This window comes from Macrosteles quadrilineatus, unplaced genomic scaffold (genome assembly GCF_028750875.1).
Source record: "Macrosteles quadrilineatus isolate MER2022 unplaced genomic scaffold, UCM_ALF_1.0 Scaffold_7__1_contigs__length_78375512, whole genome shotgun sequence".
NCBI lineage: Eukaryota > Metazoa > Arthropoda > Insecta > Hemiptera > Cicadellidae > Macrosteles > Macrosteles quadrilineatus.
This window is the reverse complement of record NW_026542600.1, coordinates 50,417,097-50,544,349: the sequence shown is the minus strand read 5'-3', so window position 1 is coordinate 50,544,349 and position 127,253 is coordinate 50,417,097. Positions and strand designations below refer to the sequence as shown.

Genomic DNA, 127,253 nt, shown 5'->3' with positions numbered 1-127,253 from the left:
TATCGTGGAACTCTATTCTAGGAGTTCTGACCATTTGGAATTATATTTACTCCAAATTAAATTTACTTGGACAGAAAATTGATTGGGATCAAGGGATGATCCCTTTGGCGCTCAGCCCAGTGCTCCCCCCACTCCTCATTGGCAGAATCTGCTACCGCCCATGCATCCCCATAATGTTGTTCAAAGGTTTATTGCAGACATTTTCCATCACGATGGTAAAAAACAATTAATACACAACGTTTAGGGATCTGGAATCTGATCCCGTCCTCAGGTGAAAAAACTTAACTAACACATTACAACTAACAATACACAAACCAAAAACCAACATCACCAACAATGAGTTTCAAACAAACAATCCCCATAATGAAACAAGCGCATCACTTTGGCTGTTGACCTTCGTGATGTTTAATTTGTGTGAAATAATTGCACCCCTATATGAACGAATATTTTGATAATGTTTGATCTACAAACGAATGAAAAAGTGTGCTAATAAAAATATAAATCATAACATAGTCAAAACTAAACATTTTTAACAATCCAACAACAGCTGATACATAATAAATATTAAAATAAAGTTAAGAACAAAGGCATCTCAGCTGTGGCTAAGTCGATGCCACATCAGCCCCCCGCAGAGACTGGAAGTCCAGGAAGATTGAGCTTTACATTTCGACCAGACCGAGTTGTATAGGTTCTGAATAATGATGCCGGGTTTGGAGGTTTTTAGGGATGTGTTTGAAGGTTGTATATTTTGAGGCTCTTTGTATTTGATTGTTGGCTGATAACATTTGTCAGGTAACACAATACACAGCTTGGACAGGTCTGATTGAAGACATGTGTTGACGGAGTCATACAGCATAATCGGTCCCGGTAGGATCATCATGCCTGGATTTGTCAACAGGGAGATCATAAAATTCTCCTGGAAGTCTCAACTGCTGTCCAAAAACAATTTCTGACATTGATGCTTGAAGATCCTCGCGGTACTTACTTCTTATATCTAGGAGGACAATCAGAAGATCTTCCAGCCAGGATGAATCGTGATGACACATCATTGGAGCTTTGAGATGACGATGGAATACCTCCTCCAATCCATTGGCACTGGGATGGTAACTGCAAGTCCTGATTCTTTCAAAGCCGAAAGTTGTTCCAAGGGACTTGAAGAGGAATGATTCGAATTGGTGGCCTTGATCAGTAGTTATTCTTGAAGGAGCGCTATAACAAGAAAACCAGTACGAGACTAGACCTTTGGCGACTTCTTCTGCAGTAATGCCCTTTAAAGAATAAACCTCAGGCCACCTAGTGTAACGGTCTATGACTGTAAGACAGTATTTGTATGGTCCTACTGGTGGTAAAGGCCCAATTATGTCAACATGGATGTGCTGAACACGTGATGATGGCAAAGAAAATGTTCCTAGTGGAGTATGAACATGTCACGTTACCTTGCAACGTTGGCATCTCTCACAAGTACGAGCCCAGTTACGACAATCTTTTTGCATACTTGGCCAGACAAATCGATCTTCTACAAGTTTTGCAGTAGCTTTAATGCCTGATGGTTGGCTGAGGTCATGTAGCAAATTAAATAGGTACCCTTTTCCATAGTTCAACTTTAATATAAGGTATTTTGGTCCCTGTTAAAGTGTCTCAAAAGATAAACGAATTTTTCAATAATAAGTCAATAAGTCATTTATTGGGCCAAACTGACAATACTTGCATTAGCCAAGTCAATACAAGAAAAAATAAATTTAGTACATCTTAATAACCAAAATTCCTTACTGGAAAACTATATAACTAAATAACTAAACATGCGCACTTGACTTTGTGAATGACCACTAAAGTAGGTATTCACGGACGCTGTAAAATGATCTGTCTAACAACATGGACTTTAGTCCTGTTCTAAACTTTTTTAGATCTTGTTCGGCCTTCAGTTGAGGTGGAAGACTATTAAATAGTTTTACGGAATTGTAATGAAAGTTTCTTTGAAAGAAAGAAGTGGAATGCCGGGGAATTGGTAGATTTAAAGTATTGCGCAATGGATACCTGGAATTTGTTGCAGATGAGAAAAAGGAAGTATCTTTGCTATGGAAAGATAGTTTCGAGGATGTAAATAGATGGGAAAGTTAAAATTGTATATGCTCTGAAATAATCTCTGCATATTGTTGTTTGGAAATAGAAAACACAATTCGAATTGCCCTTCTCTGAAGCCTAAACAAGAACCTAGTCCTCTCACTTTCACACCCCCAAACAGGAAACAGGAACCGCATAAGTCAGATGAGGGTAAACAAGCCCATAATAGGCTGATATAATAGGACATCAGTGGTGGCTTGGTGGCTGATTGGCTGAGAACTCTCAGCATAAATATACCCACCAATACTTTCTTGCTGACGTGCTCGATGTGGCTGTAGAATTTGAGGTTTTCATCAAGGACAAGACCGAGGAATTTTACTTCTGAAGAAGGGGAGATAGTGGTATCATCGAGGAGAATGTTCAAGTCATAGTGGGACCGTTTTGACCGGTTAGAAATGGAAAATTGGACTATTTGGGTTTTTTGATTGTTCAAGACTATGTCATTTTCTTCACGCCACTGAAGAAGGGAGTTTGATTCCAGAAAGGTAACAAGTTGTTCCAGGTATTTGGATCTTCTGTATTTTGAGGGATGAATTGTTATTGTTAATGAGGTTGATGAGTTCGTCATCTGAGATTTGTGCTTTGGCAATTGACTCAGGATCCAATGAACATGAAATAGCCTCTACACGTGATAAAGCATCGGCAACAATGTTTTCTGAACGGTCGATGTGTTATATGTCTGTGGAAAACTCGGATATGAATGAAAGCCGACGTAGTTGAACAGGTGGCAGTTTCTCACAACATTTGATGAAAAGCAAAGAAGAGTGGCTTATAATCCGTAAAAATGGTAAATGCTGTGGTTTCCAAAAAATGACGAAAATGCTGTACTGCTTCATACAAAGCTAGAAGTTCACGGTAGTACACCGGCCAAGAGCTATGATTTGGTGAAAGTTTCTTAGAGAAGAATCCAAGTGGCTGCCAGGAATTTCCAACAAATTGTTGAAGGCAAGCTCCTACATCAACGTCAGAGGCGTCTGTAAACAGTCCAAGAGGAGCGTCATGTTTCGGATGATATAGGAGTGTTACTGAGGACAAGCTAGACTTGCAAGCTTGAAACGCTTCCTCAGTCTCTGGAGTCAAAGGCACAGGAAGTGATCCCTTGCTATTTGCACCACCAAGCAGAAAGTGTAAAGGTGCTTTGGAGTTCTGCGGATTTAGGTAAGAATCTACAAAAGAAATTGATCATACCTAGGAACCGTCGAAGACCACGCATTGTCTTAGGTAGTTGGTACTCCTGAAGAGCAGATATTCGGTCTTGTAAAGGGTAGACTAGACACCTGATGCTGAAACTCTGTACCACACATACTGTACCCAAAAACGTCACTTCAGGCATTGTAAAAACACACTTGGACGAGTTTACAATGACGCCATAGGAATGGAGTTGTTTGAAAAAAGTCCCAAGATGTTGCTCATTTTCTTTAGCTGATCGGGAAAATACTAGAATATCATCAATGTAGCTGAACGTTAAATCTAAGTTTCAGGTCACTTCATCTATGAAAAGCTGGAATGTTTGGCCAGCATTACTTATGTCATCTGGGTGTACAGGGATTTGTTAGTATGCTTTTGCTAGATCTATGTCAGAAAATATGTTACAGCCTGAAAGGTTATTTCAAAAATCATGGATATGTGTCGAACAGGATACATGTCAGGAGTGGTGCGTGCATTCAATGCAGTCTCCACAAGGTATCCATATATTTTCTCCTTTTGGTGCCAGATGCAGGGGTGAAGCCCAGGGACTGTCTGATGGACGTGCTCTACCACTTTTTACCATGTCCTCAAATTCCTCTTTGCAATGCTGAGCTTTTCAAAGAGCTCAAAGAGCTCAAAGAGTCGTGTATTATGTGATTTACTGTCTGGTGCTTCACTTCTCAAGGCAATCCTGGAGGGTGAGTAATTTCAGGGAATTCATGTAAGATTTTAGAGAGGGGAGAAGTACTGACTACGGATTTTGCGCTACTTTGAGTCTTAACGGAAAGTTGTCCTCCTGTAATAGTTCCAGTTTTGGGCGTTTTGGCATCGTGAAGTTGCAACAAACAACAGTCAGGAAGCAAATGGTAGTAACTGAAGAAGTCCGAGCCAAGATTGGAACACTGACATCTGCAACTGTGAACTGCCATGCTAAACTACGGCGAAGGCCTACGTCCAATGTCATAGAACAGGTTCCGTAAGTCTTGATAGTACAACCGTTGGCGGCACTTAGTTCAAAGTCTGTAGATGTGCGACGGTCTCATAGAAGACGCTTTGGATAACATAATATACGTCAGAGCCGGTGTCGATCAAGAATCGTTGTTTGGACTTTTGATCCAAGAAAAAAATTCTGGCGGTGCATGACAGTCAGCTGCCGCTGTTACTGGCCGTCCTTGGAGTTTCCGTGTAAGAGCAAGGAGAAGCACATTTTGACGCGTGCTCACCAAATTTGACATGATACCAGCAGATATGGCTTGTAGATTTGTGCTGATCTTGATTTGCGTTTTTTTAATGTTTTCTTGTCATGATTGGTCGAACTATTGTGCCGGAGAGATACTTTGAGTGTGTCAATCCTCTGCGCCAGTCTTGCAATAGCAGCAGTGAGGTCGTCATTAGACTGTGTGTGTTCATTTATTTATTTATTTATTTATTTATTTTGTATACGGCAAACACCATTTTACATTTAACATTGCAATTATATACTACAGATGGCCAAAAAAAGATTACATAATAATACATGCGACCATTACAACTATCTCCTATACCTACACTCAATTAACAAAACAAAGTTGAGAAAATAAATATATGATAAATATCACAGCAAGTGGCAATAAAAACTAGTTAACATGCAGGAACAATGAAGTAGAGACTAAATATAAGCAAACCCAAAATTATGAAACACTACAAAATAAATACATAGTATGGCGGCAAAAACAGCAAATTTACAGAAGCGAACAATGTACAAAAGGTACGGTAAACTCTGAAGAAAAAAAAAACTTAACAATAAAGGCAACAACAAGATATACCATAAATACTAATAAATATTAAAAAGTAATGCACAGAAGTGAGGGGAGTCGACGGCACCAACACTACCACACACTCTTGAACCACACACAGAAACATTGCACTGACTGGCTCGGAAGTGAGGGGAGTCGACGGCCCCAACACTAAGTCATCGCCACACTCCTAACGAAAAGCTAAAAAAAAATCAAACATGCACATGCTCCTCTGAAGATTAGAAGTTGGTTAGCTCTTTCATAAGACGATTCATGGAGAACTGAATCAGGTCGATGTAACTGTTCATGAGTTGCTGTGGCATTTACTGCACTTGTGGTGTACTCGTAGAAACGTCATTTTGAAGTTCATTTTGAGCTGTGATAATCGCTTGAATGTTAATAGGGAGACGACGTAGCTAGATCCCGCAACATACTTCTTACAAGTGACAATGAATACAGAGGCTTCAGTCATGTTCTGGAATTTGACAATATTCTTAGCAAAGTGATATGGAGAGATCTTGTCCCTTGAGCGCCCTAAAGGGGAACAAACTAGAGCTTTTAGTTTTTGTTTTTGGAACTCCTCCGTAAGTTGTTAAAATGCAGCATTATAGGAATTGTAGTTGTCATCATGGGGCTTGTCAAAATATTTTGACTTTGTGGCTAGGCTGAATATCAACGCTCCATTTTTCTCTCTCTGAAGGGTTAAGTTAGTTCTACAGAAGTCTGAGTCAGTTGGTTTCCCAAAAGACTCCTTGAAAGCAACTGCAACACCAGCACTCATATTGTTCTTATATGGCTAAGGTCAGATAAAATGCAATAAGCAAAGGTGATGTCCATGTTACTTTTATGCTGCTCCATTACTTCCTTCATATCGGCTCCAATACTTAAGAATTTTAATATTGTCACTAATGAAATCTTTCACCACTGATTTAGGTACTGTGTTCTTACTATAGTAGTATTAGGGGGAGACTCAGAGTTATCAGATAGAATCTTCAGCCTCTCTATGCATTGATGACTATATGAACGAATATTTTGATAACGTTTTATTTGCAAACGAATGAAGAAGTGTGCTAAATCATGATAGTCAAAACTAAATATTTTAACAATCCAGCAACAGCTGTGACATAATAAATATTATTTAAAGTAAAGATCAAAGGCATCACAGCTGTGGCTAAGTTTACGCCACAACCTGAAGATGTATCAGTCAATGACCATTTCCCATATATTTATCCCATACACACATTATCATTAATAGGGTCACATAAGAACTTGCATATTTCAAGGTTGAAGACCTGCTTTATGAAGGGTGCGCCAAAATAACCTGACCTGCCGGTCTTTAATACTAAATAACTCAAGAACAAAATACAATTAAAGTATTAAATAAAATTATATTGTACACACTACTATGAAAGTTTTATTTATGAAAAATTGTATCGAAAAATTATAAATAATTATTTATATAAAATTATTATTAAATTATATGATGACCTTCTCCTAAACGCAGGCTTCCCATTTTTTTCATATTTGCAGTCACTTTCGCCTGATGAATAGAAGCAATCTCTTCCCGCATACACTGCTTGAGTTCAGGTATGGTTCGAAATTTCGAAACAAACACACTATAGTATTTTAAGTGTCCCCACAGCCAACAGTCACACGAAATTAAGTCTGCTGGGGATCGAGCTAACCACGGCACATCACCAAACCGTGAGATCACTTTACCGTGAAAGAGTTCACGCAAACTGTCATTTAACAATTGGATGTATGACAAGTTGCGCCGTCCTTTTGAAACCATATGTGTTGGTCATGTCTATCCCTCCTAAGGCCCAGCGCACACGGTGTGACTGTTTTACAACTGTTGTTGGAAACTGTTTTGTGACCTCGTCAATGTATTGCAGTGGGGAGGCGCACAAAACGCAACTGGTTGTATGCGATTTCAAAAACGTTTGAAACCAGTCACATACAACCGTGGGCCCGACGTCGCAGTTGCGTTGCAGACTTCAGTTGCACGAGGCCACGGGGGGTTTTTGTGATGTTTGGTGGTATTTTGACGGCCGTATAGTGTTTTTAGTGTTTATAATTTCCTATCGGACTAGCTCTAGCTGCTAAAAACAGCCTAGTACTAACATTCTTGCTCAAATAAGGGTGAAACCCAATGCTCTCTCAGTACCCTTTCGCTATGTCTTCGGTATTGATAATAGCTAATAACGTCTTCTTCGTCTGAGTCTGACATAGTAAGCACACTTAAGGCCTTAAAACAACGTAACAAACTCGAGCGAAGCGGAGTACTCTACCACGGCCGCCTTTAACTCCGAGCCGTGGCCTTCGGAGTGGCAACGTCGAAATTAGGGTTGTAGCAGCTGTTTTGTTTGGGAGCAGCTTATGGTATTTGTATATTTACGTAAGCTTGGTTACTGGACTATGATAATATTGACTCTGCTTTAAATGTTCAGATATAGATTTTCAATTCATATCTTTTTGGTTTTCAATTCTGTATGTTTTATTTTCAATATTTTAATAAATTAATGTTCATAAATTTAAATTTAAATAAATAAAGTGCGAATTAATGAGCTGATATCACCTGTCTGCCATGTTATCTTATGGGACGTCTGACACTAAACAACCCTACTTGCGACGCGACGTTGCCAATTCTACCAAGCTGTAACGGTTAAATATTGAGTGTAGGACCGTTGCCGTTCGCAATTCAAATAGCGCGGGGTTGTAGTTCACCGAGCGGCCACGCACTGCACCAGCGTCGCGACCCCTATATAAGCAGCACGGGACAAGGGCTAATGACTTACTTGAGCGCTGGGCGAATAGCTAGCTACATCTCTCCCTGGTAAGTGGAGTGGAGTATATATCGCGAAACCTTAGGTCGAGGGCGGAATAGCCCGGTAATAACCAGTGGTGGAATAACCCTGGAAGCGACGAACACTAGGGTTAGGCTGAGGGCGGAATAGCTCTCGGACCGCGTATTGCGAGACGATAGGTCGAGGGCGGAATAGCCCGGTAAATACACCAGTGGTGAAATAACCCTGGTAGCGTCGAAACCTAGGTGTTAGGCCGAGGGCGGAATAGCTCTCGGATCCGCGCATATCCGTCGCGAAGCCGTAGGTCGAGGCCAGTGGTGAAATAACTCTGGTGTCGTCGAATAGTAGGTGTTAGGCTGAGAGCGACAATCGAATCGGTTAATTGTAAGTATAATTGGTTTTAATTCTAAGAGTGAAACACGGTAAATCCATTAATTAGAAGTTTTTATTTTATTTTCGAAGTTAATATTTTAGTTTGTTTACGACCAGTGTTTCACTCACGGAATTAACGCCTAATTATTAATTTGTTTAAATTAGGGCCTAACCCGGGCAGTGATGAATGTGTCATTCACTGAAAGCTGATGCTTTAACGACCATATCTGAGCCCATATTTTAAAACTTAACTATTATTATTACTACTAACCCTGGACTAACTCAATTAAATTAGCTATCCGAGGCCGACAGTACAATTTTGTCCCAGGACGAAATTTCACCGTCACAAATGGCGCTGCGAACAGGGACTTGGTAATTATATAGTTATCGATCGTTAATTTTTGCCATTTTGGCTGGCGCCCGAACGATTTGTTTTTCAGTGAGTAAGAACGGTAAAAATCGAAAATGCGAGTTTTACAGTTGTTCTTAAACATTTGGTCTTATCTTCTCTGGCCCGTATACTACGTAGTTACTCCGAGTAAAACTATTGCGGAAAAAACTCTCAGGACTACGTCGAGCACCGTGAGTAGTGCTACAAGTACGGGTGCAATATCGAAAACGACTAAATCGATCGAAACGACTAGTACTTCAACGATTACTACTACGAGTACTGGGGCGATATCGAAACCGACCAAACCGATTGAAACGACTACTGCGACAGACGCAATGTTAGCTTTGCCGATAACGACACAAGCTGTAGAATTAAGTTCGAAAACTCCGCCAGAAGAAGATCCTAGGACAAGTTGGATAAGATCATTAAATAAAGACGAGCTTAAGCGAGAGATGGATAGGTATGGGTTAGATTCGTCGGGAACAATGGACGAATTAAGACGCCGATTCTCGAAGTTTTGGAAAGAGGGAATTCCCCGAGGAAACCAGCAAACTCCAACTTATGATTCGGAAGGAGAAACGATTTCTGTAGCGGGAAATCAGTTGTACGTTAGGCCTAGCTCGATTGATGTGCCTAGTAAAATACCAGGTCACGTGACCATGAGCGAGGTTAATAAAATTAAAGAAATTTTAGGAATGCCAGAATATGTACCGTTCGAGGAATTGTGTAAATCAATTGCAAATTTAACACGACGATCGACTACTTACGATACTAACTATCCAACACAACCAATGCAAGGCACGGGCGGAGTAACTTACAGCTCGGTGCCTATTATGAGTACGCAAACAGTTACGTCAAATATGCCTACTGTTAGCAAAATGCGACATTTGCCGGACGAATATAATACTACGCCATCAGTTTGTAGTATTGTTAGAAAATGGAATGTGAAGTTTGACGGACATAAAGATCCCATATCATTCCTCGAACGACTTGACGAGTTAATCGAAGCATACGGGATTAACGATGACGAGATACTTAAAGCACTTCCCGAATTGCTTACCGGTACTGCACTTTTGTGGTACAGAAATGGGAAAGATTTCTGGCCAACATTCGCGACGTTTAGAGATAGTTTCGCGCTACAATTTCTGCCACAGGGTTATCAGCGAAACCTTGATGAAGAGATAAGGCGGCGAACACAGGGCGAAAAGGAGCCTTTTAGGGACTTTGTAGTTGCGATAACGACGTTAATGAGAAGGAAAGGCGGGCTATCGTTACAACAAAAGCTTGACATTATTTTTACCAATATGCGACCGGATTACAAGTTAACAATGAGGAGAGGAGAAATATTCTCTCTCGAGGAGATGATTTCACAGGCGACGCATGTTGAGAGTTATATGCGCGACAAAGCGTTATATCGCCCGCCGCCGCCGCCGTCAATGGCCCTGGTACCGGAAACCGCATATCAACCACGAAAACAACCGGAAAAGCATTTTTTCCAATGCGTCGTTAACGTACCGGAATCACATAAAGACGAACATAGAGACTACGGAAAACATAATGAGGGAATCAAATCAGTCAACCAAGTACACAATAAAACTTATTTTCAGAGAGACGGCTCTAACCAGCGGTGGAATAATCGCACGGTTTATCAGGGCAGGGATAACTACGATACACGTAGGTCGAATAACACGCATACCGCGGATACCGCGAGTAAACAATACAAGCCGGAACCTATTGATGGACGGGTGAAACAACCTGTTCAGCCGTTAATATGTTGGAATTGCGATAAGGTAGGGCATTTATATCGGGATTGCCGGCGCCCGAAAGTTTTAAAGTGTTTCCATTGTAAGACAGTGGGTATTAAAACAGCCGATTGTAAGTGCAATCGGGGAAACGAAACACGGACTCCGGTGGTAGGGGGTCACCCGAGTCCCAAGTAATACAGAAACCCTCGAGTTGGAACAATTGGCTAGAACGGATTAAAATATTTCCACAGGGTTTTGGGTCGGTTAAAGGCCACCCTGACAATCGACCTTATGTTAAAATTTCTATTTATGGTGAACACTATTTAGCTCTGTTAGATTCTGGGGCAACTATAAGCTTGATCAGTTCAAAAGTGGCAGAACACTTGGTAAGTAGCGTAATTAGGCCTAAACCAATTTCGATCGTAATTCAGTTAGCGGACGGTACAAAAACTGAACAAACGGAACTTTTTGAGTTTGAAGCATCGATTGACAATAAGGAAAGTTTATTACAGGCAGTTCATCTACCTTCACTTACTAGCGACGTCATATTGGGAATAGAAACACTACATAAGCTAGGATTAATTACGTATAATGTCGAAACGTGCCATTTGAAACAAGATGGCTCCACGGACGTAGAACCGGGCAAATCAAAGATAGGTTCTATTAAAACTCTTACTGAGGATCAAGAAAATCGATTTCAGTTGTTTCTAAAGGATGAATTACCATTGTTTGACCAGGTATCGGGAAGAACTAACCTCATAGAACACAGAATTAAATTAAATAAAGGCGTAACTCCCATTAAAAAGCGAGATTACCCACGTAATCCTGCAATGCAGCAGGTTATTAAGGAGGAAATATCCCAAATGCTTAGAGACGGAGTAATTGAGAGGTCGAATAGTAGTTGGTCCTCACCCGTTGTATTAATCCGAAAACCCTCAGGACGTTATCGATTTTGTATCGATTTCCGATCATTAAATCAGGTGTCAGAACTTGATGCCTATAACCTACCTCGTATCAACTCTATCCTAGATAAACTTAGGTCTGCCAATTTTATTACTACATTAGATCTCGCAAATGGTTACTGGCAGGTTCCATTAGCAGAGGAATTAAGCCCCTAACAGCGTTTAGTATTCAAGGCTTAGGGTTGTATCAGTTTACAGTTATGCCATTTGGTCTTCACTCTGCGCCGGCCACTTTTCAACGACTCTTAGACCAAATAATAGGACCGGAATTAGAACCACGAGCTTTCGCTTACTTGGACGATTTGATCTTAGTTTCTCAAACATTTGAAGAACACTTAGAGCTCTTAAAAGACGTTTTCCAACGGCTACGTACTGCTAGTCTTAAACTTAACATTGAGAAGTGTAAGTTTTGTCAGACAGAGCTGAAATATCTAGGACACATGATAAATTCAGAGGGTATAGGAACCGACCCCGACAAAGTTAGAGCTATCGTCGAGTATCCGCGCCCAACGACTGTAACACGTCTTCGTTCATTCTTAGGCCTTGCGTCATGGTACCGACGATTTATAGATACATTTTCGAAGATCGTCGCTCCTCTCACGGGCCTCTGAAAGAAAGGTGTGAAGTGGAATTGGAGTGAGAAACAAGAGAAAGCCTTCTGCGAGTTGAAAAATCGTCTCGTTTCGGCGCCTATTTTATCGTGTCCAGATTTCAGTCAAACATTTAAACTGCAGGTTGACGCGTCAGATGAGGGCCTCGGGGCTTCCTTAACTCAAAAGAGAAATAATGCCGAAGTTGTGATCGCGTACGCTAGTAGACTTCTGTCCAATGCTGAACGGAAATATACCGTTACAGAAAAGGAATGTCTCGCTTTAGTGTGGGCCGTTAAAAAGTTCCGACCATACCTAGAGGGGTACAAATTCATAGCTGTAACGGATCACATCGCCCTCAAATGGTTACTGCGACTCAAGGAACCGTCCGGCCGCTTGGCTCGTTGGGTATTAGAAATCCAACAATATGAATTCGAGGTCGAGTATCGTAAGGGAACGGCTAATAGGGTCGCTGATGCACTATCACGAAATCCCATTGAGCACCCGTGTGAAGATGTCCGAACAATGGTTTGCCCAATAATCGCGCAAACAGACGAAATTATCGAGCAGTCGGAACCAGATCATTGGTACGACACTTTGTTTAAAAAAGTAAACAAAAATCCGTCTTCGTATGAGAAATTTACAATCCGGGAAGGCAAGTTGTATAAGCTTGTCCGAAGAACCGGGAAATCGGGCGTGATGACGGAAAGCTGGAAACTTTGTGTTCATGCGTCAGACCGAATGAAAGTACTACACGAGACCCATGACTCACTTACTGCCGGTCATTTTGGGTTCAAGAAAACGGCGTCCCGAGTCGCTGAGAATTATTTTTGGCCGGGTTGGAGAAAAGAAGTTAGGCAATATGTAAAGACTTGTTCAAGCTGTCAACGATTTAAAGTCGAACAAGTAAAACCAGCGGGTCAAATGCACTACCGTCCACCGGGTGGACCGTGGCATACGGTGTCCGCAGACTTGCTAGGACCGTTACCGAGATCTAGAAAAGGAAATACATTCATAATCGCTTTTCAAGATCAATACAGCAAATGGGTAGAGATGGCACCTCTGAGATGTGCCACGGCCAAAAACGTGACGGACAAATTTAAGGAGTTAGTACTACTACGATATGGGGCACCCGAGACATTAATAGTTGATAATGGTACCCAGTTTTGTGCGAAACTCTTCCAAGAGATGGCTAGGGATTGGAACGTGTCCTGTCAACAGACGGCTCCGTATAGTCCTCAAGGCAACCCGATTGAACGGCGAAATAGAGTGATTAAAACTCTCGTAGCACAGAGTGTTAGGGGTGATCACAGGACGTGGGACGAACACCTTCGCGAGATTTCGTTCGCGATAAATACAGCTACCCATGACTCGACACAGTTCACGCCGGCAATGCTATGTTTCGGCCGCGAGCTTCGAACGCCTAGGGCGTTACACGGACCTTCATTTGAACGGACTTCGGAGTTAGGCGAGGTGGAGCGTGTGGAACAACACGCCCAACGGATGCAACGGTTTAAAAGGTTGTACGATACCACACAACGGAACCTACAAACTGCTTTTAACGTACTCGGAGATGTCAAAACACTCCGAAAGGGGATAGGCGCGGCCATCAGAAGGGGACGTCTCAGCGATGAAAATTTTGAGATCATAGAACCATCGACAGCCAGGGAAGTCGAATTAAGATTTGTGGGAACAGAACCGGCACAAATGACACGCTTGGGGGTCACAGGTCCGGCCGGGAAGGACGTCGTCTTCCAGATGGAAGACAACGTGAGTTTCAGTCATTATAGACAATTCAAAGAAGCCCCAAAATTTGTTAAAACGAATCCTAAGAGGGAAGTATCGGTGTCCCCCGTCCTGACACTTATGGTTGATGATGATGATCTTCAGGTGGTGAACGACCCTTCCATTATTGAGCCACCACCGGATCCAATATCGCCTCTTCCGCTATCCCCGAAACCATTGCAAAAGTGTGACAAATCGCCCGGGATAGGACGAGAAACGTACGCGAGGGGGCAATCCCAAAACGACGAATCATCTGAGACTATTGGCTACCGAAGACGACGAAAATCTAAACATTTCAAAGTCCGACGCTGGAGAGAAGACGGAACATGGTACCGCGAAAAAGTCTTGAAGCCTCAGTTTCGAAGGCAGGATGATTAAGGATTTTTTTTGTTTTGTGTTCAGAGGAAAAATTTTTAGTTTCAAGAAGAGTTTTCGTTCTTTTTAATGTCGTGAGTGACATTACTTATAGGAAGATCTAAGTTTGTTTATGCAGGGATGCTGCAGTAAAGTATTTTGTTCCTGAAGTAAGAGAATTTTTTTTGTTGGTTTTTTTTCCACCCCGAACTAAGAAGGGGGTGTAACGGTTAAATATTGAGTGTAGGACCGTTGCCGTTCGCAATTCAAATAGCGCGGGGTTGTAGTTCACCGAGCGGCCACGCACTGCACCAGCGTCGCGACCCCTATATAAGCAGCACGGGACAAGGGCTAATGACTTACTTGAGCGCTGGGCGAATAGCTAGCTACATCTCTCCCTGGTAAGTGGAGTGGAGTATATATCGCGAAACCTTAGGTCGAGGGCGGAATAGCCCGGTAATAACCAGTGGTGGAATAACCCTGGAAGCGACGAACACTAGGGTTAGGCTGAGGGCGGAATAGCTCTCGGACCGCGTATTGCGAGACGATAGGTCGAGGGCGGAATAGCCCGGTAAATACACCAGTGGTGAAATAACCCTGGTAGCGTCGAAACCTAGGTGTTAGGCCGAGGGCGGAATAGCTCTCGGATCCGCGCATATCCGTCGCGAAGCCGTAGGTCGAGGCCAGTGGTGAAATAACTCTGGTGTCGTCGAATAGTAGGTGTTAGGCTGAGAGCGACAATCGAATCGGTTAATTGTAAGTATAATTGGTTTTAATTCTAAGAGTGAAACACGGTAAATCCATTAATTAGAAGTTTTTATTTTATTTTCGAAGTTAATATTTTAGTTTATTTACGACCAGTGTTTCACTCACGGAATTAACGCCTAATTATTAATTTGTTTAAATTAGGGCCTAACCCGGGCAGTGATGAATGTGTCATTCACTGAAAGCTGATGCTTTAACGACCATATCTGAGCCCATATTTTAAAACTTAACTATTATTATTACTACTAACCCTGGACTAACTCAATTAAATTAGCAATCCGAGGCCGACAGTACAATTTTGTCCCAGGACGAAATTTCACCGTCACAAAGCCGCGGCCAGGAGTTAAATAAAGGTGGCCGTGACTCTACCCTACCTACTCAGTCAGTACAGTACAGTACATATTACATAATGAGGACCCGAGAATCCAAGTATCAGTACATTCCGAAATTCAAGATTAAAAAGAAAGGACATAATCACGATGTGTCGACTACGTTTGGGACATGCAAATGTGAATAAATCTCTATCCCTCATTAAAAAGTATTTTACGCCACTCTGCCTTAGCTGCACAATGGGCCGCAATGAATCGTTGAACACCTGATTATAGAATGCCCAGCACACGAATCAGCCAGGAATAAATGTTTTAAATCAACAAAGAAGATAATACAGAAATGTAACAGCTTCCAAACTCTCTGAACTAACGAAACCACAGTATATCAAGAAATCATATATTTCCTCATACACATAAAGAGAACAATTTAAACAAAAAACAAAACCAAATACTCACAAAATTCATTCCAATCCTTGGTTTCTTCATCCTTGGGCCTCCTTTTCGGGATGGTAATGCTTGACAGCCCTCAAGCGAGAAGACTCCAACCCAACCCCTCTCCCAACTATTCCATCAAGGCCTTAGAATCCTACTAAATCCCATCTATTATCTTGACACAACAAAAACCAAAATTAAATTTGCCACCAAACTAAAACAATATCCTCAACGATTCCATGTCAATACTAATTACAGAGACAGAATCGTCAAATAAATTAGTGCACAACGAGGCTGCATAAGCCTGCTTTCGAGCAAATAAGATAAAAAAAAGTATCAGTACAGACCAACAGACAGATTTACTGATTGGATTCGATTGAGTGAGACCATTGAGATAAATAAAATATAGAAATAGATTGAGTCATTGAGTGAGACTGAGGCAGAGACGAGAGTGAGAGATAGACAGACAGACAGACTTACTGACTAGACTACTACTACTACTATCTGACATACATGGACACTATTACCCAAGAAGATCAAGAACCGAAGAACCTCGAACTTGAACCAGAAATTAAGAAACTCAGAAAGAAATAGACCAGTTTATTTAAAACTTACAAGTACAAGTGCAATTTCTTAAATTCTCGGTTTGTGTGCGTGCATTCAAGTGATAGCCTATCTTTTTATGGCAGAGGCATACATTTTCCATCAACCGAAGTTGTTTTCATAACCTAGGCCCATGAATTGTGTATCTTCAGCATCCTTAAAAATTGGCCGATTGACTTTTATCGTATGATATTTGGACAAAATGCTTAAATCGAGGTTAGTACACATTTTTACAATTGTTACTATTTACAACAAAAGTTAAATATTTAATCGTTTTTTGTTTTCACTACATTCAAAGAAAAGGGTACAAGGGTATGTACAATTTAGAGTGACTTTCTCTGTTTGGGAAGAATTGAGGTCACATAATATTTTATTGTTTTTGGTAGCCTACAGGCTCGGTCATCTAAGGGCCTCAATAGAACAGAGTTCTTATTGACAGACAGTGGGTAAGTTACTAACTTATAGACTCCTTTTGGGGAACTTAGGCTACTTGTTTGTTTTACCTCGAGATAGGCGTACCCTACTACCTAGTCTACATAGCCTGAAAGGCATCAGTCTTATTGCCTCATTGTTAATTGCTGATCTATTGCCAGTCTCAAGTTGATCACCGTTAATGTGGTGACAATAGCCTAGTTTAATTTGTAAGATATGTACCAAAAAGTGTCAAAGGTTGAATAAGTTATTGTCCTCAGCCTATTAAGATCATCTAGCTATTGGCGACACAGCTGTAGGTTACCTAATTAATAGAATCTCAACGATTAATAATTTAATTATTTAGTTGCCTTCTTAGGCCTACAGTATGGTAGGCCTAAACTTATTTTTCATGTTGAAACGAAAATATAATCCGATCGTTTATAACAGTAAAAGTCTTAAGTACTTAAGTTAAGAAGGAAATCAAATTGTAGGTTAGGCTACATCAGTCATGAAATCGCTCCAACAACTTGGGTTTTAACATCAGGCTAGGAATAGCTTTAAGTTATGAAAGGCTAGGGAATGATGAGCAAAATAAGATTCATTTAGTAGTAGGCCTAAGTTAAATTTAAAGGCATTTAACAGAATGCAAAGATTACCCAATGTCAGTGACACAGTAGCCTATTCTGCATTTTCCAAGAATCCTTTTTATTCTAATCATATAGGCTAGGTTAGTCAGTTTTTGGACAGTGGTGAGCATTCCTATAGGCTACACTGGAAAATTTACGACTAGGCCAAGTCATACACCACGTGATTCTATAATGGCTTAAGGGTGTGTCAAAACATACCTTTACAGATTCACCAATCCTCTTAACGACCTGGGATAAAAATAGGGGAGGAGCTTCCAGCTGCACTGGCCCCTTCTATAGCCTAATGTGTTTTTAACACTTTTGTCGCCGTGGTCTGATATATTGGACGTCTGCTTAAAAAATGTTTACTGGCCACCTCTAAGATTAAAAGCCACAAATAACACACCAATTGAATCAGCATTGTTTAGGTTTCATTTAGCAAGAGCTTTGACTGCCTTTGTTTGTGTTTTTTTCTCGTGGTGGACGAGATTTCCCGAGATGGCGCAGTCTGATGTTTTTCATCAGTGATCGTGTGTTTGTAGATAGCTTCTTAATACTTTTATGTTGTTCTGATGCGTTTTAGTTAGTACTGTAAATATGAGTAAACGTGGTCGAAATAAGTCGCCAGTGAGTGAAGACACAATATTTCATAACTTGACAGAGAGTGGTGTGAAATTAGACGATGGTGAGTTGAGTGATGATTTCATAAATTAAATTGATTCGTCGTCTCCAGAACCACCGAAATCGTGTTCTGATTATGATTTGGATGAAACAGATGATTTTCTCCCTGATTTATTTGGGAATGAGACAGATGAAGACCCTAATTATGTACCTTCTACAGATGGACCGTACACAGTTCTGAGGAAGAAATTGATCTGAACCTTCCAACTTGTAATCAGTTTGTATCCTATAAGTCTAGTACTGGTCCTAAGCGACCTCTAGGTAAGCCTAAAAAGTACTGCTCCTGCTGTTCCTACAGCTACAACACCAATAGATAGTGACAGCTATAGATAACTTAGTAAACGAACATAGACCTAATATACCTCATGAAAGACATTCTAAAGAAGCCCATAATCTGGGACACTGTTGAGGAAGAAACTGATTCTTTCCTTCATTCTTTCATATGTATGATGAAATTCCTGGCACAAAACAATGCCTTGATGGTACTGATAGGCCTATTGATTATTTTAATTTATTTTTTACATTGAATCTGCTAAATAGTTTTGTAGAAATGACAAATCTTTGTGCCAGAAATTACCTCAATCACATGCAAATCTGTCCCCATGAAATTATTCGTAGGGTAATTTATTCTAATTTCCAAATATAGTCTCAACTCTTATTTCGAGTGGCTTTGATGATCGCTTTTTAAAGGTACGGTAAGCTAATATGGTTGTTAGCATTTTGTGTAATTAATATTCTGAGCCAATAAACTCGAAACGATAGGCTAATTAATTTAGGAACATGTTAGAATCCTGGACTTTTGGGGCAATGAGGGGGAAGAGCCTGCATAAGACAGAATGGAGGACATTTAGAAAATAAACTGAAATAAATCAGGTGTGAATTGTGAGAGTGATCAAATCAAATAGTTTATTGAGCCAGAATTAACAATATATACAATTTGTTTTGGCTAGGTCATCATAAATAAAGGTTGAAATGAAATGAATACTTACTTGAATACTTACTTGAATACTTGTAGTTTCCGTCCGTAGTCCAGGGCAGGAATTGGACAGGTCAATAGGTATACAGTAATAGGCTAATAATAAAAAATAACTTATAATAAACTTATAATAAAATCACATCCTAGGCCAAAGGGCTCTGTTTTTTAAATTTAGAAAATCTTCCACATCATAAAAACCATTTTTTGTCAGGAAAGACTTGGTTTCTGTTTTGAATTTTGAGAGTTTTTGAATGTTTTGAAGTTGTTTTGGCAGTGCTTGGAAAAGTTTTAAACCGGAATAGTGAGGTTTTTGTTCAAACAATTTTAGTCTGTGTTGTTGAGCATGAGTTCCTTTGTTTCTAGTGTTGTATTTGTGATCTATGAAATGAGGTTGAATGTGTTGTGATTTTATGTATACTACTGCTTCGTAGATGAATATGCATGGGACAGTTAAGAGTCCAAGCTGGATGAATGCATCTCTGCAGCTGGCATCTGGTGGCATGCCTAGGATGGTTCTTATTGCTTTTTTTTGCCAGACAAAAACTGTTTCCAAATTCTTTTTGGTGGAAGAACCCCACAAAATGATGGAATATGAAATGTACTGCTCGAACAGTCCGTGATAGACGAGCCTGGACAGATCATCGCTGCCGTATGACCTCATCCTACGTAGAATGAATAGTCCTCGAGCAAGCGATCTCTCTAATCCATAAATGTGCTCGCCCCATCCGAGTCTATCAACTTTATTCATACTTTGCAATCATGTGCACGAATGGCGTCATTATATTGGATCAAAATCATAATGCTTAATCCCAAAAAAGTACAAGATATAATCACTATTGAAAAAGTTCTTATTCTAATATATTATGTAGGAGGAAATTGTTGGCTTACATATACTTTTTACTGAACAATTTACAAAGTCTTATACATTACTTACAAATAGGCCCTAATACAGTTTTATACATAAATATTTAGGCTACACCACTATTCTTTAAACTGATTTTATTTACAAATTCTTAGATGCTGTAACAGGTAAACTTGATCAACAAAGATTTTAATTGTTTTTAAATTTTAACAGGTTTGGTTAAGGATAATGAGAAAGTGGAAGTGAATTAGAAAGTGTTATGCCATTGTGCAGTAAGAGTTTCTTGAAAAAGTGTTGACTGTTTAGGAATAGGTAATGTGAGTGAATTGTGCAATGTGTTTTGGTGTTTTACAGAACAGTCAAATTGAGAAAATTCCTGTCTCAAAAAAGTTAAAAGATTCAAGAATGTAAACAGATGGGAATGTCAAAACTTTTGAATTGAAAAAATATTCACGGTATGTTTTGCGCCTTTTCAGAAAGAAAATAGTTCTCACAGCCATTTTTTGGAGTTTAAACAACATTTTAGTCTGCTGGCACTCACATCCCCAAATAGGAACGGCATGCTAAGTGAGGATAAATGAACCCATAGTATGCCGTCAGCAATATCTCCAGATTCTCATTGTTCCTGAGGTTACGTAAAACAAAAATACCAGAGCTGATTTTTTTTTTTATGTATTTGATATGGCCATGAAAACTAAGTTTCTCGTCCAAGGTCAATCCAAAAAACTTGATATTAATTGAAAAAAAACACAAAAAAAAACTTGATATTGATAGGGTGAACCTTAGTTTTGTCCAGAAGGAAACTAAACTCTTTGGTTGATCTTTCATTGGATGATGTCTTCTTTTATACATTTTAGTATTGTATCTTTGTTTCTTTGTATGAAAGGCAAATTAGACGTATTAGAACCATAAAACCCTAAAAACCTAGAGCACCTAAAAAGCCTAAACAACCTAAAAACTTTCTGGAATGGAAATTCCAAATTTATTTCCTTAACCTCAATCTGCAATTGGGAAGGGAGGGGGAGGATTGATCACGATTTCTAAGTAGTATTAATATAATTTCATTTTAAAGCCTTCCCATGTTTTAGTCAAAAGAGACATTGTTGACTTTATGATTAAAACTTCAATAACTTATCAGTAAAGTGATAGGTACTTCATGATTGCTTATCATCTGGTTTTGTTGATAGCATTGTAAATGCGCTTTGTAGCCCAGTTGGCAGGTAGAAAAAAGATGTTTTAGATGGAAAAAGGTCTGAAGTTAATGAAACTTAGGGAAAAAAAGAGGATGGGGGAAAACTTCAAAATTGTCGACACTTTTTTGCTTTTCTCTCAATAACTTTTCCCCCTTACTTCCTACCGAAAAAGCATACCTTACACTTTTGTAGAGCTTTAAATTTCCTACAATTCTACAGCTGAACTGTACGATAATGTTTGTACGATAATTTTTACAGAGCAATAGGCTAGTATTTTTATTTTAATGTATTTTTTTATCCACCAAATATGCAAAAAAAGCAGAATTCTAACTTATTTTTTCTGTTACACACAAATTATCATGAAATTTTGTAGTTATTATGGTTCCAAGTTATAAGCACCATCTCTGGATACAACCTCCCCCCACTCACTCCACCCCAACACCCACCCTTTCCAAACCTATCCCCAATTCTCAAAACCTAATTTTCTTCTCCGATGAAAACCTTTCAGACCTTTCACAGAATCAGAGCTGAGTTGTTCACAACTACCTACTGCGTGGAAGAAAGGAGCAGGAACTTGGAGGGTAGATGACGTTGGGATTTTTGCCTTTTTCACTTTAATGAAGATAAACATTATTTGTGTTAGTTCCTAATGCTGTCAACAGAAAAAGTAGGCCGTCTAGGCCTACATCTTGAGCAGTAATGACGACGCTGTCGAATTCACTAGCCTTGGATATGGCAGTGTTGATGATCATCACGTCGACGTCCTCATCTGCTTGCTTCATTTCTATGCTAGCATCCGCCATTCGTGTCATCAACATAGAACTGAATGCGCTCTTGTTGATAACGTTTGTCAAGAACCTTTTTTTGTATAGTCACCACAGTAGACGAGAACACGACTTTGGTTGCTGACTGTAAATGCTGAACAGCAAAATCGTTCTGCGGCTTTGGTGCTTTTATATCCAGCATTAGTGGGGTATCCATTAAATACAACGACAATCACTTGGCCCCTAAAGTGTCTCTGCACGTAGTTGATGTACGTTGAACATAGCATCTCAAATAGGGTTGTAGAGTTTAATTCCACACCACTTTATGTAACCTCCATCCTTTATAGAGGATACCTTAATTACGTTACATTTCCTGTTGACAAGGTTTACTTTCTCTTTAGGAGTGAAGAGTGTGTAGATTACAGACTTAGTTCTCTTGCGCATTCCTTCCTCGGTAAAGATTGATGTAGGGAAGGGGGCGAGTTTATACTAAAAGAGCTTGTCTATCCTTAGATCTTTTTGCAATGCAGACAAACTGGAAAAGAGTAAGAGGACCGACAGTGAGTTTTTTACCAGCAATTTTCAAGGAGGATGAAACGGAAGTGAGAGTCATGACTTTACCCTTCCGTTTGAATTTCAATTCTTCAAAATTTTCACCAACCATTTTCATCATGCATGATATGCCTATCTCTCGTGCTCAAAGAAATCTCCTGGATGTGAGGGAATTGGGGATGTTCAGTGAACCATGCGAGCAGTTTATCAATGTCCATGTTGTCTCTCACTACATGGGTTGGTCTCATGTCTCAATGTTGCTCATATGTCTCTGAGCGAATATCAGCAAACAATTCTACTTGTTCACAAATGCTTTGAAGACACAGCATGCCTAATGTACATCTAGAAAGCACAGAATCGCTTACTCCATGTCCACAAGTGAGTCCTCCATAGCTCTTCATAGCCCGCGTGAGGAGCATATCTGGTAGGCTACCAACCAAACGAGACTCAATCCAATATATAATTGTAAGCTACACAGCGCAGCAGTGCGGCAACACGGTAGAGTTTAAGGCAAAAACTAGCGAGCAAAAATTAGTGAAGACAGAAAAAACACATCTAACAACCTTGCAGGCTGATGGATGTGTTGGTGATAGTAAGTATATAACTCACAATAAGTACAAACTACACAAACACAACAAACACACAAACTGTACAGTAAGTACAAACTAATCAATTATAATTGTGAAATATTCTTGGCCTATAATACATAGAAGATTATGTAATATTGTGGTAGTGTGAAACCGGGGTGTAGGAAGCCACCTTGATCAGCTGAGTGATGGGTGGGTGAGGTATGGGGGTACCCAGAGATGGTGCTTATAAGTAGGAACCATAATTACTACAAATTTTCGTGATAATTTGTGTGTAATTGTAATATAAAAAATAAGTGGGAATTCTGATTTTTTTCATATTTTTGTAGATAAAAAAGTTTTTCTCCCATCCTCTTTTTTCCTCAGGGTCCTCGAGGTCCAAAACTTGGGAAAATGTTGATTTATCATCCCTGAACAACATCCCCAAGTTTCATTAACTTCCGACCTTTTTCCATCTAAAACTACCTGCTGACTAGACTATTGTGATAAAAAAAAAAATTATTGATCCACGCTCTATCCAAAGGAATAAGGCAACAGAAATTTTCTCTATACGTACAAACAATACAGGCCAATAGCTAAAACCGTTATAAGTACATTAAACAAGATAGGAATTGTTATCTTGAATTTGATTGTGTCAGTAGAGTGTTTCAAAACCTGTAGGCCAAAGGTAAGCATAACTCATCACATTTACCATTGATGTACACTTGATAGTTATGTATTCCATGCACAACTTTGTATCGTCAGGATTTTAACTCAGGGTGTCTACAGATCTAAGTATCTTTTGATCCCCGAGAAAAGTCCCTGATATTTCAGGTTAGCCTCGGACCTCTTTGCAAGGCAACAGAGTTTTGTAAAGAATTCCATTTTTTTTCAACTTATTGTATATGTTTTGATTGTTTAACTAGGAAGTAGGAAATCGTATGAACCACAAGATATTTGTATGCTTATGTAATGTTTTTTTAAAGAGTTTTAACGTAATGAGTGAGGTTAGGTGTAGTTGATTAACTAATTTAATTTGTTTTAATGAGAAGTGTGTGATATGCCAAGTCAACAAATTAATGTTTTTGTCAGCTGACAACAGTCTGTCTTGTAACAATAAAGAAATATTTTACTAGGCCTACACTTAACTGTGACATGAGTAAAAAATTCAAAATTTACCACTGTTGGCCTGGTATAAATGTTGCACAATTTAAAATCTGTCTAGTAGTTTTCACTGCATCCATTTTTAGTTTGTCTACTATTCAATCTTCAAGTCAAAGGTGAATGAATAATGCAAAACACATCATTGTATTCAAAAATTTTAATTTGCTGGCATTCAGTGGATCAGAAGTCAAGTAGTAGATGGAGCTTTAAGGCAGAGAGGGGGTGCTAGTTGTTTGAGTGCAAATTATATCATTTGAATGAATACTCAAGATGCACCAACATTAAGTTTTGCTTGACCTTGAGATTGGTCTAAATAATTTACAAGTTTGAAATACTGTTGACCTAAATATTGTGACTTCAAGATTACTCAAGCTAAGCTAAAGATAGACTTCCAGAAATATATTTCTGACACCAGTTTTAGGATAAACTCTATAAAACAGTGTTGATAATAGGTAAAAGTCGAGTGTCGAATCTCAGTCTTTAAAGATATCTACAGTTTTTTTATTTTTTTATTTATTTATTTACGGATTTAAATCGCCATTTGTACAATCAATTACATCCATAACAATTTGTGGATTAATTAATACTATTATCATGCTGTATTGAACTACTATACAAGAACTACTATACAAGAACTACTATACAAGAACTACTATACAAGAACTACTATACAAGAACTACTATACTAACTGAACTTACTATACAGTGTTGAATTGGCAAAGATAGTGTCAGACGATTCAGATGTGTTGCAGCAGAAATCTATCGTTGGGGCAAACTACAATTCAATTTGAATCATATCTTTGCCATTGGGAGATTTAATCTGCTATAGCAATCCATCTATGGGACAAGCTACAACTCAACTACAGGCAACGCATTCACATTTTTGCCAACAGTCTTTTACTATTTCAATGATGTGGTTATCTCCCAATGACAAAGATTCATCAATCTAATTTGACTGTGATAGCCTACATTGTTGTTAGACTACCTATATCATCTTAGTTTGGTTAAGGAAAGCAGGTGTGATGGAACATGGCAACCAAGCTGACAACTACATGGTACAGTGATAATATAAAATGTAGTGATATTGATCACTAGCCGCTTCATGTATTTTGGAAATTAAACTGTTAAAGACTTAAGTGACTGTGCAAAAAGATATAAAGTTCTACAAATAATATTCGATATTAATAGTATTATATTTATATTTATATTTCTTGGAGATATCAATTCAGAGTAAGGCAATATTCATAACGATATCTTGAGCTGATGGTGTAGACTTAAGACAGCCACATACCCACTACTTGACTAGAGAAATCATGAAATTAATAACCATTATGAATTTTTGCAAGTATAGTAATTTAAAATGTATTTTACAGATGCTCAGGAGAGCTGAAAAAAGATGTTTCCGCTGCGGGGTCATCTTACTGTGCAGTATATTTTGTCTCCTTGCACTCTACTCACCAGTGTACCAGCCATCTACACAGAGAGAAGGTGAGCCATACGAGTGTCAATTCAAACTTTATTGTCACAAGAATGTTTGTATATGGCTATAAAAACAGGGGACATTGTCAAATTATAATAAATACATAGTTGGTCGATCTTAACCCTCTAGGTGTCAATCGACGTAATTATGGCGACGATTTTTTCGCCACAAGTGTCAATCACCGTAATTACGGCGACTTGACAGGCCTACGGTTTCAGTTGGTATAATCCCACAAGATCGAACAAATCCGGTCATTGGGCATACTAAAGTGTTCAGGAGATTCTGGGCTTCATGGTGAGTATAAAAGACGGCCGTTTCCCGAACTATTTATCTTGTTCTGTGATAGTTTTTCCATATGTCATTGTTTGTTTCGGTTGCTAGGGAACGAATGTTTACGTTGTACTGTTGTTGTGTGTCGTGATTTTTAGAGTTATTATAAAGAAACACAGAGTTAAAGTACATATATTCTTTTTTCTTATTACATTTAGAATAAAAATGTATATCTCAGTTTTTGTAAATATAGTAATTTTTGTTACATGTGCGGTTATGTAAAAAATTAAAAACCTTTTTTGGAACATCTGGATTTGAACAAACAACAAATTGCTTTTATAAAAAGTAAGACACAAATATCATACTAAATTCTTAGATAGACAATTGTATTTGCTTTAAGAAAATATAAAATGTTTTATATCCATGTCATCATTTAGATTTTTTAATCAAGCTCCGCAAAAGTCTCGAAAATTGAGTGACATTTACAGGTTTTTAATGCGACACCTAGAGGGTTAAATTCTAAAGTTTAAAATAAAAGGCTGACTTTGATTTTAAAAGTATTTTCCAATAAATATTTATTAATATGGTAGTAGTTTTTTGTCTACCATAAATATTCTTTTTAAATGTAATTGTATTGGCTATATTTTTAAACCTACTGGTAACTTATTGTACAACCTTTTTCCCATGTATGTTGGTGTCTTTTCAATGAGACACAGATGATGGATTGGTAACTGAAAATTATTTTTAAACCTTGTGTTATATCTGTGGTCATAGTTGTCATTTAAAACCTAGGTATAGCAGTTTAGTGCTGAGATGAAATATTTCTAGAAATATCCATAAGGATTGCCTTATGATCAGATATACCTAGTTCTAGGTTCGTTTGTGGAGTTTCTAAAAATGATTTTAACTTTAGTGAAAGTATATTATCAATACAAGAAGCTTTATTGTTTGTTATCCTTGTGGGAGAAGTAAAGTTTGTAATAAAACCGTATGTCTATCAAAGAAAGAAACTCATATCTTTCCTGTTAGTCCAGTGAATAGAGGTATGTTGACTTACAAATGGTCCGGTAAGTATACATTTTTTATATGTTGTCTAGGATGGTAAGTAGGTGTTTAAAATGAAAAATGCACAATTCTCCCCCCTCCGCGCCCGCCGACATATTGAAAAATGTAAAAAACCGGTTCTTTCTAGAGATTTTCGCCTATATCTCCGTTTAGGTGCGTTTTGGCGTGTGTTTGGTGAAATATATGTAATGTCAATGTTGTAGACAATTAAATTTCCTATAATATAAGTATAACAATTTGGTTCTAAGTTCTAAGACTTATGGATATGAAAATATTTAACTTTTTTTACAATAAAACGTCAAATTTTATTTTCATTTTGCCAAATCTCTATTAGTTCAAGCAAACTAAAAAAACTGACACTGGGAACGTTAAAAAAATTGCAAGAAAACGTTTTATGGTTTTATTTTGTAGTGTTGTGTCTGCAGAGTGACAGACTAAAAGTTGCCAAAAATCGGTCTACAGAAAACCTTCCAAAATCACGATTAAAATTGGCGGCTTTTTCCCAACATTGGACAAATTTGAAAAAAAATATACCACATGCATATTTTATTCAAAATTTTTTGAGATATTGACTTGGGACAACCACCGAAGTTTATTAGGGGGTTAGTAGGCTACTTCATTTCCATAGGGAACTAATTTTTGGTCGCCATCTTGGATCCGCCATATTGGATAGGCCTATATAAATAAAAAAATTAAATGTAATGATAACGTTGTTACACATCATTATAAACTAGATTTTCACGCTGATTTCAATGCCGAAATCTGTTTTTAAATATCTGTTTACGTTTTGAAGATATATTCAAACAAAAACTCTCCCCCATACATTTCTTATGGACGTTTCGTACTTTCAAGATTTTCAAGATCATTTTTCTTATATCTCTAGTTCTTATCAACGCTTGCAGTTCAGTCTAGCAATAAATATTCTGCTATTCTGAATATTATTTAAATATTCTGTGATGTAAGGGCTTTCATTTGACCTATCGATGAATCGATTGAGTTAGCAACGAGATACAATCCCCAAAACAATATTAAATTTAACTTTTTAAAAATCTTTTTATATTAAAAGATTTATATCTCACGTTGTTAATACGTCACCAAGTTCTTTGTGGTCTCAAGCTACTCTTTTGCTTTAATTTTATTGATCATTTAATAAAATCTGACAAATTAAAAATGAGCAGAGTGCATTTAACCAGGGCCGTCCGAAGGGGGGGGCAACCGGGGCAAGCTGCCCCGGACGCCGCCGCTGCGGGGGCGCCGCGCAGGGGCTACTGGTATTAACCCAAAATTTCGGGAAATTTTTGGGAAAAATCCCGATTATCAGGACGTGATTACATTTGATTCGGGAATTTTTTGGGACGGGATTTGATCCGATCATCGGCGATTTTACCACTTTGCGAGTGACGATGACGCCGCTATCGCGAGTGATGTAATTCCACGAACGCAGGAGGCGAAGTCATTTCTACGATCGCACCGTGACCGCAAGTCATTTGGACGATCTCGCCGTGACCGCGGAGTCATACCGACGATCGCATCGTGACCGCGGAGTCATACCGACGATCGCATCGTGACCGCGGAGTCATACAGACAATCGCGCCGTGACCGCAAGTCATATCGACGATTCCGTCGTGACCGCGAGTCATACCGACGATTCCGCCGTGACCACGAGTCATACCGACGATAACACCGTGACCGCGAGTCATACCGACGATAACGCCATGACCGCTAGTCATTCCGACGATTCCGCCGTGATCGCGAGTCATACCGACGTCACCACGACCACATTTGTCCCGGGCGCCGCTAACCCTAGGGACGGCCCTGCAACAAACAGAGTTAAATGTGTGTATATATATAGCATTTAACATAAAATTATTTTTATTTTGAAATTTGTCTTTAGTTAAATACTTATATCCCCAATTATAAATAAATCCAAAAACCCCTTATGGTCTTAAATAATTTGTCAAAGTACTGACTTTTATTTTAGCTAAAGATTACTTATTGATTGTAATTTATAATTGGGTATATATGTCTTAATCCAAAGACAAATTTCTTCAAAATTTTAATAATAATAATAATTATTTAATCAAAAGTACAGATTTTTTGGATTTTTCAATATGGCGGCGGGTGCGGAGGGGGGAGACTTGTGCATTTTCATTTTAAACACCTACTTACCATCCTAGACAACATATAAAAAATTTAGACTTACCAGACCGTTTGTAAGTTAACCCCCCTATTTTTGTCTCTATTTACTGGACTATGTGGTTTACTTGTGCTTTCCAAGACATCAATATTAAAATCCGCTGCAATGTAAATATTATTTATATTGTTGCCTTTGTTTAGAATTTTTAATAAATCTTCAAAACTTATATAAAAACAATTTAAAATTAGAATGATCTGGTACCGGTACTCTGTAAATGGAGATAACAATTATTTTCAAATAGATAATCTCTACACATGATATTTTGAAAACAGAATCTGAATTTAAAATACATAAGTCTTTCCTAATTTTATATTCTAATTTACTATTTAAAAGTAAAAATGAACCACCATAACCACAGTTTTCTCCGCAATAAAAATGTGCCAAATTTTAATTTTCAAAGCCAGGCCTATTTAAAATATTAATATTTCCTTTACTTAACCATTGTTTATTTATTCAAATCATAAGAATCTTTTAGCTATCTAAAATTAGCTCTAAATCTAATTTGTTATCAAAGAAACCACATTGAATATTTAAACACAATATCCAGTTATATTTCTTATCTACTTTGATTTCCTTACACACAGGCCATAAACTATTTAGGCCTAAATTGTTTTTTTTTTTTAACTTTGAAATTGGTTGCAAAATAAAGAAAAATTGTCTACATTTAAATGATTTGTATAAGCTAGTTTATCAATTTGTTATTTAAGAGAACTAGGTTATCATTGACATTATAAATTAGAGCTGCATTAGTGAAGGTGTCGACACACCTTCAAGGTGTCGACACACCTTCAAGGTTGACCTCAACCTCAAGTAGTGGCGTAGGGGTGTTGACCTCAACCTCAGGTAGTGGCTTAGTGTTGTTGACCTCAATCTCAGGTAGAAGTGTAGGGGTGTTGATAGTGATGTGGGCCGGGCAAATGCCCAGTGGGCGGGTCGTTTATAAATGGGCATTTGTCCGGGCATTTGCCCAAAGCGATTTTAAGCGCCCAAAAACTGGGCGTTTATAAAAAGTTCAGTTTAAGGCGTAATACAATAAAACCTGTAATATTTTCAGTGTGGTATTTTAAATAAATAATTTTCTAAATTGTTAAATAAAATCTTATATACTGATTAAGCAGGTTTCTACTCTGTAATTCATAAATATGTGCATAAGATAAATAAATGATGTCTAATTAATTAAATTTAAAGTTAAGTATTAAGGTTTTGTTAGTAAAACAAGTGCTAAATTAATTCTATTACATTAGCCAGATATTGTTATTTTTATTATTATTTTTTATTATTATTTTTATTTTAAATAAAAATAAACCTATGAAGTTATTTTCAGTCTAAATTATTTCCTCTTGTCGACAAAAGAAAAGTGTTGACTTTCTAGTACCAACTTCCTACCAATATAGTATTTTAAATAAATAATTTTCTAAATTGTTAAATAAAATCTTATATACTGATTAAGCAGGTTTCTACTCTGTAATTCATAAATATGTGCATAAGATAAATAAATGATGTCTAATTAATTAAATTTAAAGTTAAGTATTAAGGTTTTGTTAGTAAAACAAGTGCTAAATTAATTCTATTACATTAGCCAGATATTGTTATTTTTATTATTGTTTTTTATTATTATTTTTTTTATTATTATTTTTATTTTAAATAAAAATAAACCTATGAAGTTATTTTCAGTCTAAATTATTTCCTCTTGTCGACAAAAGAAAAGTGTTGACTTTCTAGTACTGACTTCCTACCAATATAATTAAAATTATACAAGTAGGCCTAATTTTTTTTTTTTATATAGGCTATTATGTAAATATCTAATGTTAGAGGTTTAAAAGGTTGACTAGAAGAGTAGTGTTCAATTTAATTTCCATTAATTAGGTTTATTAGCCTTTAACTGGATAAACACCCGGCGCTTATGGATTTTGGGCTGTTATATGGGCAAATTCCCTGGGTATTTGCCCCGAGATTTAAACGCCAGGGCGTTTTACATCACTAGGTGTTGACCTCAACCTCAAGTAGTGGCGTAGGGGTGTTGACCTCATCCTCAGGTAGTAGCTTAGTGGTGTTGACCTCAATCTCAGGTAGAAGTGTAGGGGTGTTGACCTCAACCTCAAGTAGTGGCGTAGGGGTTTTGACTTCAATCTCAGGTAGTGGCTTAGTGGTGTTGACCTCAATCTCAGGTAGAAGTGTAGGGGTGTTGACCTCAACCTCAAGTAGTGGCATAGGGGTGTTGACCTCATCCTCAGGTAGTGGCTTAGTGGTGTTGACCTCAATCTCAGGTAGAAGTGTAGGGGTGTTCACCTCAACCTCAAGTAGTGGCGTAGGGGTTTTGACCTCAATCTCAGGTAGAAGTGTATTGGTGTTGACCTCAACCTCAGGCAGTGGCGTAGGGGTGTTGACCTCAACCTCAGGTAAGTGTAGGGGTGTTGACCTCAACCTCAGGTAGTGGTGTAGGGGTGTTTAATTCAATTCCAGGTAATGGTGTAGGGGTGTCGACATAAACCTCGTTAGACCCACAAGAAGTGTAGGTGTTGTGGAGTGGTGGTGTTTTCAACTGTTTCACTAGCTGAGTTCTTTTCATTGTAATCTTTGATCAAAATTTCCAGTTTCAACTGAAATTCGCCCGTCTCAACTCTCTTTGTGATCTGTGGTTGTAGCTCACGATGCATACTGCAGCCCTTGTTTCCTGACGAAAATCTATAATTTTTTGTCAAAATGTTCGGGCGCAATAAGATCCCTCACACAACCCATGGGGGAGTAGATAAATGTTTTTAGCCCTTCCACTTTAAAATCCCTAGTTAAAAAAGGCATCATTGTAGTCGTCTATTTTTGGTTTCCCACTATACATCGGTTTGGTAACCAGGCTGTAAACGTAAGCACCTTGATTTACATTCTGACAGGTGAGTTTGTCTGTAATAAAATCACAGGGACGTGGTCTACTAAACTTGTTTTTGAAAACTACAGCAACAACAGCTGTTATATTTCTGGCATGGTGAAGGTCGCTCGATATAGTGTGAGCCAAACCTACAGAAGAGTGCTGTTTGTAGCGGTCTATGACTTGGCTCATGTGTTCTTCAACCAACTTGATACCTTGATCTACAACCACTGATTTAGAGCTAAAAGACTGCTTTGTGGGTTCATTTTGTTTCTTCCTGATTAGCAATATTACAACCATGTCCGCAACTTTAGCCTTACTTTTCCTATTGAAGTGCATCCCATGAGTAGTCTATAAATGTCGGGGAAGTCAGTGGTTGGGAAGAATTTTTATTTGGTTTTCCTTGGCTATGTTTTCTATTTCAGAGTTAATATGTGAAATTTCCAAATCTAACTGCGACTGGTCATGTCTCATAGGCAGTGTTGCAAGAATCAAATTAGCATGGGTAGAGTTTTGGATTAGTCTATTTACATCATCCATAAGTTGCATTTCTCCAGTACTGTCAACATTATTTGTACCAGCTAGTACCAGCTAGTACCAGTAGGTGGTCGTCTGTATACAATTAACACCTCAAATGAGCTCCTATCACCACAATTAGTACTGTATATTCAAAACTGTAACCAGCACCATCTATTTTTACTTCCCCTCAACATTATCTGAGCCGGTTCCCACCTCCATGCGATGCTTTGTATTGTAACAGCCAATAATGATTAAGGAAAAAACTATGCTCCCTCATTTGGATTCCTCCACTCACTACTCTGTGGCCACTCAAGATCCAAATTCATATTAAGCCTTTCAATCGAGTTGCCTCAAGACTCCTAGCTGTTTTCCAGCCACTTTGTCGCTCCATCTTATTCTCAGTCTTCCTAATGGTCGACCTCTCTACATTCTTCGCATCCTTCTCTTTTATTCTCATATGACCAAGCGACCTAATTCTCCTACTTTCTATGTAGCCGTATCTGGTCCTCTGTAAAGGTTCATGTATTCTCAATTTTTCAAAATTCTTCGAACCCCATCTTTGAATATAGGCTATATATATATATATATTTTTTTTTTTAATGGAGAGGAAGGAAAATGCTTTTACGCACACAGGTAGGTCCTGTAGTGTGAGACTCCTGAAAGAGTGAGACTCCTTGCAAACAGCTCATGACTTTCCTTAACCAAGTCAAAAGATTTTGTTCTGAAGCTGTAAATCTTAACCCAATAAATAAGAAAGTTATGGACAAACTTTAAAAACCTCTCAGCTGATCTCCTTGTGATGGAGGAAAGTAAGTATGAAATACATTTATTTTGAATATTAAAATATATACAACTAAAAAAAAAAACCAATAGTGAAATTTCAGAATTTCTGATTATTCTAGCTGTTGAAATTTCTAGAGCTAATGTTAATTTTTCTTTTGTGTTGCAGTGATGGTACAAGGATGGGAGGCAAACATCAGCAGAAATACCCGCCAATACGTGTTACCGGAGAATGTGACCACCGCCATCAACGTAAACAACTTGTGTCCCTCAGATCTGTTCCTACTAGTTATAGTTTGCTCTGCCCCTGCCAACTTTGAACAACGCAGTGCCATCCGAGACACGTGGGCATCACTTGCTGAAGATTCTGCCAGAGTTGCCTTTCTGCTTGGCGAGTCTGATAACTCCACCTTGCAGGTAATATGTCCCTACTGGATAATAAACTAACATGAATAATGCATTTTTGTACTGTTTTGCTTGAGTTTTGGGAGCCAGATATTTCAATCAAACTGTAAGGTACCAAATTTTAAGGGGGGGGGGTAAAAACGTGCCATGACGAAACAAACCCCAAGATTTGCCCATTTACATCCACAATACCCTTAATCTGGGTCTATATGTTAGCCATAGTTCAAACTATGTGCAAAGGAACTTAGTCCTAGACTCATACACAATTAAGTATACCACACATTCACACGATATATTTATTTATAATAAATTCAAATCATCAAATTAAATCAAACCGACAAGATTATTTTTTTTTTTATTTATTACTTAGTACAGCACATATACAATGAATTTACAATACCATACTGCATAAGCCTTAAAAAAAAGGCTTGTCCGCAGCGTTTCTTTTAATACTAATTGTCTTTTACATCTTTATCTTGGTCTTGAGTCAGTGTGAACTATTAACTGTACAAAAATATATTTCCTACTTCTTAAACAGTAACAAATTTGGCTTATAACATTTTTACATGATTACAAACAATTTAAATATTGAAGGGGCAAAAAAAAAAAAACTGTAGAAAAAATAAATTAAATGTAAAAAAATAAGAACAAGTGTAAATAAGCAAGGAATCTTCTTAAAATTATTTAACATGAGTATATACTTTCAGATTACAAACATTTAACAAACAAATAGATATATAACAAGGAATAATAACAGCTGAAACAAACTTTATAACATATAATAAAACAGGAACTAAATTTTTAACAGTTGATAAAAGATTTATAATATATGTAAAATTCTGTAAAGAATAACGACAACTTAAATCAACAAAAGACACAACTAGTATTATACTATGACTTAACAATAACAATAAATAAGAGTCTTCTAAAAACGTTAACTACTCGGTCATATACCATTTTTTCAGTTTTACCTTCAATAATTTGTATGTTTTTATTTCTTTCATACATTGTGGCAAACTATTAAACAATGTAGGAACCAAATAGTTTCTTGTACGCTTTGTGTATTTATTATTAACAGTAGGAACAATGAAAAATTCTTTCCTAGAGTTGTATCTATGCACATTTTTTACTTTGAACCTGTTTGAAAAATAATAATCTATTATCAACAAATAAGTGAACAGCTTTTCCACTGGTAAAACCCCTGTCAACTGATAACACAACATTGGAGTTTCACTGACAACAGCAGAATCAAGCTTAGTGATAATTTTTAATATTCTTGTTTGAACAGCCTGTAGTTTCTGTAATTCTGATATTGATGCATTTCCCCATGATCTTAATCCATACCTAAGAATTGACTCACACATAGATGCATAAATTAGTTTCATCGTCTTAAACGGTAAATAGTCTCGTAAGTAATAAAGTTTTGAGGCACACACTCTAAGTTTATCTTTTATATATGCAATATGAGAGTCCCATTTTTAATTATGATCAACAAATACCCCTAGATATTTAAAACTTTTAACGCTTTCCAATATTTGACATTCACATTTTTCTTTTAAGTATGATTTACTATGCAGACAGTTATGTGAGTGTGCTTTCACTCTAGGTTCTTTGCAACTGTAGAAAGGTGAATGGACATGCATTATTTTTGATTTCTTACAGTTTACACTCAATCCATTGTCATGGCACCATTTTGTTATTTCTAAAAAATCTGATTGTATATCTCTTATCGCATATTCTAAATTTTTGTTTGATGTTACCAGAACTGTATCATCAGCATACATGTATATCTTACTATTTTTTATAATCTCTGACATTTCATTTACATAAATTAAATATATGAGTGGCCCTAATATACTTCCTTGCGGAACGCCATATTTCAATTTTTCCGAATTACTAAATGAGTTATTTATCTTGACCATAATTTCCCTATTGCTTAAATAATTCATAAACCAATTCTTGGTTTGACCTGTGATGCCAGCCTTGTTCAGCGCAACTCCAATTCTTTCATGTTTTAAAGTGTCAAACGCCTTTGAAAAATCTATAAAAATCACTAAAATTTGATTTCCAATGCTCAATTCACCATTTAAATAATCTGAAAAATCTGCCAATAGTTCATTTGTACCTTTGTTTTTCTGGTATGCATACTGGTAGGGACTTATTATGTTATTATTCTCTAAGTGGTTTGTCAGGCAATTTGCTACATAACGTTCCAGTATTTTATCTACTGATGACAAGATTGATATTGGACGATAATTTGAATAATCAAAGTGGCTTCCAGATTTATAAACAGGTCTAATTATTGCTTTTTTTAAAGATTCTGGTACTTCTGCATATCTGAGAGATGAGTTAACAAATTTTGTGATTGGACCACTTAATAAGTTTGCATACTTTTTCAAATCTGTAATTCTAATACCATCCAGCCCTGGTCCCTTCCTAGCCATATTATTCAGTAATTTCATTAATCTTTCCTTATTTAATAATGGTATATAAAATGTTGAACTACATTCTTTGCCTGGCATACTGTTAATCGTTGTAATTGAACAGTCGTGAATAACTTTATTAATGCCCTCAGTGAAACTTTTTGCAAATTTATCACATATTTCTTGCTCTGTCGATGTTCTTGCCATGTATTTCATCACAATACCATCTATACTTTCTTTTTTCTGTTTACCTAATAAGGAATTAATTTTCTGCCATGTGTTTCTTATGTTTTTCCTATTATTATCAAAGAACTTGTGATAAAAATTCCTCTTTTCCTTGTATATTTCTTTGTTTACTTGGTTTCTTAGTCTGGTGTCTCTTTCTTTGTAATGAATGTTATTTGGATGGTTCTTAAATAATTTAAAAACTTTATCTCTCTCTTTTTCTCTTTTATCATATTTAAAATAGCGTTGGTTATCCAGGATTTTTTAGGCCTTGTATATTTGTTCCTTTTAGTATCCACCCTACTGTCCCTGTATGCATTCGTCATGTTTGTGTACAGTTCTTTATAAATTTCTGTAGGATCACTCAAACATTCCACAGACTTCCAGTCCATCTGCCCCAATACCTGTCCCAGCAGCTGTTCATTGATAATTTGCTGTGGTTTGTTTGTGTGATAAGCTGGGCAGGAGTTGTCAGGCTGGACATTGATAACGCAAGGATAGTGGTCCGCTATCTTTATCTGTAGGATATCTGAGTGAACTTTGAGCTTCCTTGTTCTAAGATATGCATGGTCTATGCATGTCTGGCTTAGTTTTCCAGCTCTAACTTCCTCCCTAGTATAATCATTAACCCATTCACTTATGATTTTTTTTTTACCCGCCTAGGCCAAAACAAACGAATTTGTTGTGGCTAGTTTCATTCATTTCTGATTTAATTTTTTTTCAGGCAACATTTACTATTTATATGCAAGATATTATTATTTTCTTATTCAAAATTAAATGTAGATTCAAAATATATAAATATTTCCCAAAAAAATATAACTATAATTTTTTATTATACCATATAAAAATAAAATAAAAAAATAAAAAAATTAAAAAAAACTTTTTTATTGGTAATTTTTAGCTACATAGGGCTCATATATGTTTTGGAACTAGTCTATAATACTGTATGACACTTATAAAAACTCACCAAATGTCAAGCAAAGTTCATTTTGGTGTGGTATGCCTTGAAACACTCTGGCATGTGAAGTGCGACAAGGCAGAGCTCACACTCCCATCGGCTGTCACTGCGCTTTCCCTGGGCACTACACACCTTACATCTTCTTGAAGGTGTTTGTTTGACTTCATTTGGAGGAATAGGCCTAGGAAAATGTCCCCAAGTTGCTGCCTGGAGCCTCAGAGGTGTTTCTGAGTTGGATGATCGTCCTCTTCGATTGTACGGTGGCAGTTGTCGCGACTCAAACATTTGCTTGACAAACCTCTCCTTGAACTCACTGAACCCCAATTTTTTTCTGGTTAATTTTTTGAACACTACATAAGAGTTAAAAAGGCCAATGTCCATTATGTAAAAGAAGATCTTCTTGTATCCCTTAGCATACCTCCTCATACTAGGAAACGACGCTAATTGCTGATCCTCGCGGTCAATTCCACCCATTGAACGATTATAGTAGATCACTGGTTCTGGCTTTGTTATAATTTCTTGGGTAACTCTGTCTTTCTTGCCAGTTGATCTTTTGTCAGCTTTTTGATGAAAGGTAGACAAAATGCAAACTTGCTTCTTGTCCTGCCACCTTACTGCTAACATATCGTGGCTATAGGCTGTCTCGTAGTCGCCCAACTTAAGTTTACCCTCTTTGAAGCTCTCTGGCATGTTTGATCTCCACCAGTTAGCTGTTCCAATTACATTGAAACCTATTTGCTTAAGTCTATGGAAGAGAAGAGGTGAGGAGTACCAATTATCAATTGTCAGAGTATGTCCTTTTCCTGCCAAATCTTTTGTCATTTCAACGACTATCGCCTCACTCGTTAACAGCTTTTCCTCCTGTGTAGAATCCCCACTTCCTTCTTCAACCGGTACATTTTCTTTGACTTCAGCTCCAGTATAGATCTTAAATTTAGAACAATAACCACTTCCAGATTCACAACACTTGTAAAACTTTATGCCAAATCTGGCTCTCTTCTTGGGATTAAATTGGACATAGCCCAACCTCCCTCGGAACTTCATAAGACTCTCATCGACAGCTATGTTTTCATCAGGTATGTACAGATGGGAAAACTTCCTGTTCATGTACTCAATAACGTACCTTAACTTCCACAGTTTATCATTCACAGGTTTCCTATTATTGTCTGTAAGGTGGAAAAATGTGGACAGTAGCAAAAAACGGCGGAATGGCATCACTTTACGAAAAAAAGGGGTCTCAGTTACAGCATTAGGCGACCAGTATGATTGTATGGTTCTTTTTTTTACAAGCGACATAAGGACACACAGTGTATAAAAACAAGCCATCTCATCTGCAGTTGTGTCAAACCATTCTGAGTATATAGTTTTTCCTACCCCGCCTGCTTCGTTCTTTTTCTTAATTGTTTCTTTGGCATAATTATTAGTCTCTGTTGCAACATGTTGCCAAAAGTCATTATCAAGAAACGCATTGAAAACATCTAATTCAGAGGGAGCTGAGCCTAAACTTCTAGCCAAACTTGCTCTAACACCAGGACAACCAGTAAAAGGGATTTTATTTATTATATTACTTTCTATGGTACTGGTCCACTGCCAACCCTCCTTTTTCTTCTTTTTTGGTGGAGCTGTATCGTTACTAGTTTGAGTTTTGGACCTTTTAGTAGGCTTAGATGGTTGTGAAATAGCTTTTTTTCCTATAGGCCTACCTCTTCCTCTAGACCTGCCCCTAACAGGTTTACTTTTAGGCCTAGGGTCAGGAAAGCTAGGGTCGTCAGCTTCCTCACTCGGTGTAGGTGAGAGGGCAGGCACGATTGAAGATGCAAGCTGGTCAAATAATTCAGGCCTAATAGGCAAATCTAAATCAGATTGGACATTTGGAGGGGTCATAGGCCTATGCCTGCCACTATCTATATCATTTATAGGCCTAGAGTCAGGGAAACCAGGGTCGTCAGCTTCCTCACTCGGTGTAGGCGAGAGAGAAGGCGCGCTCATACTACCGCGGTATAACCGATCAAGAAACTGGACTGATTTAGGCAATTCTTCATCACGTGATGGAGAAGATACATGCTGATCAAATATTTCAGGCCTACTAGACAAATCTGAATTATATTGGACAGTAAGGGCATCTGGAGGGGTCATAGGCCTAGCATAGCTGCAAGAAGGCTGTTCAAGCAACAACTGGTCACTTTCTAATGGCCTAGGCCTAACACAATTAGTATTATGTTCTGGGGAAACTGTGGTCTCATAATCAATAGGCGTATTAGACTTATTACTCACTTGAATTCTGCTCCCTTCCAAATCATCATCATCACTCCAACCACTCTCCTCAAACAAGTCACAATCACTGTCACTGTCACAATCCCCTATAAGTTTTATGATGTCACTTTCATCTAACTCTTTTCCACATTCATCCACGAATACCAAGTTATTTTGAAGACTCATCGTATTATACAAAAGCTTTTCAATTGAATAATATAGTAAAACAAGATACTGTAGCTCAATCTTTATCACGACGAAGTGAAACACGACATGATAGGCCTAATAACTCAGTCATTATAACGACGAAAAAGTAAAATACTGATAAAAACTTACACTAAGTAAATTCTATAACTTATTTTATAAGATAACTACACTTTTCAATAAAATAATAAAGTAAAACAAGGCTCTAACACAATGTTTACATCGTCGAAGTAAACACAACAACGTATCAGCTGTGAAACCAGAGTAGACGTCGTCAGCTGCTAAGTTGCACCATTTCAACTTCAGTTTTTTTGCCGATTGGACTGGACTGAGATGACGAAAATATAACCAAAAGAAAGCCTGGAAATCATAGAACAAGAAGCATATGCGATCTATTGGATTTCTGGGGAACTAACTCGGCACAAACAGGTTTTAATAGCGGACGGCGATTCGCCGTCGCTTCACACAATGGCTAACGGGAGCGCGACGGCGGATCGCCGTCGTTGTAAGCGAAGGGGTTAATGAGTGATTTGAAACCATTTAGGGCCATAATATTTTTGTAGTCTTGAACATAGTTATTTGTTTCATTTTTTATATTTATGTTTATGTCACCCATTATAATCACATCTCCTTTTGTTGTCTGAATTATTTTATCTAAATCCTCAATAAACTTTAATTCATTGCTGGATGGTGGTCTGTACACAGATATTATGATAACATTAAAAACATCATTCTTCACACTTATCATCATGCTTTCAAAATTACTGCTGTTGCAATTTATCTCCATTACCTGAAAAATATTTTTTACAAAAATTAAAATCCCCCCACCTTTAGTTTCATTTCTAAGATTGCTAATTTGATTAAAATTATCCAAAGAGAAAAGTTTTAAAAGCTCAGAAAACTGTTCCTTAATGTTGATTTCTGTCAAAATAATTACATAAAAAATATTTAAGGAGTCCTTAAAATAGGTACAAAATTGATCCCAATTTTTTCTTATTGATCTAATATTTAAATGAAAGACTGTTAAGCCCTCTCCATATTTATTAACTTTACATGATTCATTAAACTCACTTGAAATTGTATGAATTTTGGTAACACTTTCTTCGGAATTTACACAATCAAAATCAATTTTTCCCATGAAATGTTTTAAGAATACTACAAAAATGCCACAAAGTAGCCCTACTTAATGTTAACCAGGTCAGAAATATCATTTATCTGGATCACTTTCGAATCATCAGTCTTTCTCGCCTTAACACCATTCTTAAACCAAACATATTTATAACCTAGTTCTTTTCCTTTCTTCTTGGCCTTCATGTGTAGGTTTCTATAATAGGGAGATAAATTTTCACTTACATAGATACGCTGGTTACTGAGTCCTGTCACCCTGGAGTTGGTTACAACTTTTTTCCTCTCCTCCAACAAAATGATTATACTTCATTTTGACAAAATTAGGGAAGGGCCGATTCCGATTCTCAATACAGTAGACCCCCTCTTAACCGACCTCGTATTAACCGATAATCAACCGAGAAATTCAAACTTTAATTTACAAAATATATCTTACATATGGGAACATGTCAGAGTAATACCAATTAATTAAATGAGTATATACACAGTTACTTGAGATTTGAGTCCTTTGGTTTGGTAGAGATGCCTGACGGTAGACTGAAGCGGGGAGCGAAGATCACCAGGGGCGGACAGTCTTTGAATGGGTGAATCTTCTCCAGGAGCGGGTAGATGAGGGGATTCTGCGTAGCCGTAGAATCCGTAGAAGGTAGAAGTTCACAAAATCATTTAGAGGTCTTCCCGTCACAACACTTTAGTATTTTTACAAATTAAAAGGCACTCTCTGACATTGAGAAGGGGGAGATATTATAAAACACATACTTTAATAATTACATGTTAAACGTTATTAGTTCACTTTAAAAACAGTCAAAATCTAATCTACTATATACAAGAGAATGAGCAAGGAGTACATGTTGACTCTGGGTTAACTAATGCAAGAGTGGACAGTGCAGACTGGAAAAGTAGGTCAGATAAGATAAGCTATCTTTGGAAATCCTGGTACTAGTAGAAAATTCAGATATATTAAAACTAAAACCAAACATACCGCCCACCTAAATGCATATTTACAAAATAGTACACTAAGAGGAAAATCACACAATAAAAATTGATCGCAAAAACCTAATATTCAAGCGTTAAGCTAGGAATAGGTATCGGTAGGAGGTAAGGGTACCAGCTTATGGACAGGTCTCACATATATTCCGTGAGGTGTCTTAACCTTTGCGGCTCTAACTGTAGCATATGGCCCGGGGTATGTCTCAATCACTCTTCCAATAGGCCATTCCAGAGGGCTGCTGTCCTTGTTTTGATGCTGTCCTTGTTTTGAAGGTATATAACATCTCCGACTTGAAGATTTGGCTGTGATGTAGTCCATTTATTTCTGGGTATCAATGTTTGTAGGTAGTCTTGAGACCATTGCTTCCAAAACGATTGTGCAGCTTGTTGTAGGAGTTGATATCTTTCCAAACGATTCATCTTAGTTTCCGTGAAGTCCTCTTCAGGTGGTGATAACAACGGCGTTCCTACAATGAAGTGTCCAGGGCTTAGGTAGTCTCGATCATTTGGGTCAGTGGTCATTGCTCCTATTGGGCGACTATTCAGAATGGCTTCAATTCTTGTCAGTAAGGTGTACATTTCTTCATATGTTAATATCAGGGTACCAATAGCTCGGATGAGGTGACGTTTTGCTGATTTGACTGCAGCCTCCCAAAGGCCTCCAAAATGGGGTGCTGCGGGGGGGATGAAATTCCATTTAATTTCTTTTAAAGCCAGGTGATGTGCTATATCTTGATTATTGTCTTTTAGAAATTTCTGAATTTGAGAAAAATAGTTCGCGGCTCCTTGGAAATTGGTTCCGCAGTCACTTGTTATTGACTGGCAGAGACCTCTTCTGGCAACAAAACGATCCAATGCAGCAAGGAATGATGGTGTTGATAAACTCGTTGCAAACTCAATGTGTATAGCTTTTGTCGAAAAACAAACAAAAATGACAATATATCCCTTTTGGCGTGGGGATTTTCTTCTATTACTTTCTTTAAATTCAAACGGTCCAGCATGGTCTAGGCCAACATTTTGAAACGCACGTATGCTTTTAAATCTGATTGATGGTAGGTCCGCCATTTTAGGCGTTATAGGTTTTGCTTGGAACATATAGCATCTTTGGCATTTAAATATGCGCTCCCTCAATAATTGCCGTACTCCTACAATCCAAAACTTTTCTTGAATGAGGGACTGTGTCAAGCGGGGTCCTGAGTGCAAAGCCAATGAGTGATAATAATCACAAATGAGTGTCGCAAGGCGTGATGAACGGGGTATCAGAAAGGGGTGTTTCCTGGAGTAAGTTAAGTTAGCGTTTTTCAAACGACCGCCCACCCTGGCGAAATCATTTTCATCAATGAATAAAGCCAAAGAGCGATATATCTTAGAGCATGGTTTATTATTTTTCATATCAGAAATATCTTTTGAGAGATAGCGTTGTTGTGTAGTCTTTACACAGAGAGATAATGTGTGTTCCAATTCCTGAGGTGATATTGGTCCTTGTTTCTTAGCTATACCTTTGGCGTTACTGTTATACTTTTACTAAGTTAATACGTATAACTGATTATACGTTGGTATGATTACAACGATGTGCACGTACCTGAAGTATAACGTAGACTGCGTTGTCGTCCTCATCGTCTTGTCTCCAGGGTTTGAACTTTGTACTGTGGACCTTTGATTTCTATGCTATTGTTCTTAACCATTGTAGCTGTCTACTTTACAACATCTCCCTCCGACTTATAAAAGAAAACTTATTCTTCTAAAAAAAAAATTAAAACTCGTTAGGCTACTTCACTTATTAAAAACATTTCCCTTCCAATATAAAACAAAAACACAAAACACATCTTCCTGGAAGGGAACTCTTTTTTTTCTTCTTATAGATTCATTTTATCAGGCGCTCTTCGAGTCCTTTGGGACCGCCTGATAGCTTCTGTGTCTTCACCTTGTTTAAGTTGTCCATCATTGAAATTTTGATTTAGTGATTTTCTTGGACTACCTAACATTGCTTGAGGTTTAGGTGGCGATATAGTTGTTGAAGGTCTAAGTGGTGATTTGATTGATTGTCGATGTTTAGGTGAATGTTTTTGAGGAGATCTAGGCTCTGTAGGTTCTGGTGTTTGTCTGATTTCTGGTTCTTTTATTTCAGGCAAAAGCCACTCTTCATGTTCCTCTTCTTTTGTTAGATTCTTCCTTAGGTGATCAGCGTGAACAAATCTTGTGCGGTTTCCTTCCTTAATCAAATAGGGCTTACACACATTTGACAAATCACGGGGTTACAGGGGGGGACATTTGATTACTTTTCCGGGTAACCAGTTCACTTTTTCCTTCCTCACCGAGCGAACAAAGACGTTTTCACCTACTTCAAACATTCGTGTTGAGCCTCTACGGTTATCAGCACTGTTCTTGATTACTTCTTGGTTCCGATTCATATCTGCTGACAAGTTAGGCTTCAGAAGACTCAATGGTGTTCTTGGTTTCATTTTTAAAAACATTTCTGAAGGTGTGCATCCAGTAATAGAATGAGGAGTGTTTCTGTAGGTAAAGAGAAAATTGTCTATTTTGTGTTGGATGGATCGATTAGGTTGGTTTTTCTGGTCGTGTAGAAGTTGTTTTAAAAAGGTTTCCTTGACGGTTTGTACCATCCTTTCAGCTAACCCATTCGAAGCAGGGTGGTATGGAGGGGTAAGAACATGGTGGATTCCATTTGTTAAGAATTCCTTAAACTCACTTGAAGTGAACTGCGGGCCTCCATCAGTTACAATTGTTTGAGGTAACCCATAGGCTGCAAAACATGTTCTCAAACGTTCTATAGTCTTCAAGGATGTAGTGTTGGACGACATATAAAACAGTTCAACCCATTTAGTACGACTATCTACTAAGATAAGAAAATCCTTGCCTTAAAAGTTTGCAAAATCAAGATGTAGTCGTTGCCAATTTTGACTAGGCCATGTCCACGGTTGAAGAGGTACAACTGGTACTGATTTCCTGGTTGATTGACAAATATTGCATTCTGCAACATATCTTTGAATATCCTTATCCATACCCGGCCACCAAACGAGCTAACGATTTCATCCGTGATTCACCGGGATGCTCTGAATGTAGTAGATTAAGAATTTCCTTTCTGTGAGTCGGGGGTACGACCACTCGAGTTTTTTTTTTTTTTTTTTTTTTTTTTTTTAAAAAGAGGTTGGCGGCCTCTTTTAACCTTGGATTTGCCCGTCCACATAGACTAAGCGCCCGTGCGTGGATCGTTTACAGCAAAGCAAGGAGTGAGCCGGTACAGTACAAAGGTGAACTGTACTGATAAAATGTTATCGGCAGTGACCAGGATCCGAACCCACGACATCGCTGCCTTGGGCCCGAAGTCCGCGACGCTACCGACTGAGCCACCGACTCACTAAAATAAAACTCCCCAAGCCTCAGTTCCCCATAATAAGCAATTTAGTTCTACTGATAATTGATGTGTCTTGTCAGTAAACGGTTGCAACTCCTCACTAACATGATTAGGCCACCCATGTAAGGTGTAATCCATCGCTTTTGACAAGATTGGGTCAAATTTTGATGCTAGGCCTATCTCTTTATGTGTTATAGGCAAACTGTAAGATGTAGAAAAGAAATTGATTTCTTCAGGTTCCTTCTGGTCGTAATTGCATGGCAGTCGGGACAAGGCATCTGCATTCGATATCTCCGAGCCTTTCCGATAGATAAGTTTATATTGGTACGCTGCCAGGATAAGTGCCCAACGCTGTACTCTCGCAGCTGATAGAGTTGGTATGGATTTGTTAGGTCCTAATATAAAAATTAGAGCTTTGTGATCAGTCACGAGCCTGAACTTACGACCATACAAGAAAACATGGAACCGTTTCACAGCAAAAACTATTGCTAAAGCTTCTCGCTCGATTTGAGCATATTTGCGTTCACTTTGGGTCAACGTCCGAGACCCAAAGGCTATGGGCCTTTCAGAGCCATCTGGCAAAACATGAGCCATCACCGCACCTACACCATATTGTGAGCTATCACAAGTTACTAAAATATCCAACTTTGGATCAAATGGCATCAATACATTGTTTTGTAGAAGCAACTTCCGGCTTTTCTCAAACGCTTCCTCACATTTGTCATCCCACTTCCATTGAACTCCGTTATTTAACAACTGGTGAAGGGGGTACAGCAAAGTAGACAGGTTTGGCAAAAATTTGCCGTAATAATTCAATAATCCTAAGTACGAACGCAACTGCGTGACATCATTAGGCCTTGGAGCCTCTACAATCGCTCTACTCAATTCTGGACTCGGATGGATCCCTGTACCATCCAGAAGATGCCCTAGGAATACAATACATTTTTGGAAGAACTTACTTTTAGTCTCGTTTATTTTTACACCATACTCACTCAGCCTAGTTAGAACCTTATGAACTAAAACTACCATTTCTTCTGGTGAGTGACTTATTAATAGAATATCATCAAGATAGCAATAGGCATTTTGAATCCCTGACATGATTTTGTCCATTACAGACTGGAATATAGAGCCTGCACTAGAAATTCCGTATGGCAGCCGCTTGTAGCGAAACAACCCTCTTAGAGTATTTATAGTCAAAAGGGCTTGTGAAGATTCTTTTATTTTAACCTGGTTGTAGGCAGAAGCCAAATCAAGCTTACAAAAATATCTAGCGTCACCGATTTGAGCAAATATTTCATCTGGGTTCGGTAAGGGGTAATGATCTGTTCTGATACACTGATTTAGCGTTATCTTAAAATTCCCACAAATTCTGACAGATTTGTCTGCTTTCGGAACAACTACAATGGGAGTAGCCCAATCCGTTTTTGTCACCGGATATATTACATCATTTCGTACCAAATTATCTAATTCCTTGTCTACTGCAGGACGTAACGAGAAAGGTACATTATGTGGTTTGCAAAACACAGGAGTAGTATTTTCTTTGATCATCAACTCCACCTCTACATTTTTAATTTCTCCAAAAGCAGCGTCAAAATCACCTGCGTATTGCTTCTTTAATTCCTCTACGCTAGGCTTAACAAAATTCAGAACAGTCTTACCGTTCAGTTCGTTGACGACAGAGTCATCTTTGCATTCCTTCATTACTTTACTCCAATCCAGCTTCATTGCTTCTAGCCAGTTTCTTCCCATTAAAATTGGTTGGTCGGTCGAAGTACTTTCAATCACTACCATCGGAAGGACCATTTTTTTCCCATTGGAAATATTTACATCTGCCTGAAACTCGCCAAGGACATTAATTTTCTCACCTGTGTATGTCTTCAAACATATTTTGCTTTTTGAGAGCAGTGGGACAGAATCCTTAAATTTATCAAAATAAACAGAGTCCGGTAACACGCTAACAACAGCGCCTGTGTCGATCACCATCTGTAAAGGTACATTATTTACACACATTTCAGCAACAAATTTATTAGGCCTACTTTTATCATTTGAGTAGGCAATTGTATACAATTCTAATTGATATTCATCTTCTTGATTGATGTTTGCCTGTTGAACATGTGAGCAACTCTCCTGGTCGCCCTCTTCATCGCAGAAATTCACCCTGGAGCTAGGCCTATTTTTACCATGGCCTACATTTAGCCTATTTTTGTTCTGGAAACACACAACAGCAAGATGTCCTTTACGTTTACATAAATTACATGTATAACCTCTATACGGACAATTCCTTAGATCATGTTCTTTTCCGCACCTGTAGCATACCTTTGAACTAACATTTTTGTCAGTAAAACCTTTCTTAAAACTAGAAACTAGGTTTAGAATTCTGTACAAATTTCTTAGGTTTAAAATTACTCTTCACAAAACTAATCTCACCAGACTGCTTCGTACCATCAATGTGAAAGAACCTAGTATTTTGCTCCGCATTCTCGACCAACAAGGCCGCTTCAATCGCCTTATCAAAAGTAAGCGATTCACTCTCTGCTAAAAGTTTGCTCTGAATGTGCGTAGACCTCAGCCCACATAAAAACCTATCTCGGAGAGCTTGCTCCAAAAATGTCTCGAATTTACAAGTTGCAGCTAGCTTCTTTAGTTGGACAGCATACTCAGAAATGCCCTCATTTTCCCTTTGGTTTCTTTTATTAAACAAAAACCTTTCATAAGTAATGCTTTTCTTAGGAGCATAGTGAGACTTCAAAACTTTAAGCAGATCAGAATAATCTTTATCTTTAGGTGCATCTGGGACCAAAAGGTTTTTTAATGTAGCATACATTTTAGGCCCCATAAGTGATATAAAATAGCCCTTTTTATCAGCATCCTTTACAGAATTTACCGTGAAGAAATTTTCTAATCGTTCAGAAAAATTTTCAAACGACTCAACGTCTGGGTCAAATTCAGACAACTTACCGATAATCGGTTTGCTAGCGGTAGCCATAGCCTGCGATAATATTCACAATTTAGCATTTAAAACTGTACAGTTGAAAATCTTTACTGTAAAACACTTTTTTACTAGCATATTTCAACATTAGAATAACTTTCCACAACTCTCCACATGTGCTTTTCCACTTCCTTTTCAAACATGAAAATCGACAAAATCAGACTTGAAAAGTGCAAACTATGACTCATAGGAATTTTCCCCGCTTCTCCTTCAAAACCCTTGTTCCATTTCAACTCCACTATCCCTTTTAGTTCACTAGTGAAGCGAACAATCGTCTGCAACTGGAACCAACTGGGATACTTATTACTGAAACAATACTAGCTACTCGGTTGTACGTTACCGCTCCTGCAACTGCTCCTAGATAACAGTTCTTCTCTCCAAACTAGAGCGTGTGTTATTAAAATAACTGCTACTTGAAAAGCCGTTATTTACTCGTAACCACTTGAAGCGCAACTACTCCTCTCCGGCACTTTATTTGTAACAGTTCTTGAACCCTGTTCCTTCTTCCACTACTTCGACTTGGACGAACTTCTAATGAAATGAAACTTCCAAAATGGCGGAACCAAACTTGAGACAATTTAAATATATTGAAAAATCGCACTAAAAATATTAACAGGAAAAACTTCTTTACATTTTAACATTTACACACAAACTGAACAATTTAAAACCTCGTCGCCAGATTTGTTATACTTTTACTAAGTTAATAACTGATTATGTTGGCCCACTGAAATTATACGGTATGATTACAACTAGGGATGGACGAGATTGGATTTTTAGTTCGAGACGAGACGAGACGAGATTTTTTATTTCTCATAAAATTTCGAGACGAGATCGAGACGAGATTTCTCTTCTCATACACAACGGGAAATGCACGTTCAAAATTTTTACCTGATTTTGTAACATTGTTAGATGACTGTTTAAATACTAAAATAATGATAATAGGCAAGAATATTTACAATCTTTCATTAAATAACATCAGCATAACATTTTTTTATTAATCACGCCTAACTTATTAAAAATGCCTACGATTAGGAAACATGGTGATATCAGTTAGGATAGAGTTCAACTTATCCTAAAATAAAATAAATCATAAAATAAAAGCAATATTAATTTTTATAAAATAGTTACTTGTTTTGACTTTTTTTATAGTAATAAAACATTCCTCACACTGCTTACACTTAACAAAACTTCTCAAATGTTATTAAAGTAATATTATTAAAATAATGAAAGTAATATTTACATTAAAAGAATTAAAGTAATATTTACATTAAAAGAATTAATTAAATAAGAACGCCTTCGAAAAGGAAACGCAACTACAACACGCTCCTGTATTGCGGGTATTGCATTGACTTTCTGCAGGCGTTTTTAATTATTTTTTTTATTTTTTTTTTTTTATTCTCGTCTCGATAAAAATCTCGGCCAAAAAGTAATCTCGTCTTGTGTAACGAGATTGAAAATTTCCCGAAAATTTCCCGAAATTTCGAGACTTGACCATCCCTAATTACAACGATGTGCACGTACCTGAAGTATAACGTAGACTGCGTTGTCGTCCTCATCGTCTTGTCTCCAGGGTTTGAACTTTGTACTGTGGACCTTTGATTTCTATGCTATTGTTCTTAACCATTGTAGTTGTCTACTTTACAACAGTTACCTTTGACGTTATTGATGAACCGTAATACATGAGAAAGTACAAATTTAGCTTTACTCAGGCTAGAATATTTTTCAAGCATTTCTACTACAATGCTGTTTTGGTTATCAACTGTTGTAGATAAACATTCTTTTCTAATCTCAGGCAATTTATCTACTTCTTCTGCAGATGAATGGTGTAATGACCAGGAATCAAAGGGAGTGTACAGAAATTGAGGTCCTTTCCACCACAAGTCAAAATTTACAAGCTCTTCAGGTGTCAAGCCGCGGGATGCGCAATCCCAAGGATTTTCTTTAGATGTTACATGGTGCCACTGTTTTGGATTAGTTGACTCAAGTATATTTACAACCCTGTTTGCGACAAATGTTTTTAACTTGTAAGGAGGAGTTTTTAACCACATAAGAACAACGGCTGAGTCAGAAAACAATATGATATTCTGGGGGTCAACAGTCTGGGTTAGATGCGTACTAGATAATACAACTTCTGTTAGTAGTTGAGCAGCAGAAAGTTCTAATCTAGGAATGCTCATTGTTTTGAGTGGGGCGACCTTACTTTTAGGTTTGATAAGATGTACTGATATGTTATCAAAGGTTTCGGTTCGAATATAGATACTTGCTGCGTAGCCCTTTTCAGATGCGTCACAGAATCCTATTATCTGATTTGTGCTGTGAGGAGTTGTAGGGATGAATCTAGGTATCTTTAATGTTGAAAGAATTGAAAGGGTTGAAATAAATGTTGTCCATTTACTGCGAAGTTTATCTGGTAGGGGGTCATCCCACTCTAGTCCACATAACCATGTGCTCTGCATGATATGTTTGGCGTAAAACGTAGTGGGTGTTATCCATCCTAAAATATCATAAATTTTAGCAATCTCAGAAAGCATTGAGCGCTTGGTACAAACTACAGGGTTCAGTTTAATTACATAGACAAATACATCTTCAGCGGGATCAAACTGTAATCCAAGTACTTTAACAGCAGAGTCGTCTTCGGAGCGTAGGGCGAGGGGATTTTCTCTACAATCAAGCGGAACGCTGTCTAATATTTGGTGGCAATTACTGGCCCATTTTCTTAGGGTGAATCCTCCCAATCCAAGAAGTGTAATTAGTTCTTGCTGTAACTGAAGTGCTTCTTGAGGAGAATCAACACTGGTACAAATATCATCCACAAACGTTTGATGAGTGATAGCTTGAGAGGCGAGTGGGTATCTTTTGCCTTCATCTTCAACCAGTTACAGTAATACTCTTTGCGCCAAATAAGCACTAGATGTTACACCATATGTCAATACGTTCAGCTCGTACTCATTTATATCTCCATTTGGATTTGTGCGATAGAATATGTTCTGAAATGCTCGATCTGTGGGATTCACAACGATTTGCCTATACATTTGTTTTATATCGGCACACACAACAATTTCATGTAGGCGAAAATTAGTTATTATCTCTCCTATGTCTCTTTGCAGCTTTGGTCCACTATACAGGATATCATTGAGGGAAGAGGAATTTGCATAGGGCTTAAAAGACGCATTAAACACTGTTCTCAACTTTGTTGTACTACTGTTCTCATTTTTTACACAATGGTGGGGAATTACATAAGGTGAGGGAGTGCTGGTGATACTCATATGACCTTGAGCTAGGTAATCATCCATTAACTCTCTATACTCCAGATAGGTTTCTGGTTTGCCTTTTAATCTGTTCTCTAGGCTGATAAGTCGTTTCTCTGCCTTATCTCTTGTGTTCGGTTGGTTGGGTGCATCAGGTTTTATTGGTAACGATACGACATAGCGGCCTGTTTTATCTCTGATATGTGTTTCTGTGAAATGTGATTCAACTGCAATATCATCTGGACTAGGATACTTCACATTTGAACCGCTTCTACCTCCCAGAACCTTTTGAGAGTACTATCAACTGATTCATAACAGTTTAAAAAATTAGAACATTCACTTTGACAGGAGGAAGTGGCCACTCTACCACCAACTATCCATCCAAAAATAGTGTTCATTGCAGAGGGTTCACCTTTTATGATATTATGCGACTCTTTTATTATATCGAAATACAAATCTGCTCCTATTAGAAATTCAATAGGCGAGCTTTCATAGAACGTGGGGTCAGCGAGCTGTAGATTATCAAATCTTGAGATGATTGTAGGGTCAATATCAATGTTTGGCTGATCGGATGATATCTTTGGTACTACAACTGCTTCAGTACTCAAAGAAATATTAGAGTTCTTAAGAGGGCTTATGTTACATGTTACTGAACCTTTGTTCACTGGGACCTGTGTGTCTGCAATACCTTTGATGGTTATTTTATTTTGATGTTTGGTGAGACCTAACTTGAGAACACATTCTTGAGTAATTAAGCTAATTTGGGAACCTCCATCAATAATGGCTCGGACTGGTGTCAGTTTGTTATTTTTATCCCTTATGCCGATAATGGCTGTGCTTAACATCATGTTTGAGGTGGAATTTGCATCAGCAAAATTACAAGTTTTGGATGAGGATGGATTATTTATTTCTTTTGTGTCATTGTGTTTGGTTCCTAAGCTCTTTTCTCTTGAGAGATAGGGGTCTGCAGTTGCATTAGTAGCTGGACGATGCAAAAGTGTGTGATGCTTGCCATTGCATATTCATATTGAACATCTTGGCTGTAAAATTTCATCAGGGATTTTTGCTCTGAGAAAAATGTCTAACTTATGTCCTTTGGAAACATTAAAATAATTTACTTTGCTTTTATTCACTCCCACATCTCCTTTGGCATAATTTTATATGGGGCAACCTCGCAAGAAAATTCGGAACAAATATTATCATTGTATCTGAAGAAGCACTTCACATCATGTTAAACATTCAAGATTGGAGGACTTCAGTTAAAGAACAATTTTCAAAATTTTGTATTCTTACTGTTTTTGCCCAATATATCTTTGATTTGATCTTGTTTGTAAAGAATAATTTACCAAAATTAGAGACCTTGGGTTCATGCCACAGCTATGGGACAGAGCACAGACATAAAATCAGTTTTTCAAATTACAACTTCAAATTCTTTAAAAAACCCATCATATGCTGGGATTACGTTTTATAACCTTATACCTGATAATATTTTACAAATAACAGACAAAAATAGATTTAAAAAACAACTAAAAACTTTTATGTTATCCAAGCCCGTTTATTCCCTAGATGAATTTGTTGGTTGACCGTTTTGTAAGTTATAAGTTTTTGTATTTTTATTTAGCCTTTTTAAATTTGATTAGTTTTAACAATATAATTTAATTGTATAACACCATTCTGGTGCAACAAACTGTAATCTTGAATAAAGATACTTTGACTATGACTATGACCTCTATTTTATAGTATGTTCCTTTTTCTGTAGACAAATAGCAAGGGATCATTCATTAATGAGGTTGTATTAACTTTTGTGATGCAGGCCAAGGTTGTTGAAGAAAGTGGGATTTACGATGATATCATCCAAGAAGGGTTTGTGGATTCGTACAACAACTTGACCATCAAGTCAGTGATGATGCTGAAGTGGGTGCAGCAGCATTGCTCATCAGCTCGGTTCCTGATGAAGTCAGATGATGACATATACCTCAACCTCCCAGCTCTGTCGGAGGCCCTACAACCAGTTGCCAAGAGAAAAAACATCCTCATCGGTTCCTTAATTTGTAAAGCCAAGCCTATTCAGGACTCCACCAATAAATGGTAATAATTAATTACAAAACTTACTTCATGAAACATATTGTAGTGGTAGGAATTTGTTATTTATTATTTAGTTTAACCCTTTGTTCAAGGGATCAGATGGCCAGATGGCTAACTGTTGTCTTTGCCACTCGTTTACCACTGGTACTGCACATCTTAACACGTTGGGTGCTGATGACGGGAATTCCCGCAATTGCTTAACATTGAAATAAATGCAACTTTTATGTTCAAACATGTCGACAGCACAAATAGTGTTAAACACACTTTGAATTCTGCAAAAGCCAATTCAACAAATTGAACACAACAATTGTACAAATCAAATTGTTTGTTCGATTGTACAAATTGAATTGTTCAATTCAGGTTTTTCTGTGGTTTGGTAGGCCTACTGACAAAAAATTTTGTACACAAAATATAATTGGTTTTTGGTTGATTTTTACTGAGTGGTGGTAACTTGTTAGTTCCGAGGTGGAGGGAAGAAGCTAGCATGGTAAGCTGATTGGCCAAGTAAGTGGCTAACAGACCTGATTTTCAAACTATTCCACACTATTAACGTCAAAGACAAGGCCAACCTATTTGCAAACAGTTAGAGACAGTCAGACAGTTGCAGACAACACAGTTAGAGATTTGTCATATTCTAAACTAGATGGTGTTGTATACCCTATGTCACTTTAAAAAAGTAAAATATCTGTGAACATAGTAGTGCCACAAATTAGTCATTAAATCAATTAAGTTGTTCATCCTTGTTTATGATTCAATGTGCCTTGTAAAGAAGCTATGCAAAGTCTTTTTGTAGGATATTCAATTTTGCTCCTTAAAGAGAGAAAGACATTTATGAGGAATGCCTTGAACATACCTAGTACAACTTTACAAGTGCTTTAGAGCAGGACTAAAAGACAAACAAAATATAATAGGTGCTTTCATTTTGAAGTTCTAATTATAATCTCAGTTTATTATTGAATTAAAACACAATAAAACAATTTTAAATATAAACCTGTGCTTGTAATTCATAGGCGAAGCTTGTAGATCCTGAAAAATGAGATAAACCAAAGTGATTTGATTATAACTGAATCATACTTACATTTAAGTTGCCTTTGGAATGTGTTTAAAAATATCTGCTATTTTGGTTTCTGTGGAAAGTGATATGCTGTGTGCATGAATAAACTTATTCAGAGAGAGAAACTTGAATATGGTCTCTTCTATGTGAAAATATACTCAATAAAGTAACCAATCTTAGTAATGAAAGCCATGTTTGCAGAATATTCTTGAAACCCTTGGCCTGCAAACATAAGGTTTTTTTGAATGAACACAAAGCTGTTCCCTCCCCTAGTCACAACTGGAATGTATAATGTTCATGTTAGGAGCAAAATGTTAATGTTTACTTAACAATAAATCTGTATTTATTTTGTTTTCCTTTAAACGTAAATAAGTGTCTTTTCTACATGGGCTCTACTGATTTGCAGGATTAAGAATATGCATTAATTACTTAAATATTCATTACACTGTTGCTTAGCTTAGCGAACCTCAACACTCAAATGAAACAGGAGGAAATGTTCTTTTTAAATTGTTTAAAACAGTCATACATGTAAATGATGTTCTAAAAGTTTATCTTTTTTCACCATTTGTTGCTAATGAGCATTTGATCCTGCCAATAATAAATTTATAAAAGGCTTTTGACAGATGATCCTTGGTTTCTAAAAAAACTATATATTCTCAGATATCATATTGTTATTGACAGATCAAATTTAAATTGTGTAAAAATATGGAGATTGGTGTTTATGTAATTTTATGTGGTTACTTCATTTTATCATTCACATTGTTCAAACCCTCTTTTATTATACCTGTTATATATCTGAAAATTACAATTATTTTGTCCAATAGATCACTAATGGATATGCGATTGAACAATCCAAAGATTCCACATTATTCAAGTTACAGTATATATTATTTGCAAATTAAAACGTTATACATTTTCTGTACATTTTTTGTAACTAAAACAAAAACTACCTATGAACTTAGTTTAGTGCTATTTCATCTTAATTTTTTTCATATCATTATCCAAATTTGTTTTATTACGTAATCTTATTTTTTTTTTCTGGTACATGTTATAATATTACTGTATTGTCAATTTATTGATATGTGATAAATACGTGTGACAAAAAACATATTCAATTATAATTTCAATTTCTGAACTACATGAAAAATATACTGGTCATAGAGATAGATTCATGTCAAATTTGCTTTGATTAATGAATTTATCTATTTATCTAAACCATTAAGATTTACATATGCTCTTGTTTGTTTTAGTGGTTTGAATACTAGAAAACAGGGAACTTTTTTACTGATTTTACTGTTTTGCTTAATACATGCCGACTATCTATGTTGAAAATGTAAAAAACTCCTGGTTTTGGAGTCTTCAAACCACTAAAGCGTCCATAAGCAGGCCTAAAGCTCAATAGTGTAGCATATGGTTGGAAACCTTAAAATAATAAGGTTTTAAATGGCGCAGTTTTCAACATATTTTCTACCTTCTTGTGTACAGGGTGTAGAAAAATGCAATAGATCAATGTTTTTATATTTTTATCAAAGACCTTAATTTTTATCTTTGGATCTTTTTAATGGAGTTTTGACCATTAATCCTCTATAATTTTCTATTATTCTTATTCAAAATTTAATGTAGAACACGAAAATGACATTATCTACTCAAATCCATTTACAGGTGTAATTGAGAAATTGTCGTTTTAAGTTTGAAAACATGGTTTTTTTTTAACTTAAAATAATTCTTTGGCTAGCTATTTTTTTTAACTTGGAACCTCTTATATACAGCATTACACTTCATTTACTTTGTACTTATACCAAAATTTTTTTGTCACACTGACTACAACAATCACCCTGTATAAACAAAAATCCGACAAAATCCGAGCATGGGAACCCTGAAATAGTAGGGGTTTTCAAACATACCAAATTTTTCATAATAGACAATTACAATTTCAAAATTTTTCATAATAGACAATTACAGTAGTAGTCAGGGAAATATAGGATATGACCTTAAAATATGTTCATAAAAATGCATGTGGTACTGTATATTTTTTCTAAAATTTGTCCAATGCTGGGAAAACCGCCATTTTGAATAGTGATTTTAGGGGTTTCCCCGTATATTAATTTTTAACAACTTTTAGTATGTCACTTTGCACACCCAACGCTAAAAATAAAACCATACAACGTTTCATTAAAAAAAATTTTAAGGTCATATCCTATATTTCTCTGACTACTACTGTTGTCTATTATGAAAAATTGAATTTTGGTATTTTTGAAAACCCCTATTTTTTCAGCGTACCCATGCTCGGATTTAGTAGGATTTTTGTTTATATATTGTTGTGTATGTATGATTTCAAAATATGGCTTAAATTATCTTAAAGCAATTTTTCCCACCTCAAAGTGTATTTTACCCGTACTAGATGTCGCGGTTCAGCGCGCGTAACTGATAGCGTTCCAAGTTGAAGACTAATAACAAATTTATCCCATCTTCAAAGCAAGATACAAACTGATGTGATGATTATTATTGTTCAAAATGTAATGCAGATTCTTTTAAGAGCCATATAATATGTATGTTCTTATCACCTGAGTTTGTATTTGAGAAAATTTAAAGGTTTTACTAAAGAAATCTTTGAAATTTGGTATTGTTTCAATTTTAAGCTGTCTCATTTAAACAAAACAATATTTCAATGGTATAAAAGCTGTTATTATCTTATAGTAGACTTAAAGAGGAAGCTATTAAGACAAACCGCAGATTTTTAAGACGCTTAGTTGTCAAACTATTGATGTTTTACTCAAAGCTTACATAAATCCAATATGGCGGTAGTTTTTTCTAAAATGGTGGCTTTCCACCAATTTGATTTCTCTTGATTTTTAGTATGATTATGGACACCTTTGTTGACAAAATCCCATATATTTTATTCATATTACCTTAAGTTTCATGTTATGCTTATTTTGACTCTAGATTGACTGGCCTAATATGGCAAATGATGGATCTGATGTTTACTTAAGTCTGCCCCACAAAAATGTATCCCTTTTACAGTAATTTAATTGCAATCAGTAAGTATAAAATACAATGGTATGATCATGTTAGTATTGGTAAATAAATACTATATTTTTGAAACTTAATCTGGATTGAAATGAATTTTAAAATCAGGATAAAAGGCTTATGTGGATGGAACAAACAGAACTAATTTCTACGTTTTAAGAATTTTCGCTATGGTATCAGGGTTACCTGAATGGGAAAGATAACACTCTGGCACAAGAAACACAAAACTCTTTACACTATATACAAAATTAGAATATTTCACTGTTACTGAAAGAATCTTCAAACAAGGAATACCTACAAATTATGACAGTAAAATATTGTCTTTTCTGTGTATAGTGTAAAGTTTTCTGTTTGTTGTGCCAAAGGGGATTCTTCCCCATTCAGTTAAACCTAGAACCTCGTCGTCTATGTTACCTCCTTAAATTGTAAAATAGTTACTTTTCCCACAAACTAATAGATACAGGATAGTTGTTATAGTCTGTTTTTATCTTGAACTCTCAAATCAATCATAGAGAACATACTATGTTCCTCATTATACAAGTTTTGAGGCTTATATGAATGAAAGAGTTTTGCTTTTCCAGGTACACTCCTCAGTACATCTTCAACGAGCCTTACTTCCCCAACTACTTGTCTGGCACCGGTTATGTGATGTCCCAAGATGTTGTTTCAAAACTTTACAAAGCTGCTCTCAGTACCCCCATCATACATTTGGAGGACGTCTATATCACAGGTACAGTAATATAGTAATGAATTTGTTGTTCGGTTGTTTGGTCACACAATTAATTCTTCTCAGCAAGACTGAGAAATTGTGCGTTAAAATCTCAGGATTCATAATCCAAGCACACTAGACAAACATAACAAAATCATTACTTTTCAACGTAGGCCTTGACTCACACCTGTTAACCCTTCCCGGACGCGCAAAATCGTGACATAGAACGGGAAAAAATTATAGGAAAAAATAAAAATTAATTTTTCTTATTTGTGTTTTGTTCTACAAGTATACATAAAATAACACGTTCATGCGACGTCGCGGTCATTGCCACAGACCGAGGTATACATTTTAATCTTACACATAGACCGACTGTCACTTGGTTAACAGTACACACAGACAATGGGCGAAAACCTGTAAAACAGCGATCATTTACATTGTAATGCACTACAATCGTGTTTGTTAATAATTTATTCTTGTTTTTCTGTATTTTTTATAACCTTTTGTAATGTTGCATATTTGCGACGCCCGGTCTACAGCGAAGACAATAGTGAAAATTATCATAGTTTTCTTGAAATAGACCAAACGTCGCATATATGCAACAGTTCATTTTTTTGTGTTTTTAAGTAAAAGTAAGTTAAAAAATAACTTAACTTAATTGGCGCCTTGGTACCGCGAAACATCTGGTTACTGCTCAAGCACCTGCCAGTCTGTCTGAAGAGAATTATTATTATTATTATTATTATTATTATTATTATTATTATTCTTTGTCATGAGAGCCGAAGCCCCCTGACTACGTACCCGGTACCTGTCGTGAGACTCAACCCGGGCCCCATGATGTAGGCCGAAGCTTACGCATCAACCTTTAGCACATCATGGGCGGATGACTTAAGGTCATCAGGCTCGCCGGCTGCCGAAGCAGACCCTTCGGAAAGAGGGTTGCCCCTCAATCCTAACCAGGGATTCCGGCTGCTTGTTTAAGCGTCACTCCACCTGGGTTCCACTAGGTCGGAACCTAGAGGTCCATAATGGAGCGCCCCGACGCATTTAGTGCAAGCAACACTCGGGACCTATCTAATCCCTGACAGGCAAGCCCGCCATCAATAGCCAGAAGGAAGGGGACCGTCAGCACGCTGACGGGGGGAACCCCAACCTCCCATTTACACCACTACCCGATCGAGGCCTTACCCAGTTGCTGGGAAACCAGAGATAACCAGAGCGATAGATCCCCAGATACCCCTGGCGGGCTCGGACCCAGCACCCGATCTACTTCGTTTGCCCGTCAGACCCAACATCACTGCCAGGCCATCAGGGTTTCCCAAAAGGAGGCAGGTATAGAAGTGGGACCCACCCGGATGAACCTATCCACCAGAGGTGGCGACACCCTTGACTCAATTGAGGTTCCGGGAAGAACCCCCCACACTCAAGATAACCATACCGTCCGTGCTCAGAGACAGGGATTGGTTTGCATAAGTACCTACAAACCGTTGCCCTCACACTGCGGAAAGTTACGTTGCCCTTGAGTGTCCCCATGAGCTGCGGGTACTTGCCCGTTTTCACCTCCAGGAAAGGTTACTTCCAAAGTCGAGGATTTGCCCACTGAATGCTGGTCGCACACAACAAGCAGGCCGAAGCCCAAAGAACCACAGACACAGGTAGGTTAGAGATTATGATGTACTTCCATCTCTCCTAGAGCTAAACACCCCTCCATCCTGGATAAAGGAATGTCACTGGGACCCGATGCCCAGTCGTCCATGTCTGTGGCCAACTTGAAAATGCCGATACCAACACGGAGCATTTACCTCCCCTCTGGGGGCTAGGTATTTCACCTCCCAGGACGAGGCTACTTCCAAAGTCGAGGATATGCCTCACAAAATGCCAGTCGTACACGACAGGTAGGACTAAGTCACAACCACAAGCTACAGGCAGGTGAAAGATCTATGAACTTAATCAACACTAGCAGAGCTGAACACCCCCACCACCCTGAATGGAGGGAATGTCACTGGGTACTCTCACTTTGGGTAAACCCAAAGAGGCTGGCTTGTCCAGTCGTCCATAGCTTGTGATCTACCTGAAGTGCCGGTTCCAACACCGGGCAATTACCTCCCCTCTGGGAGAGCTAGGGTCCGCGTGGTCGCCCAGGCCACGAACCCACGCAAGCGTGAGCCCCCTGTCTGAAGAGAAGGCGGATATATCCGCTTCCCGTCCGGAACATCAAAAACCATAAGCGGATATATCCGCCACCCGTCCTTTATCGCCAAAGACTTAGGCAGATATATCTGTCACCCGTCCGGCAATGGTTAACTCATAAGAAGTTTCCTGTAGCTTTATTAGATATGAAATAATGAAATAAGCCAAAAATTAATAAGCCAGCCAAACACCAGAATGTGTTATCTCATCACAAAGAGAACCAATTTAGTGTGAGGCCTCAATACATTAAGATTCCTGAATTTCCTTCTATTTACTCTCTCAAGCTGTACTGTGCTGCTATCTATCAAGCTCTTGTAGAACATTCCCAACCATTGTAACACAGAACATTATACAGTAGACCCCTTCTTAATCGAACCTAACGGGGCCAAACCTAGGACGGATAATTCAAAATTTTGCTCTCTTTGTGAAGAAATTCTATTTTCCCTCAACTCACCTGGACCACTTTTTATAGTTGGGGATTTCAATCTGCGAAATAGAGATTGGTCATGCTGCACCGAAACGACACACGATTCATCTTCTCGTTCTATTTTGCATCTTTCTTCCAGTTGCAATAGTGTAATGGGTTTTTTTTTATGAGCAAGGTGCTTTACTTGACCTTTTGTTTTTCTCTCTCAACAAGGTTTGTGTCGATTTGGTCCTGGACCCATTGGTACCATCTGAATCTCATTGCCCTGCATTGGACATCGAAGTAACATGTTCTGGTCTTTGCAAAACAAATAGATATGTTAGCAAATACGACTTCATGAATAGTAACAAAGAAGCAATTTTTAATGACTTACAGCACAGGCAGTATCCCTTCCTATATAATCCTGATAAAATTGAAGCATCTTTTTCAGACTTTTGTACCAAATTTAGTATCCTAATCAAGTCTCATACACCAATTAAATGCATTAGAATATCTTCCTTCCCATGTTGGGAAGGAAGATAACTTCTCATGATCTAAAGAAGCTGGTAATCTTGAAGATGAAGCTCCCGTCAGTTTAAGGCTACTTCAAACCTGCATTATTACCATGATTTTTGTCGTGTAAGGGCACATTGTAAGGAACTCACTTCACGTTGTTACCAACAGTACATTAGCAAGATTAAAGACTCCATGCAGTACAATGTTAAAGCTTTCTAGGCTCACATTAACTCTGCCATAACCAATAATACAACAAGCCTTGATGAGAAAACTGCAAATATCCCACAAGACATCTGTGAGATCTTTGCATCAGTTTTCAAACCATCTGAAAGATATGCTTTCTTCGAAGAACAGTGGACAGCTGGTTCCTTCACTGAATTTTCTGTTTCTTGCAATGAAATCAAAAAGGTCCTTTCCTCCTTGAACAGTAATAAGAATCTTGAGCTGGTCATGGCGATATTCCATCCTCAAAGTACTGTAGCTGGATTCTTGCTCCGCACTTGACAGTATACCTATTTCCCCACTGCCTGAAGACGAGCTTTGTCACACCTATTTTCAAGAATTGTAATTCTTCAGACATAATAAATTGCAGACCAATTTCCATACAATCATCGCTTGCCAAAGTTTTTGAATCCCTGGTCCTTGATTATTTTGTAGAAATATTCGTATTAAGAACCACTTATCAATAGACCAGCATGGTTTCTATAGTGGTAGTTCAGCTGCATTTATCCTAGTTATCCATCAAGAATAAGATGATATAATTTCAGCCTTTAACAGAAGTCGTCAAGTAGACAGCATTTACTTGGACATGTCGAAGGCTTTTGACAGATTGGGTCATGAACATCTACTGGCTAAGCTCTGCATTTTGGGTGTTCCTGGACCCATGCTAAGTTGGTTCAGAAGCTATGTCAGCAATTGTCACCAGATAGTCAGATACAATGGATGTACATTCACCGCCTTTCCTGTTCTTTCTGGAGTCCTCCAGGGCTCCTTGTTGGGCCCTGTGCTTTTTTCCATATTTGTTAATGACCTGGTCTCAGCAGTCATAAATTGTAAAATATTACTCTTCACAGATGACGCTAAAATATGCAAAGAAATTTCTTCGATTGTGATATGCTTCCAGCCGACCTTGACCAAGTATTATTGTAATGCCTCAAGAATGAAATGGAGCTTAACATCTCTAAATGAACAGTACTCTCTTTCTCTTGACGACACTGTATTGTATTCACAATTATCGTCTCGTAGAACGAGATTTAAAATTTCCCGAAATTTCGAGACCCGTCCATCCCTACTTATCATGCAAAAGAACAATCTGGTGTGACATTGTGATCCGCCATTGTCGATCTAGTTTCCTAAATTTGAAGCCAGTGACCTTAGCATCCTGTTTAGATGGGACTTTGATTAAGTAAAATCAGGGTCTTTTTCACATAACGCCTGATGCACAGAACAAATTGTGGGACTTGACTTTTGGAAAATTGTTCGTACACTGTTCTTTGAATAAGTTTCCATTGAAAGTCATCCACTCTTTGAAACTTCCGTGTCCGCCCTCTTTTTCAACGAAGTTAACATTTTGGCATTTACCCTAGACACTGTTTTCCTTGACACTCCCAGAATCTTGCACGCATCAGCTGTTTGACTTTTTGCTCCCTTTTCCTTTGCATAGCTGACCATAGACATAATAGCGGCTTGTTGCCCCTTTGTGAGGTGGTTTCCGCTCCCTGCTAGTTTTGGCTGAACCACTTCTCGATCAATGTTACTATCACTATGGTGCCGTATTACTAGACGGACGCCACATCGCTATGATGTTCATTCGTTGAAAGACACAAACTAACTGAGTGAAATCGGTATCCCGTTAGCAATGATTCATAGGAACGGATTTTCCCAAGGCGCCCAACCAGAGCAGGTTCATACATCGACTAACTTCTCAACCTGATAACTCGGTAACGGGAAATCGTAGAGTGTTCACTCAAATTTTTTGTTTTATTCCTCTTTTTCAGACGAAAAATTGAGCCTTCACATGATGCTCCAAGTCTTATGGTTCAATTTATGCAAATTGTAGTAGGACACGGGATTTCTAGGAACAGCGAGGGGAGGGCGGTAACCCCGGCCCGCCTGCATCGCCAAGCTCCCAACAATAGCGTTGTTTTGACAAGCAGGATTAGGTAGGATGGGTCCACTCTACCTGAAGAAATGGGACTTTAATTTTGAATCTTACTATAGAAGATCGGCGCACGCCCAGTGGCATCAGAAAGAAACTTTCCTTAATTTCTTGATATCCTTAGTATAGTACTTAACCTTTTAATTACAAGCTTAATTTTGCTTACTTAAGCTTCAACAAGGACAAATACTTAATATATACTCTAAATTTGACCTATCAATACGTGTACAAATGTTAAAAGACGAATAAAATATTATGTCCTATGTCTTTCAGTGGAATAAATTATAGTTGTAGGCAAGAGTCAATAAAAATTCTTATTTAACCTTTAGTAATATTAATATATGTTTTCCAAATCTATCGTAATACAGTGCAGAACTTATTGTTGAAATGAAAGAAACAAGCAACCATTTTGGTACAAGACAGGATGTTTATTTACAGTTACACCCTGTAGAGTTTAACAAATTGTTTCCATCGCCAAGCAGGGGAGTGGAAATGCCGAGATTCCTAGAAAGCGTCGGATAAACCAAACTACTTTCAAAACTATGTCGATTAAAACAAACTGATGTATTTTACGAGCAAGGGCTGATAATCAGATATCTGTTAATGCGAGGTCGTTAAGGTCCACTGTAATACCCAATACAAACAATTACAAAATTACCAATTAATTAGGCCTACAAATAATGTGACGTTTCACGGGCGATGAGTTCGCTTCTAGATCAGCCTTCATTACAGTTTTTACTATTTGGTGGAATGGGATTTAAATAATTCACACATTTACGCCTACAACCTGGGTAGGGTTCTGCTATTACCCAAATGCATTAAAGGTTTGGCAAAACAAATTTAAATCCATCTGCACATTTGAGTACAAACTGACATGAAAAAAATAAGTAAGTCGATGTATAGATTGAATAGAGTAGGATGGGGAAAATGAAGATGGATAAGGTTAACCCTCCAGCTGGTCATTAAAATTTCCCGTACTGGTAAGGTTTTTTTGACCACCGCGCAATTATTTAGTAAATACCACATAAAACATATAAAATGGTACAAAAAACATACATATAGATTTTTTTCAGAAAGAAATAACCTATTCAAAAATAATAGTTTTAATGGTGTACTTACAAGTATGTTAACAGGTATTCCTCCTATGTGGGTACAGCAATATTGAAAAAAAATGTTTCTTCTTCTTTTAGTATATTATCTCTGGTCAAATATGTATTATATCAAAAAATAAGATAGCCAAAATGTTCACAGTTTCATTGTCTTTCCAACTATGTATAACACTTGCTAGTTTATATAACAAAAACAGTCTATAAAGCAAATATGTGACAAAAACACGAAGCACTTTTTCCGCACAAACACAAGACCTGCTGGACCTGTGCTGGAAACCACTGCCCCAGGCTTCTCACTTCATTTCACCATAAAAATATTGTGTTTTAGGCCTATATGTGAATTGAAATTATTTACAAAATAAAAAATACAAGTCTTAGAATCAACTTTGGACAAAGGAGCTAACCGTTTACAAGAAGAATTCTAGTCAGAATCGTTAGCGTTATTTTCCCTTGCTCTCTTACCCCTCTTGGGTGCTCTCCAAAAGTGCTCCAACTTGTGAAAACAGCCTGGGTGCACTCCTGAGTTACATGCAGGGCACCAAAAATGACTCCTGGACTTTTTTTGTGGAGTGGAACACACAACACACATCCTGAGTTGTACTCCAGGCAATCTCGTCAATACATGGGACGCAGAGGGTCCTGCATCTCCTCCAGGACCAACGTCTGGTATCTGAGCTCTTGGGTTAGGCACTGCAACATCACTTGATAAACTTTCAACGATGCTAACCATATAGTTGTATCGTGTCATAGGCTGGTCAGTATTTTTCAGGTACAAAATATAACTGTTTAGGAGAGCCATGTCCAAAAAATTTTCAAAGATCTTCTTCCAATATTTTTTTGTAGCTCTTGTACAGGTGCTGTGATATAGACTTATCTTTGCTGTCCACACCACCCATATGAAGGTTGTACTCATTTATTAGGGATGGTTTTATAGCCTCTATTCCACTTTTTTTACTTTTTACTACACGGTCATCCGCGGGGTATCCAGTTGTTATAAGGTAAACAGGCTTGCGTTTTTTCTTTTGTTTGTAGCCAACAAGCAGAACTCCTTGCTTTCTAAAGTAGATTGATGTCTCAGGTTGTAATTTAGCATCTAAAACACTTTTGGAGAGTTCTTTTGACCGCTTGTTGACGGTACCGGTAATGTAAGTTTCATGTTGAAGTAACTTTTTGGCAAGAGGTAATTTAGTGTAGTAATTATCTGTGTACAGATGATATCCTTTATTGAGTAAGTAGAATTTATTTAGTAGGTGTAAAACTACCTTTTCTGTAAATGCAATATCAGGATTTGTATTTTCAAGGATGTCTTTACCACTGTACAGCTCAGAATGAAGTACGTACCCGGTGTCACTATCGCACACTTCAAATTTTTTTATACCGAAGCGGGCATGTCTTTTGTTAGGCATATATTTTATAAATGTACACCTATTCTTCATCCCTATCATAGACTCATCTAATGAAATGTTCTGGTTTGGAATAAAATAAACTTTAAAATATCCATTCATTAGCTCATAGAAATGTCGCACTTTGAACCATGGATCATGTCCGAGCTGTCCTTTTGGTATATACTGTAGAGAGCTAAGATGGAACATTGATCTCAGTGCCTGAAATCTTACTAGGCTCATATTATCAGGAAAAAAAGGTAATCTCTGAGATCTAACAGTTGACCAATAATTTTCAATGTTCTGTTTGTAATTCAGCCCCATATTTATAAGAAGGGCCATAAAACGCTTCATTTCCTTGATAGAGGTTTCTTTCCACCTTCTTAGTCTACTGTTTGGCGTCAATGTACCTCCATTTATAGCTGATTCTATTTGTCTGCTTGCATAAGCATTTGTTTCCCTCACCATCATACCCCAGATAACATTAGTAAAGAAAAGATAGAAATATGTAATAGGGTTGCTATTCCGGGGAGGAAGATTTCGAGGACCTGGATTTCGTACCTGAAATTTTTTTGTGACGTCAAACATTTGTTCAGGTGGGTAAACCCTAACCCAGTGTACACCCGAGCTAATCCTAGGCCCTGGCAGAGTATAATTAGGTTGATTCAAAGGGTTATTTACCTCAGGGATAGGAGGGTCATCTGGATCTGAGTGTTCTGGAGAACTTGGCAAAGGCCTACGCAAGCCTACTTCATTAGGCCTAGGCCTAGGTCTTGGAAGACCAAAATCTGTAATAGATGTATCTGAGTTCTCATCTTCACTGTTTGGAAAGTATAATTCCCCACTCCCAGATGAAAAATCAGTCAAAGATATGTCAGAACCATACACATCTGAACCCACATCACTGTCATCAATTTCATTTTCATTTTCACTGAATACATCACTTTGTAGGTCAGATATTGGTTCAGCATCATTCAAACAGGCCCTAATTGCACTAGAATTACTTAGTTCACTCATTTTAAGTTAAAAACTCACCACAACTCACTAAAATATTCATTTTAAAGCATTCAAAGTAAAGGGTTAACAACAAAATGCGGCAGACTAGACGATGCAAGCGAACACAAACAATCAACTGAAATACAGGCTTGCCAACATTCTTTTTTTTCAACAAATGCAACTAAACATATGATGACTAGATTGCTCAGTGTTTGCTCTTTAATACTATATAAAATACATAGATATTAAACGTAAAATAACGGAGTAAATTGTGTTTTACATAACGCTTGCAAATGGGTCGCGATCGCGATCTTACCAGTAATCGCGTGACGTAATTGAGTCGCGATCGTGACTTATACCAGTTGGAGGGTTAAAGTTAGCATAATACATCTGACTTTGAAAATATAAAAGGCAGGGATGGACAATTTGCATGACTGTCTCCTTTTTATTCATGCAGAAAAATACATCAGGTATTTATTGTTACCCTTGTTCTCTGTTGAAACTGATGGGAACGTGAATTTTTGGTTCTATTGTTGATGGAAATCTACCATTAACTATATATACTTGATTGTCAAATTTTGCTGGTCAGATCTCAGTTTTAAGATTTACCTATCAATCAATTTGTTACGTACAAAATTCAATGTTTACACATCAGTCACAAGTTTCCACCAAAGCTAATTTCTTTTAATGAAAAGAAAAATAAACAAGAATTGTTTGCCAAACCATTAATGTGACCATGTGATTGGCCCACTAGTCAGGTTGTAAAAGCGGTTTGTGGCTATACAACTTGTGTTATATTATTTGCCTGCTAAGCTGTGTCAGCAGTTTTCAATAGTATGACAAGCAAACAGTGTTAAAGGCAACTATCACTGATAGCCACACTATGTATGTTTTGGTATGAACAAATAAAACCCTTGAAAATTTATCCTCATTGAGAAAGGATAAATTACAGTAGTAATTTATTTCAGTGAGGTAAAGAATTAATACATTGATAAAGTACCCCTGGATAATAACTTGTATGGATAGGCAATGTCTCAGTTATAATTTCAGGGGCTGTTGTTTTTGTACATTGAGATAGTATTTTCTAAAATTCTAAGTTTCATTGATTATTTGTACTTTAAACTATTTTTGTCAGCTTTTAATCAGGTGATCATAACATTTTTTTTCTTCTTATAACACAGGTGTCTGCTCTCGTGCAGCTGGTGTGAAGCCCCTCAACCACTATGGTTTCTTCTACCAAAGACGGAAACTGTCGGATTCTTGCAACCCCAAGGTGTTCACCAACCACCGTATGTCTCCTGATGATCTCCGTACGGCCTTCTCTCATGTCAGCAACTGTTCCACCCCTACATCTACCCCCTTCTTGGTCACCACTCCCACCTCCCACTACCGTGCCAAACGCCTTCCCGTCTCCACAACATGTCACTAACCACAAACTCCACATGCCACAGTCGGTCTTTATGCTCAAACATTTTCTTTTAATGTTATCTCGATATTCTCATGTAGAATTGTAGCGTACAGGGAAGAAAGTGATTTACTTTTAAATTGAAGAAAGGTTGTTTTGGGTTGTTTTAACTTACACTATAGTTTTGTTTAGATATTCTAGTTTTTTTTTGCAAGTGATATTTATTTGTCAGTTTTGAGTTTGTGTCCTCAAATAAGCCATTAGATCTGGAAAACGCATCAAAAGTGAAAGTGTGACACAAATCTTTCTAATAATTTGTTACTAATTAGGTATTCTTTATCTAGGGTGTGTAAACCTAACATGATAAGGTTTCATTTATTTTGACTGTAATGAGTTGTTTAATAGGGATCATGGCATAAATATCTCATGAAATAACAAATTTACTGTAGCCTATAATAACAATAATTTTTATATGGTCGAAATCGATCACCACTTACCATCTTTTTTTATATTTACGGTCTTGTGAGTAACAGTATAAGCGTAAATATATATGTTTTAAGTGTTATAAGACATCTTTTTTATTTACTTTCTGTAAATTTAATAACACATACAATGCTGATCAAGAAGTTATTTAAATATAAATAATAATCAGTTATTCATGGGTTTACTGTCTTACTTTACAAAATTAGAAATAGTAAACTATTTGAATCAATTTAATTCATAGAGTATCATACTGAATTTTTGGATTTCTTTGAATAAAAAAAATGTTGTCAATGTAATGAAATATTCTTTAACTTCTTTCAAATATTTATAAAATCTTGACAAAGTCATTACAACAGCTAAAATCAAAGCTTAGTCAATAATCACAATACATTTTATATTTAAACTAAACAGACGTACTAAAATATTTTTTTTAAAGTTACATCTGAATGATTTTATAATTAATAAACTTATCCAAACTGTAAAATGGGCTATTGATCAGCCAACAGAATTTAAGGGTAAATTCAGCTTTAGGTTGATGTAAGATCAATAAAACTCTGCTGTAGGTTTTGTTCATGAATGTAAGATTGGTCTTAAGTTAATTTGTTCAGTATTATTAGACCTCTTGTGTTCATTAACTATTTCATAACATCAGTTGTTCACAATAACTCTCTATTTTTTTTTCATCTTCTGGTAATCATCCTCTAAAAGCTCATACATATATCAGAAAGACGTGAATGTACTTTGGCCTTGATGTTATCATTGTGTTTTAGCCTGTTGTTCCTCTAAGGTGGAGTTAGTAGACAATCTTTCAAGTTAATAGATTTAAGGTTTTTTATCAAAGATGAATGAATATCAAGACATTGTCGTTTATCTTAATCATTGAAATTGAAATATTTCGTCATTAATAGACTTGCGCCATCCCCACATTTGGCAAGTCATTTCTGTTCAGACTATTATATCACATTTAACTTGTGATCGACTTAAATTATTTTAAATATTATTGTTAACAATAAATATCATATTTTGAAAGAAAACTGATAACTCAAGTTGATGAATTTATTTGACACAAGATGGGTCATCAGGTGTCGATTTAGAGTGTGCCTCTTTCCGTGTATACTATTGTTTATGAATTTTTCAAAGTAAAGTATTTGGATTATCGATGTAGAAGTTAATGATCAAAAGATAAATTATTAGAATACTTACACATTTTAGCCATCAGCTGTACTAGATTACCGTAGGTAGGTGATTAAGAGAAGGATTAGATTATGTTAGTACAAATGCTATGAACGTTACTATTTTTGTACGTCAGATGTGCCATAGGTAGAAGCTAATTAGTATTCAAACTATTACTTGAGACCTAAACTGTTTTTATCACGCTTTTCGCCTTGCTAAATGTACAGCTGAGGAAGTCCACATTTCATGTATTGAAGTTATTAATTTTAATGCATAAATGCTCAGAGTTAGTTTAAGGAAAGTGATATTTATTGTAAAGTTGTTGTTGGTTTGTAAATGGAATGTTGAGAGACTAACTTGTTTTATATTGATTACAAGAGGCCTCGGGAAAGTGAATGAATATTTTTTGACATCGCTTTGTAAATAGTTGTGTGTCGTAGATAGCTAATGGATCATCTTTGTTATTTCTGACAAATTTCGATACAGGGCTCAAATTGCATTTGCTTGTACCAACAATTTTAACCTGGTTTCCAGTGTTAAATAATAATCAAAATCCCATGATCCCATTTAAAAGGCTTCAGAATGTCAATTTGCTTTCATGGAAAACTTGTATCGTAACTATTTGGTTGATCAAAAGCAAAATGAATGTAACTCATAAAACTTTCTAAAAAAACACGTTTTTAGATCTCAGTACATAAATCAGTCAGTGGACAAAGAAGTCTATGCATTTAACTTTAAAAATTTAACTAAGCCTCAAATTTAATGTTAAAAGCTTTTGTGGCTAAAAGAATTTTTTTAGAAAGTTAATAAGTAGTTGAGTATAGCAGTGAGTTTATCAGGTCTTGCGCCAGTCCACTATTTGTGTAGATGATTTTATCAGCTAGTTTGTTGCAATATTATTAAAACCATTAAAAAAGGGTATTACCGGTTAGGTTGGCAAAGAGTTGGACAAGTAAAAGCAATCTCTAAACCCTCTATCAGAACTTGCAAGAATAAGTAGATCCAGTTTAGGTGCTGTACTCGCTAAGGAAATTAATTGTTGAACCGTACGAATTTAGTTGTCTTAAGTGTAACTTTGTATATTCGATAGTAGAGTATTTAGCCATATTTTCATTGGAATTGGTTATATCAGTTATAGAACTGCTAAATACTCCATCATAACTTTTACCTAATATTCTATCATGATTGATTAGTTAAACAGTAGTCTAATTATAATGGCAGCTTAACTTTTACAGTTAATAATTAGAGAGTAATAATTTAAAGTTTTTTTTAAAAGCTATTTTTACTTATGCTTTATATTTTCATTTTACTATATATGCCCTTCAAAACTTGGTTTTGTATGCAAAATCATACATTTGTATATTAAGTCAAGTTCTATGCCCTTTGCGAGTATAATGCTGCTATACTTCTTGTTTGTCTAGAATTCCAATATTTTCAAAAACGTTTTTTAATACTACTTAAATCTACCTTTGTGATAGATTTGTTAGTAATATTAATAATAGTTTATACTATGGACTGTGATAATTACTTAATTAGATCATCTTTAATTTGACAATTATTCTTGTATGTTTCATATCAACCCTGTTATCCTTTAAGAAATGCTCTAGAAGTGTTGTTACTGGGTTGGAGATTTTGGATGAATTGAAATAACTAAAACGTCCATTGGTTTGTGACTCTTAGGTCCGCTTAATAAGGAGCAGTTTCAATTTTTTGTAAACTTTTAGCTTGACAAAATAATGTATCTTCAACTCTTAACATTTTTCTAAGAAAAGAACTATTGAATCAGCTTTCTTCAACTTTTCAACTTTAACTTTGTAAATATATGATGTTAAAATGTATAAAATGTTTTGGAAAATGGAGAATTTAAGGATAAATATGTACTCTCAAAATGAATTTACATAAATCAATACTACTATTACCCATGAATATACATTGAAACATTATATTATTTTTGAGATAATGTTGGCAATGGAAAATATTTCCACGATTGATTTCTAAATAATCCAAAGGATGGGTTATTTAAAAGATTATTGAAACACCCTGTATGGATATGTGTGATTAGGCGGCTTAGTTACCGTATTTAGTTAAAGAACTTATTATTTTATGAAACTGTAGATTTGATAAGAGAATGAGAGTTGCTACTAAGTAACATTAGAATTTCCAGTTAAGTAATTTTTCAAAAAATATTCTTTGTTTGATTCAAACGCTGTCCGCAATCTAAATTTTAAAGTAAGTTTTTTAAGTGCAGCGCTTTTCAATCTGTTCAGGCCTATATGCTGTGTATCCAAAATTATGTCAACAAAACTGATTCAACAAATTTTTATTTGTAAAAGGTAGTTTGAGGTTAAGTTTTCCCAATTTTACCCAGTACAAAAAGCAAATGTTTAACCCGTTAATGCCGACTTACGAGCGTTATTCGTACGGCCGCTGCAGGCCCGGCGGCTGACTTACGAGTGCTGCTCGTGTTACCGCTACACAGCGCCACTTGTTATTTAATTATTATTATTTTCCCCACTTTTGTTTCTTCTTACTCTTATGATGTTTATAAATATCTTGCTTCTTGTTTTGCATATTTACTCATTTATTTTTGGAATAACAAACAAGGTTGTATTGCCATGGAAACCAGATATCAAGAATAAGAATAAGAACTTTATACAGCCAGAAAATATTTCATGCAAATACATTGGCACGTCAATTTTATAAATAAATAATATTCAACAGAAGTCCTTAACTCAACTAAGTCTTGCCTTTACCAAATGAACATGATATTGCCAATTTAGAGTAGTATCAAAAGTTAGTCCCAAAAACTTTGGATGCAGATTTTCATTTGGCATCTCAGGAATTTCTCTAAGACTAAATACTACAGTTGATGTTTTATCTTTATTTAGAATTAAATTATTTGCTGTGAGCCAGTTCTCAACAACATTTTTATTCAACTCACAGTTTTCTAAAAGTTGACTATAGTCTGAACTCCTGGTGATTACCGTGGTGTCGTCTGCGTATAAAACAATATCTGTAGGGACATTTACACTTAAGTCATAGACCACTATCACGAACAATAATGGCCCAAGTACCGAGCCCTGAGGGACTCCACAGGTTACAGGTTTACATTGAGACAGGTTATTTCCCATCACCCGAAATCAGCTGCAGTAAGGTAGACAAACATTTTTTTAATATTATTACTTATAAAAGTAAACAACTTGTGATTATTCTACACAGGGAATCAATTGAACTTGATAACAGTAGTGTCATTTAATCTTGGAATTTGTAAATCAAGTTTACTTTAAAAACATTGTTTAAAAAAATTTTAATTTTATAATATTTTTGAGTTTTATTTTTTTATTTTACACTTTGACTATCCAATTGCCACATTTTTTGTAGACAATTTTACTGTGAACAAAATGGCGAAAGAATTATTAATTTATTACCTAAGGTTTTCTTTCTATAACAATTAGAGTAAAATTAAATGCCGACAGAGGGCACTGTGGGCAGCGCATTAATTCCTTCCCCAATGGGTTGAAGAGATATTTTTGCAGGTTTGCTTTAATTTCAACTTCCATATTTTATTTTGAATCCGGTCCAATTGATACACAAAAAGCAATAAACAAAATTTGATATATTGAAAGGTTTAACTGTTTAGTTAAAATACTGTTACTGCAAATTAAGTGATATTAAAAAAAATGTCTATTCAAATTTAGGAAGCATTTTTACTTGAAACTTTATCACTTCAAAACTATTTGTTTCTGTTGGTGAAATTAAAGTTAATGAAAGAAAGTTTGTTGTAAACTCTTTTATTTTCTTACAATCACAACACAACACAGAATTATATTTAGTAAACAACTTCATATGTACAATGTAAAAACATATGATGGTCCATCACTAATCCAGACTAGATGAGTTGGGTTGCAATATTCAACAGTTTCTCATAATAAACCCTTAGTTTGATTGGTAAAACTAAAACTTAACCTAGTTTATAGATAATTGGCAAGAAAATAAAAAAATAAACCACTATGTTGAGAGACTAGGAAGTCTCGTCAACTCTGGATACACTCTGTTCAGTTAATCTCTATTTTTGGCAAACTGTTAAACAAATTATGACAAAAGAATTAGTAGCAACCTCTCATCTAAATTTAAGTTTATCACTCTTTTCATAAATACCAATTCATGTTTGTGATATTCAAGAACAGTACTTAATATGTTTGATTTCTTTTACATTTGAATGTAGGACATTCGATAGGAGATATCGTTTTTTTTTTTAAAGAAAAATTGTGAATGTAATTTCACAGTTCCTGTAGCATTAATTTACATCATTATCAACACTTTCTCAACTAACTAGCAGCTAGTCATGATCAGATCTATGAAATATTTCATTCTATGCTAATGCTCATGTGAGTATCCTAGTATATTGATGAAATTTTAAACTTATTGATTTGTAGTTAGACTTTTAAAGATAAAAATCAATGCAGAATAAAATCAAAATTGCTAACTATCCTAGTTTTTTAAATGTATTTTCACTCTAAAACTCAATATAACGCTATGATATTGTAAGGCTCCCTGCAGAACTATATGCGAGGAGTTGTAGTCAATACGTAAGTTTTTCTTTGTAAGTTTTTGATAGGAAGAGTGGGTTTAAAAAAAGGCTTAGATGACTGTAGTATCTATTCTAATGTGCACTCCAAGGACAGGTGATATGATAAAAATGTTTATGAAAGACTACAGTGGTCTCATCAATATAACAATTTGTTGGTTTTTTAAGGGTAATTGCTGACTAACCTTCCCATGACCACACCAACACATCTTTGCCAAACTTCAATATCAAGATAGAGACTGGACGTTAAACACTTATCTGTTGTAGTGTATTTGTATCGTGTATCCTGATGTTGGCTGTCAGGTCTACAAAAGGGTTGTTTAACATCCATTTGTCAACTACATCAATATGAAATTACGTAGATAGGCCTTTAATAGCCATAGTTAAACTTTCAGTCAAAATATAACTCTGAAATTACGAAAGTAACCACCAAACCAAACGGAACAATTGAGATGTTCACCAGTCGCATGTTTAGTCAGTACTGGTCAGTTTGGCGGAACTACGATAAACCCGTGAATGATGATAAACTGTGAATGACCGTGAATGATGAACTATGATAAACCCGTGATAAACTCCTTTTGCAATGTGTTAATTTTTTGGTTGCAAACAGCCCGTAAGTCGGTTTCAATCCCTAATAAACGTTGTTCCACGTAAGTCTCTAGTTAAACTAGCTCTCTGTGACAGGTTAAGGCTGGTGTGCTTAACTGCCAGACCATGATTACGAGATTTAATGATGAAATACTATATCCAATTCTTCCTATCAAAAATCAATCTCTAAGCATAGCCACGCACGATTCCTTAAATGCCCAAATAGAAATATTATACTCTAAATATATTATTAAATTATAAAAATTGCAGTATCATTGGTACAAATAGAGATAGCTTTAGCATAATATATTTCATAATTTCTTTGCGAGGTTTATATTTTTTCCTTCTATGTGTTTAAGGTGAACATATTCTTTTACAAAAGCTTATTTTGTTTACAATAATATTCTGTAGTAGGCCTAGATGAGAGTGAAATATAATTACAAAAGACATGACATTCTGTTTATTTAGTTTAGATCCGTTATAAACTTGCTTAGAATTAGTTACAAATTCCTTGTAAAATTAGTGAGCAATAAAATTGCCTTTTGAGTTTGTATTTGTTGTTATCTTACCTTAGCATTTCATAACTTGGTTGAACTTCTTGAATAACAGAATAGCCTACAGGTGATTGATATAAGTGTGCCAGCCATATTATTCGAAAACTATAAGAGATATAAAAAAGTTCAATGGTAAGTGCCTTGGATTTTTTATTTAAAAAATTGTAGTCAAGTCGAAACAATTATTTTAGCCATCATTTTTCCAATATGGCCGCCAACATTGATTTTTCTTATGGAACACCCTGTTTTTTATTATGTATTCAGGTAGAAAATGTAATTTTAAGACGATTTTATTCTTGTGATTTTTTTCATAAACCTAACAGTTTCAAAGATAATAATGGTTAAAGTTTTGAAATTTCGGCATGAGAAAGAGTTTCGATAAAAGCCTAAGCAAGCATGCCAGCTGTTTATTCTAAAAACTATTCAAAATTTCTCAACTTACACCATTATTATCTTTGAAACGGTTAGGTTTATAAAAACAATTGCAAGAATAAAATTGTCTTAAAATTACATTTTCTACCTGAATACATCATAAATTACAGAGTGTTCCATAAGAAAAAACAAAATTGGCGGGCATATTGGAAAAATGGCGGCTAAAATAATTTTTTCGACTTGACTATAATTTTTTTAATAAAAAATCCAAGGCACTTACCATTTAACTTTTTTTGATATCTCTTATGGTTTTCGAATAAAACGGCTGGCACACTTATATCAATCACCCTGTATATTGTTGGTATAAAAACATATATATATAAAAACAAGATTTGTACCTTTTCAAAAGTATTTGGAAAGATGATGTTTCAAATTTTCTTGTATTTCATCCTTTGTATTTACAAAAAAAACTTTTTTTCTTAAGTTTAAAATCCCATTTTGTCTCACCATACAGGTAGATTACTTAATACTGCATTATAAATGTTTAAACTCATGATTTAAACAATGTTAGCCGTGGTCTACTTGTCCTGGTATTCTCATGGTATGGTATACTCATGGAATAGGTAGCACAATTCAAATTTCACAGTAATAATTATTGTTTAAAAAACGATTTAAAGAAGTTAATGAGGTCTTGTCAGCAAATATCACCTTGCAAAAGGGATCCTGTAAGCATTAAGGCAAAATCTAGATTTAATCTCTTGAACATACAGTCGACTACCTCGGTTACCGAGAATCTCGGATAACACTTAAGTCGCCTACATTTTGAGGTTAGGGTTTATAGTGCCACATAAGGAAGCCAAGTACTTGTAAAATATATGTTTTAACATTACTTAGCGAGTAAAAATGAACCAAATGAATTTTCCTTACAATCTTTGTTCAAAGTATGGTAATGTTATAAAAGAAAGCAATAATACAAACATGCTCAATACTTCTTTAATCGTCTTGAAAACTTTAAACACAGTGCTGTTGTGGTTATGCTATACCAAGAAAGCATGGGGTAGCATACGAATGGTGTTTTTGGCCTCTAGGGACCTAGTTTTATTACTTTCCAATATACAGGTTTCCAAAAAGATTTATAAGTAAAACATGGTGGCTTACAACATAACAACAACTAAAAGAAACAAAAAAACCCTGCCTAATAGAATATTTCATTACAAGAGTATGAAATGAGTAATTATATTTGAGTATGATCTTTTCATCAACTTTTCCCTACACTACAAAAAGACAAATTATTTTCCAAATTAAAACAAACATAGGATATTTCTTGGTTACAGTTAGGAAAATAACAAAACTAATAGAATTTTTTAGGTCAAGCCTTTGATTTAACGTAAAAATTTACAGTTTTGGTTGTTGCCAATTGAAACAGTTGATAAAAAAATAAAAAATATTTGTTTACATCGGCAAAATTAGAGAAAAACCAAAACCAATTTTTATCCAAACCAAACCAAACTATAGTTACCTTATAATAACCTTGAGGGCCATTAAAAGCCTTTTTGGCAACATTTTGTAGTACCTAATAAATTTTAAGTGAAAACAAAATTAAAATCTGTTTAAATTCAATCCCATAGTGACCAAATGTCTGAAATAGCTTTCAATTTTTTCACCTCAAGGGCTGAATAATTTGAAGTCACACTTTAAAGCAGCTTACTTTTGCTTTTATTTTTTTTATTTTTTACTTAGATCGAACTTGTTTGCATTTCAATTGTCAATGTGGAAAATTATGTAAATTTGATAATTATATATGTAAAAACGGCCGACATGGTTCAAGAGTAGAAGTAGACATTACTGATTGTAAATACACACTGTAATCAGTGGATACTGGATGTTATAAATAAACTATATAAAATACTGAATTATATTTGTATTAGGTTAGTTTGCCGATCAAATCTGTAGGAATAGGTTTTAAAAACTGATAATAAGATTGCAGTACTGGTTTGATAAGGAAAAAAAAGTCCAACCAAGGCCAAGGTCAACTCAGGTACCCGATATCAGCAGCGAACTCTTATCAGTCAGCACTGGATGCTTACAAAATACTAATAAAAGTGAAACAGAACTGAAAAACGATATTCAACCAGAGGGGGTGTCTCTGCCAGAAGAAATAGACAGTGTGTTGTTGAAAGAAAATTAAAACCTTATGCAACAGTTACATGAGGCAAAAAATAAAAGCTCTTTTTTTGAACTTCAACTGGAAGATGATTTAAAGCAAAAGAAGAATAAATGGAAGTAATGAAAAAGTGTCATGAAAACCAATTACTTGATTTAGAGGATAAAATAAAGAGAAAGACCCTTGAAGGTAAATTAAAAAAGGAAAAGGAATTGAAAGAAATTTTAATATCACAAGCAGAAGAGGAAAACGTCTCCAGCAAAAAAACAGTGGTATTTCTAATCAAACAACAGTAAATAACAAATGCATGGAGTGTAACATACTTAGAGAAGAATCAAACAACATGATGTCATCTCTAAGAACCTTTAAAACCATTATATCACTGTTGAAATCGGAAAATAATGATCTAGAAAAAAAACTACAGTCTATGGAAAATGTTAAATCCACCTGTTTAAGTTGTTTTCCCCTTGTAGCTACTTATTCAAGCATTTGGGTTGAATCTGACAGTTTATCAGATTAGCAGGAAGTTAAAATCTCCAAAAAAAGACAGTCTCAAGTTCTAATGACAAGTACACCTACACTCAACATAAACAATCGCTTTGACGCTCTCTCAGAAACCCATGAGAACAGACAAGAAGATGACATAGAATTTGTTCCTTCTACAACAACTAAACAAACCAATACAACTGTAAATATAAATATTGAAAAAAACAAAATCAATAAAAAATTTAAATGCTTTTGTGTGCTGATAGCCATGGCAGGGATCTCTCGCATCATCTAAATGGAAACACTAAATCTTTTGAGACAGTAGGTTTTGTAAGACCTGGAGCCTTTGCAAATGAAGTCTTAATTGAGAAGAATATTGACGGGGAGAAACTTAACGAAGAAGATTTTTTGCTATCAATGGCTGGTTCTAATGACATTGCTAGAAATTAGGCACAGCATATCCTGGATAGTATATCAAGAACAATAAAAAAATACAGCAATCAAAGAATAATAATTGTAGACTTTCCATTAAGATATGACTTGACAGAATGGTCTTGCGTGAACACCGAAATCAGGATCTCGAATGAAACTTTGAAACAAATGTGTTGTCAGAACAATAATGTAACACTGGTAAAAGTGAGTTCAACTGAGCGTTATCACCACACACGACATGGACAACACATTAATAGAATCGGCAAGAGGTGGCTGGCCAATAAAATCATTGAGGTAGTATCTGAAACCCATGCAGCAACGAATGAGGGAATGAGGCCCTTATATCCAAATACAATGATGAGTTCTACAAGCTACCGGAAGAGACAGAGAGGTGAGCCACAGCAGTCCACACCCACAGGGAAAGGACCAAAAGAGATGACAACACCAGCCAAATTAGGTTAGGTAGCTCTAGATTAGATTTTAAGATTAGAAATAATTTAGATTCATTATTGCACATAAACATTCAAGGAATAAAAGACAAATTTGATGACTTGAGCTTAATTTTGGATCAAATAAATAAAAAAAACTTTAATTATATCTTTAAACGAACATTGGTTGCCTAAAGAAAATATAGGACTGTTGAACAAAACCAATGGCTTCTGTGTAGCTGACTACTATGCTAGGAAAAATGGTTCAAGAGGTGGGTCAGCAATTTTATTAAAACAAAATGCAGGTATATAATATAAAATAAGAAATTACCTTAACATTTTTAATGAAGATTTTGATTTTGAGTGTTCATTCATTAAAATCCTGAACTTTGTAAAACCGACAATAATTGTATCGTTATATAGAGTACCATACAAGTTCACATTAGCTAGTTTTCAGAAAAAGTTATAGTATTTATTAAATAAGTTGAAAGGGAGGAAAATGTTAAACGTAATAATAGCTACTGACTGTAATATTAATGCCTTAGATAATAAAGGCTTCAGATGGATTTTTGAATGTTCTATATTTTAATGGATTCAAATGCAATGTTATGGAGGTGACCAGACCTAGCAGTGGAACTTGCATTGATAATATTATTTCCAATGAGAAATATCAGATAGAAAACATCCTCGTTAAATATATAGGTTTTTCTGACCATAGTGCCATTTGGGCTACATTACCCAGATTTAAAGAAAAGAAAAAATTAAAGAACATACCCTTAAACGATATTTTACTCCAAATGATACAGCTGAGTGTAAGAATAAAATTAAAAACTTGAAATGGAAGGTAGAGCTTGGGAAAAGTGTAAATGACAATTATAAAATTTTTTAAACGACTACATTTTGACCATGAATGAAGTATTTCCACCTAGACCTCAGAGAGTAAAAAATAAAAATAAATGCAATGGGAGACAGAGGGGGTCAAAGTTTCAGAATGGAAGTGCTGAAGTACAATGTTATTACAGAACTTACAGACAGTTGTAAAAAAAGTAGTTAGAGCAGCAAAGCGAAGGGCAAATGATAAATATATCGAAACACAAGCAAAGTGCGAAAGTCAAGCATCTTGGAAAGTAATTAAAAATGAGCTAGGAATGAATACAAAGAAAAATAACGATTTTACAGAAGTAGGTACTAATTAACGGATCCATAGTTAAAGACCCCAAAGTTATTCCAGATTATTTCAATGATCATTATCTAGACATAAGAAAGAAACTGAATATTCAAAGTAAACCAGAAAAAGCTGTTAATTGTTGTAAAACAGGGACAAACTCAAAAAATTTGTTTTTTGAGTTCAGGGAAGTACATGTTAATGGAATTTTAAAGATCATACAATCATTACCAAATAAGAAAGCTACTGGTTGGTACGAAATTTCTTTCACATTAATCAAGGAGTTTAAAGACTATCTTGCTTTGTCAATCTGCACATTAATAAATCAATCATTGTTAACTGGTTATTTTCCATCAAAACTTAAAATATCAATTGTTAGGCCAATTTATAAAAAAGGTGATAAAAACTTAATTGAAAACTATCGCCCAGTCTCACTGTTACCCGTATTTTCAAAGATATTTGAGAAAGCTCCAAATTTACAATTACAGGAATATCTAGAGAAAAATAAATTAATAACTAAAAGTCAACACGGTTTTAGAAAATCTTATTCTACCAACTCAGTGCTCATCTCTTTAACAGACAATATTTACAGAGCATGGGACAAGTCACAGACTACTGCAGCAATTTATTGTGACCTGTCAAAGGCATTTGATTGAGTAGACCATATGATGTCCTGTTAAAAACTTTAGAACACTTTGTAAAAGTAGAAAAATTCCCTCTTCTTACATTAAACTTAACTTTTTGGGGTTCAGGAGTAAAGTTACGAAAAAAACATATGATGAGTAAAATTTAAAGGTAAACTAAGGAGAATCCAAAGCATTAATAATATTTGCAAAAACAAATTGCTAAGGTAGGAAAAAGACATCGAAAACCATGAAACTTTGAAAGGATTTTTACACATTTTTGAAAGTAGGCAGTTTTTTAGGGGTGAAGGGGTGAAATTTTCGGAAAACACATGAGGTGGTTTTGTAGAAAATCTAATTCCTGACCATGAAAATTCATTCAAATCTTGGCTAGCTCATATTGTCTTGTCTTTGAGTTATAGCCATTTAAAATAACGTGTTTTGCCGTTTTTAGATGTCCACCATTTTGGATTTTTGGGGGGGTTGAAATTTGAAAATAGGACTTAAGCAAATTTCACCATTAGCTGAGGATCCCATACTACAATACTACCAAATTTAAAGTCTATAACACGTTTCTAAATTATTCAGATGACCATACCAAAGTCATCAAATTTAATTGTTATTCTCCATAAGAATAATAACATGGGGCTCGTAAAAACTTCCAAATTTTGAAAGTAGGGCGTTTTTTTTTTACTGAAGGAGTGCGATTTTCTAAAAACACCTAATAGTGTTTGGTAGAAAATTTAATTCCTGACTATAAAAATTCTTTCAAATCTTTTTTAGCTCTTACCGTTTTCGAGCTATAGCCGTAAAAAAAACATGTTTTGTCGTTTTTAGAAGTCCACCATTTTGGATTTTTTGGGGGGTTAAAATTTGAAAATTGGACTTTTGCAAATTTCGTCGTTAATTTAAGATCTCATACTACAATAATACCAAATTTCAAGTCTCTAGCACATTATTAATTAGTTCAAACCCCTAACCCAAAATCATAATTTTCCAATGTTATTTCCCAAAAGAATAAAATTGGGGGGAATTCTAAAATAAGGGGGGTTAAAATAAAAAATGCATCTTTTTAGAGTTTTCCCGGGGGTTTGGCACCAAGATCGACAATCGTGCCAAATTTCAACTCCCTAGCACTTCTAGAAGTGCTCAAACATTTGTATACCCTGTCAGATATATTGTTGCGGGCTTAGCATGTTCTTTACAATAACAACTTGGCGATTTTATAATAGCTATTTATTTACACTAATTATTTTTTATTTACAGTAATTACAATCACCTACCACCTAACTAGCCCTACCTAACCTAGCTAATGCCTTCTTGTTTGACGTTTCCTTCGTTACGAGGTAGAAAAAATGCTGACCGTTGCGCTTCAGGTGAAGGGTTGTGCCAATGGCGGGGCTCTGACGCTCAAGATCTTCGGTCCTTCCAAACTTTTTCCTGAAGACTGTGGCTATACCTCGCAACGCTCCCAGGTCTTCTGCTACGCAGTGGGCCAAGGCAAATTCCACTGGCAAGGTGAAGAGGTCCTTGTATAACAGCCTCGGTTCTTCATTTCCACGTCTCTCAGGCACGACGTCTTTTGGCTCGTTTGAGAGGTTCCGAACTTGTTGTTCCTCTTGTTGGCCGTGATCTCCTTTGTACGGTGCAAGCCTGTTGAAATGAACTATTTTGGGCTTGCCCTTTGGTTGCTTCTTAATCTTGTAGATGACGTCATTTAAACGGGAAATAACTTCATAAGGTCCTTCCCACGGGCCACGAGTTCTGGAGTTTTGGCGAATATCCGCGACGCCTTAGGGGATTGTGTAGCCACACGAGGTCCCCAGGTGTGATCCCTCAACTCTCGGCAATTACGTCGTACCTCTCCTTCATTCTGTCGCTTGCTCCAGATATGTTTCGACGGACTTTCTCGTGTATCTCGTCCATCCTCTTCCGCAGACGTAATCCTCACCAACCACACACTTATCTGGCTTCAAACCATACTGCAGGTCGCATGGAAGACGGAGCTCTCGACCGAAAACTACGTTGGCTGGAGTCTGGCCGGTGGTTTCGTTGACAGAACTCCTATACGCAAGTAGGAACAGGTGCAGGTATTGGTCACAATCCCGTTGATATTCGGAGACAACTGTTGACAGATATCTTCCCATCGTCCTGTTCATGCGAACAACCATGCCATCTGACTATGGAGAAGAGGTGTTGTTCGAGTCTTCCGGATACCAAGAACTTCACACATTCTAGAGAATACCGCTGACTCAAAATTTCTTCCTTGGTCAGAATAAAGTTCGAGCGGGACGCCAAATCTGCTCACCAATTCCTTGATTAATATATCTGAAACTGTTACCGCTTCCTGGTTAGGCAATGCATAGGCCTCTACCCATTTGCTGAAGTAATCCATTGCAACCAAAATAAATCTATTTCCAGAATCGGACATGGGGAACGGTCCTGCTACGTCAATTTCGATGCGCTCAAACGGGGCACCTACGTTGTATTTCCTTATTGGGGCTTTTCGTTTGTTGGCAGGTTCATTTGAAGCTGCGCAGGTCGCACACCTCCTGCACAAGTCTATAACTCGCTTCAAAACTCCTTCTTCCATTAAAATCGAGTTCCACTGTGCCCAGTAGGTCTTGACGTTCATAGACAATGGAGCAATATCCTGCCACGATGGTCTTCCTTTATTGTCCATCTTCCACTGCATAACGTGTCTTAGGTATGGGTCCTCCTTCTGGTCCTCTAACAGTTTCTTACTGTCCCATTCGCCGTCCACGGCGGTCACGCGATGAACCGATGCACTTTTGTCTTCCTTGCGTGTGCAGTGCACGCAGTTGTCCCCGCATGGTCTTCTAGAGATTGTGCATCTGCATTCCTGTGGCTCGGTCCCGCACGATGGATTGATTCGAAGTCATATTCCTGTTACCTTTCTAACCATCTTGCAACCTGTCCTTCCGAAGACTTAAATCTTAGCAACCACAATGTGGCATGGTCCGTTCTCAAGATAAACCTTCTTCCATACAGATACTTATGAAAGTGTTCTATGGACTTCCCTTCTATGGACTGCGAGAAGCTCCCTCCTAGTGACACAGTAATTTCGCTCAGGCGCTGACAGGACCTTACTGAAGTATCCGATCACATGTTCTTCTCCATCCTGAAGCTGAGAAAGGACTCCTCCAATGGCTGTATTGCTGGCGTCCGTGTCTAGTATAAACTTTCCGTCTGATCGTGGGTAGCTCAATATTGGTGCACTGCATAATTTAGTCTTCAGCTCTTCAAAAGCTTTCTCGCAGTCGTTATCCCAAACAATGGTCCTCTTGTCTTCAGTCAACTTGGTTAGTGGTTTTGCAATATTAGCAAATCCATTAACAAATTTCCTGTAGTAAGCGCACAGCCCAAGGAAGCTTCTAACCTAGTGCTTATCCTGAGGTATTGGCCAATCGGGGATAGCCCTGATATTCGCCGGATCCACAGACACTCCTTTGTCTGATACGACATGCCCAAGGTAATTGACCTGTTTGCGGAACAAGTTGCACTTCTTGGGGTTCAACTTCAGATTAACCATCCGCAGTCGCATGAAGTAATTCTCCAGGTTCTTCAGGGGGTCTTCGAAGGATTTGCCTAGGACGATAATGTCATCCAAGTAAACCAGGCATGTCTCCCATGACAATCCCCTGAGGACGTCCTCCATAAGCCTTTCAAAAGTAGCAGGGGCATTGCAAAGTCCAAAAGGCAGCACAGTGAATTGCTAAAGTCCTGTCCCAATAGAGAACGCTGTATTCTCCTTGTCCTCAGGAGGGAGCCCAACCTGCCAGTAGCCACTTCTGAGATCTAAAGTTAAAAATATTTGACATCCTCCCAGAGTGTCGAGTGTGTCATCAATCCTGGGTATAGGGTAGCTGTCTTTCTTGGTGACATTGTTGAGAAGGCGATAGTCTACGCAAAATCTTGTTGAGCCGTCTTTCTTTTTCACTAATACCAGAGGTGACACCCAAGGGCTGCTAGAAGGCTCGATGACACCATCCGCTTCCATCTCCTTTATGATTTTCTCGGCTTCGTCACGTTTGGACAGTGGGAGTCGTCTAGGAGCCTGACGTATGGGTGTTGCATCTTCGGTGTCTATCTTGTGTTGTACTATATTTTTTCTTCCTCTAGGTCCGCTTCCGTACTCAAATACATCTTGCCATTTGGTAATGAAGTCCCTTATTTTCGTACTTTGTTGATGCGTCAGATCCTGACAGGTGCTCTCCACGAAATTTTCCAGCTCCTTCGGCAATCCATTAGGGGATGGCGGACATGATTTTAGTTGACGTACCACTGAGTTAACAGCCACTCACGTTCCAATCATCACTCCTCTTTTTATCGTCACATGAAAACCATTCAAGTTCATCGGTCGCACCGGATTTTCGTGTTCTAAGTTAAATAAGGATCTGGCGACAAAGACACCACGACCAAGCTTGGATTCACTGTCACTTACTGCCTCCAGCAGAACACTTTGCCCACTAGTCCAATCTCCTTCGACAGTAGCTTGAACGATGACCTGGCTGCGCGCTGGTAGCGTTGTGTCTTCCAGTAGAAGGACGCGTACAGATATATCTTTTCCATGGCGAAGTATGACATCTTCGTCTCCGAGAGTCACTAATCCTCTTGACATGTCCAACTTCAATCCGTACTTCACCATTATATCAGTTCCCAAAATCACGTCCTCGTTTATGTTTGCAACTTGTGAGCAATGTTTAAATACGCAGCCGCCGATGTGGAAGGTCTGTGGACCATCTGCCCATAGACCTGAGCCAGCTGACCTGTAGCTGTACGTAGAGACCATGATGTTGGTGAAATATCTTCAGTTGATACAGTGCTTGGATTCTGGATTGTCATAGTCACCCCGGTATCCAGAAGACAGCTTTGGAGACGACCGTTCACCTTTCCGTCGATGTAGAAACTGTTTGACTGACTTCCCAATGAAGCAAATTTTACACTTTTCCTCGGGGCTGTCAAATCACGGGCTGACGGTTGCCCCTTTCCATCAACTATCCTTAGTTTTCCTGTTTCGGTTCTGATGTGGTCGAAGGACATTTACTCCGGGGATGTCCCATCTGTCCACAGCTCCAACAGCGTATCTGCCAGTGACGTGTTTTTAGTGTCTCCAGAACTCTCTTTACCAGCTCCTTGATGTCCAGTGGAGTTGTAGGTTCTGCGTCTGCCTCACGAACTTGAACCTGACCTCTCACCGACTGTCGTACAGCCTTGAACACCAGCGCCTGTGTCAGTGCGTCACTAAGTGTCTTTGGCCTGGCAAGCTTCACTGCCTGTTGAGTCTCAGGTTCACGTTCACGTAGTCCGTCTAGGAATTTATCCACTGCCAAGCTCTCGTAGACATCATCCGTGACCAATGGATAAGCGTTTCTCACCAGGCGAGCAATGTCCATGTGTCGATTTCCAAACCACATGTCCAATCTTCTTACTTATTCTGCGAAATTCTTCCGCTCCGCCATTGGCATAGCATGCAGAACAGCTAACGCATCACCCCGTAGTGCAAGGCACAGTGCTGAAGCCTTTGTCTCCTCGGTCCACCCATGGACATGGACCATAGCCGCTGTCTCAAAGAGAATCATGTAGTCCTCCCAGAGGGTCTTAATATTGAAGCGAGGAACGATATTCTATGGAGCTACGGCAGCATTGGGCTGGTTTGGAGATCGTTTCTGCGGTGTTGTCCTGCCGAAGTTCGCCAGTGCTAACCGATGACTCAGTAGTGAAGCTTCCCGATGCAGCCATTTCCTGCTTAAGCTTAACTAACCTATCTTCTAAATTTTTTACTCTAATGTTTTGCTATTTTCTGAATTTTTTTACTATAAGTTTTGGTATTCTCTGAATTTTTTAATAAGTATTTAAGCATTTTATTGATATTAGATGTTTTAAATAAAACGTTATCTGGGTCTTCACCTGCATCAATTAAAGCTTGTTTAATGCATGCCTGAAGGGCTGATTTTGTTCCACTAGTATCTAGATCTATTTCTTCTCACTCTCCTACGATCAGACCCTTTTAATTCATCAAGTTTTACACCTTTTTAAAGCCATTTTTATACCAAACAATTAATATAATTTTACAACAAAAGATTTTTTTTCTTTTAGATAGTACAAGGTTAACACAAGCAGTTAATGAATTATTACTTTATAAACAATTTACTACTATGTAACGAAAGCCTGACTCTTTACTAATATCTAATATACAGGGTGAGTCTTTTAAGTTGTCCTAAACAGATTACAGACAAACAGCTTGACATACAGAGATGAAACAAAACTTTTCCCCACTAATTCATACTCAAGGAACAACGTAAAAATATTTTTACCCTTTTTTAATACAGGGTGTTCGAGAAACGGGGGGTCATGGGTTAGAATCTCAGAGTTTTCAAACGTAAACATATGCCATGTTATGAATTATTTTAAAAGCTCTGGACTAGACGAACAATTTAGTGAAAACAGAACTCCTTTATCTTTATCCGTTTCAAAATGGAAAATATTCATATTTACAGAATACCCTGTATCTTGGAAACCACTAAACTTATTTTCGTGCTGTTTGAAAATTCGTAATCCTCGTTATTTAAGCTTTAATTTTATAAGCGACAAGTCAACATTTTAATAAAAACTGAATATCTTTTCAATGATTTTATTTTTCTGTAGATGACAAATTTTAAACGGTAACATATGTCAAATGACGTATCATTTTAAAGTTCTTGCAAAAACAAATAACTTTTAATTTTAAACCCATTGCCTATCTTTTGTAGTTTTCTAGTAATTAACCAAAAACTCCAATTGCCCTTATACATATAAAAATGGCCGCCATTTTGAAACGGATAAAGATAAAGGAGTTCTTAAATGGTTTTAAGTTACCTTTGTCAGTAGCTCAAATGGTCGTTAAAACTCTACAACCAGGTTTCGATGCTGTGTTGCACCATGATCACGTAAGTCAGCAGGATAACTTCTTGCTCACATGTCGGTCAAATTGACGTCGTTAAAAAGTGAGTCCTCCTGCCGCCGATAACCGTGACGGGCCCACGGTTCGATAGATTGATCTCGTTCGTAATATGTTTTATACTTGTTCGTGTTTAAATGTATGTGTTTTTTACGTCCTGTATTGTTTTTATAAACTTTTTAACGACGTCAATTTGACCGACATGTGAGCAAGAAGTTATCCTGCTGACTTACGTGATCATGGTGCAACTCAGCATCGAAACCTGGTTGTAGAGTTTTAACGACCATTTGAGCTACTGACAAAGGTAACTTAAAACCATTTATTAAGTCTTATAGCTCAGGGGCAGAAAAAACAAAAATGTTTAAAGGAGTTCTGTTTTCACTAAATTGTGCATGTAGTCCAGAGCTTTAAAATGATGCATAACATGACATAAGTTTACTCTAGAAAACTCTGAGATTCGAACCCATGACCCCCCGTTTCTCGAACACCCTGTATTAAAAAAAGGGTAAACATATTTTTACGCTGTTCCTTGAGTATGAATTAGTGGGGAAAAGTTTTGTTTCATCTCTGTATGTCAAGCTGTTTGTCTGTAATGTGTTTAGGACAACTTAAAAGACTCACCCTGTATATGCAAATCAAATATAACTCAATATTTTACAAATAAAATCGCCAAAATAATGCCGCTTTCTGACACCAATTCTTTCGGGCTTACAGTTTCTTTACAATAAAAACTTTGCATTGTAAACGGTGATTGAAAACGGCCCCCTTACACCGTTTAGGTAATTTTCTCAAAAGGAAAACAGTTCTATAAAGTCTGCCTTCCAATTCATTTACGTGTTTGTAACACGTCAACCTGCTATCCAGCCAAAAACCTAGTAGTTTGACAGGTTGTTGTTGCAGAGTTTGGTGTTTTAGACTGTATATAAGTTCCTGGGTTTTATCATTTGTTTATTTTTAGTTTATTCATTGAAAACCGGCTTTTGCTTTGTTTAGGATTTCAGCTGCTTCGAGTTTTAGTTAGTCAAAGTAACTGTTGCTCGTAATGAGGGTGGTGTCATCAGCAAAGAAGTTCTCCCATCAGTCCCAGGTCGAAAAATCAAGAAGAGAACAGGCCCAAGGATCGAACTCTGCGGGACCCCTAAGCTGACACCAAGCTCAATGGAGAGAGCTCCCCTTATAGACACCACTTGCTATCTGTCTCTTCAATAGTCATGAAGGATCGTATTTGGGGTGTGTATTGTGAGAATGGTTTGAACCTTGTGTTGTCGTGATGTGCGGTCAAGATCCCATCACTGACATTGTGTCTCATTGTTAGTTTACAGGGTGTATTTGGGTTGTGTATTGTGAGAATGGTTTGAACCTTGTGTTGTCGTGATGTGCGGTCAAGATCCCATCACTGACATTGTGTCTCATTGTTAGTTTACAGGGTGTATTTGGGTTGTGTATTGTGAGAATGGTTTGAACCTTGTGTTGTCGTGATGTGCGGTCAAGATCCCATCACTGACATTGTGTCTATTTGTTAGTTTAAAGGGTGTATTTGGGTTGTGTATTGTGAGAATGGTTTGAACCTTGTGTTGTCGTGATGTGCGGCCAAGATCCCATCACTGACATTGTGTCTCATTGTTAGTTTACAGGGTGTATTTGGGTTGTGTATTGTGAGAATGGTTTGAACCTCGTGTTGTCGTGATGTGTGGTCAAGATCCCATCACTGACATTGTGTCTCGTTGTTAGGTTACAGCGTGTATTTGGGTTGTGTATTGTGAGAATGGTTTGAACCTCGTGTTGTCGTGATGTGCGGTCAATATCCCATCACTGACATTGTGTCTCATTGTTAGTTTAGAGCGTGTATTTTGGGTTGTGTATTGTGAGAATGGTTTGAACCTCGTGTTGTCGTGTTGTGCGGCCAAGATCCCAACTCCTGTGATCTTGGCCGCAGGCTTCTCTCCGGACTCGCTCTGTAATATATTCAACCCTACAAGATATATGAGGTTCGGTATAAAATGTAGTAGCCGACCGCTGCACAGCTACGCGCGAACGTCGGACAACCGACAATTATACCGTTGTAGCGACCCGCCCACTACCCGCATTATAGATTCATTATTCTCTTACCGACTTATTATCAATGCCTCTTCGTAATGGACTTATTTCTGGGAAAATGATATATTTGCGTTGTCTCATTGTTGTTTCAAACAATGTCTCAAAGAGTAAAAACAACCATGTTCAGCATTGTTAAACGACCAAAACCGTTCGGTTGTAAGAAACTTAAACTAAGCTTTCCAGGTGGTGTACAGAATGTTTGCATAAAAGCCACAACATATTAACAGTAAATTACTTACAGAATAATTGAAACATTGATCTGATTTCGGCATTGAATGAATTTACTTTGTTCTCTGACGGCCGTTATTTAAGCTAATAGGCTACAGTACATCGATTTTCATGATTTCAGAATAAAAACTCATTGTTGCCAAGATTGACAAATTTGAATGTATAAAAAGATTAACGTAGCTCGTCCATATCAAGTCTTTTGACGAGTCAATGACTCACTTAATACATGTTCTTGTCTCGTGATCCATTATCAAATCTGATATATAATTGAAAATAATTTACAACTATCAACAATAACAAAGCTTTTTTCACTATAACACGTTTCTCAAATAACATTTAAATAACTAAGGTTTTCTAATTGATGCAGTTGTAAGTAGGTTGACATTTATGATTTAATAAGTCTGAAGTATGCTATCGAAATCACTACTGCTGGTATTTAAAGTAGTCATAGAGATAATCCTGATGCCTAAAATCAAGCATAATAATGTTTATGTCAGTATTCTAACGCACAGCATCACCATTTTTATGGCATTTTTATGGAAACGATTTTACGCTATGAAAATCCGTGAATAATGTGGATAGTTTGATTTTCAGGTCCTACATTTCAGGGGACGCATTTCAAGACCATTTCGTCACAAAAGCTTTTTGTAAAACAAAAATACCATTGTTGCCATTGATGCCTAAGCAATGGAGTTTACATAATTTTACCTTGTTATTTTTTAGGCTTCAATGGTAACAGCAATTGTATATTTTATCAATTAATGTGTTCTAAATTTACGCTTACATTGAAGTGAATTGAGAATGTATAATGACTTTTTATATTTTTTTATGGAGTCAAATCAATAGAATATCACCATTAAGCTTAACAAAATAATGATAAAAACTTATGGTAAACCCTCAAGACACCACTAAGGGTGAACCGGCGTGAGAAAAGTCAACATAGTATCAAGCGTGTGCGTTCACATACGAAGCTTTTGTGCCGGCTAGCAAGCGCTTGTTAAAAGAACGTTTCGTACTTGTTTTCCGGCACATGTATTAAGATGATAAGCAAACAAAATTAATTGAATAGTAATTCAGTGTTGGATTTTTATAGATGAAAATTGTATACTTTTACTTTATTTACCTAGAAAATTAAAACATGTGAATATATCTCACAATATTATTTGTATCATAATTAATCAGTTACATAGGGTGTTTAAAACTCCCTTTTAGTATTTTTTAGGTTTTATTATTGGTCCATAATTCGTTCTGGTGCATGGATAGAGGTTGCTTTGCTTATGCCAGTTCCCTCAAAACTTCACTAAAACACATTAAATTTTCTTGAGGATGTAATTAAACGTGGTTAACTCCATTCTCATATAAGAAAACCCCCCTCACTTTGTCAAATTACAATTCAGGAAATAGATGGTGGTATTCCCCGAACCGATGGTGGTCTTCCGCGGTTAATTGCATGAACACCTACTTTCCTTCTACGAATTTTTAATTCTACATTTGCAATCAAAAATAACTCTTCATCACTTTAGGAAGATATTGTCTCAAAAGCTGAACTTGAAATGCAAACGTTTGTTGTGAACACACAACAGCATTCTCAAGCGCTTGGAACAAGTGCTGAAAGTAAGTTACTTGTAACCAACTTTCTTTGTGAACGCACCCTTAACGGCACTATAATGGCTTTTCTTGTTAAGCAGGCTTTTCGAGTAAAATGTATAAGAAAATTTGACCAAACATTGCGTTTTAGAATAAGAGGCAGGACTTACCTCTTCTCTATTCACATCAGTAGTTGATTGTTGGATTTTGTAACATGACTATAATAAACGAGGCGATAAAGTAAGATCAAACCATATTTGAAACTGTTAAAATAACAAAAATTTATTTATAAATGTATACGAGTATTATGCCCTTTTGGACGCTTCATAAACTATAAAGGATAAAAAATAGGATCCATTAAATGTATGAATTATCTGATGATTTCCCATATTGGTTCGAAAATGGTGCTGTTAACACAACACAATACAAAAGGTTTTTAAGAATATTTTTTTACCTCCATATTAGTATTTTATATCTGTAAGGTATCCACACACTAAATAACTTGTTAAGTTTATTACACTTTTAAATGTTAGAGATTTGTTCAGTTGTTGGTGTGTCAGTCTGAGCTTTGTGTCCAACACTTCTCATGTCTCACAGCAGTAACGTTTCATTAGGGGCTAGTCCGTGGTCATTGGCTCTCCGGAACCACCCTAAACCTAAGTGGGAACACTTCCTAATCACTAATTAGCAGGCAATTCATTAGGGTTCCGTGCGATCTACTCTACTATTACAACTACCAATAGACCCATTTTAATTTATATGTGGTTGTTCTTCAGGGCACTTCTCAAACGCAGGTAATATATCAATGAATTGATGCTTTCACTACTGTAGTCTGTAGCCGGACGTGAAGAAAAAACTAACCCTTCATTTAGAACTCGTAAATTTACCACGGTGTGAATAGGGAATCTTGAAGTTTTTATTTTTTTAGTAGTACTCTAAACTTAAGAAAATGAGTATCATATCAAAGAAAAACGGATTAGTTCTTTAGAATTTAAGTTAGAAAACTCAAGAATATCCTTTTAAAAATCACTAACAATACTAACCAGATATAGACATTTATTATGTACAGTTAATTAAATAAAATAACATTCGACGCTGTTACGAATGGGCTACTAAAGTTTTCGGCGATGCTAACATACCTTCTTAGATATCATTCAGGGATCGTAATATCGCCTCATTAATTGTTTAGGCTTGGTCCGCCATCTGATGGAATCAACACGTTGATAGTTCTGCATGATTCCCGGATATATATGTAACAAATGTACATATACAATGATGTAGTTGAAAACCAAAAAGTATAACCAAAATTTAACGATTGAGAACTATAGCAACTTAGACAAACCCGTAAACTTGTACTATCATACAATTTTGCTTGCTATTACTTTTGGAATATTCAGTAAAAAAAAAATGGTTTATACAATCAAGGCAGCACTAAATAAACAGGCCGTAATGCAGTAATGCTCCACAGGCATGACATCATCATAGGTGACGTCAATGACGTAATGTTGTTTTTTTAGTTATATTTTAGTTTTCCAAGAAAATATTAAAACAAGCAGCTGATCACAAACGGCAAAAATTACGTATTTTCCGTCGCCTACGATGACGTTATGCCAGAGGAGCATTACTGCATTACGGCCTGTGTATTTAGTGCTGCTTTGATACAATCTAGTCTCATTCCACACAGTCTTTTTAAATTTAAAGTCTCGTTTCCATGTTTACTCCAAACACATTTCCACACGATCCGTCAAAGATGATTAAGCCTTACGTATCGCATCTTCACAAATAATGTGTATTTTCCGTCGCCTACGATGACGTTATGCCAGAGGAGCATTACTGCATTACGGCCTGTGTATTTAGTGCTGCTTTGATACAATCTAGTCTCATTCCACACAGTCTTTTTAAATTTAAAGTCTCGTTTCCATGTTTACTCCAAACACATTTCCACACGATCCGTCAAAGATGATTAAGCCTTACGTATCGCATCTTCACAAATAATGTGTAGTGAGATCCCCGACAAAAATAAATAAGTACAAACTAAAATATGAATCTAAACCGCGGCCAGAAAGAACCAAACACCGAGTGTTGAATTAATGAAGAAAGAAAAAGCAGGTAGCCATTCATAACTACGTATCAGCTACGATCAAGCCACTGTGGGTTGGGAGGCGCCTTACCCACTATTTCATGTTTATCTTTGACAAACCTCTCTTGCGTTAATCTAGATTGTCTCCCTATAATTATACAGTGGAAATATACACAAAAATAAATGCAGTTACTGATATTCGAGTCTTACTATGTGTTGAGTTCTACAGTGGGTTCCCAGTTCGAGCGCCTTCTCTGCCGTCCAATCCCATTGTTGCTGGATTCTGTTTATATCTTTACATTTATGATACCTTTTACCATTGATTACAGGATTATCATGTGTATGCTTTTACGTTACGATTCAGACAATAGTTTGGTAATTAATTTTATAGTAAGAAGTGTAAATACAAAACAAACAACTTATCAGTTCCTGTCACATGTTCGTAAACGATCACTCGACTCAGTAAATAGTGATTAGGATAATCTAGGTTTGTTTGTTAGAATCAAGCAGCCAAGCCTGATTCAGGTATTCTAAACAAAATTGGGGTTATTTCAGAGTAGATATGTTGCAGTCGATCGGCTTGAGACAGGGATGGGTAGTTTTGCTCCTGCTTCGTCTTTACAAAGTACCCCTCCCATTAAGTACCCCTGTCTTTAATTAAATAACCTTTGAATTATATACTGATAAAACGAAGATTTGATTTCTTAAATCGAATAGTGGAAGGTGTAAGTACATTAATTCTTGGTTAGAACGTCGGCAACATACTAAACAGCAATCGTTTAAACTATTTTTGTAATATATGGCGAACCTTTAAAGATACATTTAAAGATGAAAGTACAATTTTAGTTTGTACTTCACTTCGTATAATCGTATCTCCTATAATCTTAGATAGTGTCAAGAATTATATATTTTAAATATTAAGTTGATGAAGGATTTAACTGATCGCTGTGAAGTCACCGATAGCCCGAGGGATCTAGTTCCGTCAGTTTTATTATTGTAATTACCAGACCAGGTAGCAAGATTCTGATGTGACTTTAATGGTTTTTCGTCTGACGCCCGTCTTAATGCGCTGCGGCTGTGTTACAGACACAGACATACTCCACCGCCACCTCGCACACACAACAATTCTAAAATATAGTTCTTCGTTACTGAAGTAAAATTGCTGTAAAAGTACGGTCCAAAGGTAAAGAATCAGCTGTAAATTCAGGGGCCATATTTATATAATCTAACCTAACCTAACCAAACTTCTATATGTGGATTAGGGCCAGAGGTGGCTGGTTCTCCGTTTCCCATATTTTTCTAGCCTTAAAATCCGCCCGCTAATTTTGAGGAAAAAAATTTCCCTGCTAAAAATGTTTTACAATTATTTGGTTATTCAATTTATCCATGTTCATCTGTGTTACATTTTATATTTTTCTGCAATAAATACCTTTTTATTAACATTTACACCACTTGAAATGTAAAAATATTTCAGCAACATGTACTAGACTTATACAAAATTTAAGTTTTTTGAATTAATTAAACTTTAAAATGGTACAGGATGAAAAGTTTGTTTGTAAATTGTTTCGTGGTGCATTACATGCTTTGAATCTCAACTACATAGTAAGAATCTGTAGTAAGTTTCTGATGATAGATTTTATAAGTCGCTGGTGATTATTGTCGGCCTCATATTCAATAATTTAGGAAGATTTAAAAGAAATTGCTGTGCAAACTAAACGGGTTGTACTTATATTTCCCGTTTTAAAATTCGCTTTAATACGACAACTATATCGATTTTCACACGCATATTATGTATACATATCACTCAGTTGATCGAAATTAAATAATGTTTTAAATGAGAAGTACAAAGAAAGGGAAAATGTTTTGCGTAGTGTTTGAAATCAAAAAAATCAAAAGCAAAGTTTACATTATAATAACCTACAAGAAAGTATATCTTTAGGAATTATTACTTGGATATTTACTGAATAATTAACGGTTTGACTTGAAGGCTGCATTTGCAACTATGCAAATTGAAACTTTATATGTTTATTACATTTTTTAACTATTTTGCTAAACAGTTTCACATGATTTTGTTATCATAATTCTTTAACTACCCTGAATTGTTGTTTTCTAGGTAGTTAATTAGAGATTCCATTCACACACTTGGTGAAGTGTTGTTGCCAACTCACAGTGTTTGCTCAGTTCCCTATTTTTGCTAGGTAATAGCTGTCCAGGTTAGTCGTGGACATAAAACTCCGGATTTATTTATGTGCTAACATCATTACAGCATGCGTGTAGAATGTACCTCACACAATGCCTCGTATCCAGGATTAATAGCTTACTGCACATTCTGACTACCGACATTGATTTTAATGCCTCTTCTACTACCTGCTACTGGTTCTCCAGCTTGGAGAAACTCTCACGGGTAGTTAAATCAATGTAAAAGTGCAATTTGTTAACAAATATTTATTTATTTTCTCATGAGCAATGACTATATACTATTTGTTTAAGAAGATGGCGTTAAAACTATTTACATGACTACTGAATTTTCATAAAGATGTTATATTGAACAAAGAAAAACTAACATCATTTTGATATTCACTATAACATAAAACATTTCGATACGAGAAAACTTTACAAGAATAAACTTAAAGTATCTGATATAAGTAACGGTATCTAGGCTATATTAACGGGATGGAAGGGATTTACCAGAGCGACTCGTGGAAGCAATAATACTCGCAGTATTCAGACGGCGGGAGCTTTAAACATGCCAAGATGATCAAGGTTTTTGGCAGAATGCCATGTTCAACCACCTTAGTCAGGATTAGCTTCGACATGATTTGCCACACGTTCAACCACCTTAGTCAGGATTAGCTTTGACATGATTTGCCACACGTTCAACCACGTTCAACCACCTTAGTCAGGATTAGCTTCGACATGATTTGCCACACGTTTAACCACCTTTAGTCAGGATTAGCTTTGACATGATTTGCCACACGTTCAACCACGTTCAACAACCTTAGTCAGGATTAGCTTTGACATGATTTGCCACACGTTCAACCACCTTAGTCAGGATTAGCTTCGACATGATTTGCCACACGTTCAACCACCTTAGTCAGGATTAGCTTTGACATGATTTGCCACACGTTCAACCACGTTCAACCACCTTAGTCAGGATTAGTTTCGACATGATTTGCCATACGACATGCTCATCTACAAATATAATAATCTTGATAGGGCATAACATTGCAGCGTCTTTGATTAATAACAGACTGAAGATGTTTACTCAACTATTTGTTTAAACTGATAACTTTACATGTTTTACAGTTTTGACAATTATCGATGTATACGGTATTAACAAGGAACGTGCATGATCAACGATTAATTACACGTACAGCTTGCTTACTCCATACTATTGTTGCCGTCATCTTTGTTCTTATCTTGCTTGGCCCAAGATGCCATTAAAAATGATTTAAGTTTTTGCATTTTTAGTGCTACCCATCGTCTTGTTGCAACAACTTTTAAAAATCTTAGGCTAAATATTTTTTTTCAGGATTTTAACGTTAAAGCTCTCCCCGAAATTGGGTTTGTCAAATAATCGAAAAATCAATACAACAAAAATTGAACAACCATAGACAATTGATAGTATTCATAGATGCATACACTGCAAACTGACCGGTGTTATTTGTATTTGTATTTAAATATAGCCTCAGAGGAACTAATTACTAAATTCACGAACAGTTCTAGAAAACATCGAAATTATAACGTTTTAACTCCTATTCCTTTTACTGTACTTACAGACAGCACAAATTGTAATTTTACAAAGGAATTACGCGTATGCTTACCAATGCATAATATTGCTTCTTCCAAATATAAATCGACTTTGGTAACATTTTCATTTATCACCCAACCCCTAACGACTGTTCGGCGTTTAATGTACAGCCAAGTTTTGATATATATTCATAATAAATATCTAAATGTCCACGACCAAAACAACAGCAAAGCATGTAAAACGAATATTAGGGACAACCACTTTGAGTAAGTAGATTAGCAGCGATACTTAGAGCCGCTAAATTATTCTTATTGCTTATTTTTTTACGGAATAAATTTTTATTTATGTTAGTATGTGAAAACCAAGGCATAAGACCAGTATTGGTAATTTTTTTCTATCCTTCAACCTCTTTACTGGCTTAATTTGCACAACTTAAGTAGTAACTTTAATCATGAATAGTTTATTGTTTCAGTATTATAAAAAAATATTCTTCAAATATTGTTCCCTTAATATTTAGAGTATTAGTGTTGAAAGCAACAGTTATAAATCAAACATGGTATTTCAGTTGCATCTAACTTGGGAGCAAATTTTATAATCCATTACAAGGTACATTCCGTGTTTGTAGAAGACTTCCTTTTTTTACGCATCCATCAGTGATAGCGTTAAACATTGGTATGGGTATACATGTCGTACGTGTTTGGCAGTGTTAACTAGTAGAAACAAAATTATCCATGCATATTGATGAGTCGAAAGCAATGGCATGCGTTAGCTAGATCGTCTGATTTTTCTCATCTGCACCGTCGCATTTGTTATTTTGCACATGAATATTCCAAATACATGAACATAAAAATGTACATATAAAGTATTTTTGTGATGGAAAGAGGTTTGTGCACGACGTAATAATCTTTGGTGGAATATATATATGTAAATCGAAAGGGGCACCAAGACTGACCGATCAATTCGTAACAATTACTCATAAAATATTTGAAATAATTAGTCTGTTTAAAATCGATCGAGACGAGACAATCGTAGTAAAAAATGCAGCCACTGCGGCCGCGGCCATCAAAGATAAAAGCTCCAGTCAATTTTCCAATCATGCCGGTAATTTTCAATAATGATTCGGGCCGTTTCCATCCTCCTCTAGCTCACACGTGCCCTATTTCTCGTCCCACTCTGTGTTTAGCGTAATCGTTTAGAATTATACTATAATCAGGACTGTTAGCGCTTATACTACTGATCTGAAATTAAGTAAAAACGGACGATAATAAGATTTTAAACTGAGATATTGTAATAATGGATATGCCCCAGGATTATCATCGGGTAATTCTGGAAAATACAAGCGGCGAAAATTAGTGTTTGTACTCTGTAAACGGTGATGGTGTTATTATGTTTGAAAAGTAATTTTCTTCTGTCCTCGGATGTGGATCTCAGTTGCGGTTCACCTGGTGAACACTGAACATCTCTCGGAGCGTTCCCGTGTACCGTGGTCGTGGACTGCCGTGTGCTGTACCGTGTTGATTGTCGTGTGTCGCGCGTCCACATGTTGTCACTTCTCTACTTCTGGGTCTAGGTTGCACCGTTCCTTTCTTTGCACCTCTATAGATGGGATGTCTTCACTCCTACTTTTTTCGATGTCGTTTAGGAATCGAACGTCTAAATTCAAAGATGTTGTACATATGTATGTTTTATGTTTTTCTGGTTCAAAGGTAACTCAATCTTTGACCAACACCCCAATCGACTCTTCCTTATATCTAAGATGTTATGACAGTGCCGTGACGTGGTTGTGACTTTCAGTGGATGTGAGCCTTATGGGGATGTTCTAGAACTTCCTCTTCATAGTTGTGCTAGTGGAGCTGGTGGAGTCCTTATACACCACTACTTCACACAGAACCAACCAACATACCTGCGGTGAACTCCACCCCCCCCCCTCTTCAACACTATGGCTTCCCCCCCTTGCAATGTATTAGTTACAACTAGATTTTGAACTTGTGTTGGAGAATTGTATTCGGATGTCAAAGGAATTTCCCAATACGATTGGTTTGTATATTCTACTATTAATATTTTATAGTGTTTTTACAATTAGTTATACGTCTGCGATATATCAGTTTGCATTGACGCAGGCAGTTTATTTATATTATTGCTTTCAGTCATGTGTTTGGAAACATTTTTTTTTATTTATTTGGTTTTTTATGGAGTGCTGTGAAAATGCTGAAATAGTTCAAACAAAACGCAAAAGTTTGATGGTAAACTTTGTGGTCTAATAAATTAAATCATCATAATCATGCCACTTTTTCATCTTTATAATTTCATCGTTATACCAAAAAAAGTGAGTTTCATAACATGGGGTCGAGTTATTAGAATCACATTACCCTGTATTGTTGATATATAAAATATAAAGTATTAAAGAGCTAGGTTGTCATTATCTCTTTGTGTGAAAAACATTGTACAGTATTCTTCAGTAGCCTTTAATATTGAAAAACGTTCACAATGTACAGTATTCTTATATACTTAAAACGACAATCATGTTCGTAGTTTGATATCATGTTTATGGATTTTGTAAATAAGATTTATTGATCAACTGTCTTGGATGCCAATTTTATGTGAACCATATACTTAACACTCACCCGGAAACCCTGGAAGGAAACCACATACAACAAACGATATAGACTAAACTCTTTCATTTGTTTGCTTCATTTTGTTGTAAATAAATTTATTTGAACAACTCATTCAAACTTGAACTCATTATAAACTCATGCTATTTTGCACTAATGTGTAAACCTAACTTTATTTGAAAGAGTTCGCGAACCAGCATGATCTGACTATGGGAACGGTGTTTTATAGCGTAAAAGTTGGAGTTTCTTCATTTTTACCTTCGAAACATAGATATTTAAATTGTTTTTTAAACTGTTAGGTAGAGCTTAAAAATAGAAATGCAGTAATTTAGTATTTCAAAGCGTTGTAATAGGCGTAATTTTGCGGAAAAAAATCACGTGTTTATTTGTATGGATAATGAATAAATAAACTGTTTTAATTTGCCTGTTTAGTGATATGTAACGATCAAATTTGGCAAATTTATTCATTTCATACTGTAGTCTGTTGTACATCCTATTGAGATAATAATTTTAGTTTACACCTAGGTGCACTTTATGTAGCATCAAACTCAGCCCTTCTTAATTCTACCGTTATTGAAATATGGAATAAATGTTACAAAATCCAATCAGGCAGTAAACATTCTTTTAGGCTGCAGGTTTGCTGTGGTGGGGCATTTACTATCTCAGGTTTTATTTCTGGCGGTTTAGTAAATTTTGGCCCACTTTAAGAAACTATTAAATCTAATGGTAAAAAAAACTCCAAGGTGGTTAAAGCTAAATAAATTATCGTCACATTTAATACCATACAAAATTACAAAGACTAAATCCATCTAAGGGTAAGATTTTAATTTATTATTTTTTCTTTTGCTAATAGTACAGTGGCTTTAATAGTGTTAGACTAATCCACCGAGAAGAGGTCTTAATTTTAATGGCAATATTGCGTTTAACAACTTCTTAACCATTCAAGAGTTTCCATCTGTTTCAACACCAAACACCACAGAAGACAAGCACAAGACTCCTTCCAACAGTCACCGAATAATGTGTTGGACGTTGACAATATCAAGCGAGTGACATTTTCTGTGGCATTAAAAGTTATCTCGAGTTTTTTAGGTAGGCTTACCTGTATCTTCATCCTGAGATTGTATTTATAAATTTAATTAGTACAATTTAAAAAAAAACATCGTTGACCAAAAATCTACAAGATTTGTTTTTTTTATTTGACAACTTGCTCCAATGACGAAATTGAGTTTAAAACCAAAGAAAATATATCTTCCATGGGATCGCTTTCTATCTTCAGCAATTAGTAATAAAGCAGAAAAACACTACGACTACACCAGGGTTGTTTCGATGTTTAAACATGATTAAACCTAGTGTATTTGATTAATTAACTATAGTACGTAATAAGTATAGATGGCGAGGAACTATTTTTACTACGTGACCTGTTAAATAAATCCCTTTAATATTAATTATATGGTTTGTGTAAGTAGTCCTTATATTGACAAGAGTATTGATAAGTATTATAGATAGTATGCAAGTATGGGGTGTATCTAAACAAATGTTTAAGTTATTTGATTACTTAGTAGGCTACTAATAACATCCGATTTCCCACTTACTAAATCATTATAATACAGTATATATATACACAGTCGCCACCAAAGTTCCTAATGATAAGCAGAGGTCTCTTAGATGAGAAAAGCAGTGTCTGTATTGAGATTTACACCCACGAAAAGCTTAACGACAATCTTATTGTATCAGAAGTTTATTGTTTACTGGTTGTGTGCGGTCAGCCATCACGGTGGTTTTGTGTTGTGTATTTAGTGAGCTGGTGTACTGTGTACTGTGTATAGTGTGACTGCTGTTATCCTGTTTGCTTTGAGTTATCTTCTATGTTTTGTGTGCATGTGCTGTGTAATGCACTCACACATTGTTTCTGTATTAAGTGTGGCGTGTGCATCTATTGTTTAGTTTGGTTGTTGTACTGTATATTGTTTATATTGCTCCGGGGTGATGTGTGGTTTGTGCTGTGCATTGTGTTTAATGTTATGGGGTTGCTGTGTATTTTGTATAGTGTAGAGTGAGTGTATGTGCCGCTGTGCTAGTAGGCTATGCCATGTATCGTGTATACTGTTCTGGTGTAATGTTTATAGTGTGTGTATGCACTGTGTATTGTATGTGGCTGTGCTACAGTACTGTGTATAGTGTACAATGTGCCCGGGTACTGTGTATAGTTTATAATGTGCCAGTGTGCTGTGTATAGTGTATAGCGTGTGTATGCACTGTGTACTGTATGCCACTGTCCTGGTATTCCGTCTACTGTTTATAGTGTGTATATGCACTGAGTATGGCGCTGTGCCGGTGAGCGGCAGCTACCGCGGCGGCGGCGACTGGCGGCGACTACGGTCTCCTCGACGGTCGGGGGAGGAGTCGTCCGGCGCCACTGGTCCCTCGGGCAACCTCCAGAAGAACTCCTCGCGGCCCCTAATAATAATTATTATTTGTATAATTAACTTATACGACTGGCGAAGCTCTTTGCAAGTCGGTTGTTGGCCTCTAATGTGCCAGCGCCGAGGAAGTACCCGTCACGTCACTTTTGTTGCTTCATCATCCGAATGGAACTCTTATGAATGACATTACAAGAAATGACTTGAAAATTCGCTCTTTATATGAGGGTGCAATGTGTGAACTGAGACATGTTTTAATAAATTTACATATAATTATACTGAAATCTATAGCATTCATAATACATTCACATGCATTTTTATCTATTTGAAAAGAAGAAGACAGTGTTTTAAATGATCAACCAACCCTGAAAAGTGTTCGATCGGTCTCTTCCTATACAATAGAAAAGCAAATTATTCAATTTATCAATGCAGTCCCATGATGTAATTCATAATTTTAAATTCACCTTTCTCATCAGTGATGATCCACGTGACGTGGATCACCACTTGACGTGTTTAATGTATGTTTGTGTGATGATTGTGCTGTAAAAGGTTTTAATTTGGGGTGAATTTGAAATAAAATACTGTTGGTATCATCGCTATTAAAAGTATCATTGAATCCTTTGCTTTAGCTCATTTAGCAGGGCATAAGGGTAATATACAAGTTTCGCATTAGTAGGCTATGCATTTTGTTACTTTTCATTTCATATTATGGAAACAAAATACCTTAACCTTTCCCAAAATTTAATAACAAGCTTGAAGGATCTTTCTATTGCTATAAATATGTCGTTTTTCATAATTGGCATTGTGATTTTTTTTTTAGATTTCTAATGACTTATTTATTCCCGTGCTAATTTATTAATTTGCTTAGTGCACAGCACTTAACGTTGTATGTTGTTCTGAGGTTGTATACAAGCAAGCACAAAACCGTAATCTCAGTAATGAGAGAAATTATGAGTAAAATGGGTGGTATGTCTAGTAACAAACATTATAGTCATAATAAGGCTCGACTTCTCAATACAGTAAGATTCCACATTCTTGGACTTGGAAATATACGGTTACATTTACATAAAACAGTGAACCATTATAGTTAAGTATATCAATGTCGTTTTGTGTTAAACACGATCGTGTGACACAAGAAAGTGATTTGATACAGTAGTGGACACAACTTTCATCGTAATTATAATTTTGGAATTAAAGTAATTGTTTCTTCGGTTCTCGATCCAAACAAAATATTGGGACAGCAATGAAAAATGTAATCGAAACTGTTCTTGGTAAAATTTTCTTTTTTAAAATTCTACTGGTATTTGATGGTCACGAGCATTCATGCCTCCTTGGAATGAATTACTTCAATTTCATTAAGCTGGATCAATATTTTTTAATTGTAGTGATTAGTTCATAAGTTAACTAATAAATGCTGTGTAGTTGTTTAGGACCATTTGTTTAATTTAGATTTTAACTTATAAAACCATTATATTTATAACATCTTGAGTAACTTTGATTTTGATACTTTATTGTTTTTGGTTAGCTAGGGTTTAAAGAAACCTTTTAGTGTGTATTGCTTTTGGCGGAAGAACTGACCCAATGCTTTGACGTAAAAATATTTTGAAATACTAAAACTTATGTCGTAGATATGTAAGTGATCAATGTATTTAAACATACCCCGTGTGTCTCAAAGGCCCCCTGTTTTTTTATTAATAGAGATACAATTATAATATTAAGGGAATTTTTATATGATCAAAAAAGGAAGATTTAGGTGTATGTAGATTTTCACCTTCCCCCCAAAAGGGGTAGTTTGGGAGTAAGTTGAAATGTTCAAATGTAAACGCCAATTAACATAATTTTTGATAGGATTGACCTAGAGACCTCTAGTTTGTGCCATTCTTTTTATTTTATTCGTAGCTTTACGCCGTTTTTTACGGTGAAAATTTACATACACCAAAAAATTCATTTTTTGATCATATAAACATCCCTCATTATTTATATCATAGTAAAACATCGTGAATCGTACACCGTTTTAACTAGGAACTACCTCGTCATACCAATTTATTGTATGGTCTTGAGTTGTTTTCCATCAGGTGGGATTTCTTCCAATTTCCAATAGAACAATAGAACCAAACCCTTGACCTATGACTAATATAGTACAAGACCAACTACAACAATACAAATCGACTTACCCCAGCGTGAATAAAAAGAATTCGATATTATAAGAACATTTTTATTAAAATATACATTTTGTATATCATTTTTTGGATTCAGTTTGTGGCTATGAATTATAGAGCGAACCAGGTTTTCTGTGAATCACAATATTCGTACTGTTTAATTCTTCAACTAAAGTTGTAGTTTTAAAAGAATGGACGTCAAAGTTATACTAATGAAACATAAATGTGTCCTTTTATAACATAATAATAGAATACATAAAGAAAATAGAACGTTAAAACAAGTATTTTCGTAAATATAGACAATAAGATTTTCTGTAAGGCACATAATTCTAACATTTTTTTGCAATATGCACTTGTTAGTCATAGAACGATTCTGTGTGTCAATATCCCTACAATGAATTAGTGTCAAATAAACTTAAAACGACACAAATTTATCAAGCATTTGTAACACAACCTTAAACATAAAAAATAAATCAACTTGAAAGTTAAAAGACAAACTCGAGTCCGACCAAAGGCCTGTAAAGTCTAAAACAGTGTTTTCTGAAGAATTACATGCCAGTGTATGAAGCATGGCGCATCCGACGGCAGACAGTTGATATTTTGGATTTATGTAATGGACGTGACGGCCCCAGGGCCCATGCTACTGGAGCCCATTTCGAAAACATCGCACCATCGCATCGCCCCTCGCCCGCGCCCACAGCTCAGGCTTTGCCTTTGCCCTGGTTTGTTGTGCCTTGTTAGACTTACGACCGATATTTACAATGTTCATCATCTTAGTATAACAGGTCGTCCTTATCATTCATTTAATAGGCCTATACTTCGCAATACACCCTCACTGTTTAATAGTGGGGTCTCTTAAGTTCCTGCAAATTTAAATGGAGTTTTATTTGCTTCAGTTTTGAAACTGCGTAAAAAGTTCATAAACGGGTCATCATGTACATGGGAGGAGTCATATATCTAATAATATAACTTGGGAGGAGTCATGTATCTAATAATATAACTTGGGAGGAGTCATGTATCTAATAATAAAACTTGGGAGGAGTCATGTATCTGATAATATAGCTTGGGAGGAGTCATGTATCTGATAATAAAACTTGGGAGGAGTCATGTATCTAATAATATAACTTGGGAGGAGTCATGTATCTAATAATAAAACTTGGGAGGAGTCATGTATCTGATAATATAACTTGGGAGGAGTCATGTATCTGATAATATAACTCAGCGAAACTATATTCTTACTCATAAGATATCAAAAACTAATTTATTTTTTATTTTACTTTATTTGTTATTGGTGCGGCAGATAAATCACAATGAACTTCAACCAAGCATTGAGTAAATTGTATTTTGCTTTTAAAAATATAATACATCATCTCTCACTTCTTCCTTGTAGATGCCGAGATCTAAAGAGTTACTTAATTCTTGATTACGTCCATACCACCCGCGAGTCGAATATCAATATAACAATATGATGAGTGCATTTACACGATTCTGTATCTATTTCTTGGTACAGATGTTTAATTTCCACACGATTATAGACTTCCAAGTATTATGGTTCAGATTGTCCATGCCATGTAATGCAATATAATCTGCAATAGTCTCGTAACCATTTTTACCCAAAATGCATATACAGTACACTGTTTTGAATATTTATTTTCTGAAAAACTGTATTTTCACGTTTTTCGCCCTAGATATTTTTGTTATTTCAGGGATAAACATCATGATTCCTAATAAGTGACCTTGAGATTTATTTATATTCCTCGGTAGCATAAATTTAACGTCATAATGCACTAGCGCATAAATTTGAAGTGGACCTATAAAGCTGTCAACGGTCAGATGGCTGGGGTGTGGGGAGGGGGTAGGGACGGGAAAGCGAAGTAGACGATCGACTTTCACGGAGGTCGTGGGTCGCGCCCGTCCAGAGCCATACAGCGTCCACCCAATACAGTACATACAAGTACTTGACAATACATTGGTGATTTGAGGTCACTATTGTTCTGTACCGGCCACCTCTTGCTATGCTGGACACGTCTATGGTCAATGATTCCCGTCCAGAGCCATACAGCGTCCACCCAATACAGTACATACAAGTACTTGACAATACATTGGTGATTTGAGGTCACTATTGTTCTGTACCGGCCACCTCTTGCTATGCTGGACACGTCTATGGTCAATGATTCCCGTCCAGAGCCATACACCGTCCATCCAATACAGTACATACAAGTACTTGACAATACATTGGTGATTTGAGGTCACTATTGTTCTGTACCGGCCACCTCTTGCTATGCTGGACACGTCTATGGTCAATGATTCCCGTCCAGAGCCATACACCGTCCATCCAATACAGTACATACAAGTACTTGACAATACATTGGTGATTTGAGGTCACTATTGTTCTGTACCGGCCACCTCTTGCTATGCTGGACACGTCTATGGTCAATGGTTCCCGTCCAGAGCCATACACCGTCCATCCAATACAGTACATACAAGTACTTGACAATACATTGGTGATTTGAGGTCACTATTGTTCTGTACCGGCCACCTCTTGCTATTCTGGACACATCTATGGTCAATGAATCCCGCCCAGAGCCATACAGCGTCCACCCAATACAGTACATACAAGTACTTGACAATACATTGGTGATTTGAGGTCACTATTGTTCTGTACCGGCCACCTCTTGCTATGCTGGACACGTCTACGGTCAATGATTCCCGTCCAGAGCCATACACCGTCCATCCAATACAGTACATACAAGTACTTGACAATACATTGGTGATTTGAGGTCACTATTGTTCTGTACCGGCCACCTCTTGCTATTCTGGACACATCTATGGTCAATGAATCCCGCCCAGAGCCATACAGCGTCCACCCAATACAGTACATACAAGTACTTGACAATACATTGGTGATTTGAGGTCACTATTGTTCTGTACCGGCCACCTCTTGCTATGCTGGACACGTCTACGGTCAATGATTCCCGTCCAGAGCCATACACCGTCCATCCAATACAGTACATACAAGTACTTGACAATACATTGGTGATTTGAGGTCACTATTGTTCTGTACCGGCCACCTCTTGCTATGCTGGACACGTCTATGGTCAATGGTTCCCGTCCAGAGCCATACACCGTCCATCCAATACAGTACATACAAGTACTTGACAATACATTGGTGATTTGAGGTCACTATTGTTCTGTACCGGCCACCTCTTGCTATTCTGGACACATCTATGGTCAATGAATCCCGCCCAGAGCCATACAGCGTCCACCCAATACAGTACATACAAGTACTTGACAATACATTGGAGATTTGAGGTCACTATTGTTCTGTACCGGCCACCTCTTGCTATGCTGGACACGTCTATGGTCAATGGTTCCCGTTCAGAGCCATACAGCGTCCACCCAATACAGTACATACAAGTACTTGACAATACATTGGTGTCAATGGTTCCTGTCCAGAGCCATATAGCGTCCACCCAATACAGTACATACAAGTACTTGACAATACATTGGTGATTTGAGGTCACTATTGTTCTGTACCGGCCACCTCTTGCTATGCTGGACACGTCTATGGTCAATGGTTCCCGTTCAGAGCCATACAGCGTCCACCCAATACAGTACATACAAGTACTTGACAATACATTGGTGTCAATGGTTCCTGTCCAGAGCCATACAGCGTCCACCCAATACAGTACATATAAGTACTTGACAATACATTGGTGATTTGAGGTCACTATTGTTCTGTACCGGCCACCTCTTGCTATGCTGGACACGTCTATGGTCAATGGTTCCACCTCCACGCTCAGGCTTGAAACCTATCGGGAAAGTTCTGCGTTAAACAATTGAGTTTTAAGATCTACATTTAAGACGCAATTTTCTTTATACGTCAAAAGTAAGTTTGTGTGTCTAATACATTACTAAGCCGTGCATCTGACCTCCACGCAACTTTGGGGAGTTGATCTATATCTACCAAGGAAAGGAAGGTTTCTGTTTTATTCCCGATCGTAAAATCTCTTAGGTCTCTTCCGCTTGCTTTCAAAGCTACCACGTTCAATTTTAAAGTATTTTGTATTTATTGGTGTTTATGGGATCAAAATCAAGTTGCAGTGTTTACTTTAGATTTGTTTTTCAGATTCTTGTGTTTAAACCTTCCGTCACTCTGTCGGGCAAAACTATGTTAAAATATTTACTAGAAATATGTGATAAATTTACTTATTACCTATGATCCCGTTCGTTAAGGATAGTAAACGTTTCTATAATCATTAGTAATTTAAGGCACCCCAAACTACCCCGGAGGTACTGAGTGTTTTTTTAAGAACGCGACCCAAATTAAAAGTTTTGCCAGAGTAGTGGAGAACTACCGGTTTTACCCCACTTTAGACACGTTTTTCCCATGTTATTCTTATGGGGATTATTTTTGGCCACCAAATCTAAAATCCTGATCTTTGCCTGCAAATCCCTATAAAAATTGTCAAACCTTATTTCTTAGTTATTCCCCATAAATATATTCGATATTAAGCAAAAATAAAAAAAAATCATTTATTGACCCATGTATGTGTATATGTATAGTAGTATAGTTTGTCGGTGCCGTTTTTTGTGGTGCGAGGTTTTTGGGCCAACTCCTCCCCCCCTCACCCCTCACCCCCTCACCACTCCCCTCTGCCCCATGCACAATTGCTAGTACATCTATCATTCCCCTTTCCAGTTGATATATTATATTTCTATTTCAAAATCATGTATGTGCGTGGTTTGCACACGAACTCGGCTCATGGCGTGGGCACGCTCCGGGCTCCTGCTTCTTGCCTCTAGTGGTGGGGCTGTGAAATGGTATCCTTAGTGGAAATCCATGAATTCTGGCTACTTGGGAACCCAAGCCATTTGACATACAATAAATCACCTTTTCTCCTAATTACCTTTTCTACTAAATACATGTCTTTATATTTGGTCTTTAACAACTCCTCTGTATAGAAGCCTCCTCTGATTATATTACCATTTTCATCTTTCAAGATATAAGTCACAGGCTTTGTATTCTTAACTTCTACTATTGTAAATAGTTCCCCTGTCCAATTTGGGGTATATCCTTTACTAAACACATGTTTATATTTGGAAATTCTCACGCTATCACCTACCTTATATCTTGGCTTTTTAACTTGCACTACTTTAGAAGTCCTTTCATGCAACCTCTCATGCACATATTTACTGTTCTTAATATTCACTTGGTTAGGCTTCATACCTATAGATCTATGCACTTTATTATTATATTTTCGAATTAACTTTGGAAGTAAATCCAACCATTTATAACTCCCCTGAGCACTAAATTCTCTATATAACCAATTCTTTAAAGTTCTCTGAAACCTCTCCACAATTGCAGCCTTAGTTGTAGAAAATGTGTGATAGTGATTAATATTTAATTTTTTCATTAGTTTGCTAAAATATTGATTAAAAAATTCTTTTCCATTGTCGGATTGAATGTTTTTAACCCCCTTTGGTAGAATGGTTTTAATGGCTTCTGTAACCACCAACCCTGTCTTATTCTTTAGTGGAGCAGCATAAGCTTTTTTAGAAAATGTATCTATTTAAGTTAAAATATATTTATTGCCAGAATTCTCTCTAGCATAGTTTTGCATATCAATTAAATCTATTTGTATGGTTTCGTTTATACCTAATACTTTAAAAGACCTTCTAATGAAATTCTTTCTTGCAGGCTTATGAAGTTCGTATGCAATTTCATTCATTTTTTATAACATCATCCTTTCCTGTAACTCTAAATACATCACTATTAGCCCCAATCAATAGATTATCTTCCATTCTTTTAAATACATAGTTTTCTGGTATATATGGTCTATTATCTATATACTTAAATCCACTCAAAGATGTGGGGTCAGCAACTAATAAATCAGGATTATATTCCATCAAATTAAAAATTTTTTCTCCATATACAAATTTTGATCCATCGTAATGCATAGCTTGTGACATTAGACAAATATCATCCGAATGTTCTCCCTCTGGTAGATTCCTTATAAATTGTTTTTTGGCATCCCAACATTTTTCTTTTTTATCAAAAGTTATAGTCTGTTCTTTTATAACACAGTCAGTTTCATCAATGGCAGGTTTAACACGTACTAACCTTTTATTATAAAAACTCCAATAGCCTGCTTCCATTTTTGGAACTTGTGAAACATTCACAGCATCTTTACTATCTGTACCGTCTATCAAATTGCTAAGTTTCTGTTTCTTAGCATTCCAAACACCATTCTCTGATTCTAAAAATTCATAATTATTATCATCTTGTATAAATTTACCATCTTCTTTTCGTATTAAAGTCTGTTGTAAAGTGGGCACATCATCTAAACTCTCACCCTTTTCTACATTAGTAATTTTCCGTTTCTTAGCATTCCAAACACCATTCTCTGATTCTAAAAATTCATAATTATTATTGTCTTGTACAAATGTACCACCATCTGTTCGTATTAAAGTCTGTTGTAAAGTGGGCACATCATCTAAACTTTCACCCTTTTTCACATTAGTAATTTTCTGTTTTTTAGCATTCCAATTTTTATTCTTAGATTCTAAAAACTCATATTTAGTTTTACCTTGTAAAAAGACATCACCTTTTCTAGTTAATGTCTGTCCCAAAGTTGATACATCATCTACAAACTCCCCATCTTTAACATTACCAATTTTACGGTTTAAACAATTCCAACTATCGTCTTGTAAATTTAAAGTAGGTTCACTACTGATGGTTGCCACCCTGGGTTCTGCAGGCTTTTTATATGGATTATATAAACGATAAAATTTATCTATAAACATATTTTTATTTAATAAATAATTCCACTTTCTCTCAATTCCTCAATAATGGAATCTATTTCATTATCCACTCCTGAGTTACCAGCTTGGCGACTTAGCCAAAGAAGTCTTAACCTATCTACAAGCTCATTAGGATCATCCCAATAAATATAGTCTATTTTATTACCAGTCACTTGTCTCAAACCTTCACCAACAGATTTAAATAGAGGTTTGATTATATTAAGATATTTAGTATGTCTATTACTTGAAATTGGTGCACCATCTTTGTAACTCTTTAAATGTCCATTTGTAGCTTCCAAAATTTCTTTATAATTTTGCAAATCAGCCGGAGTATAGTTCTCAGGTTCTTTTAACGTTAACAATTCCCATAAACCTTTTGTCCCCTTGTAGGTTTTATTTGCAACTGTAACATCATCATTGGCAATATCAACTTCCTTATTTCCAATAAAAAATGTATTTGCTTCTCGTCTAATACCATATGTAGTGTCTGTCATACTACTTTTACTGAGGTAATTTCCTAAATAGTCTGATGCTAAAAGACCAAAATCTAATTTCTGTGGAGTGGATGGTTGTAATGGTTGTAATGGTTGTTGTTGTTGATATCTTGGTATCATTGATATTCTAGATGGAGTCATTGGGAGTATCTCCATTCGAGGCCTCTCTGATGTGATTTTCTTTAATTCTTGTAATGGCTCTATTAAAGGTTGGAATGTTTGGAACCTCTCTTCAGCCTCTAGAAACTTGCCACGTTTTAAAGCTCTATATTTCTCTCTTATTTGATTTGCAGAGTCAACCAATTCTTGTTGAATATTTTTCATCTTTTATTTACATTTTATTTATCTCATTTGACAAAGGATTATACTCAAACACTTTATCATGTATTATCAAACAATATGCAGATGTATTTGCTGGTACATTTTCTGCAGTTTCAATCTCTAATTTAATATCAACAATTCCTTCCTTCACTGTTTCGTTCTGTCTAGAACAATCTATTACGATTAGTGGATATTTCTTCATAAACTCGGCCCTACTAATCATAGGATCTGGGATAGTATTATAGTAAGTCTCTCTAAACCTCATAAACATCTCATAAGCTTTAGAGACATCTCCATTTTCAAAGTCGAGATTTAAATCACTGTAAGGATAATATTCAGAGTTTAGAAATACTTTGAGATTTTTTAATTTACAGTGATCAAATTCATCAGTTCTTTTTCGTGCACTATTATCCCTAGCTGTTTGGAAACCAAATATAATATACCTAGGCTTCTCTAAACTTGAAGACGTCTTTACTGACCATATATGTCTTGTGGTATTAGGATATGATGGAAGTTCATGCAGCTCTAAGCTTCTAAATGCAATTTGCAAATTTTTATTTTGCAATAACATCTTTTGTAATTGTAACTTCTCCCCATCTGATGGTATCACATGTGGCATCACCCATTGAATTGAGTTAAGTGTAATTTTAGGAATCAAATCAGCAGTGCCACTGGCTGGAGCACTAGCGGTTGTTAATATACAATTCAAATCATTTTTGGATCTTTTCAACACCAATTCTTGTTTGACATTTACTAATACCTTATTAAAATCCTCAAATACACCCATTAACAGCTCTAATGGTAAACATGTACTAAACTTGCCACCTTTATGGAACTCTTTTAAATTCGTGTCAGAATCAAATGCTACATTTGACAATTTAGTTGTTTTATTGTAAGAGCTCAATATTTTCATAAGACTAGAAATTCCTGGGTTTCTTACAATGTCTATTTCTTTACCTGCGACTTCGTATCTAATTTCATCAAATAAGAACGCAAATGCATTATTTATAAAATGACCTTTATCATGATTTTCAATTTCTCCCTTAATATACAGATAACTCCTACACGGGAGAGTTAGCAAATCTTGATTATTAATACATATTCGAATTTCATCAGAATTATTTATTGCTAAAGTATTGTGGGGAACATAGGAGTGATTTGTAATTTTAACCACACTATCGTCGAATTGGGATTTCCCTGTAACGTCTAGAAAATCTTCCATTTTTATTAATAGAAAATTTTAACTTTAGTCCTATTGACTTTAGGAACCTAGCATTTTGTACACTTATAGATAAATTCTTATAAATTCTCATATCTTTTTTATATGACAAGTAATTGTAGTTTCTTCTCCGTTAAAGTCAATTGCCTTGTCATGTTGATCGGCAAATGTAATACTGACAACATCTAAACTTCTCTTATTTACAGGAAAATATATAATATTTCTTGGAACTTCAATAATTTTGTAGCCAGGAGGAGCTTCTGGATAAAAGCTATGTATGGTGTGTGATTTGTTGCCATTTAAATAGGACCCGTTTGCAATATTACATTTTACTCTAATCACATTTACATTATTAATGTTTATTTTATTTGTAGATTCAAACTGAACACCAGGAGTAGAAACACCTTTAAATCCTAATAAAATAGACCCTAAACATGGTTTTGTAAAATCAAACACGTGGCTAGAAAGTAATGTCGCTTTCATAGTTTTATTATTAGCTGTAAGGAAAAAGTCTGGGACTTGCTTTTGAATTTCCTTTGCAAGCTCAACCACCTCATATGTTCCTTCAGAAATTTCTATTGTAACTGGAGCATTGTGGTCATAATAGAAAACATCATCACCTTCACTAATGGTTAATTTTTTTCCTTTAAGTTGATTTAATTTTGGAATAAGCCCTTTGAATAAAAGTTTGGATTTAGTATTAATTAATGCTTCTCCATTTTTATCTATTATAACTTTAAGTTTTCCATTTAATAACCGGTTTAAATCATCAACTGAGATCTCTCCTTTTGGTAATGTCATTTTCTCTACTTTGTAATATGTTAAAGTATTTAGTGGTTTTTTAACATTAAATATAGAATTATAACTTTGAAAATCTACCAATCCAATTACATAATCATCATTTAATTCAATGGGAGGAAAGAACACTGACTCTAGCTCTGGCTCTGTACCCGAAAATGTTATAGTAAATGAATCCATTTTTATAAAGAAATATTTTTTATGAATGATAAACATAAAATTCCACAAATAGAACTATTTAAATCTTGTATTTGATCGGTTGTATAGTAGATTTTATATCCCTCAAAATATTTAATTACTTCTTTTGGAGGTTGGATTCCAAATGGGTCAAAATAAATTACAATATCTTTATTTTTACGATAAGCTGTCCAATGTGTGCCAGATGAACTGTCTAAATTAACTATTCCGCACTCTTTTACTCTTGGTGTTAGATTTTTTAGCTCGTTTTTTAGGTACACCCCTCTGAAGTGAGGCACGTCTTTTGCAGCCTCTAACAGCTGGTAGTTGTCCATCTTTTTTATTAAATTTTAATCCCATTCCCATCTTTGCTTTTGCCTTCATCAAATTTGTCACGGCATAAGCAAAGATGGGAATGGGATTAAAATTTAATAAAAAAGATGGACAACTACCAGCTGTTAGAGGCTGCAAAAGACGTGCCTCACTTCAGAGGGGTGTACCTAAAAAACGAGCTAAAAAATCTAACACCAAGAGTAAAAGAGTGCGGAATAGTTAATTTAGACAGTTCATCTGGCACACATTGGACAGCTTATCGTAAAAGTAAAGATATTGTAATTTATTTTGACCCATTTGGAATCCAACCTCCAAAAGAAGTAATTAAATATTTTGAGGGATATAAAATCTACTATACAACCGATCAAATACAAGATTTAAATAGTTCTATTTGTGGAATTTTATGTTTATCATTCATAAAAAATATTTCTTTATAAAAATGGATTCATTTACTATAACATTTTCGGGTACAGAGCCAGAGCTAAAGTCAGTGTTCTTTCCTCCCATTGAATTAAATGATGATTATGTAATTGGATTGGTAGATTTTCAAAGTTATAATTCTATATTTAATGTTAAAAAACCACTAAATACTTTAACATATTACAAAGTAGAGAAAATGACATTACCAAAAGGAGAGATCTCAGTTGATGATTTAAACCGGTTATTAAATGGAAAACTTAAAGTTATAATAGATAAAAATGGAGAAGCATTAATTAATACTAAATCCAAACTTTTATTCAAAGGGCTTATTCCAAAATTAAATCAACTTAAAGGAAAAAAATTAACCATTAGTGAAGGTGATGATGTTTTCTATTATGACCACAATGCTCCAGTTACAATAGAAATTTCTGAAGGAACATATGAGGTGGTTGAGCTTGCAAAGGAAATTCAAAAGCAAGTCCCAGACTTTTTCCTTACAGCTAATAATAAAACTATGAAAGCGACATTACTTTCTAGCCACGTGTTTGATTTTACAAAACCATGTTTAGGGTCTATTTTATTAGGATTTAAAGGTGTTTCTACTCCTGGTGTTCAGTTTGAATCTACAAATAAAATAAACATTAATAATGTAAATGTGATTAGAGTAAAATGTAATATTGCAAACGGGTCCTATTTAAATGGCAACAAATCACACACCATACATAGCTTTTATCCAGAAGCTCCTCCTGGCTACAAAATTATTGAAGTTCCAAGAAATATTATATATTTTCCTGTAAATAAGAGAAGTTTAGATGTTGTCAGTATTACATTTGCCGATCAACATGACAAGGCAATTGACTTTAACGGAGAAGAAACTACAATTACTTGTCATATAAAAAAGATATGAGAATTTATAAGAATTTATCTATAAGTGTACAAAATGCTAGGTTCCTAAAGTCAATAGGACTAAAGTTAAAATTTTCTATTAATAAAAATGGAAGATTTTCTAGACGTTACAGGGAAATCCCAATTCGACGATAGTGTGGTTAAAATTACAAATCACTCCTATGTTCCCCACAATACTTTAGCAATAAATAATTCTGATGAAATTCGAATATGTATTAATAATCAAGATTTGCTAACTCTCCCGTGTAGGAGTTATCTGTATATTAAGGGAGAAATTGAAAATCATGATAAAGGTCATTTTATAAATAATGCATTTGCGTTCTTATTTGATGAAATTAGATACGAAGTCGCAGGTAAAGAAATAGACATTGTAAGAAACCCAGGAATTTCTAGTCTTATGAAAATATTGAGCTCTTACAATAAAACAACTAAATTGTCAAATGTAGCATTTGATTCTGACACGAATTTAAAAGAGTTCCATAAAGGTGGCAAGTTTAGTACATGTTTACCATTAGAGCTGTTAATGGGTGTATTTGAGGATTTTAATAAGGTATTAGTAAATGTCAAACAAGAATTGGTGTTGAAAAGATCCAAAAATGATTTGAATTGTATATTAACAACCGCTAGTGCTCCAGCCAGTGGCACTGCTGATTTGATTCCTAAAATTACACTTAACTCAATTCAATGGGTGATGCCACATGTGATACCATCAGATGGGGAGAAGTTACAATTACAAAAGATGTTATTGCAAAATAAAAATTTGCAAATTGCATTTAGAAGCTTAGAGCTGCATGAACTTCCATCATATCCTAATACCACAAGACATATATGGTCAGTAAAGACGTCTTCAAGTTTAGAGAAGCCTAGGTATATTATATTTGGTTTCCAAACAGCTAGGGATAATAGTGCACGAAAAAGAACTGATGAATTTGATCACTGTAAATTAAAAAATCTCAAAGTATTTCTAAACTCTGAATATTATCCTTACAGTGATTTAAATCTCGACTTTGAAAATGGAGATGTCTCTAAAGCTTATGAGATGTTTATGAGGTTTAGAGAGACTTACTATAATACTATCCCAGATCCTATGATTAGTAGGGCCGAGTTTATGAAGAAATATCCACTAATCGTAATAGATTGTTCTAGACAGAACGAAACAGTGAAGGAAGGAATTGTTGATATTAAATTAGAGATTGAAACTGCAGAAAATGTACCAGCAAATACATCTGCATATTGTTTGATAATACATGATAAAGTGTTTGAGTATAATCCTTTGTCAAATGAGATAAATAAAATGTAAATAAAAGATGAAAAATATTCAACAAGAATTGGTTGACTCTGCAAATCAAATAAGAGAGAAATATAGAGCTTTAAAACGTGGCAAGTTTCTAGAGGCTGAAGAGAGGTTCCAAACATTCCAACCTTTAATAGAGCCATTACAAGAATTAAAGAAAATCACATCAGAGAGGCCTCGAATGGAGATACTCCCAATGACTCCATCTAGAATATCAATGATACCAAGATATCAACAACAACAACCATTACAACCATTACAACCATCCACTCCACAGAAATTAGATTTTGGTCTTTTAGCATCAGACTATTTAGGAAATTACCTCAGTAAAAGTAGTATGACAGACACTACATATGGTATTAGACGAGAAGCAAATACATTTTTTATTGGAAATAAGGAAGTTGATATTGCCAATGATGATGTTACAGTTGCAAATAAAACCTACAAGGGGACAAAAGGTTTATGGGAATTGTTAACGTTAAAAGAACCTGAGAACTATACTCCGGCTGATTTGTAAAATTATAAAGAAATTTTGGAAGCTACAAATGGACATTTTAAGAGTTACAAAGATGGTGCACCAATTTCAAGTAATAGACATACTAAATATCTTAATATAATCAAACCTCTATTTAAATCTGTTGGTGAAGGTTTGAGACAAGTGACTGGTAATAAAATAGACTATATTTATTGGGATGATCCTAATGAGCTTGTAGATAGGTTAAGACTTCTTTGGCTAAGTCGCCAAGCTGGTAACTCAGGAGTGGATAATGAAATAGATTCCATTATTGAGGAATTGAGAGAAAGTGGAATTATTTATTAAATAAAAATATGTTTATAGATAAATTTTATCGTTTATATAATCCATATAAAAAGCCTGCAGAACCCAGGGTGGCAACCATCAGTAGTGAACCTACTTTAAATTTACAAGACGATAGTTGGAATTGTTTAAACCGTAAAATTGGTAATGTTAAAGATGGGGAGTTTGTAGATGATGTATCAACTTTGGGACAGACATTAACTAGAAAAGGTGATGTCTTTTTACAAGGTAAAACTAAATATGAGTTTTTAGAATCTAAGAATAAAAATTGGAATGCTAAAAAACAGAAAATTACTAATGTGAAAAAGGGTGAAAGTTTAGATGATGTGCCCACTTTACAACAGACTTTAATACGAACAGATGGTGGTACATTTGTACAAGACAATAATAATTATGAATTTTTAGAATCAGAGAATGGTGTTTGGAATGCTAAGAAACGGAAAATTACTAATGTAGAAAAGGGTGAGAGTTTAGATGATGTGCCCACTTTACAACAGACTTTAATACGAAAAGAAGATGGTAAATTTATACAAGATGATAATAATTATGAATTTTTAGAATCAGAGAATGGTGTTTGGAATGCTAAGAAACAGAAACTTAGCAATTTGATAGACGGTACAGATAGTAAAGATGCTGTGAATGTTTCACAAGTTCCAAAAATGGAAGCAGGCTATTGGAGTTTTTATAATAAAAGGTTAGTAAGTGTTAAACCTGCCATTGATGAAACTGACTGTGTTATAAAAGAACAGACTATAACTTTAGTAGAGGAATTTAGCGGCTCCGGCGGGAGTGAGCGGCTTGAGCGGCAGTGAGCGGCTGACGTCACACGACGCCGCCCCCGCCCCCGACACCGCCCCACCCCCACCCCGACGCCACCCCCGGCGCCACCCCCACCCCCGTCGCTAACCCCTACCACCCTCGGGCAGGTTCAAGGTCATCCTTTGTTGTCTGGAACCACCCTACGCATCGTGGGAGGTCTCCAAGCCAACCCTCCCTACACCATCACTCACTGTCAGCCGCAGCTGCTCCCCAACATCTGCGCTCCAAGCGGCCCCCCGCTCCTCCCTTGTATTCTTTGTTCTCCACATAGCGCACACTTATTTACCACCAATAGGATGTTAGCTTATTTTGACCAATCAGAGAGCAGTATTTCACATATTTCAAATATTTTAACCGTTTTACCTGCCGGACTGTTTGAACGACTAACATCGTGGGAGGTCTCCAAGCCTACCCTCCCTACACCATCACTCACTGTCAGCCGCAGCTGCTCCCCAACACCTGCGCTCCAAGCGGCCCCCCGCTCCTCCCTTGTATTCTTTGTTCTCCATATAGCGAACACTTATTTACCACTAATAGGATGTTAGCTTATTTTGACCAATCAGAGAGCAGTATATCACATATTTCAAATATTTTAACCGTTTTACCTTCCAGACTGTTTGAACGACTAACATCGTAGGAGGTCTCCAAGCCAACCCTCCCTACACCATCACTCACTGTCAGCCGCAGCTGCTCCCCAACACCTGCTCTCCAAGCGGCCCCCGCTCATCCCTTGTATTCTTTGTTCTCCGCATAGCGCACACTTATTTACCACCAATAGGATTTTAGCTTATTTTGACCAATCAGAGAGCAGTATTTCACATATTTCAAATATTTTAACCGTTTTACCTACCAGACTGTTTGAACGACCAACCCAACTGAAAAAGTGGTAGGAATAGTGATGTAATAGACTAACTATGAAAACTATGAAACTATGAAACTATGAAAATAGCGTACATATGACACAAAATTGTAAGAAAAGTGTATGTTTTTCAAGTCCAATAGTTACTGTATTTTATTTTGCGGACTATGAAGACAGAAGATGCTACTCACATTTAGATAGTATTCGTTTTAAACTGAGAATAGAACAGACTGAAACATTATTACGTAAACCTATTCTGCTAAGGTTACAACATATAATAGAGTGTCAAAATGTAAACCACGAGTTATGTTTTGAAAAATTATTAAAATATTTTGTTGGCACGCCTGCAGTGGCTTGCTCACCTCAACCCTAACTCATTGCACATCACGTCAGTCACAGTGGAGCAGCCGAACAGTGTGAATATGAATCCCTCTTGCAGCATTGACGAATACATTCAATCATTTATGCAAGAGATAGACGGTATGACGGACAACGCAGTTCAACAGACTCCAATCACAAACAGTACTAGTGGTAGTAGTAGTAGTAGTAGTAGTATGAAGAAAAGGAAGAGTTCCCCGGCTAAGACCAAGGTGGAAAAGTCAGGATGGGTACCGAAGCCGCCAGCGGATTGTCCCATAGTATCATGGATGGATAAAGGTAATATGTATGCAGTGCAAAATCCAGCAAACAAAGGAAGTGTTTTATTGAAAATGGAAGTGTATGAAGGTGTCGACATGAAGTTCATGTGCGGTTTATATTTGGACGAAGACAAAGCAGTGCAAGAAAGTGTTAATGAAGCAATTGAAAAGATCGAAAACATGTGGGTTGATAAAACAACTGGTGCTCCGAAACTCACGGGATTAACTCAAACTGTTACACCATGCAAAAGTGGCGAGCTAGATGTAAAACCGAAGAAACGTGTGGTACGTAAAAAGCAATAGACATGTTTATATGAATTAATGAACACATGTGCCCATAAACTATCTACATGTGACAACCGACTCTTTTTCTAGACATTTGTAAACACGTGTGTTAAAACAGCTGCACTCATTATTAATCCCCCCACTCTCCCACCAACTAAAATGGCCGCTGATCAGAATAAAAAGCCCCAGTCTGTCTGAGACAAACATCAGTCTGCTCCAGTTCATCAACGACTCGCCACTAGCACCAGCACTATTAGCTTCTACACTATGAGCGACATTGTTGAGACATACAACGTGATGACCACTGAACAGGCTACACCGATGGACCTGAAGACCTCACTCAACACCTGCAAGAACAACTCCCCGACGTACACCAGAATTACCGACTTGATTGCTGAGATTCCATACGTAATAACGATGATGGAGAGAGTAGTTACACCATTTGGCGAGACGGTCATTGTCATCCTGGAGGGTCAAGCGGGAGATGACTACTACCTGCGAGTTTATCTACCGAGACGCTTCAATGACGTGGTGAGCAATATTGACATCGATCGCTACAACAACGGCTTTGGAGACCGCCTTCGCTTGGTAAAACACGCAGCCAGGCCCGGCACCTCCTTCACACCGTTGGAATTTTTGTAAATATTGTAAAGCAAGAAACATCAAGACGTAAAAAAATGTATATATTCTTAAAATAACCAATGTAGATTTTGATAGCTTTCGTAAGTAATAAATATTTGATTTATTTGCAAACATAAATACTTGACTAAAATGATTGACTTATACCCGAAGGTAATACTATAGTTAATGTAATGAATGATTGGTATCAGTAGTTAGTATGACTTTGAAGTGGTTACACCCATTCTCCGCCATTGTGGCGGGGCCTTCAGGTAGTGGTAAATCAGTGTTTGTCTCAAGGTTTATTGGCAATATTTCAGAAATGTGTGACACATCATTCTCTAGCATATACTGGCATTATGGTAGTGGTGGAGGAGGAGTTGGTAATTCATCAAACTCAAAAATAAAATACATTGAAGGTTTACCAAACATGGAAGACTTTGACGGTAATCAACCGATACTTGTAGTAATAGATGATATGATGCGAGAAACAAACAACATAGTGGTTGATCTATTTACAAAAGGTTGTCATCATAGGAATATAAGTGTGTTTTTTATAACTCAAAATATTTTCCACCAAGGACGTGGCCAGAGAGACATATCACTAAATGCGCATTACTTAGTTTGTTTTAAGAATCCTAGAGATAGGGTGCAGATAAAGTGTTTAGCTAGACAAATCCATCCAGAAAATTCAAAGTTTATCGAGGAGGCGTATGCCGATGCAACAAGTAGACCACATGGCTACCTATTGATAGATCTGAAGCAATCAACACCTGACGATATGCGAATACAGAGTAATATATTTCCAGATGATGATAACCATTTTGTGTACGTACCGAAACAAAATAGGAAAACAAAATAATTTAGTCGTCATCATGTCGTGCTTGAGGAAGGACAGAGCGCTACTCAAAGTGTTAATACATGCTACTCCAAAAGAGCGCAAAGGGCTATTAAAAGTGTGTGACTTGAGTACTATTCGTACAGTTTGTGAATGTATTTACAATGTGTTACGAGGTAACGTTCCTCTATCAGAGAAGACAAAACAAAAATTGCGAAGACATAAGACTACTCTTCGTCGAATTGTAAAACGAGGTGAATGTTGGAATAAAAAACGCAAATATTTAGTACAAAAAGGAGGTGGAATTATTATTCCATTATTATTAAGTACTGTGTTACAAGCAGTAGTACAATCAGCTTTGAATAACTAAAATTGTATTAATCAGGTGACTTCTACGTTTACATACATATAGAGATTTGTCATTCTATTCTGAGACACCGTGCGTGAAGTTACACAGAGCACACGACAATGGAGCATGCACGAAAAATGGTCATTGTTCCACAAGAGTTAATCGAACGTTTAAAATCGCCTGCTAATCAACAGCAACTTCCAACTAAACGTGCATACAAAAGTTTGGATGACGAAATGGAAGAGATAATGAATGATAAAAAACTCAATGATAGTGATAAATGGAAGTTGTACAGTCAAGTTTTACAACGTTTTTTAAACGTAGCGTCAAGTAATCGTGAACCAGTTAGTATCCCCATCGTGAAAACCAGACTAGACGATCAGATTAACGAGGTGGGTGAAAGAGACAGGCAGCATGGGCAACAAGAACCTAACAAGCGACGTATTTACCCCGGTCAAATAGAGGAAATTGTTGAAACTTTTTCAAAGACTTATAAGGATAGCGCACGAAACTTATTGCGCTTCATAACACGCGACGACAGTTTGATTAGCTGGAATGATAATTTTGAAGTGATTATACAGGGTAACAAAATACCAGGATCCAATTTAGTGGACGTGACACATGCAATAGTACGAGTTCGAGCAGCACATTCATTACCACCAGGATGGAACGAAATGTTGAGAGCATTGAAACTGATGAATGTCCCTAAAGAATATATACATAACAAACAAGCGTTGGACTATTTAATGTTTGATGAGGCAACAGACGAATCAGTATATGACTCGGTAGAAGAAACAATGGATGAACCTGATGATGGGGCAAGAGGAGGAGGAGGAGCCACGGTATCAGTTACAGGACGAAGAAGATATTTATTACCAGATCGTTTACAGTCGGCATATGTGAGGCGAGTGGGTCACGCTCCGTATCCACAGAGGCAAGTGGCTGATCACCGTGCAGTGAGAAGAGAGGTGCTTGAAGATTCGATTGTGCAGTCACTCAACAATTGGGAACCGTACGAACCGTAAACAATGGAACAGTTGTATTATAATCCAAACGATCCTGCCTCATATGGCGGCGTAGCTCCGTTAGTACGAGGCGCGAGAGAGAAAAATATTTCCAAACGTAAAATAGTTGATTGGTTACAAACACAAGACACTTATACTTTGCATAAACCAGTCCGTAAACGATTTAAACGCAATCCGTATATGGTGTTTCGACCATATGAACTATGGCAAGCGGATTTAAACGATATGCGAGGATTGAGCAAATACAATGATGGTTTTAACTACTTGCTGTCAGTGATTGATGTGTTTAGTAAGCGTCTTTATGTTAGGCCGTTAAAGAAGAAGGAAGGTGCTGATGTGGCTACCGCTTTTGAGGATATTTTCAAGGAAGCTATAAAAACACCAACGTGCTTACAAACCGACAAAGGGAGTGAATTCACAGGAGGAAAGACCGTACGATTGTTTCAAAAATATAAAATAAAATATGTCACCACACAAAATCCAGACATCAAAGGCAGCGTGATCGAAAGAGTAAATCGGACTTTGAAGACTCGTATGTGGCGATACTTGACTCATAAAAACACTTATCGTTATATCAATGTGTTGGAAAAACTGGTGAATGCGTACAACAACAGTGTGCACAGGAGTTTGGGCAATAGATTACGTCCTGTAGATGTGGACGGTGGTGACAAACATGTCATCTACAATGTATTAAAACATATGTTTAAAAAGATACCACGACGAGTGAAACCAAAACTAAAAGTAGGCGATACAGTTCGAATAGCCAGGGAGAAAGGGAGATTTAGCAAAGGTTATGAGACAAACTGGAGTAAAGAAGTGTTTTCCATACATCGAGTGAATTTGTTTATGCCGCTACCTTTGTACACACTTACCGATCTCAATGGTGAAGAATTGAATGGACAGTTTTATGAAGAGGAAATACAAAAAGTCACATTACCCGGCAATCACTTGTTTAAGATTGATAAAATAATAGAGACCAAAGGCCGAGGACACAGTAAGCAATACCTAGTGAAGTGGGAAGGTTACGGAGACGAGTTTAACTCTTGGGTAGCTGCGCACGATATACAACATGTCTAACATCAGTCAATTTTTCATGACATTGCCCAGCAATAGTTCTATGAAATATTTCCCACAAAATACAGTGACCAGTTATACCACACACTTGTCCAAACACATCCAATTAGACGGCAAGTGGGAATTGGCTTTGGTGGACATTCACTATCCTTGTTCATTTGTGGTGAATGGAAACAATGTTGATGATGAAACAATACGATTTCAGTATGATAGTTTATTAGCAAGATCAACGATCCGTGATACAGAACATTTCGCTATTAAAATAACAGGCGGATACTATAGGAATCTTGATGATCTATTGAATACAATCAACAAACATGAAGACATCCACGATTATATGGAATTTTTATATGACACGGGAATCAACAGAGTTAAACTCAGGATCATGAACGAAAACGTGTCGAATGTGAGTCTGAGTGAAAAACTATCACAGCAGTTGGGTTTTGATTATGATGAGAAAAATATATTAAAACCAAATATTACCGAACTGATTGGTTCTAAAGCGCCAAACCTCGCACTGGGTATTCCAGCACACATTTATGTGTATTGCGACTTAATAGAGCCACAATTTATCGGCGATACTACAGCGCCATTATTGAATATTGTCAACGTCAATATAGACACGTACAAGTACGGATCGTACAATTCAGTGTCATTCACAAGTCCGCACTATGTACCCGTTATGAAATCCACATTTGAAACAGTGGAAATTGACCTGAGGGATCACACAGGGAAAAAACTGCCATTCATGTTTGGAACGTCGTACGTGAAACTTCATTTTAGGAGAGTGCAGCAGCAACAGCAGCAATAATGATAATCAATCTGAATGATCCCTATTTGGCATACTACCGACGGCAACAATTACAACAGACTGGCGGTGCTATTGATCGAGTATTTCACGGTGCACCATATCAGCGAGGACATGGAATCGGTAGTTTTCTGGGCGGTATGATTCGCACCATCGCTCCGCTGATCAAGTCCGGAGCAAAATCGGTAGGACAAGAAGCATTAAGATCCGGTGTTGGATTCCTAACCGATCTGGCAGGTGGTAAAATTACAGATCCAAAAACAGCCGCCAACTTACGACTTAGAGAGTTTACTGGATCGTTGAAACGTAAAGCTGACGAACAGATGGAACGTATGATGCTTGGTGGCGGTGGTGGCATTAGCGCGAAAAGACAACGCGTAACGCGTAAGAGTAACGCGAAACGCGCAACGCGAAAGGCTTCCGCGAAACGCGCAATGCACGGCCGTGGCAGAAAGCCTGTTACACCACAGTCGTTGGCTAAACTTCTTAGAGTGCGGACGTCTGCACCAAGAAGAAGAGGAGTGAAACACAAGAGACTAGTAGGGAGACGACAACAACGACAACGAGGAGGAGTAGAGTCAAGGAAGAAGGGGACTTCGCCGAAGAAGCGTACTTATCGCAGTGAAAATTTAAAGTCGATTGATATTTTTAGTTAGTTAAAGAAGAAGGAGTAAAATGTCGTTTCTACATCAAAAATCATGTGAGTGTGTCAAGACCGAGCTGGATTTATTCTCCTTACCACCTACGCAGACGAGTATTGAAAGCGGCAAATGGGTCCAGTACAAACCAATATCCACATTGACCGATGATGCGCCAATAGAGTTTGTAGTTCCGGGCAATGGTGATGAATATACTGACCTTTCACAAACAATGATACAATTGACTGCGTCTATTGTTAAATCTAATGGAACTGCGGTCACTACTGACGAAGAGGCGAAAACAGTTGGGCCGGTCAACAACTGGTTACACTCACTATTTAGTC

The 127,253-nt window shown here is 36.6% G+C and overlaps 1 protein-coding gene across 1 annotated transcript; it reads left to right on the top strand.

Moving 5' to 3' along the window:
• Positions 1 to 16,126: 16,126 nt before the first annotated feature.
• On the top strand, positions 16,127 to 75,779 carry LOC128997738 (beta-1,3-galactosyltransferase 1-like). Its single transcript, XM_054423388.1, has 6 exons — positions 16,127 to 16,435; positions 25,391 to 25,505; positions 33,361 to 33,608; positions 53,201 to 53,475; positions 58,135 to 58,283; positions 68,201 to 75,779. The coding sequence occupies exons 2-6, from the start codon at positions 25,391 to 25,393 to the stop codon at positions 68,446 to 68,448; spliced, it is 1,035 nt and encodes a 344-aa protein (XP_054279363.1). The 5' UTR covers positions 16,127 to 16,435; the 3' UTR covers positions 68,449 to 75,779.
• The last annotated feature ends 51,474 nt before the right edge of the window (positions 75,780 to 127,253 follow it).

Coding starts and splice junctions, on each gene's coding strand:
- LOC128997738 (XM_054423388.1), top strand. CDS start 25,391: ATGCTCAGGAGAGCTGAAAAAAGATGTTTCCGCTGCGGGGTCATCTTA. Junction 53,476..58,134: donor CAGGACTCCACCAATAAATG/GTAATAATTAAT, acceptor TTGCTTTTCCAG/GTACACTCCTCAGTACATCT. Junction 58,284..68,200: donor GGAGGACGTCTATATCACAG/GTACAGTAATAT, acceptor CTTATAACACAG/GTGTCTGCTCTCGTGCAGCT.